Consider the following 126,080-nt stretch of genomic DNA (forward strand, 5'->3'; position numbering starts at 1 on the left):
TCCACATCTCAAACCAACGATGTGTTGAAAAGATAGGCTCATTAGAATTTTATTTTATAAGGTGCAGAGGTTTAAACGATTTCAGCCATTCGTAAATTCATAAATAGATTCTTCAAAGAAAAAGTGCTTGCTGGAGGAATAAAGTTCTTACCTGGGACGTAAGTGGGAAACTTTAAGTAGCTGTATATATTCTGATCCCAGAGCCTGTGGCAGAGGTCATTGCATAAGGCCCTCGGGTCCTGTGAAAAGAGCTCTCACTAAGTTATTGGGGAATAAATGACTGAAAGAACAAATGAAGTGGTGAATTTTATAAGAGGTAAGAGACGTCAAGACCCAAGATTTCGAAGTGGACAGTGTACGTGGAAACAGCACACAGGCTATAAACACACCAAGTGAATCTGAAGAGTGTAGGAAATGGGGAGAGGCTTGAGTCTGCTGCTAAGGTGCTAGCTGGGTGAGGAGGGGAAGGAAATACAGAGAGAAGGAAGGCGACATCATGAGTCTCCTCGGCTGCTCATTGGATATGAAAATTGGGAACAACAGGGTGAGATAATCCTAGGACCACGCTGATAACCCTGTCAGAAACACGGAAGGCTGACACTCCCAGAAAATGCCCGGCTGCTCTGAATTACACAGCACGGAGCACTCGGGTTTAGCTAAACTGTCCAGGGAAGGGCCTCGGCCTGTTTCTCACGAGCTCTGTGGGGAGATTACCTGGAGTTAGATTCCAGAACCAGCAGTCCAACAGAAGAGCGAGGAGGCGGTCAAGCCCTTCCAGCCGTGGATCTGGGGGACGCAGAGAAGCAAACGGACTGAGGACCAGAGTGGGGGCACTGCGAAGCTCGCTGCAGGCTCCCGCCCCTGGCCTGTTGCCACGCCCCCAGTGGGGACCACCTGAGCATCATTCCTACGCTCCACCCTAGCTCAGTCTCGGGCACTTGGTTAGGAGGCAGCTAAGGGAAAGCAGCCCAAAACCCACTGAGCAAATTATCCAGTCCTGCCATCACCTGCTACTATGAAGAGCCTCCGCTTTGCTTTATTTCTGGAACGAAGCCCTTGCTTCCTGGCCCACCTCCAATTAGCAGGTCCCCAAACGGGCCCTCCCTGCCCAAGTTCCACTACATAACCTTCTCGGTTTCGGCAGAACTGGATCTTGATTGGCTGTGACCAGTGGTCCCAGGACAGTGTCCTGTGCTGGGACTTTGGTACCCTTTTCCTGATTCCCTGATGGATGTCCAGGCTGGAAGTCCCGTATTTCCTAGTCTGAGACGCCCTGTGCCTAGAGAGCCCCTCCTCATGGGACCCCAGCAAGTTCTCTCTTGCATTAATTCTTAAACACCCACCACTAGTCTCAGCTGATCCCGGCACCTCCACCAGCCCAGCCACAAGCCAGGAGGCTCCCAACCACGCGAACTTCTCCCCCCAGGTCACAGCCTGTATCATTTGCCCCCCAAGGCTTGCTCCCTCTCACAGTCATACCTACGTCAGCTAACAACCAGGCTCCTCATCCTATCCCAGGGTGAGACAGCCATTGAGGTGGGTTGGGCGGGGGTGGTGGTGGTAAGGAGACGCCTGGAAGGCAGGCTGGAAAGCAGGCAGATCCCGGGGAAGGAGGAAGCACTTAGCTGAACACGGGGGTGTGGCTTCCTTAGCCTGGTGTGGGTGGTAGCCGAAACTCTACATCCCCAGCCTGCCTGCTTCCCCAGCAAGCCTGAAATCAACCTTCCTTAAACACCCTTAAGCCAGCCTGAAATCAATCTTCCTTAAACACCGTTCTACTTGCAATCCAAACCGACCTCTAGGGGTAATGAGTTTCAGGTGTGAACTAACCCACTGTACAAAGAAGGAGCTCATTGACTCCTGATTGACATTTACAAGGATTTAACCCGCATTTGGGACCAGTCTCATCTGATGCAGTATCTCCTGATATACAGATCCTTTTTCTGTGCTAACGCAGGAAGATGTAGTGGATGGGAGGTGGGAGGGAAGCAGGAAGACGGATTAATCCATCCTTCCTTCAGCTCCGTTTCTTTGCCTTTTGGGGTGGCCTGAGTTTCAAACTTCTACCTCATGTCAATATAATGTATTTACATGTGTACTCTGCCTTGACCTGGAAAGAATTTAAAGGGGCCCACCAGGTAAACAGAAATACAAGATGGCAACTGCTTAAGAAGAGACTGAAACAAGAGTAGAACCATCTTGTATCGTTCAGGGCCGCCATGTAGTTTTGCAGGTTGCGTACTGTACGACTCTAGGGCTCATCATTCACTTCTGTAATCACCACAGATTTGTAGATTTGTTACAACACTTTTCCAGCAAATGTTCTGAGGGAAGGAGGCTCTGAGCTTGTGGTAGGACTGCATGTGTTCCTCTTCCGCATCCAGCCTACCCTTGGTGGGGCCATCTCTGGCTGTAAGACGAGGTCCTACAATCCGAGCTACCTCTGGGCCTCACTTCTCCCCAAGTTCTCCCTTTATGCTGACTTCTTCCCTCTTTTCCAAGACTCTAACCTCTCTAAATCATAATGATAATAATGTGTATTAACATTTTTGGAGTGTCTTTAATGCCTAGGCACTGGGCTAAGTAACCTTACATGTATTTTCTCATGTAATTTCAACTGTGCCTAATGAATTTCTCACTGTACATTTCAGAAATCCCCGGGGTCACACAGCTCGTAGATGCCACCAGAAATCCAGGCCTGTCCACATCAAACTTGGTGCTTATACCACCAGGCAACTGTCTGTTGCGATGTGATCCCATGTTTTTATTTGTAAGTCCAAGCTTCATTTTACAATGAAACCTGGGAAACACAAAAGAAGCAGGCAAGAGTTCATCATAAAGAAAAGAATCCTTTTCCATATACGTCATTACATAGTATCGAGTCAAGTTTAAAAAATTTTTTTAATTAAAAAAATTTTTTAATAAAACATTCATGTGATAGAGATTGATTAGAAAAAAAATAATAATCTGCTACATTGTGATTTTTGCATGCTCCCCAAACCACCTTCAGCCCAAAAGTTCTCAGAAAAAAACTTTTTCAGAAAAAAAGTATAACTTTAAAATAAATAGATCCTCAGGCTCTCCTTTTCTGTAATACTTAACAGCACTACCCACTAGGCATTTGAAACAATGCTACTCCTTAAACTGTTTCCTCAGAAGAAAAACAGAATATTCAATTAACAAGGCAGCATCTACAGAGTAAACACTAGTTTTATTCATCTCCTGATTCTACAACATCACTGTATTTCCAACAATTAGAAAATGTCAACTGTTTTAAATGTAGACATTTAGATTATCTTTGACTTGGAAACTGATAGTAAACATGATTTTTTACAAAACACACATTTCATGTGCAACTTTCAAACAACACTTTTTTCTCCTTATGAAAACCATGTATGATTTCTAATAGAAAAAAAAACTGTAGAAAATACCTAAGAGCATAAAAAAAAAGAAGGTGGCCTCTCCACCAGAGATCACAGATGGATTCTGTTATATGAATGATTTTAAAGCTCACTGTTTGTACTCATTATACAGTGTCGGTCCTGCTAGAAATGGATTTATTTTATTAGTCATTTCAAAAATTCACCTTTCAGTTTGGTTTTGATGATCCTCATTATAGCTGGCTTTCCACATCATTAATTTCCACTCTTTTTTTTTCCTCTTTTTCCTGTCTTTCCATAGTTCTTTCTGGGGGAAAGCTTTGAGTGCAGACGTTGCTAGAGGTCTACCCGATATCCATTCCTCCTGCTTTCATTTGTTGGGCAGCAAAGTGCCCAACTAAAAACTCTTGCTTCTGCAGACTCTTTAGTAGAAGACACATGACACAGCTTGGAGGTGATGTGAGTGGCAGGCTCCTGGGGCATCAGAGAGGGCCTCCTGCCTGAGATGCAGAAGTGACACCACATGTGGCCCCGGGTGAGGTAAAGAGCGAGAGAACAAGAGCCTCCCCCTTCAAGTTGAAGCAGGAAGACAGAAGAAGGGGAGCCTGGGCCCTAGAAGTATCATCCAGGTCACCCCAGGAGTCCTGGTTGCCTATCCTTGGAGCGTTGGTTGAGTGAAATCCATAAACCCCTATCTATGAAATCCTTTTTGTCAAATTCTCTGTTGATTTGCACCAAATGCAAACACTGGTACCCCTTGAGACAATAATGATATGTCTTGCCATCTTTTTCTGCCTCTTGAAATGACATTTGCAGACATGGAGAAAGCTCATGGAAATGGAGAGCTGTAGTGAGGAGGTCTGGTGGCCAATTAATTTCCCAGCTACTTCCTGAGCCACTCTGGGTGGATCACTGTGTAAACAGGTATATGAGTCATCGATTTCTGTACGGCAGGTTACCACTATGCTTGGGCTATGAACAGGATACGTTTATTACCCCCCAGTTTCGTGAGTCCAGGCGTGGTTCACGTGGGTCGTCCACTCCCAGCCTGGTTTCATCAGGCTGCAATCCAGGTGGCAACCAGGACTGGGGTTTCTTTTGAAGGCTGGACTGCAGAGGATCCCCTTTCAAGCTCACATGGTCCTTGGCAATCTAATGAATTCTCATCACAGGGTGACACCCCCCACTGAACTGGTCAGAAGTAAATTACAGGTTCAGCCCACTCTGGAGGGGAGGGGATACCCTAAGGGTGTGAATACCAAGAGGTGGGGATGACTGGGGGCTATGAAGTATCAAAGGGAGCAGGGTAGAATCACTGTGCTGTACACCTGAAACGACACAACATTGTCAATCAACTCGACGTCCATTTACAAAGCGGGAAGCGTGGGAAATGATGTGGGTGATGATAATTAACATTCCAGAGGCTGTGGTTTGCATCCCTATTCTTTTCTGAGGAGGTAGGGAAGATGGAACTTCTGACATCTTTCTTCGTCTCCTAATCACTCTCCAACTGGTTTCAAAGTCCTCCTGGAGTTAGCTACAGATATTACCAATCAAAGGCTGTATTTAACATTTCATATTTACTCAGAATCTTGAGTACCAGTCTAAATCACTGGGAAGTGTGTTGGTTTTTTTTAAAATTTAACTTCACATTTGTTTGATCCTAAAATTGAGAGCTTATCCTTTGTCATTTGAGAAAGGATATTCGATAAAGTATATAACCATCAAACATATTTTTTTACTCCACACACTAAAAACATTGCAGTTTCTAGAATATTTTTAGGAAAAACAGCAGAATCTTTATTGAACACTTTATTCTGCTTTTAAGATTGAGACTTTGGCATTCGTTGTTAAATATGTCAAATTATGTGACTTGGGCTGAAATTTCTATCTTTCGGATATCCTTTAACATGATGACTTCTTAAAAAAATTTCAACTCAAATATTGCCAAGAAAAAATGATTCAACATTTATGTTGATTAAACTAATGCCATTCAAGAGCATTTTGTAAACTAAATTGTTCAGTGCTTACTACTCAATGGATTTTAGTCTCAGCATGAAAAATATCTCATATTTCTAATTGTGCAATTTTAGGCACATGATATAATTTTAAGTTATTATTTAAGCATTTATGTACAATGTTATATAGATCATAACTATGTCAAATATATTCATGGCAAAAATATTGACTATAAAGTATTAATAGTAGTTCCCCACTGGTGGTAGGAATATAGGTGATTTTTCTTTCCATTTTCAATATTTTCCAAAGTTTCTATAATAAACATGTATAATTTTGCGCAACAGGGAAAAAAAGCATCATTTTAAAAAGAGAGGATTTGACTAAATCCATGGTTTTCCTTTTTATTTGTTTTAGCAGCAAAACTCTTCTTTTAAAAGAAATTCTTAGAAGTAACCACATATGTAAATCTGAGAAGAGTGATGATTGTGTTTTGGAGGCGTTCTTTCTTGTTTCTGGAACTCCACAACATCCAAGGGTTCTTCAGAACACATTTTTAAAACCGCTAGACCAGACAGTTTCTAGAATTCCTTAGAGCGGGCTGCAGTGGTAAGAGGAGCCTGACAGACCTGGGGGAAAGGAGACTGGCCCCAAGTAGGACTTCTTATGGGATCTCTGAGCCGTTTTCTCTTCACTTTTAAGATGGATATATCATCTGCCCTCAGGGCACTGGGTACAGGGCACATGTATGAGCTCAGTAAATGGACTATCGTCACACTGCAACCATTATCTAAGCCCTATGGTGTAATTCCATGAAAAGTCACTCTCCGGTCCCTCTCTCTTCGGCTCCTTCTCCAGGCCACTGAATTTCCCCAGGTTCCAGTATTCATGATATTCTCTCAGGCTGAAATGGTCCTTTCTCCCCTCAACTGATTAGCCTATAGTTAGTTTTGTTTTAAGACCCAACTCAAATACCACTGCTTTTGAAAAACCTTCCATGAGTCTCATGTGTGGTAGAATCCGCATCATATGTGCCTTGTGATACTCTTTTATCCTACTTGTCCCATGGTGTGTTAATTCACATGTTTATATCTTGTTTATGCCTTAGCTCACCCATTAATGGGGCACGGGTCTTAATCACTTTTATATTGCTAGCATTACACACTGCATTTGATAAGTAGTGAGGACCCATCAATAGAAAATAGTGGCCACAAGCAGTGAACAGTAATACAGCCATTTTACTCCACTAGATATAAGATTATTAGCAGTTGAAAACAAAGAGAGGAATCTACTGATCATTGTAGTATCAGAGTATGTCTATGATTGAATGGACTTCCTACTGTTATGGACACAGGGCAGGAACTGGCAGTGGAAGATGCCAGCATAGGCAAGATACAAAAGTACAGAAGTGCACTTGAGTCCTGAAGGTGGGCAAAAGTCCCACCCTTTGGAAATACACCTCAAATCAATCCAGCGAGCAATTTTCCCCACAAGGTGTTAAAATGTAAGTCATCGGGGAATGAGAACAGACTGTCCAGTTAATTTGTTAAGCTTACTTATCCAATATTGAGGAAAACCATTACTTTTCCAAATGGTTTAAATTGTTCAGTCGCTAATTCCTCACAAAGCTACTGAAAGTCCGAGTAGCATACATGTGTGTGAGAAATATGGCTTTTCTTTATCTTCTTATGTCAACTTCAGTCTGACTCTGAGCCTCCACGTCGACTGGCTGCAGAGAAATTCTATCCTAAGCTGGGGCAAAAGTCCCAGGTCAGACACCCGGGAAACCCTCTCATCAGTGGTACACTCTGGTGATTGTTAAGAATCTTCTCATCCCAATTCCTGTGGTCTGCTTTTGTTTACTCCCTCTCCTGTTTCCATTCTGCATCTGGGGCTCAGAATTTTTGCTGAGACTGAAGCCTCTCTGTCTCCGTTCAAGGCACTCCTCTGATGTCTTGTCACCCCAAGAGAGCAAATTCTCCCTTCCTTTGCCTTTTTGTCAACAGATTGACATTAAGGAGGGCAACCTGCTTAACTCAGCCTACTGATTCAAATGCTGATCTCATCCAGAAACAGCTTCACAGACACACCCAGAATAACGTTGAACCGATTATCTGGGTACCCCGCGGCCCTGTCAAGTTGAGGCCTAATATAATAGTAACTACCATATCGACAACTGATAGTTTATTATTGAAACCCAGCTTCCTATTACGTTAGAACTTCTGGAAACTCAGCTTCTCTTGGGGGCTATGTAGCATTTCCCATGTGAACTTCTTTATACTTTAGAGTTTAAGAGAGTGTAAATCTCAATCTGTTGAGGGCCTGAATAAAACAAAAAGGCAAAGGAAGGGAGAATTTGCTCTCTGTGTGTGACAATCTCTGCGCTGGGCCATTGGTTCTTTGATATCCTGAGGCTTGGCACTGTGGAATACGCTTGGTTGAAGACAGTCCAAAAGAACACAGTGGCTTGGATTCTCTGAAGATCAGCTTCAGGAAAGGCTACCTGATACTCTCTGGCCTCCCCAGACTTGTATTCCTTGCTTCTCTCTGCCTGCATGGAAACCCCAGGGGATCGAGATTTTGCTGCTTGTCAAGGAAGAGACGTGGCTTTGAAACATGAGCCAGGAGGAAGCGAAACAAGCCCAGTGACTCTACACATCTTGAAGATGAGCTCCGAGGAAAACAGCAGCTTCACAGGTTCCAGTTGGCCAAGGCTTCTCGGAGGCTGTCCCAGATTCTCTGTCACTTGGCAGTGGAGTCCGCATCAGCTGCTCAGGCTGAGGTCCCAAACTGGGTCTGCTTCCTTCATGCTCTGCAAGTTTGGCTTGGGTGTCCTCATCGGGTGCGGAGTGGCCCTGTGGATAGTCAAAGCAGGAGTCCCAGTTCCTGCTTTGTGATACACCCACCGTAGGTGCTTGAGACCAGCACAGGTGTATCTGGCTGGGCTGCAGTCCATATGGGGAGGTGGCTCACAGCACAGGTAGGGGGCTGGCGGGGTACGCAGGATATGGAAAAAGACTCCCAAATAAAGCAATTCTTATGTAATCCATCTCTAGTTACAGCCTACCGACACATGGCAGCAAAGGCCCAGACAGAAGCCTGGACATGCCCAGAGAAAACTGCAACTTTTTATTATAATACCCAAGATCAATAACACAAACACAGAGAGGCTGTAGAGGTTTAGCCCATCTGGCAAGCTGGTGTTTCCTGGATGGAGTCAAACCTTGCCAGGTAAAGGGAACATCATAGGCAGAGAAGTAGGTCCCTGGAGACTATCAATCCCACACCCTCCTTTCTTCTTCATTGGATACTTCAAATTCCCCTCCTGTGTCCCCACCAGTTCAAGAGCCAGGGCCTTTGAGCTTTGGAATTAAGCCCCAGGGTGGCACATGGCAGTCAGCAGAACACATTCCAGGACAAGCTGGAATTCACTTGATAACCTGTCTCTGTGCCTGGCATTTGATAGGTACTTAATCAGTTTCCCTATTAGAGCCTTATTATTATTATTATTATTTCCTTTAGAGCCAAGTGTTACTCTGATTTCCAGAAAACTTGGGCAAAATTAGAGACAAAATCCTCTTTGAAAGATTTATGGCAATTTTTCTCAAAGAAGCAGATGAAGTTTCTTTCGCTCTTTCACTTCTCAAGAGAACAAAGCTGGATTACAGAGTTAAGATGGTCATGAGCATGAGGTTTCCATTTACTTCCTTTTATAAGATGAGCAAACTCTGACCCAAGGAAACTGACATTTCCATGAGGTGAGAGTCTCTATGGTGATAAACAATTTTCTGTTATCGCCAACAGTGTAGAGAAATGGTTCTTTCCACAAAGATTTAGGGTTCTGCCCAGGACAACATAATGTCTGGCTTTTCCCCTCCTTGAGTTTATGTTCTAAGACTGGATAAGAGGGACAAATTGTCAACTCACACAGTCATTCATGGTGATTGTGAAGGGAATGTATAAACACTACAGCATTGAGAGAATGTCTTAATCCATTGGGGCTTCTATACAAGATATATTGTGGTTTATAAACAACAGAAATTTATTTCTCACCATTCTGGAGGCTGCGAAGTCCAAGATCAAGGCACCAGCAGATTCAGTGTCTGCTGACAACCTGCTTCCTGGTTCATAGATGGCCATCTTCTCTCTGTGTCCTCACGTGATGGAAGGGGCAGGAAGCTCTGTGGGGTCTCCTTTATTTTATTTTATTTTATTTTTAAATATTTATTTATTTATTTATTTTGGCTGCTTTGGGTCTTTGTTGCTGCACGCAGGCTTTCTCTAGTTGAGGCAAGCAGGGGCTACTCTTCCTTGCCGTGCACAGGCTTCTCCTTGTGGTGGCTTCTCTTGTTGCGGAGCACGGGCTCTAGGTGCACAGGCTTCAGTAGTTGCAGCACACAGGCTCAGTAGTTGTGGCACACAGGCCCTAGAGCACACGGGCTTCAGTAGTTGTGGCTCGCAGGCTTAGTTGCTCCGTGGCATGTGGGATCTTCCTGCACCAGGGATCAAACCTGTGTCCCCTGCACTGGCAGGCGGATTCTTAACCACTGCACTACCAGGGAAGTCCCTGTGGGGTCTCTTTTACAAGGGCACTAATCCCATTCATGGGGGTTCCACTCTCATGACCTAATCACCTCCCAAAGACCTCACCAATACCATCACCTTGGGGGTTAGGTCTCACGTATGGATTTTGGGGGACACAAACATTCAGACAATAGCAGAGGATATAAGGGAGTTCAGAAAAGAAGTGAAGAAGTGGATTTTAGCACCTACAGTTCCTGATTAAGTAACAGAAAGAATAGAAAAACTGCAGCTTTCGTTAACTCCCATGGTGTTTGGCTATAAGGCTTTGACCTCACGGATTAGGTGAGATTTCTAATAGCTTTGGGGAAAATGAAACCTCAATGTAAAGTGATTCCAGAATAGAATGCTCATCAAAATCACAGCCTGAGGGCATCAGAATCCCTTGGGATGCTTGTTGAAATGCAGATTCCAGGATTGGACCCAGGTCTACTAAATCAGAATTGCAAGCATGAGCCCAGAGGAACTGGTATTTTGAATAAGCTCTCCATGTGACTCTTACCCCCATCAAAGTTTGAGAACCCCTGCCAAAACCCCAAATCAGGACCAAGCCCAGGCAGTCTTGAACTTTCTTGCCCTTAAAGAAAACAAATTAAGTCAACAGAAAAGAGAACATGGTAGCTTCGTAGGTTTCTTGAAAATGAGGGAACTGTATGTACATGAGCTGTAACCAGACCCATAAGGAGAAAGGTTTTCTCAACCCGCAGAGCGAGTTGAATGAGATCAGTAGTTTTTGCCAAAACCTAATCCTGCAGCCCTGCCATGAATAACTTTAATATTTTAAAGCCCTCACAGCATAGCCAGGATTCCCAACCAATTCAGAAAACCTTTCCAATGTTAGTGTCACCTTTTGCTGAAAGAAGTTGCCTGTCAGGGGTCCCTTCTAAATGAAAAACATCATTTACAGAATGCTAAAGAAATCCTAATACCAAAATATGTGCTCCTGGTATGTTGTTGAGAGGTTTGGGCAACGTTTCCAGTAGAAGAAGTCTTAAAGAAGGAGGGAAGAGACTCATAGGTTTTATGGCAACTTAGTTAACGAAGGGAATGAAGAAAAGTGAATCATATGAACATATTAGAAAAAGATTTCAATTTTTACTGATTTGACACAAAATACCAACCTCACCAAAACAATCAAAATATGCCATTAGAAAAACAATATCAACAAACTGATTATTGAGTATCATCAAATTCAAAGGTATTTGAGATTACTCATCGCACAAAAAAGAAAAAAAAACTCAAAATGAGTGCCCTGAAATTTAGCGTATGAATATTTAGAAATATTAGAATATGAATATGCATATGAATGAAATTTAATAGAAATGTTCCCATATTTGACCATAATTCTAAAATTTTATATCATGTTATTAATAGCAAGTTGTATGGTTAAAAGAACCTTTTCTAAACTATCAAAGATTTTTAAAAATTCTGATCAATTGTACTAAAGACTGCATCATCTTTCTTTTCCCTTTATAAAAAAAATTACAAAACCATTGCCATATAAAGTGGTGTGATGGTTAATTTTATGTGTCACCTTGGCTGGGCCCTGGTGCCCAGATATTTGGTCGAGCATTATTCTGGATGTTTCTGTGAGGGTGTGTGTTTGGATGAGATTAACATTTAAATAGGTGGACTTTTAGTAAAGCAGATTACCCTCCATAGTGTGGATGAGCCTCATCTAATCAGCTGAAGGCCTGAAGAGAACAGAGAGCCAGAAGAATTCTGCTACCAGACTGCCTTTGGACTCAAACTGTAACTCTTCCCTGGGTCTTCAGCCTGCTGGCCTCTCCTGTATATTTGGGACTTACCAAGCTCCACAGTTGCATGAGCCAATTCTTTAAATAAATCTATAGAGTATATAGGTAAGTAGATAAAAAGATGATAGATGATAGATAGATAGATAGATAGATGATAGATAGATGACAGATAGACACAGATAATTGATGGATAGATATATAGATAGACCCTTTGGTTCCACTTTTCTGGAGAACCCTACAAACACAAGGGACAATCAAAAAAAGCATTATAGAAGTATGATATGGCCTGAATTGTGTCCCCCACAAAATTCATATGTTGAAGCCCTAACACATAGAACCTCAGAATGTGACTGTATTCAGAGATAGTGTCTTTAAAGACTATGTTACGGTAAAAATGAGGTTTTGGAAGCTCATATAACTCAACATCAAAAAAACAAACCACCTGATTTAAAAAAATGGGCAAAAGGCCTGAATAGACATTTTTCCAAAGAGGAAATACAGATGGCCAACAGGCACATGAAAAGATGTTCAATGTTGCTAATCATCAGGGAAATGCAAATCAAAACCACAATGAGCTACCACCTCACACCTGTCAGAATGGCCATGATCAAAAAGAACACAAATAGCAAACGTTGGTGAGGATGTGGAGAAAAGGGAATCCTTATACACTGTTGTTGGGAATGTAAACTGGTGCAGCCAGTGTGGAAAACAGTATGGAGGTTTCTCAAAAAACTGAAATAGAACTACCATATGACCCAGCAATTCCACTCCTGGGTATATATCCCAAAAAAGAGAGAAAACACTAATTCTAAAAGATACCTGCACCCCAATGTTCAAACCAGCATTATTTACAATTGCCAAGATACAGAAGCAACCTAAGTGCCTGTCAACAGATGAATTCATAAAGAAGATGTGGTATATATACACAATGGAATATTATTCAGCCATAAAAAAGAATGAAATTTTGCCATCTGCAACAACACAGATCGACTTGGAGGGCATTATTCTAAATAATAAGTCAGATAGAGAAAGAAAAATACTGTATGTTATTACCAGTGGAATCTAAAATATACAAAAAACTAGTGAACATAACAAAAAAGAAGCAGACTCATAGATATCGAGAACAAACTAGTGGCTACAGGCTGGGGGGTAATATAACGGTAGGGGATTAAGAGGTACAAACAATTAGGTATAAAATAAGCTACAGGGATATACTGTACAACATTGGGAATATATCCAACATTTTATAATAACTATAAATGGAGTATAATTTTTAAAAATTGTGAATCACTATATTGAACACCTGTAATTTATATAATAGTGTACATCAAGTATACATCAATAAAAAATCCCCCCAAAATGATCTTTTGTGTCTGGACCTCCACTAGACTGTGCAGTTCTTGTGGACAAGCACTGCTTCTCACCCATATTTGAATCTCCAGGACCTAGCTCAATGCCTGGCATATGTATTAGTTGCTCATGGAATACTTGATGAACTAATGGGTAAATGTACAAACAGATGACTGAGTGAACACTGAAAATGGATGAAGCAAGATATTACCAGTCTCTCGAGATATCATCTTTAATTTTAGAGTTCAAGTTACAGACTATTCACATTGTTTTGAGAAAACACCTGAGAAAAAAATATCCTTAAGAATCTTCTGGCTGTGGAATTCTGATGAAAACAAGTGCAAAACCACCGAGGAGAGCACTTAAACATTTAATCCCCAGAAAGAACTTCCAGTTAAAAAACAAAAACAGGGGCTTCCCTGGTGGCACACTGGTTAAGAATCCACCTGCCAATGCAGGGGACAAGGGTTCAAGCCCTGGTCTGGGAAGATCCCACATGCTGCGAAGCAACTAAGCTCGTGCACCACAACTACTGAGCCTGCGCGCTAGAGCCCGTGAGCCACAACTACTGAGCCCATGTGCCACAACTACTGAAGCCTGCGCACCTAGAGCCTGCTCCACAACAAGAGAAGCCACTGCAAGGAGAAGTCCACGCACCATAATGAAAGAGTTGCCCCTGCTCGCCACAACTAGAGAAAGCCTGCGTGCAGCAATGAAGACCCAACGCAGCCAAAAATAAATAAATAAATAAATAAAATTTATTTAAACAGAAACAAAAACAAATCAACTACAACAACCAAAACCAAAAAGAAATGCAAAAAAGCAAACAAAACAAAAACTGCTCTTCTCTGCTTTATAAAACTTCCCCCCTCCAAAAAAACATGCTTATTAATATGTTACTGCTTAATTTGGGTACATATATAGATACAGATGACTTATCTATTTGATTGTATGTTTGAGTGGATAATGTGAGGGTGTGAAGCATAGAACTCAGCACCCTGCCGAATACTGTTTCTTTAAAGGATAAGACATTTTATCTGAGATACATGTTGTTTGAAGTCCAAAATATTTTCTGCAAAAACGCAGCTCTGAGTTATGATGAAAATGACTTGTGTAAAGAATTTGTAAATCATGCCCACTCATACACTCCTCTTTCACAGTTCTAATTCTCTTCTGTATCTTTCTCTTGTATCTTAAAAGAAAAAAATATGTATATATGAAGATATGTTTCAGTATAATTAACCACATGCTCCTTTGACACCATAGCCATTGTTTCCACTGGAACTTCCTCTAATGGAATATGTTGTGTTCTTACCAGGAAAATAAAAGCAATTGGTTTTCTATTGTCTGAAGCATGAGAGTTGTTTGTTCTCAGCAAACTTTCCCACAATTGCCCACCTCTCTCATCCTGTTTCTTTCTACCTGTCACCTATCTAAGGTGGGGCATTGCAAACCTCACCTTACCTCCTACACAGTACACTACTTCTTAGTCCTTTTTAAATTACAGACTCTCTTGAAAATCTAGCTATTTTCTTCCCAGAAAAAAAAAAAAAAGGCATAAACACAAATAGAGACATTTGGCATACAATTTGGGGGGCCTTCATAGACCCCTTAATGCCATCTAAGGAGTCCTGTTTAGGGACCTCAGGTAAGGAATTTCTGCCCGTGAGCAACCCCTTGGGAAAGGCAAGAATGAGCTGGGAGCACGGTACCTGTGCAAGATGTGACACCTCCAACGTATTTCACAATGTACATAAAGCTTTATCTCAGGCAAAACTTTTTAAGCAAAAAGGAATTGTTGGGCTTCCCTGGTGGCGCAGTGGTTGAGAGTCCGACTACTGATGCAGGGGACGCGGGTTCGTGTCCTGGTCCTGGAAGATCCCACATGCCACGGAGCAGCTGGGTCCGTGAGCCATGGCCGCTGAGCCTGCGCTTCCGGAGCCTGCGCGTCCGGAGCCTGCGCTCCGCAACGGGAGAGGCCACAACAGTGAGAGGCCCGCATACCACAAAAAAAAAAAAAAAAAAGGAATTGTTAAAGTGAGAAAATGATATTAGAGACCTAATTCCCAATAACAGTGCCTTTGATTGTTGAATTCTGAAATAAGTCAGTGTTACAGGGAAAAGATCCAGGGAAATTGGCCAAGTCATTATGGTAAAAAATTCATTTTATGCACAGTATTTTAACAATCTTTTTTTTTCCAAACAGATGAAGAGTTTAAAGAATTCCTCTACTAATAATATCATTTATTTTCAGAGTACAGTGAAGTGTAAAGTAAATGGATAAATAAATCTCAGTTAAAAGAAAATTTACACTTACCAAGATCACCAAAATACAAATCCATTAAAAATAGACCTTGTTTTTGATGTCTATTTCACATTATCTAAATACATCCAGTTATGCAAATTTACATTTTTATTTCACATCTTTGCATTCTTGATATACATAAAACAGGACAAAGAACACATTTGCAATATTCAGCCTGGAAAATCCTGCTTGGGGCAAACAAGATTCTCAGCTGCTTTATTCTTTCCGCACATGTAAAAATATAATTCTAAATCATTGGGGTAAAAATCAAGATGGGTATAAGAAAAAAAGTGACTAAATTTTTGTGTCACCTGAGGTTATTTGTACTTCGCTTTTCAAATGGGCATCTAATTACTGAATAACTATTCAATGGGTAACAATTCTTTGGGACCTCCTTAAATGATTTCAAGAAGCTTAGCTGGTTGTTTCTGGGGTTCTTGTAATCTGTATGCAGTTGACACTAGCTACACACCAATGCTGTATATTCATCTAAGAACTTTTTAAACAAAGTAGTCAATGTTACTATCCCTCTTTTGTGAAAATATCTTGCCAGGCTAGAAAATAAACAATTATTTTTTCCATGAGGCAAAGGAAAAGGACAGACCAGTGTAATACAGTACTAATTTGAAAGGAAATAATCACATTGAATGAAAGCCTTTACCATTTTAGTTATAATCTTATGAAATTCAAATATACCTAAATCACACCATGATTCTAGATGACTGCATGTTCATTCTGTTCAATGTTGCCCATGAGATCTTTTGTATCACTAGTTCCTGGACTCGATCCACTATTAAAATAGAGAGTGTTCTCAAAAGTGTCCTCTCGAGGGAAATGCACACGTCTTTTCTTATAAAAGAAATACGCAGCGAAGCCAGCACCCGTTATAATCAGGAGGACCACGATGACTACCACTCCTGCCACATTGGAAGATGGTTTGGAAGGGCCCATCTTCCTTGGGTCAGCTATAAATAAATAAACATATTAGGAAACGAGTTAAGGGGAGGCAGAGAGTAGAATGCTATGGAAACAATACAACTTTCTTCTTAGGAAAACTAAAATTCATAAATTTTCTTTCCAGTGACATTTGCCAAACAGAATGCAGGACATGAAAACAGAAGTCCATGTGACACAGAAGATTATTTTACGTTAAGATGATTATGCAGTTGTAAGAATATTTCATGTATCTATGTAGCCCTGAACTAGTATAATATTTTATTTATTTTTTGTGTGTGTGTTCATGTGACACTTATTTTATTTTATAATGGCCCCAAAGCCCAAGAGTAGTGATGCTGGCAACTCCAATATGCCTAAGAGAAGCCATAAAGTGCTTCCTTTAAGTGAAAAGGTAAAAGTTCTCAACTTAATAAGGAAAGAAAAAAGTTTGCTGAGGTTGCTGAGATCTACAGTGGGAATCAATCTTCCATCTATGGAATTGTGAACCAGTAAGAAAGTTGTGTTAGTTTTACAGTTGCGCCTCAAACTGCAAAAGTTACGACTACAGTGCAATATTTTAAAATTTTAAAATATTTACACCTGTTTCAGAATAATTCGGGGAAAAAAGAAAGTGAGTGGTGGAAATTTGAACACATGAGTATTAGTTCACAAACAGCACTTATGAAGTTAATAAGGGGGCTTTAGGCAAGCCATAAATCTCACTTTGAGTTTTTTTAGCAGCAAACAACATGAGTGAAAGAGGATCAGTTCCTTATTCAAGCTGTCCATAAAATTAAAATTTAAAACATTGCTTAAAAAGAAAAGAGAAAAATCACAGGGATTCCTAAGAGAAATTTCCTCGGTGGGTTCTCATAGGGCAACCCTTTGTAACAGAGCAATCAATGTCCTCAGTAAGATCTATGATAAAAACACCCACCTGACTCCAAGGCCTGCTTTTCTAGGGCATCATTTAAGGAAAGTCGATGTCATAATGACAAAGGCTAGTATAGCTCAAGAAATTCGACTGAGAGTGCAGGGCAGATAGGAAGAGATTATTGCGGTTTTTAAAACAAACAAATTTGATTGATATATTACTAATATGGAAATTAAAATTTCAAAATGGTCTTACCTTTTGTTGTAATTAATGTATGAGTAGGTTCAGCATCAACAACTGTTTGTAAAATAAGAAAATAATTAAATAATACTTATTAAAAACCCATAATAATTGCACGTAGATAGTGAGCATTATTTGGTTTACAAATACATCAAATCATCCACGTTGGATTTATGGTGATATATGATATAGATAGACAATAAATAGATGATAGATAGAGAGATAGATAGATAGATGATGGATGATTGATTGATAGATAAAATCTGCATATTTATACAGATTGATCTATCTATCTATCCTATAACAGCATCCTATAGCTGCATGATGAGTTTGAATACATTGGAAGATTTGAAAGTATGATCTCCCCAGTTGCATTTGAGCCACTGATACTCACCCTCAAAATCTACCCAATCTACCCATAAATAATGTATCCTAGGCTAGCAGTTTTGAAAATGGCCCACTGAAGCATAAGGTATTACAAGGCATTTGAATGAAAAATAAAATAAGATTCCAACATTGCACCAAAGGGTGTGGTATCTTAGAACAGAGCTTTCAAAGAATGAAGAACTATGCAATTCTAAAATAAAATAAAATCTACTGGGGATGGAGTGTTAATTTATCCAACTCATTTATTTAAATCTCTTATCTAATTTATAATTTTGTCTCTTGGGAAACATATTACATGAAGTAGAATGGCATAAAACATTATGGAAGTCCAGAGAGTATCACAGCATGGGCATATAATATTATTAATTCCCCCAGCCCCTGTCCTGACATGGTCTGTCATTCAATCTCAGAAGGAAACTTAATTGGTGTTTCATGATTTATTCCTTAATAAATTCTCATTCCTCCCCACCGTCCACTTTGGTTTGGCCAGGGTAAGTATTTCACCCCTTTTTCTCTCACGCCACAGGCCTGGCTCTCCAAACTGCTCACAGCTTCGCAAATCCATATGCATGGATATCCCATTATAAATGTATTGATATACCAAAATCATTATGTCAGTTAAGCAGAAAGAGAGTGTTTTGTGCTCACTCAAAACTGCAGACAGCAACTGATCACCACGGCAGATTGGATTTCTCATTTATTAAGAGGGAGAGGTTGCAAGGAACCTGTAATCGCATTATATTGATAATTACACACCTGATATCTTAATATTTGAAAGAGATGGGAGCCTGGAAACACACTTACCAAAGGACAAATTCTAACTTACATTTTGGTCTTTTACAAATGTATCCTTTGTAGGAAGAACAGTGAATATTACTCCAAAATCCAGAAGATGCATATAAAGCGACACAATCATTTCTTTCACCAGAGGGATCTCCTGTTTTCCAGTTGACAAAGGAGACTGGGTTGTTGTTTATCCATAGCCACATTCCTGATTATCAGAGAAAGCCAATAAAAATAGAAATTAAAAATAACTTGCCTTAAAATAAATTCAACTTATTCATGTAAAATTTCTAAGCATGTTATTTTATACTGTAATCAACAGTTGTTTACAACCAAACTTTTCACAGGCAAGATAATAGTAACTAGTTGTTACAGGGAAACTGAGAATGTGTTTCTCATGTAGTTTTAGTTGAAAATTTATTCCTAATTAGTATAAATATGTAAACTTATCCTCCCCTAATTGTTTTTTCCTGGCAAAAGATAGAAAATATTTTTTTAACTTCTTTAACTCAGCTACAGTAGATATTCTTTAATTAGCAACTTTCAAGATAGCCTAATATGTGAGTCATTTAAATTTTCACTTCTTACCTCAAATGAAAATATGAGTTTGAATTTTCAAACTCTTCACAAATTAATCATTAGTTAAGGCAAGACTTTATAGGACTGAAAACTTGTTTTACCTACAACATTTTGAAATGTTTGTGATTCAGTAAACATGCTGCAAAAATTACCTTCAACATTTCTATACAATCCTATCCAAAAGTTGGCTTTGCTTTGAAGTGGCTCAACTCGATATGACAGGAAACTCGACTCAGCAGCACTTTCAATGGTAACCAGAGAGGAACCTGCAGAGTACAAAAGAATAAATATGACGGGAGTATATTTAAGTAGTTGAAAATATTTTTATAATGATAGTATTGATACTAAGAGCAATAAAAATCATCCCACTATCTCCACTTAAGGAGAAGAATTTCAAAGAGTGGCCATTTGGCTTCTAAGAATTTGTTTCCATTCTGAAAATATTATTTTTTTAAGCATCATTTGTGTACAAGCACTTAACGACTCATTGCAGGATATACAAAGATGAGTAGGACAAAGAAAGTTTAAGAAGGTTATGGTTCAGTGGGTAGTAATGAGTTGAGAGTATAAAGAAATGTATTAGGAGAATATTTGTTTTAGGGGAAGCAACTAAAAGGGAGCATGGAGGAGACAGAATTTAAGATACTAGGGAGCATAATATTTCAAGTAGAAAGGATAGAAAATAATTCGAGGAAGAGGAAGAATAAGAGAAAAGATGAAGAGAAAGGGAAGCATAGAGCTTCTTCATGAACAGAGATAGCTCACAGATGCATGGAATTCTCCATATTTGGTTTTTAGTAACAGGATCTGAAATAGATAGGTAGGTAGGTAGGTAGGTAGATAGATAGACAGATAGACAGACAGATAGATACATAGACAGATAGATACATAGACAGATAGATAGATAGATAGATAGATAGATAGATAAGGCAATTATTGGGGTAAATGAATAGTGTTAATAGATAGTTCAGTTTGGCTGGATGAATCTGGTCAATGAGTGAAAAAAGACTTGGGTTAGGTCTCACTGCAGATGGTAGGAGATTGGTATTTAGGGTAATGTGGTGATTAAAAAACACAGTTTTTTTCAGGCAGCAGAATGATGCAATGCACTCTAGGAGTATTAATCCAGCTGTTATGTATAGGACTGCACAAAAAGGAGAGAGGAAACAGAAAGACTGCTTAGATGACTATGGCATTGACAACCCAGTCAAAGATTGATTCAGTGCCAGTACTGTATTTTATAGTTAAATTACAGAATTTTAAATAATAACAACTTAAAATATAATTTAAGCAGTTTATGCCAGACATTTTGCTTTGGGCTTTATAAGCATGATGTCACTCAAATTTTTCAACAATCTTATTAAATTAGTACTACTGTTGCTCCATTTTACAGATAAGGAGTCTAAAGTCCAGAAGGCAAGTAATTTACCAAGATCCTAATGATAGAGGAGGGCAAAGTCATGGCATGATCCAGGCATCTGGATCTTGAGGACCTATACTTAACCATATGCTTGCACCCCATGTTACTGGGTCCTGGATTATTCTCTTGATGACTGTTTTCATTGCATAATTTCATAATCCATTATTAAACATATTTCATAGACAATAGCTATTTCAATATATTTGTGACATATTTTGATGAATGCGAATCATTCATTAACAGGAAAATATAGTTATCTAAAGTTGAAAACAAAGTTTCTACACATTCAATGCAAGATTTTTTTTAAAAAATACTCAGCAACATGAAAGAAAAACATTTTTTAATTAAGAAAAAGCAGGTTTCAAGTGACATCATAAGGAATGGCAGAGTAAGTACCCCTGAAATTCCTCTCCTCTACAAAAGCAATAAGAACACTAACAAAGTTTTCAAAATCAACTTTTTCAGAACCCTGAAAGTTAACCAACAGCTTGTAACAATCCAGGAAGCATTTATTCAAGAAAATGCTTGACTCTCAGTAAGAAAAGTAAGCTACATGGTGCTTTAACTTGTCCTAATCCCATAGCTTTATCCCTAGCTCTGTGACTGCCTTAAAAACCAACGGCCTCAAAATCACAGTGAAAACCAGAAGCCAGGAAGACACTGGGAAAGTCAGAATGGGATTGGGCTTCTTTCTAAGTCACATTCTCAAAGAATTTCCATTATTTGATCTCTCTGACATTTCCCTGGAAAACCTCACTTGGCAAAACTTGCCTTGATTTGACCTGACTCAGAGCTCATCCAATGTAAACAGCCTTTTCCTTGGGGGTATTTGTCAAAAACTAACAGTGGCAAGTACCTAATATCACAGCTGCCTGAAGCAGTGATAACATTTTAGGGAAACAACAAGGTAACCAAAAAACTAAAAGGAAAAACTACGGAGTAAAATGTCCATAGGGAGCTTTAAGAAGCATTGACCTATTCCTGGGAGTCTAGGAGGCCACAGACACACACTGGGGTGTGTACATGCCCAGGACTATGTGCATGCCCATGAAAGATCTGAAAAGTCCCTACACTCTCACCTCTGGCTGACCCTGAAGGTCTGCACAAGCAGGAAGTGAAGGGTAAGGCAGAGTTTTTAACTGCCTATATGAGCGTTGAAGGCATGTCTTCAGACCGAGCCCTTCAGTAAAACCTGGGGAACTTTCTGGTTCTAGGCACTAAGGAAATACGTTCCCAATCATTAGCTGACCACTAAACTAAGTAGGCAAGATACTTCAGTAACCGCACTGGAAAAAGAATACAAAACTTTACAGAAATCATGAGGGAAAGTTACTAAACAAACAGCAACAAAAACCTTGTGGAGTGGAAATAAACTTATTTCCAGAGTTAAATATTCATTTTTCAACAAAAAATTATAAGAAATGCAAAGAAACACGGAAGTATGACCCATACCAGCAAAAGAAGCAGTCAATACAAACTGTTCCTGAAACAGCCACACCTCTGACTTACTGGACAAAGACTTTTTAAATCAGCTATGTTAAAGATGTTTAAAGAACTAGAGGAAAAAATGTCTAAAGAACTAAAAGAAAGTATGAGACAATTGCTCACCAAATAGAGACTATTAATAAAAAGGTAGAAATTGTTTTTTAAGAAATAAAATTCTGGAGTTAAAAAGTATAATAATTGAAAGGAAAACTTCACTGGAGAGGCCTAACAGTGAGTTTGACTAAGCAAAAGAAATAATCAACAAATTTGAGATTATCCAGTCTGAATAACGAGGGAAAAAAAGAAGAAAAATTTACAGAGTCTCAAAGATATTTGGAACATCACCAATCAAATCAAGATACACATAATGGGAGTCCTAGGAGAGGAATGAGATAAAGAGGCAGAAAGAATACTTGAAGAAATAAAGGCCAATAGCTTCCCAACGTTGATGAAAAACATTAATGTAAACATGCGGGAAGCTCGACAACATCCAAGTAAGATAATCTCAAGAAGCTCCACATCATAATCAAACTATCCAAAGATAGAGAATCTTAAAAGTAATAAGAGAGAAGTGATTCATCATGTCCAAGATTTTCTCAATATAATTAACACTGCTTTCTCATCAGAAACCCCAGAGACCAGAAGGCAGTAGGATGACATACTCAAAAGGCTGAAAGAAAATGACTGTTGACCAACAATTTTCTATCCAGCAAAACTGTCCTTCAAAAATAAAGGAAGAGTTAAGACACTCTTTTTTATTTTTAACATCTTTATTGGAGTATAAATGCTTTACAATGTTGTATTAGTTTCTGCTGTACAACAAAGTGAATCAGCCATATGTATACATATGTCCCCATATCCCCTCCCTCTTGAGCCTCCCTCCCACCTTCCCTATCCCATTCCTCTAGGTTGTCACAAAGTACCGAGCTGATCATCCTGTGCTATGCAGCAGCTTCCCACTAGCCTTCCATTTTACATTTGGTAGTGTATATATGTCAATGCTACTCTCTCACTTCATTCCTGCTTCCTCTCCCCTCATCCCCTCAAGTCTGTTCTCTACATCTGCATCTTTATTCCTGCCCTGCCACTAGGTTCATCAGCACTGCTTTTTAAAATTCCATATATATGCGTTAGCATACGGTATTTGTTTTTCTCTTTCTGACTTACTTCACTCTGTAGGACAGATTCTAGGTCCATCCAACTCACTACAAATAACTCAATTTCATTTCTTTTTATGGCTGAGTAATATTTCATTGTATATATGTGTCACATTTTCTTTAAAGACATTCTTAGATAAACAAAAATGGAGAGAATTTGTCACTAGCAGATCTACTCTACAAGAAATACTAAAGAAAATCCTTCAGGCCAAAATAAAAAGATACTTGAAAACAACTTAAATCCACATGAAGAAATAAAGGAAACTACATAGGTAAAAACAAAAGACAGTACGAATTTATTTTTTGTTTATACTTTTGTTTAATCTTTTTTTTTTTTTTTTGCTGTACACGGGCCTCTCACCACCATGGCCTCTCCCGCTGCGGAGCACAGGCTCCGGACGCGCAGGCTCCGGACGCGCAGGCTCAGCGGCCATGGCTCACGGGCCCAGCCGCTCCGTGGCATGTGGGATCTTCCCCGACCGGGGCACGAACCCGTGTCCCCTGCACCGGCAGGCGGACTCTCAACCACTGCGCCACCAGGGAAGCCCTAATCTTATATTATTTAAGGACAACTGCATAAAACAATAATTATAAATCTGTGCTGATGGGCGTACAATGTATAAAGATGTATTTATACGTTAATAATAACACAAAGGACTGTAGAGGGAAAGGGGCTATATAAGAGCAAAATTTTGTACTCTACTGAAATTAAATTTATATTGATTTGAACTAGATTGTTACATATTAAGATGTTATTTATGGGCTTCCCTGGTGGCGCAGTGGTTGAGAGTCCGCCTGCCGATGCAGGGAACACGGGTTCGTGCCCCGCTCTGGGAGGATCCCACATGCCGCGGAGCGGCTGGGCCCGTGAGCCATGGCCGCGGAGCCTGTGCTCCGCAAAGGGAGAGGCCGCAGTGGTGAGAGGCCCACGTACCGAAAAAAAAAATTAAAAATAAATAAATAAATAAATAAAAAGATGTTATTTATCATCCCCAGGGCAACCACTAAGAAAATAACTAAACAACACATAGTAAAAAATATAACAAGGAAATTAAAGTGGTACACTAGAGATTATCTACTTAATGTTAAAGAGGGTGGAAATGGATAAATAGAGGAACCAAAATACATAAGACAAATATAAAATAAATGGCAGATATAAATCCTACCTTATCAGTAATTACATTAAATGTAAATGGATTAAGTACTCCAATCAAAAGACAGAGATTGACAAAATGAATACAAAATAAAAATAAATTTTTAAATAATACAACTATATTTTATCTACAAAACACACATTTGAGATTGAAAAATATAAACATGTTAAAAGTAAAAGCATGGAAAAAGATATTCCATGCAAATAGTAAATAAAGAAGAGCTGGAGTGGCTATACTGATACTAGACAGAAGACTTTTAGACAAAAATTGTTACTAGAGACAAATAAGGATGTTTTATAATGATTAAAGTTTTTATTCATCAAGAAGATATGACAAATATAGACATATATGCACTGAACAATAAAGCCTCGAAATACATGAAGCAAAAACTGACAGAGTAGACTTCTCCTGACTCAGAATTTAAAGTAAAAACTCATAGGGCGTTTTAAAACTCCCTGTGGCAACACAGAGGGCTCCTGAAGTTCCCTTCTCCCACATACACACCAGTGAACACCTACACATGGAGCAATTCTATCAGTAAAATCCAGAAACTCAGTGACTCCTACATATAGAGCAACTGAGAAAACACAAACATCTAAATGAGTAGGAAAGGCTGAGACACACTCTCTTCATAAACCCCACCCATGGCACAGTGCCGTATAATCAGGAGGGAGCCCCTAATTGCCAGCTTCTCCCTGAATAGAGAAGGGTTTCAACCATACATCTAGCACCCCAAATTTTTAGGCTCCTGTTCCTCTATTTGAATAGGCCCCCCAAATGCCTAACTCTGGAAGCTAATGGGGTTTGCAGCCACGAGACCCATAGGACCACAGAAAATAAAGCAGCAGTTGTTAGTGGGCACCAAACACTTGCCATGGCTATTCTCCCAGGGCTCAGCTAAGAGGGAACAGATAAAAATGCCCATCTCTCAGTCTTTCCCTAGAAGGGGACTGACTGCATACTTTACAACTTGCTGCCTGGGGGGGTCCAGCTGCTAATTTGCATGCAGCGAGGGGCTAGCTGTGATCCTCCTGGGGGAGCTGGTGGGCCCTTCTGCCACCTTCTTTCTCCGACTTGCTGCAATGATAAAATCAGGTCACCAACAGGTCTCTGGAAGGAGCTTAGACACACACCTGGCTTATATACTTTCCCAGGTGCTGCCTGAGGGTCCAGCTTCTAATCAGTCTGCTTTTATGTGCTAACTGTGATCCTCTCCTTTGGGATATCATCAGGTATTGGCACACCCTCAACCACTGGGAGCCACTAAAAACAAAGACAACAGCTTGTATAACCACAAAGTTTTGAGTGACAAACAGGAACTTGGGCTGGATTGACTGATGAGGTTCATCTCCCACACAAGACCACTCTCAAGACTGGGAGAGGTGTCTCTTTTATCTAATGTGCAGAAACCAACACAGAGAGTCAAGGAAAATAAAGAAAAAGCAAAATATTTTCCAAGCAAAAGAACAAGATACATCTCCATACTGATATTAATAAAACAGAGACAAGTAATTTACCCAATAGAGAGTTCAGAATAACAGCTATAAAGATACTCAGTGAGGTCAGGAAAGTAATGCATGAACAAAGTAAGAATTTCAACAAAGAGAGAGAAAATATTAAAAAGTACCAAAGAGAAATCACAAAGCTGAAGAACACAATAACTTAAATGAAAAGTTCAGTAGAGGTGTTCAACAGCAGACTAGAAAACTGGAAGAAAGAAACAGTAAACTCAAACAAGGGCAGTCAAATATATCCTGAAGCAAAAAGAAAAAAAGAATCAAAAAGAGTCAAGCTAGCTTAAAGGACTTATGAGCCAACAGCAAGAGGATCAATCTACACATTACAGGAATTCAAGGAGAAGAGAGAGATGGGGGCAGAAAGCTTATTCAAAGAACGAGTGGCTGATAATTTCCCTAACCTTGGGAAAAGAAACAGACATCTAGATCCAGGAAGCATACATAAGGAGTACCAAATATAATGAATATAAAGAGACAAACACTGAGACACATTATATTAAATTGTCAAAAATTAAAGACAGAGAGATTCTTAAAAACAGCAAAAGAAAAGCAACGTGTTACATAAAAGGGAACCCTTGTAAGACAAAACAAATTTTTCAGGAGAAACTTTGCAGGCTGGAAGGGAGTGAGAAGATATATTTAAAGTGCTTAGAGATAAAAGCTTCCAGCCAAGAATACTCTACCTAGCAAAGCTGTCATTCAGAATTAAATGGGAGATAAAGAGTTTTCAAGACAAACAAAAGCTGGAAGAGTTCATCACCAATAGACCAGCCTTATAAGAAATGTCAAGGGGAAAAAATTCTTCAAGCTAAAATGAAAGGACACTAATTAGTAATATGAAAATATTTGAAAATATAAAACTCAACAGTAAAGGTAAGTGTATAGGAAAATCCAGCATAGTCTGATATTATAATGGTGGTAAGTAAATCACCTGTAACTGTTGTATAAAGGTTAAAAGACAAAAGTATGAAAAATAACTATAAATACAATAATTTGTTAATGTATACACAATATAAAAAGATGTAGGGGCTTCCCTGGTGGCGCAGTGGTTGAGAGTCCACCTGCCGATGCAGGGGACACGGGTTCGTGCCCCGATCCGGGAAGATCCCACATGCCGTGGAGCGGCTGGGCCCATGAGCCATGGCCGCAGAGCCTGTGCGTCTGGAGCCTGTGCTCCGCAACTGGAGAGGCCACAACAGCGAGAGGCCCGCGTACCACAAAAAAAAAAAAAAAAAAAAAAAAGATGTAAATTGTGACATCAAAAATATAAAAGGTCAGGGGAATGTAAAAATACAAACTGTTTGCATACATTCAAAGTTAAGTTGTTATCAGCTTTAAATACACTGTTATAACTCTAAGATGTTTCATGTAATCTTCACAATAACCACACAACAAAACCTATAGTAGATACACAAAATAAAAGGAAAACAATCTAAGTAATACTACTGAGAAATCATCAAATCACAAAGGAAGTGAGCAGAGAGGATGAAAGGAACAAAGGAAGGTCAGGACAGACAGAAAACAATTAACAAAATGGCAATATTAAGTGCATACCTACCAATAATTACTATAAATATAAATGAACTAAATTCTCCAATCAAAAAGCATAGAGTGGCTTAATAGATTAAAAAAGAAAAAAAACAAAAAACAAGATAACTATATGCTACAAGAGACTCATTCCAACTTTAGGACATACATAGGCTTAAAGTGAAGGGATTAAAAAAATTATTCCATGCAAATGGTGTTGAGAAAACTAGACAGCCACATGCAATAGAATACAACTGGTCCACTATCTAACACTATACAGAAAAACCAAATCAACATGATTATAGACTTGAATGTAAAACCTGAAATCATAAAAATCATAAAAGAAAACACGGGCAATAAACTCCTTGACATTAATCTTTTTGTATTTGACACTAACAGCAAAGGGAAAAAAAGCAAAAATAAACAAATGGGAATACATCAACCTAAAAAGGTTCTGCATAGCAAAGGAAACCATCAGCAAAATGAAAATGCAACCTCTTGAATGGGAGAAAATTTCTGCAAACCACATGTTTTAATAGAGGTTTAATATCTAAAATATACAAGGAACTTATACAACTCAATAGCAAAAAAATAACCCAATTCAAAAAATGAGCAAAGGACCTGAACAGATTTTTTTTTTTTCCAACGAAGACTTACAAATGGCTAAGAAGTACATGAAAAGGTGCTCAACATCACTAATCATCAGGGAAATGCAAATCAAAACCGCAATGAGGGCCTCCCTGGTGGCGCAGTGGTTGGGAGTCCGCCTGCCGATGCAGGGGATACGGGTTCGTGCCCCGGTCTGGGAGGATCCCATATGCCGCGGAGCGGCTGGGCCCGTGAGCCATGGCCGCTGAGCCTGTGCGTCCGGAGCCTGTGCTCCGCAACGGGAGAGGCCACAACAGTGAGAGGCCCGCGTACGGCAAAAAAAAAAAAAAAAAAACGCAATGAGATATCACCTCACACTTGTTTAGGCTAGCTATTATTAAAAAGATAAGAGATAACAAATGATGCAGAGGATGAAGAGAAAAGGGAACCCTGCTAGTGTGAATGTAAATTGGTACAGTCCTTTTGGAAAACAGTGTGGAGGTTCCTCAAAAAATTAAAAATAGGACTACCATATGATCCAGCAATCCCACTTCTTGGTATATATCCAAAGGAAATGAAATCACTATCTCGAAAAGATAGCTGCACTTCATGTTCATTGCAGCATTATTTATTATAGCCAAGACATGGAAACAACCTAAGTGTCCATCAACAGATGAATGATTAAGAAAATGTAGTAGGTATATACAATGGAATATTATTCAGCCTTTAAAAAGAGGGAAATTCTGCCATTTGCAACAGTATTGATTAACCTGGAGGGCATTATTCTAAGGAAATAAGCCAGACAGAGACAGACAGGTACTACATGATATTACTTATAGGTGGAATTTAAAAGTCAAACTCACAGAAACAGAGGGTAGAATGGTGGTTGTCAGGGGGCTGGGGGGTGGGAGGAATAGAGAGATGCTGGTAAAAGGGTACAAACTTTCAGTTATATGATAAATAAGGTCTTAGGATCTAATGTATAATATAGTGACTACAGTTGATAATACTATATGGTATCACTGAAATTTGCTAAGAGATTAGAACTTAAGTGTTCCCACCATAAAAAAAAAAAGGTAAATATGTGACGTGATGGTCATGTTTACTTGACGGTTAGGAATCCTTTCCCAACAAACATGTGTATCAAATCATCACCTCTTACACTTTAAATGTATTACAATTTTATGTCAGCTATACCTCAATAAAACTGAAGAAAAAAACTAAACATAAAAGTAAAAAGAAGTGAAAACTCCAGACTGACTTTTGAATGAACCTGAAGGAAATGAGCATGTAGCCCTTGCTCGCCAAGGTTGAATGAAGAGCCCTGACTTAGGGCATAATCAAAATTTAGCCACAAAGTAATTCAGTGAAGTATTCAATGGGATTTAATTAAGTAGATTTTTTAATGCACCCTGAAAAGTTCACTTTATTTGACATTTTTATTTCAGGAGGGAAATTGTTCATCTATGTCATGTCACTTGAGTTTTGTTTCGTATTTATTCACAAAGATAATCAGATCTAAATGCTTTTCTATTCATGGGAAAGCAAAATGGTTCCTGGGCACTTGTGAAGCCTGAGCCGACCAGTGATAAAAGATGAACACAACACTCTGAATAATAATCCTAACAATTTAGAATATTAGGGCAGAGAGACTTGTTCAGCGAGTCACTGCTTTCTGCCAGAATTCTTTCACCTTTTGAGGCTACAATGTTAGAAATTATATTTGGGGGGCATGATGTTGACCTTTCTGTTACAATATAAATTATTAAGACAAAGAAACAGGTATTTTTACTTTCCTTAGGTTTTTAATATACAGTGTTACTAGTATCCTGGTAATCTAAATAGATGATTGTGGGATTTTCTGACGGTAAATGGCACTTACCCATTCGAAGACATTCCAGAGAAGCTTGGCCCCAGTTCCTTGTATATGAAGACTCAATATAGTAGCAGTGACCATGGAAAGGAATCCACGCTGTGTGCTCTGACTCGGGGCATCTACCAGGTAGCTGTGGGGGTTCAGTGGCAGGGATTTCTGTTAATAAAAAGACATTTCAAATAAAGTAAGACCTGAAGTTTCTTTAGTACATAGAATAATATCTCAGCCATTAAGGAAACTTTCATTGCCTATCATTATTTTCTTTAAACTCTAATGGTAATCATTTGGATATGCCATTTCAGTTATTGAGTATTCTTTTTACTTTATCATTTTTTTTCATTTAAAATGTATTTCCATAGAAGGTACTATGGTATAACGGCGGTCAATCACATTCATAATTAAGCATGTAGATCTATAGATACCTACAAAGACGTTAATAAGTTCCCCTAAAAGGTCAACCAGAAATAATTTGCAAAGGCAGTCTTCCTTCTAGACATTTTTCCTTTTCTAGGATCCTAGTCCTTATAAAACCTTCTTAGCTATGACTGACATTGATGTTATAACTAAATGGTATAGGTAGAATTCTAGGACTTTACCACTGTCTGACTCTATAACTGTATTCTAGGACTGTATCACTGTAATATCACTGACTCTGATGAACCTACACATATTCTGATAAAATTATTTTGATATAGCTGTGCTGTCAACATCAAAAGTAATCATCATTTCCTGAGGACTCTGACACCATAGATTCAGAGGCCTATCCCGATAATAAAAATTCAGAAATGTATAAAGAGGAAATAAACTCTAGCAATGAAGAAAAATTTCTCTCTCTGTTATTTTGATCTATGTATATTTGTTTATTGCCAGGTCAGTCTCTGGTTAGGTGAAGGAATATGTTTTATCTTATCCTTAAGCTACCCTAAAACATGTGACTGTTTAAGAATATCAACGGTGGTTTGTATTAGCTTATTGAGAAAATTTCAAATTCCTTGATTGTTTTTGTGGATTCAATTACCGTCTGATCTTTTGCAGAGAAAATAAAAACTTTCATTGCAATGTGCTGTCTTCCAATAGCCGTCAAGATCCATATAAACACACGCTGACTTCAGTCTGGGCTCATCAGTGGCCCAATTAGTGTATCTCACCCTCCATTTATCAGTCCAAATATATTCATTATTGGTCTGCAAGAACAAAAACAACCATTGACATGGAGCCTGGCTTCATTCAGAAAATACCAAAAGAACCCAGCAAGGAGTAAAAAGTATATTTAAGACTGTGATTTGACAAAGAATCTTCAACATTTGGGAATAAAAAGAACATTATAAATTATTTCTACCAACTCAAATTCAGGAAATGCAGCCTTTTTTAAGAAAAAACTACTTCTTAAAGCTCCCCATGAAGACATCATTGGAAGCTATTCTGAAAAACACAGACTTAAAAACCTATGTCTTGGGCCTCCCTGGTGGCGCAGTGGTTGAGAGTCCGCCTGCCGATGCAGGGGATACGGGTTCGTGCCCCGGTCTGGGAGGATCCCATATGCCGCGGAGCGGCTGGGCCCGTGAGCCATGGCCGCTGAGCCTGTGCGTCCGGAGCCTGTGCTCCGCAGCGGGAGAGGCCACAGCAGTGAGAGGCCCGCGTACAGCAAAAAAAAAAAAAAAAAAAAAAAAAAAAAACCTATGTCTTATTCTAGAAAACTCTCTTTATTTGCAGGCCCTCAGTGCAAAAGAGGGGTTTTACCTTTGGAACAAATAAAACACATATTATATTATCATTGAAATGATAATAAAAACTAAGTCACTTTCATTGAACTCATGGACCCCTGAGAGAAACACTTATCTCTTCTAATCTTCTTACTGTTTGTCTGTTGAAACAGGGCCAACGACAAATGACTTATGCAAGGTGACATGGGTGGATAAGAGAGGAGCCTAGGTCTCTTACCTTCCAGTTAGGTGGTCTTTCAACCAAAATGAATCTGATGGCATCTTTTAAAGATAATTGTTTTATTCAATTTGCATACATCTTATTAAATTTATTTGGGCAGATTTATGGTCACATACAAATTAATTGACAACATCAAAAAGATTACTTATCAATAATGTTCTTTTGACAGTCTAAAAGAAATTTTACAGGTAAAGCCTTACAACAGATGCTGTATAACTTTAATCAGAGATAAGTGAATTTTTAAACCATTCAAACAGCTGTCCCCTTTTTAACTGCATTATTTAATTTACCAAAGCAATTACCCAAGATTTAATGACAAAATCAAAAGCATGCATTATCTCAAGTTAGAATTGTGTAGTATTCTACCATATTTAATCAAATAATGCTGGCATTATCATTAACTCCATAGATGTAATCAATATAACAGTATTGTTTTAGTTATAAATGTTGTGATAATGGAAAGCTATTTAATCTTTCTAACAATAAATAAAAGCCTATTTTAAATTCGTAAGAGAATTGGGACCATATTTGTGAGAAGAAAATATATGAATTATCAAGAGAATTAGTTACTAAAAATAGATTCAACATAGAAGTAAAAATGCTGTGCTTAAGTTTAAACACAGAAATCGTTGTGTAACTACTTACTTTTAAACGTTTACTAACCTACTTAGGAAATACTCATTGCAAGAAGTGTAAATGTTGATCTCTGCATCATGGTAGAAGAAGTTCTACAAAGTCTGGCGCCAGTCTACTTTCCAGTTATACCCCCTTATCTCCTTTTATTTCTTCTTGGTACTCCTTCCTTATAAGCCACCATCCTAGACCACATCTGTAAAGTTTGACTTTCTCTGAGAAGCCCTGTTGGTCCTCTCCCCTTGCACAAATGATCGCTTTTCTCTCCTCTCCCAGCATTTTGTATATACCTCTCTTTGACACTGTATTATCTCTTAATTACTTGTTGACATCTCTATTTATTGTACTAGGAAGTTTGCTGATTGACTAGTTAGACGGATGTATGGATGGATGGAGGATAGATGGATCCCCTGGCATCAGGGAAGACTCATTTTAGGAAAATTCTGGCAACTCCCACACCGCTCTTACTTCTGTGCCTCAACCTTCACTTTACACCATCTTTTGCCAACCTTCCTTCTCTGTTATGGAATACAGGGAATTGACCTCAATGAAATCTGTCATACACGGATGGAAGCTGCACAGCTTCAGAACAGATAGCAACTCTAGAATGACTTTTCACAAAAAATAAGGAATATCCTCATCGCCCAGGAACTATGCCCCTGACGCTTTCTTAATTCCTATGGCATAGTTGTAATCATGACACTAGAAAGAAATAAGTTAATAAATAAAACTGTTTAGATGCAGAACTGAATTTTCATACTCAAAATATACAGTAACCCTGTATATTAAAAACCTAAGTAAAGTAAAAATAATAATATCAGTTAGGTAAGTCTTAGTTTGATTTCTGACATAACATCACTAACTTGCTAGATCCTTGCACTGGGTCCTAGAGAGACTGGGTCTTGTACATGTCAGTATCATTTCCAAAGCCCAGCAGGTTTTTACACACAACAAGTATTCAACAGAATGAACAGAAGAGAATCATATTCAATTTATCAATCATGTCAAGTCGCACATGTTTCCAGCATCTTACCAAGTTACTGTTCAGGGCGATCCACACAGGTTCATTCAGTGTTTGCATCTGCATCCATGCAAATGCATTACTATAGGGATCTAGAATGCTAGCAATCAGGGAAGTGTGAAGCTTGCAATAATCATCTGCTTCGTGCCACTGCAGCTTTAATTTCATGAGTGAATAGCTACTTTCACCATATTTAATAAAGCCATCTGTTGGAATTGCTGTTGGAGAACTAGGCAAGGAAGGGTCTGGAATAAAAAATTATTTCCATTAATATTAAACATTACCTGAGTGTCATCAGTACATGACTTCTATACCTCACACATCCTAAAAAGAATCTGAATAGCACAATTCAAACCGTCAGGTGTTAAACATATTTTCATGAGCCATTTCATACCAGAACACAAAGTTCTGTTTTTTAATCAGTACACCTGATTGAATTAAGTCATTTCCAAACTCTATTTAGAATATTAAGGTAAATACACGATCAAGTTTCTGAACTATAAAACCAAAAAGACTTGCAAATACTATGAGATCTAGTATCTGGATGAAAGACACACCACAGTTTAATCTCATAAATTAAAGAACATCTATCATCCTGTCAACACGAATCTTTTTATTTTTTTCCATCTTGGTCGAATTTTAAGGTCAAGAACAGTCTTCCTCTCCTTCCCTTCCCCCACCCGACTCTGTTCCATTCCACCCATGAATTTGCATCTATTTGTATCTATTTGACTTCACCTGTGAATCATGTACCTTCAAGAAATTGGTTTATGCTCTGGAATGAAGCCATAAAACAGTTTCCACTTCATTTAACCTTGATCCCAGGATCAAGCTTTAATCTTATGATTTCCCATGTGAACCCCATATCTTATCCAAACTGAAGCCGTTGCAAGCTGGCGTCACTCTGGCTTTCTGATCTTTCCTCCACAATCTCTCAGCATGCATTTCTAATAACTACTCTAGACCCACCCATACTTTGTGCCACTTACTGTCAAGACCCAAAAAAATCTTGTTTCTGGGCGCCTGAGCTGATGCCTTAGGGCAGAACAGAGGCAGGCGGATGACAGCCAGAGGGTGAAATCTGACCTGTTGTCTGTTTTTGTAGCCCATGAGTTTTTAAATGGTTGGGGAAAAAAAAACAATGAAAAATATTTTGTGACATGTAAACAATACATGAAATTCAAATTTGTGTTCATAAATAAAGTTTCATTGGAACTCGGCCACGCTCATTTGTTTACGTACTGTCTACGATTGTCTGCGATCACAGCAGAGTTGAGTCACTGCAACAAAAACATTATGGTCTACAAAGCTTGCAATATTTATAATCTGTCTCTTACAGAAAAAGGTTGCCAACCCCTGGTCTAGGGTTCCAGATATCCCTGTCTACTGATGTTGTCTTGGCCAATTCTCCAACCTGTTCCACTGCATATACCAACGCAACCCACCATGTGCCTTGTTCTGTCACTCCAAGAACGCCAAACTTTCTTTTGAAGACTCTGGTGAGGCAACAATTTTAATTCAGCAAGGAGGGCAGCCTCCCCTTTCTTCTGCTGTTGCTGCCACCGTGTGTTGATAGAATAGCATTAAACCAAGAGACCCAGCCCCGGATCCTTACATGTTACAGCCAGTAGGAAGTAAACAGTCTCATCATTTCCCAGCTTGGAGAGAGCTGGGTTTGTCTTAACAACATGGGAAAAGTTTTGGACTGCTAAAAGTGCCCAATGAAGCTTGAGATAAAGCTTGAAGAAGCTTCACCAAAGGCTATATGCAGCCAGGAAATTAGCTCATTTATCCAATTAGCTTGTTTATTAAAACACTCATAGAAAAAATTATAAGGAAAAAACTAAATTACTGAGAGGTTATTTTCAGGTGGTTCGATTATAGGTAATTTTTTCTCTTTATGCTTCTCTGTATTTTCTAAAATTTCATCAAGGGACATGTGTTTCATCAAGGGATTGTTTTTAAGTGCTTTATATTCATATGTATTCATTCATGTTTTTATTTATGTATCTTTATATTTACATGAATTCATATATATTCATTCATACATACTCATATATATGAATAAAAACAACACTGTTTTACTTTTTATTTATTTAATTTTATTCTTTTGGCCACGCCGCACAGATTGCGGGATCTTAGTTCCCCAACCAGGGATCAAACCCAGGCCCCAGCAGTGAAAGCCCTGAGTCCTAACCACTGGACCACCAGGGACTTTCTGAAAACAACACTTTTAAAAAATACTGAACACACATTCTTTGCTGAAATTTTAGAAAATATAGAAAAGCATAAAAATGAGAAAAAAATTACTTAGAATCTAACCACCTCAATATTTTAGTGTTTCCTCATAATTGTTATATATAGAGAGATATATATAGATGTATAGACATATTATATATAATATAAATGCAAATATATATACATAGAGAGAGAGCGTTAGAAAGAGACAGTTTTTTTTTTGTTTGTTTTTTTTTTTTCTTTTTGCGGTATGCGGGCCTCTCACTGTTGTGGCCTCTCCGTTGCGGAGCACAGGCTCCGGACGCGCAGGCCCAGCGGCCATGGCTCACGGGCCCAGCTGCTCCGCGGCATATGGGATCCTCCCAGACCGGGGCACGAACCCGTATCCCCTGCATTGGCAGGCGGACTCTCAACCACTGCGCCACCAGGGAGGCCCAGAAAGAGACAGTTTTTGATAAATGAAGAAAAATACAATAGTACAATGAAGGAACTAAAGGTCTTAATCCCACGATGCAAACATATCCACTATTCCTATTTTGAGGCATTTCCATTGCCTTCTTGTTCTTTTTTTTTTAAGGGGGTTCAAAGTGTTTTTTGCATCATCAGTAATCTATAAAATTTCATATTCTGCCTTTTTTACGTTAACACTGTCGACCTTTCCCGAAACCTAAGTCATTAAAAATTGTTAAAATATCTTTTGTCGGCAGCAAATATTCTATCCCTTGTGTTTACAGGAAGAAGAGAAAGATTTTAAACAAGTTTAGGAATCATCATTCCCTCCTGGAAGGGGACTCCCTTCTTTCCCCAAAGATTGGAAGCACAGATGCATTACCAGTGGCCTAAGATTCTGGTGCTCGAAGGGTGTAGCAGAGAGAGAAGAGCGGCCTGGCCTGGGCCTTCTTTTGGATCAATAGGAGGTTAGAATTCCTGCAGGACTTTGCAATCATCTGAAAATACCTTCAGTGATTTTCAGTCATTGTCATGAATTGATATCAGTTCCCTGATTCCCCAGAAAGTATAGAACAATTTGTTAGATCCGGGAGATCAAGTAGCTTCTAATTCAAGCTCCTCTGAGGGCTCTGCTCAGGATGACAGCAACCCACCTCACCTTCAACCCTCATCTCTAATCTGTCTTGATTTTCTGAACCTCTTCTCATGTAGCCAAACGCTTCTATTCTAATTTCACTTGAAACTAAAATGCACAGGACCATAATCTTGATTCTTGGTCAATATCCACACATCTGTTTTATTTTCCTTGCACCATAGTTAGGCTTCCTAAGATGAAAAAAGGACCACAAATAAGACATCTACATTTTTAGAGACACAGAATATATAACAAGTAATGAGGCAGATAGGGTGTTTTGGGGCAATGGTTCTCAAATTATACAAATTGAAGTGAGGTATCCCTACTCTGACATTTTTTTCTTTTAAGGTAGAGGTAAGCAAACATCCAAATTTCTAACAAAATTAGAAAAAGTTTCAACCTCTAGTTTAATCTACGCAAACTTTCTGGTAATGGATAAGGGGGCACATTCATGAATAAATTACGGAAAATATCCTTTTTGTCTGTCACAGCCATCCGTGGATGAAAGGGAGAATCAAATAAACATGTTGATGGGGACTTCCCTGGCGGTCCAGTGATTAAGACTCCGTGCTTCCACTGCAGGGGGTGCAGGTTCGATCCTTCGTCGGGGAACTAATATCCCACATGCCACATGGCACGGCCAAAAAAAAAATTTAATTATTTAATTAAAAAAATTTTTTTAAACCAACGTGTTGATGTGCAAGGGAAGGGTCACTTTTTTAAAACAAAACTTTATTTTTTTAGAGCAGTTTAAGACTCACAGCAAAATTGAGAAGAATGTCACTTTTTAAAAAGTATGGAAAAACCCCACCTCTTACAGCCCAGCGAGGTCTGGTAGGACTTACCGGGAAGTGTCTGGCATACATAACCTCGCTTACTGTCACAGGTGTCATCCATCCATTTTCCTGCATCCCTTGACTTCCCTCCGATAATAAGAACACAGTCAGCCTGTATATTCATGGAGAAGAAAAAAAAAGCCAAATGTGGATGGATAATTATTTAAACCAATTCATTAATAAGCAACAACAACAAAAAATCCTTTATCCCTAACCTCCAACTGTTAGGATAGTCCTAATTCATTTACAGCATGTTCAATTCATCCCTACTTTCCACGCAACTGGCCAACTTCCATGCAGATCCCTCACTGAACCCTTGCTATTTTAATTGAAAATTAAGCAGAGTTGGATAAATTTTGGAGCTGGTTCTGAGAAATGCTGCTGTCAGAAATCTCATTAATTCCCTGAAAGCTACCACAGCTTTCACCAGGGCCAGAGCGGTCTTCTCAGCCTCCAGCCTCATTATCCCATGAGCCTCAACTATCAGGAACCCCTAACTGTACATTTCAAAGATTCTCTGTGCATCCCCATCTCCCTTCTTAGCTATTCTTATCTTTCATTATCCTGGCCCAGCATCTCTGCTCTAAACCAGGAAACCTACACAGAACAAGCATGTTTCCACTACACAATGCACGTGAACGTTTCTCTCCCACTCTCTTTATCAAACTGTATTTAATCCTCTTCATTTTACAGTCCTGAAATTGTAACAACACAATATATGTGTTTTGATTCCAATTTTGTGGAATACAAACTTTATATTTTTATACATGCTAAGAAAAAAATCTAGGAAGAAAACCAACAAAACAGTGGGGTTTTCTTCCTGGAAGGTGAGTTTACAGATTTTGTTTGTTTCTGTTGTTTCTCCTTTTCATTATGTTCTAAAAACAAAAAAACTTGTGCAACAATGGATTTTTTTGTTTTAAATGAAATTTACCACTCATCCACGAAATCTTTCTAAGCAAACCCTATCTCACTCCAGTCTACTTTTCAGCCCTCATTTATGTAATAAGGATTGAAAGAATTTCTCCCCAGAAAGTCACTTACCCACAACCAGAATATATCTAAACTACACATAGCTACCAAATTAATTATCATAAAGATATCATCTTGATGAGATTGTTTTTCTGCTCAAACCTTTTTTTTTTTTGCTGCCTATCTGACAAAGTCCAAACTCTTTCTTAGGGCATCTAAATTTCTCTGAATTCTGCTTTCCATGTTCTAAAGTTCATGCTTACTTCTTTTCTGCATAAAACTTCTACTATATCTGAAGTTCTTTATTTCCGCCCAAACCCATCTTGTGCCTTTTTCTTAAAGACTTTATTCACCTTTCCCACTTAACACGACCTTCCCCATCCTCTTGCCATTATCCCCTAATCATGATTTAAACTTCTTGGGAAGAAAGACCCACATTCTTCTTCACATGCCTCCTTTCCATCAAATGAAGAGCTCCACAGATATGTGCTGCCTGATTAGATCACTACATCCCACAGGAAGTTTCTTTCCTCCTAACTACTATCATGCTTTATAGCTGATCTTCTCATTACACACTTTCATTTTGTTCCTGTCGTCTTTCTTGTAGAAGACTTGGGGTGTAGCTTAGGTGTAAGCTTCTTCAAGGTAGAATAAAATCTTATGCGCCTTCATGATTTCCACAATGCCTAGTATGGTGTTTAACACTGATTAGTCGGCTTCAGTGATATAAGATTAAAAATAGTGAAATAAAGAAGCAATTTTCATGTACCACAATGTTCATTGAAGCTCTATTTACAATAGCCAGGACACGGAAGCAACCTAAGTGTCCACCGACAGATGAATGGATAAAGAAGATGTGGCACATATACACAATGGAATATTACTCAGCCATAAAAAGAAACGAAACTGAGCTATTTGTAGTGAGGTGGATGGACCTAGAGTCTGTCTTACAGAGTGAAGTAAGTCAGAAAGAGAAAAACAAACACCGTATGCTAACACATATATATGGAATCTAAAGAAAAAAAAAAAAAGGTCATGAAGAACCTAGGGGCAGGACGGGAATAAAAACACAGACCTACTAGAGAATGGACTTGAGGATATGGGGAGGGGGAAGGGTAAGCTGTGACAAAGCGAGAGAGACGCATGGACATATATACCCTACCAAACGTAAGGTAGATAGCTAGTGGGAAGAAGCCGCATAGCACAGGGAGATCAGCTCGGTGCTTTGTGACCACCTAGAGGGGTGGGATAGGGAGGGTGGGAGGGAGACGCAAGGGGGAGGAGATATGGGGATATATGTGTACGTATAGCTGATTCACTTTGTTATAAAGCAGAAACTAACACAACAATGTAAAGCAATTATACTCCAATAAAGATGTTAAAAATAAATAATTAAAAAATGTTTTTAAATTTTTTTTAAAAAGAAGCAATTGTCTGTCTTTTAGGTTAATGCACTTAGCACTTAGCAGAGTGTTTGACACAGAGTAAGCACTCTGCGAACAGTAGCTCATGATGATGATGATGATAACTTTAGAAGCAGTAGGAGCTTGCAGAACTACACCCCAAAGACTACAACAGTTTCAAGAGTTTAGGGGTAGCTGATGCAAAGAACATCGCTAACTCTGGTTTCAAGTGCACATGCTGACTACAACCTGGGCCCATACTGGAGCTGGCTTTCCCTATTCCTCACTACCATCACCATCTATGTCCTCCCACCCCCAACCCAAAGATGAAGAGTCCTTAACTGAATGTATAACCCTTCCTTCAAGGCTGGCTCAGTCTGAAACAGTTAAAATGTGCAAGAATGAATCGGATCAAGGAGTACTCTGGCAGAATTTTTCACAGAAGATTAACCACTAATATGGCGACCTGAAGCAAACGGACAGAGTATGGAGAGGTGACCGGACAGCGATATTTACATCTTCATAAGAAAGACTGCTCCTTCTCCCACCAGGGTAACCTTTCCCCCAGTTTGTGTAATGAACTCCTCGGCCATCCGTCCAAAGGAAGGTGTGCTCTGAATTGACATCATTCAGCCCAGTCCAGGTGTGAAAAGTGGAGTTTTTCATATGATATGTAAGGAATGCTGAAAGAAAGTTTCACAAGATAATTGTGAACTTTGAGGGGAAAGACTCCGATATCAAAAATACTCAGAAGACATTAATTTACAAATACCGAGCATGTGATCAATGCCTTTATTATCATTTAAAAGCACTTACCGTGAAAACAAACACAGTCTAACCTGAGCAGCATGTTAGCACTTCAGCTTTGGACTTTGAAAATTTTCTCATAATAAAAGTCTAGGTTTTACCTGGGTCACTGCAGATAGTTGTATAGGTTGTGCCCTACCCAAGGACACTGGGGCGCTGGGGCCGGCAGGGCTGAAGTCCACCCTATGCCCCACCCTCCATTTTGTACACCCAGATCTGGGTTGTGGCTGCCTACCATTCTGCAGGAAGAGGTACATTTTTCTAATTCACGCATGGTCATCCTGTACTAGTCAGCAGGTGTCCTGTTTCTATAAATAAGATAACCTGATTATACTGGGTTGGCCAAAAAGTTCGTTCGGGTTCTTCCAAAATGGATAAAGGCCTAAATGTAAGGCCAGACACTATCAAACTCTTAGAGGAAAACATAGGCAGAACACTCTATGACATAAATCACAGCAAGATCCTTCTTGACCTACCTCCTAGAAAAATGGAAATAAAAACAAAAATAAAGAAATGGGACCTAATGAAACTTAAAAGCTTTTGCACAGCAAAGGAAACCATAAACAAGACCAAAAGACAACCCTCAGAATGGGAGAAAATATTTGCAAATGAAACAACTGACAAAGGATTAATCTCCAAGATTTACAAGCAGCTCATGCAGCTCAATAACAACAACAACAAAAAAACCCAATCCAAAAATGGGCAGAAGACCTAAATAGACATTTCTCCAAAGAAGATATACAGATTGCCAACAAACACATGAAAGGATGCTCAACATCATTAATCATTAGAGAAATGCAAATCAAAACTACAATGAGATATCATCTCACACCAGTCAGAATGGCCATCATCAAAAAATCTAGAAACAATAAATGCTGGAGAGGGTGTGGAGAAAAGGGAACCCTCTTGCATTGTTGGTGGGAATGTAAATTGGTGCAGCCACTATGGAGAAAGTATGGAGTTTCCTTAAAAAACTAAAAATAGAACTACCATATGACCCAGCAATCCCACTACTGGGCATACACCCTGAGAAAACCATAATTCAAAAAGAGTCATGTACCAAAATGTTCATTGCAGCTCTATTTACAATAGCCAGGACATGGAAGCAACCTAAGTGTCCATCATCGGATGAACGGATAAAGAAGATGTGGCACATATATACAATGGAATATTACTCAGCCATAAAAAGAAACGAAATTGAGATATTTGTAATGAGGTGGATGGACCTAGAGTCTGTCATACAGAGTGAAGTAAGTCAGAAAGAGAAAAACAAATACCATACGTTAACACATATATATGGAATCTAAGGGAAAAAAAAAAGGTCATGAAGAACCTAGGGTAAGATGGGAATAAAGACACAGACCTACTAGAGAATGGACTTGAGCACACGGGGAGGGGGAAGGGTAAGCTGGGATGAAGTGAGAGAGAGGCATGGACATATATACACTACCAAACATAAAACAGATAGCTAGTGGGAAGCAGCCGCATAGCACAGGGAGATCAGCTCGGTGCTTTGTGACCACCTAGAGGGGTGGGATAGAGAGGGTGGGAAGGAGGGAGATGCAAGAGGGAAGAGATATGGGAACATATGTATATGTATAACTGATTCACTTTGTTATAAAGCAGAAACTAACACACCATTGTAAAGCAATTATACTCCAATAAAGATGTTAAAAAGAAAGGCATGGAGATTAAAAAAAAATGTTATGGAAAAACCTGAACGAACTTTTTGGCCAACATAATAATAACTAGGGGCCAAAGAGAGCTCTTAATCTAAAAAAGTTCTGAAAATAAAAACTATTTGTCAAAATGAAAAAGCATTAGGCTGTCAAATGATCACCACCTTGGACTGCCAAACCAAAAGAGCTACCCAAATGGAACTCCTCCAGGGCAGCCAGTTCCTAGGGGTCAGCAGCCAACCACGTCCACTGCGCATGCTTGGACCCAGGGGGCATCTTGGTGCTAAGTGCTCACATCATTGGGAGAGAAAATCAGAGAAAGCAGGACAAATATGGCCTCTTGCTTCTTTATCAATTCTGTGGCAGACAGGATGTTGGCAAATATCCAGAAACTGTAAAAGGCTTAAATGTACTTGTTCCCCATCCCTTTTCCAGCAGCCCATCCCCATGCCTGCCACACCATGGCAGCTGCCTTCTGAGGCCAGCAACCTCACCTGCCAGGAGCTGTGGACACCAAGGACACTAGATGGACACCGAGTGAATGAGCACGGACTCTACAGGACAATTTCCAAACTCTGCTTAAACACGACTCCTGAATGCAAATAGGAAACCAAATGACTAAGCACTTGGGTTACTAACAGAAAATGTAGAATAGAAAGAAGGCCACAGAGATTATCTGTTTATTCATGAACAAACAGTTCCACAGAAGGGTCATTTTTACGTGCTTACTCTTCGGCAGAGCAATAAACGCCACTACACTGCTCAGAGATTTGCTTACTTCTCAATTAACTCAAAGTAAAAACAAAAAGAAATTTCTTACAATATTTTTCAGAAAGAAAAGAGCATGGGTAGATATTTACTTTGTTTTCTTTTTTATTTCCTAAATAAGATCATAACTCTTGCCTTATCCCCAACTTGAAATGAAATGTGGAAAAGCTCTACCTGCCAATATTTCAACACTGACTTGTTTTCTGCCAAGAACCACAAAAAGAATTCAACAGCGTGTGCCTGTGTTGCCAGGAATAATGTTAGTTTATCTGAAAATTGTTCCCTTCTGCACATCTCTATGGCCCAGGTTCTAATTTTGTTATGGCAAGAATTAGCTCTTTGTGGTTAAGAGAGGGAATCAATTACTGTGTTTCTCTGCTGGGTAGCTAAGCCCAGAATGTGGTAGACCAGTTAGAGAACTGTGAGTATTATATTCCTGAATTTTTTGTGTGTGCTATGGTTTGACACTTTTCTTCCAGAGTCTGGCAAGCTGCTGAACTTGTCAAAGGTTCTCAGTGCAAGCCTGGTTGATTTACTGTAGAGTGTGTTCCAAGAAAGCACATGGTAGCATTTATGGAGTGAAATTAACATTTAGGAGAGTGCCACACAGCGTTCCAAGGTCTCTCTTCTTTCTTATCTTTTTTGAGGTATATCATTTTTTTCCAATAAATGATTTTGTAAGTCAAAGAACCTCAGAACCAAAAGGGAACTTAGAAATCATCCAGCCTACATCTTTCCCCAATGACATCGCATAAATTCCTACACACAACAAATATGCATTGAGCATCTTCCATGCTACATACCAGTCAACATGTGACTCTGCAGCACCCATTTCAGTACCTTCCAACAAAAGCATTTTCACAGCCCTTTAAAAAAACTCACAAAGCATCCCATCCAATTAGTTCTAATTGTTAGAATAACCTCCTAATTTTGAGCCTACATTTGTTTCCCTGTAACTGCCACTCATGGGTTCTAAGTCTTCCTTCTTTAGTGGGACGACCCTTCAAAGTTCACATCCTCTTTTCCAGGCTGTGAAACCTAGGGTCTTTCAAACCGTCCTCACTCGCTGCTGGCTGTGGTTTCCAAACCTTCATCAGTTTAGCTGCTGTCATCTGAAAGGCCCGCAGTTGGTCAACATCATTTTTAAAGTAACTAATTTAACCTAATATCTACTTCAGGTAAGGTGGCCCCAAAAAGACCATGCGAAAGGGATCAAGTACCTTTCTCTTGACCACAATATAACGAATTTTACAATCTGCTATATGTAAGTGGTGTGATTCTTCATCCCGTTCTTCAAAGCTCTGGCTTATCCTTATGTTTTATCAAATTTTTTTTTCTCAATTTGTTCAAAGTTCATATTGAAAAATTAGTTTTATTGCATTATAAATTCTATATCAAGTGACTAGAAGAGCAGTAAATGGAAAATGAGCAATTTTTAATTTTATTCCTGGAACTACTCTTCTTCTTTGACTCTTTGGTGAAAAAACTGGTTTGGCAGAAACAGATGGAATTGAAGCTGGAAGACCCAGTTTGATTCCCAGTCCTACCCTTTACCCTCTAAGCTCCCTGATCTAAGTCTCCCTGAGCACATTTCCTCATTCACAAGGGACTAATGATTCCTGCTTCATAGACTTGTTATGAAAATGGAAAGGCAATTTACATATAAAATGCTCAGCATAAGGCCTACAACTCATAAAATAGCTCCCAGTATGTGCTTGTTTTCCCTTCCTAGTCTTTACTCTGGAACACCAAAAAATCATTTACTATAAGCAACATTCTACCATTTTAGGGAAAAAAGTTACATATTTATGTGCATCACTGACTGTACAATGGCCCACACACCTTGCTCTTTTTCATTGTGTATGGACGCCAGATTTCCTCCAAATCCTATGCAAGCTTTTCGTGCCTCTTGCCAATTTTTTCTTTCTTCTTCAACAAATCCAAAGATTTTGAAACACTCGGATGGAAGGAGAAAAAAATCATAGGGATTACATAAAGATAACAGTATTTGCTCTAAAGAAATCAAAATGATCCATGAAGATTAGAGCTAAATATACATTTGCTCACAACCAAATAGAAATGCAAAAAATTGTTAGTTTTATTACCCATCAGCTTTCTTTGCAAAGTTTTTTCTCCCTTGGAACAAAGGGCACAACTATTTGGGTAATACCGTCAACTCTACTATCAATTCCCACAGAGAATTTAACATGGAATTTCCACATATTCTTGCCTAAAATTTTTTAAAGTGATGAGGCAAGCAAACATTAACTTGAAGCTGAAAGATTTGCATTGCCACTCTCCACACTAGTCAGTGATGTGACTACAACTAAGTTTTCTTAGTACCTTGTAATTATAAAAATTCCAACCTTCCTTACAACCTCCTGGGACCGAGGGTGTGGTAGGGAAAGCCGTGGCATTGATACTACTGTTATGGCGTTGACAAATGAAGGCATTTGGAGAACCACAGTTAATGTCATTCCAGAACCCTGATAAAGAACAGAATAGTTCAATTAGATTTACATGCTTAAAAACAGTTTTTTTAAAAAACTTTTTAAAAAACACTTTTTTAAAAAAAAAACACCTTTGTATTGAAGTACAGTTGATTTACAATGTTGTGTTAGCTTTGGGTGTAAAGCACAGTGACTCAGTTATATATATCAAATTCTTTTCCATTATACGTTATTACAAGATATTGAATACAGTTTTCTGTGCCATACAGTAGGTCCTTGTGGTTTATCTATTTTATATATAGGAGTTAAAAACACTTTTTAAAATGTGTTTAGTTTATAATAGCCAAGACATGGAAGCAACCTAAATGTCCATCAACAGAGGAATGGATAAAGGAGTTGTGGTACATATACACAATGGAATATTGCTCAGCCATGAAAAAGAATAAAATAATGCCATTTGCAGCAAGCTGGATGGACCTAGAGACTGTCATACTGAGTCAAATAAGTCAGGCAGAGAAAGAGAAATATCATATGATACTGCTTATATGCAGAATCTAAAAAAAAATGATACAAACGAACTTATTTACAAAGCAGAAACAGACTCACAGACTTAGAAAATGAACTTATGGTTACCGGGGTGGGGAAGAGGGAGGGGGATAGTTAGGGAGCTTGATATTGACATGTATACACTGCTATATTTAAAATAAATAACCAAAAAGGAAAAAAAAGATAATAAAAAGCTTACCCCCCAAAAAATAAATTTTAAAAATGTGTTTATATTTTATAAGGATTCTCAAAAATGGTTTATACTACAAACATCATTTTTACACAAGACAAGAAAGATCTATGTGATACCCTTTTGCGCTTTCACTTAAACCAATAATAGTTCAACTTTATAGAGAGTTTACTATGAGCAAAGCACATACTAGATGTTGCAGGTTATTATCTAAATAGCCAGTAATTGCTAATAATAATAATCTAATAAACTTTATATACGAAGCATTTGCTTAGTGTTTTAGATGTATTATCTCAATCTTCTCGACAACTGATACATTCTGTTATTATTCCCATTTTACAGATAAAGACATAGAGATAAAGGAGATAGATAAACATTCTGGATATTTTCCTCATTCAGAACATGAAGAAATGTTTCATAAAATGAGAAGTGAGAAGATTGTGTCATTTAATGAGAGTAAATGTTAAGCATCCATTCTCCTTACAAATTGAACAGTTATGTTGCTAAAATTAGAATTCTCCTTCATTCTCTCTCCTTTTCTTGTCTGATTTAAGCACACAACTTGCTACTTTTAGCCTAAGGCTGTAGCAAATGACACATCACACCACAAGGCAGATTCAAGAAGATTGTGATCTTGTGTACCTGAATTTGAATACATGGTTACACAGTTTTCATCATCATTTGCAAAATTGGGTTCACCTGTGGCCCAAGCCACATAATCCACTTTGCTTCCGTCCATCCAACTGGAAAAGAAAATTCAGCCGTTTAGCAAAAATCCAATCAGAAGAGTTGGCTACAGCCTAGTGGTGGGAACAGGCAAGTCAATCAAGATGAAGACAGCACAGCATGCGAAGCAAAGAGAAGAGAGGTTTCTAGAGAGAGCAGCAGGAAACCCCCAAAGGTCATCGGTGCTCCCCCGGGGAACTGAGATCTCCTGTAGTAACTGGATGCCTGGCTCGTCTGCCTTCTTTTCTCTTCCTGGAAGAAGTACTTCTAGTCTTTTTTTTTTTTTTTTTTTTTTTTTTTTGCTGTACGCGGGCCTCTCACTGTTGTGGCCTCTCCCGTTGCGGAGCACAGGCTCCGGACGCACAGGCTCAGCGGCCATGGCTCACGGGCCCAGCCGCTCCGCGGCATATGGGATCCTCCCAGACTGGGGCACGAACCCGCATCCCCTGCATCGGCAGGCGGACTCTCAACCACTGCGCCACCAGGGAGGCCCAGTACTTCTAGTCTTGATGTGAGAGAATAAATGGAGATCCCAGTTACCCTGGAAGTGGACCAGAAGTAAACATCCTCCGATAGGACTTCTTAGGCATGAGTCCCACAAAACAAAACCACCCACAGAGAGACGGAGAATACAGTTTCTCACTGGGCCTCTTCTCTGATTTTCATGTTTACTCTGGTTTCCCCTAAGGTAGGTGAGCCAATACTCATTTTCATAAATTACGGAAATTCGGGGGCCGTTCGTTAGCTGCAAGGAGACCAGGAGATCACCAAATTCGACCCTCTCATTTGGAGGATGGTTAAAATGGATGCTTGTCCAAAGGAGCATCAGACATTTCTGATCTTTAAAAATAATGAGAGTGACTTTGGGTCTTTCTTGCCAAAAATGGCAATAGCAGTCACATGGAACGTATGTGGTTAATACATCTACGCAGGAGCCAGGAAGACATACTTGCTCTTCAAACTTAAAAGAACGTGGGTACTAATGAACAAGGAAAGAAACCCCCCAAAATGTACTAATTTCCTCCCTCCTGCAGCTTTTGCTGGCCCCTGAACCTAATGAAAAACAGTATAGTCATTCCTTTGAAGGGAAAGCATTTCAGGCAGTTGAAAGAATACTTCAAAGCAGGGCTCCGAAAGCAGCAAGAGGGGCAACACGAAAGGCCCCTTTGGTTCTAGGCACCAAGGACAGTCCAAATGGGAATAATTTTTCAAATAAGTTCAATATTCGTATCTGTATAATACATCTTCCTAGCAGACGATTTACTAACAGTTGATGACCTCCTGAAGCAAAGAGAGGTGACATTTTGTAAGATTCAATCAGAGTCTGAGTTGTTTGAGATTTATAACATTGAAGTATTTAACAGGATTTTTAAAAATTGGTTTTTGTTTTTAAGACGCTTTGTAGATTGAGAGCCCAGCAGGATTTTTTTTACATTCATTCAGCAGAACCAAAGTCTGAAAATCACTTTTTGGTGCTCATCAGAGCACTGTCCTAAGCAAAGTTGTTTTATTTTGATTTACTTACGTAAACTTTTTATCCAAGCTGATCAATAAACCAATAAAATATGCTGGCTGTGCATCATTCCTGTTTACCTAGAACATGGAAGTTTACATATAGTTCAATCTGTACTTATATGATAAGCAAATTCTTAAATAAAACCTACAGATTAATGAGGCAAGCTATTTGGGGACTTTTCTAAGGAGGCATTCAGACAGAAGCTTTGTTGTATATTCAATGGTTTTCATAGAAATAAAAGGAAAAATATGCACATTATATAAAAACCTGCGTTTATATAGCAAATACCTTAAGACATTCTCTGTAACATCAGATGCCATTAGTAATTAGACACTATTAAAGACGTTCTTTAAAACAAAGTAGCCATTTGGGATTATGTGTCTAAGGAAAGACTTCTTCACCCACATATATACTGGTGCAGTATTAGGAAATATCCTGAGAATTTCAAACCATGGTATATCTACGAAGATGGAGATAACACTCCAATACCTTTGTGATCAAATGAATTTTTATTCTTTCGTTACTGTAGAACTTATTTTTTTCCTTCTCTCCCTCTTACCTCCTTTCTGGAAAACAATAAAGATGCCATGAAGATTTTTAAAGAGAAAGATCAAGCCAAGGACGCTTGGAAAAAAACCAATTATACCTTCGCTGTTAGCTGACAATTTTGGCACAACCAAAAAAGAGTTTTATATGAATAACCAAGCTGTACTATCTATTAACCAAGAATCTGGTTAAGATTAAGACATAAATTATAATCAACTTGCACTAAACACAAAGGGTCCAGGATTGATATATAACAACTAGTTACGAATGATAATCTTTGAAAATCAAATGAGTGAACTCAAAGCCATCAAGTCTGGATTCTCCCAAAGCCCAGGCTAAACACTGTTTCTGGGTTCTCTGATTCTCCACTGAATACTCCAGCAATCAGGTCATTCACTTCTGCGATGGCCAATACCCAGCACCCCTGCCCTGACCCCTGACCTTAGGAGGTTCAAATTCAGCACATAATTGGAAAAGGCACCATGGGGAAGCAATCATAGACATTGTCTTTGCTTAGCACATGTCACTGTTCCATTCTTAAATTAATCATATTCTTACATATTTCCATAGAAACTTCTTTTCACTTTCACTTCGGATAGAAACAAGATCACCAAAATTCCTCTTGCAAAATTCTCGTGCCTTGTCCATGGTTTCCTTCTCTTTGCTAAAATAATACTGGTAGTCTTTGTAAATAGCCCACCCATCGTCAGTGACTGGTGGATCTGAAAAATTCGTGAAAAAAAGGTGATGAATTTTATTTAGACAAATTCAAGAATCTGGTATGTATGCTACACCAAAGTGAAAAAAGCAGAGTAGCCCTATCAGAGGTATCTGAAACGCTGAGAGCTCAGAAGGAGAAGGAAGTTGATGCCAGTACAGACTGAATCACCTAAATCCAAATATCTACTTTCCACTAACTCTGTAAAAACTAGTTACTTTTCTTCTCAGCTAAGTTCCATGGATCATTATTGGGTAAAAGAACTCCCAATGTTACATTCATCAATAGGAGCTGGAATGATTGACATACACGCACCCATGATGTTTTAGGTTCAAAGAGTGGAAACTGTGAGAAAGCAGCTTTCATCTTAATCTAACAAAGAACTTGTAAAAGATGGACTTGGGTGCTTCAGTGTGTAATTGAAGAACCAAGGAATTCAGGTCCCAGGTGGGCTCCAAAGGCTTTTTCCCAACTATGGAATTCTATGGTTCTGGGCTGAGTAAAAGCCCCAAAGATGCCCAGGTCTTAATCTCTGGAATCTGTGACTGTTATACAGAAAAACGTACCTTGTAGACATGATTAAGTTAAGAACCTTCAGATGGAGAGATTACCCTATATTATCTGGGTGGGCCCTAAATGTAAATCATAAGTATCCTTACAGAGGGAGATGTGAGTACAGAAGAAGGTGGTGATGTGACAAACAAAGGAAGATGCTGCACTGCTGGTTTTGAAGATAAAGGGAGGGGCCGTGAACCAACAAATGCAAGGAATGCAGCTCTAGAAGCTTGTGACAAGGAAGTAGATTCACCCTTAGAGGCTCTGGAGGGAGCATGGTCCTGCCTATCCCTTGATTTCAGCCCAGGGAAACTGAGTTCACACCTCTGACCTCCAGAATTGTAAGGGAATAAATGTGTATAGCTTTAAGTCACCAAGTTTGTGGTAATTTGTTACAGCAGCCATAGGAAACTAATACATGAGGGCCTTGGATTTGATTCATGAAAGCTGAGAAGTGATATTAACATGCCTTATGTCTGTGCATGGAAGTATCTGTCTGGAGGAGTAAATCCAAACTTTCATGACATTCTCAAAGATACTAAGAACCTCTTCTCTCCACCTTCCTAGGGTAAGGTTTTTTGTTTGTTTGTTTTTCCATTGAGAAAGGAAAGAGGAAAAAAAGGAATCTATTTCTATCAATATAGAAATCAGGAAAAAAAGGAAACACCTACTGTCTTGAGGAGCTGGGGTTGGCTCAGGCTTTGGTGTTTGTCCTGGAAAACAAAAGAAAATTAGGTATAAACGGTGCTTGAACTTGTGCTATTACATATCCTTCTTGTTTCACTATTTTCACGGGTCAATATAGCTAAAAACTTAACTGTTCTCTCTTTCTCTTCCTCCCTCCTAATCTTCAGTTCTCCTATCAGTTGTAGGGAAGAAGAATAAAGAGAAACAGAATTAGGAGTTAAGAGTTAATCAGATCAGGTCCAGCAATACCACCAGAAATTGGAAGACAGTTTTTTAGGCCCAAAAAGTAATGTCATAAAAAAGAAAGGAAATAACATGAGTTTTGGAATCAGAAAGTCTAAGTTCAAATCCCAGTTTGGGGTTTAAATGTCTTACCCTTAACTTTCTCAACTGCAAAAAGGAGTTAGTCACATATGTAAAGAGATGGGGTAAAATATGAGAGTTACTTGTATTTAGAAAGTGCTCAATAGATGTTAGTTTTACAGTGGTGCATCTTATAATGAGCTGTGAAAGTACCTCAATTTTCATTATTTGAAACCATTAAATACGAACTATTTATTTACAAAATATAGTTTCTTCAAAAAACTTATTCTTGGGGCTTCCGTGGTGGCACAGCGGTTAAGAATCCACCTGCCAATGCAGGTGACATGGGTTCGAGCCCTGGTCCAGAAAGATCCCACATGCCACGGAGCAACTAAGCCTGTGCGCCACAACTACTGAGTCTGCGCTCTAGAGCCCGCGAGCCACAACTACTGAGCCTGCGAGCCACAACTACTGAGGCCACACACCACAACTACTGAAGGCTGTGCGCCTAGAGCCCATGCTCCGCAACAAGAGAAGCCACCGCAATGAGAAGCCCATGCACCGCAATGAAGAGTAGCCCCCGCTCACTGCAGCTAGAGAAAGCCCGCCTGCAGCAACGAAGACCCAACGCAGCCAAAAATAAATTAAAAAGAAAAAAAAAACTTATTCTTACTAAATGTTTGTTTTATGAAACATTACATAAAATATTTTTCTTTCCAAGTAGTTACTAATACTTGGACTTTGCTGGAATCCGATAAAAGGACTCAAGTTACTTAGCTTTTGGTTTAATGAATTTACCATCTGTAAGAACAGAGCTACTAATAATACAAAAGGAAATTAGTCTTTGGTAGCTAAGAGACTTTTAAAGAAAAACTGGCCACTATTTATTCCTCCATTCTGAAAACACTGTAAACACTCCTCTAAGCAAGAGTAAGGAAAATAAGCAGACAGACAGTAGGAGAGCGACACAGTATCTTTAGCGATGGAGCTGGAACAGTAGCCAAGGATCCCCGACAGCAGGGGGCGACGTGGTTCCATTTATCTGTCCACAGAGGAGCAAGTGATACATATTTTGGTTCAAGGGTGGACCTGTTTGTTTATCTGAAAAGAATCTGACTTGGACATGTGGAACTTTCTGAGTCACAAATCATGACGGATAAGTATGCATTGATCATTTGAGGCCATCAACAACATGGTGGGTCTTACAGCATCAGGGGCCTCAGAATGGTGCCAGTTCTTTGATTGAACACTTCCTTGAGAAATCCATAAACAGCATATTCAGACTGAGGGAAACTTTCACCTATTGGATGACTAACGTGGGTAAGAGGGTAGAAATGCCCAGACAGAAACTGCACCCTCATTACTCTGCTTACAAGGTAGTACACCTACCCACTCCTGTGCCTATAGGACCTGAGCAAGACCCGCAGCTCGTGGGAATTATTTTGGAGGACGTGACTCTGGTCCAGGATTCCCGGGTGGCCTTTTGATCTTCTGTGCCTTTGGAACATTTATCTGTGCTCAGCGACTTCATTCTTATCCTGTGAAATGATGGCCCCTGCCAATTCCCTTATTTTGTTATTTTGTTTGTTTGGTTCCACAGATAAAGGGAAGATATTGGGATCACTGGAGGTTAGTTCTCCAATCTGAGATAAAGGAGAGGACAGATCATCATACCTTTTCGTATGTGGCAGATCCAGTTGTTAAGATGTTCACAGTTAATATCGTTCCAGGACATACCAGGGTCACCTTTCAACTCACCACAGTACTCAACATTTTGATAATTATTAGGTTCTCCATAAGCCCAATTTTCATATGAAACCTATGTTAGAAACATTACATTACAACCATTAGCCATTTTTATCAGGCCAATGCCAATCAACCATCCAAACACAAAAGGAAAGATGTTTACATTTTTTAATCACTTCAGTTTTTTTCCACAATAGGTTTGCTTTGCAAACAAGTTTTATGAACACAGCTGGGAAAGAAATAGCTGTCATTACATGGAAACTTCTGAAGTCAAATAGAGTATGCTATTAAGTATTATAAAATTTTCTTTCCCCCTTATTAAATAGAATGGATCCAGGTCCATGAAAGTGGGATTTGTATACAGAAAAAACCTGGCAAAAAGTTCCACTTCTCAGTATTGGGAGTTCCTCAATTTATAACTCATTCTTAAGGGATAATATTTCATTGTGATACTGGAAACTTTCTTTTTACTAGAGGGGTAGGAGAGAGAAATATAATTAGTTCTCCTTACAGAAGAAAAGACTTATGAAATGTTACTAAGGAAGCTACCAAACGTTGCCAAAATGAACAGTGGAAATAAATGGAGGGCTGGGATTAGGTCCTCTACGGAGTTCTCAGAGTGGAATCATAGCCCACAAGGTTTTAGAATAAGCATCATGATCTATTTTCCAGAGATCTAAATATAAAATCCACGTTAACAATGGAGCCATCAAATAATCCACCCTACGGAGCACCTTGAAAAGCTGCTGGTGGGTTGGGACAGGAGGTAGAACTGATAGTACACAAAATCACTTCCTGTGATGACGGCCAGCACGTGCCACAGCCTCTCCCTTCCCTGTTCCTGAGAATGGAGAAGTCTGACAAAGCCTAATGGTTTCTAATGGAGTATCCAAAGTTGTTGCCATACCTCCTAGTCTATAAGAGGTCATAAAACACACAATTTTTAAGAAGTTTAGCCACTTGCATACCAATTTGGCATGAGAGAATGAAGACATTATTTTATATCAATTAGAGGAATGAGTTTCCTAATTTTTTTTTTCATGCAGTCCACCATGTTCCACCTTGGGTGAACAGGAGAAATGTACTGGGACAAGGGGCAAAATAATGGTTCTAAAATAGCATTCATTTTGCGTCGGAAAAGGTCTCTAGCTCTCATAATAACCCATCTTACCAAAAATTTGGAGTAAGCCAGAAGGTTAATATCAAAATAAATGCATGATAAAGTAAGAAAATGATCTGTTAAGTCAAATTACTCACAGGAGATCCATCACTCCAAGTAAAGCCCTCAGAAGGACTTCCATATGTCAGTCCCAACCAAAACAGTTCGTGGTAGCTTCCACTAGCTCTGCAACATACAAGACATAAAGGTAGCTTATGAACCAAGTTTGGTTACCTCTGAGTCCTAATCAAATTTGAAAATGACCCCCAAAACATAAATTAGTTAGTACACAGGTAAAGGGATTCAATGACTAAATGTAAGCTTTATGCAACAGTTGTGCATTTTGGTACAACCTGTAAATATCCTGAAAACAAGCTGCTGTTTGAAAGAACTGTAAAGCACTGGAAGATACTCATTCATTTATTCATTTAATAATATGTACTGAGTGTCTTATACGTTTATAGAGCAATTCATCACAGGATTTATATCTATAAAGTTAAAGCATTTAGAAGTGAAATGAAATCAAAAAGTGCCCACGGATTCAGGATATGATATATGTATCCAAAGCAGCATAAGGAGCCAACAATTTTGGAAATATGAGAATTTTCTCAACATCATTAACACCCAACGGGTCAAAGGAAGGAGTATTGTATAGAAAAGCTACTTACGTTATTAATCGCCATATTGTTTGCTGTTCTTCCTTATTATTGATACTAGCTAGATCTCCACCCAGAGCTCTACAAAAATCTCGAGATTCAAACCATGTTTTCTTCTCATGTTTTCCTTTTGTAAACAGCTAAAGGTGATACAGATTCAGAATTTATTTTACATTTCATAGCTTATCAAACCAAGAGAAATAATCTACTTTTGATGAGATTTCATTTATAGAAAAGCAAGACATTACAATGGCCCCAAACAATGTAATTCTCTTGGCTGAAAATCAATTTATGAGTGAATATTTGGGTAACAAAATTTGGGGGATGATTTTGTTGAGAAAACCTTAGAAAATGAACTTCCTTTATAGAACCTGGAAAAGTCAGATTAAAAGCTTTAGGCGTATGGGTTTGGCATACAGCTTCTTGTAGAAGATAGGATTAATTTGGTTAAGTGTAAAAAGTGGCATTGAGATGGAAGAGAATGAAAAGAAACTTGATATAGAGAAAGTAAACATGAATTTAAAAAATTTAAGGGTAATAACCTCTCTAAGATTGAACCACAGTTTGTTATCCTGTTTAGCTTAAACAGTGAATAACCCAGCAGCCTTCCAACACTTTGTTGTTATGTTCTTAAAACTGCCTTTTCCTTTTTCCTTATGGATGTATATTTTAACAACGATTGGAGAACGTGTCATGACTGACACTTATCGGGGAGAGCATCTATAAAGATGGGATATAAGCGAACCTAAAGCTAAGATTTATAGAATTTAGAGAATATGTCGTATTATCCACAGTGATAGTATGGGAAATATCCATCAGGATGCAAACAGTAAAGGAGTTCATTGTATCCACCAACTTTTATAATTTTCATTCATTATTTCTCATGAGACGTGGTCCCCACCATTGCAGGCTTGTAGAAAAAGGGATTTGCTTCCAGTGGACTATGGTTGCCCAGTTGTCATAGAGCAACACAAGGCAATCTTCACCTTGACCTTACTTGAGTTATCTGGATACAGGTAACTTGAGCAACTTTCCACTGCAGTAATTCTCAAGACTCCTGTGAATATCTCAACTTGTTAGATGGTGATATAAGATTTTATTTTCTTCAATCAATTTACTAACAGCTGAATTTTATTACTAATTCTCACATCTTAATATGTACAAAGATGGTCTATATGTTTTCAAACAAACCCTACCCCAAGCACCTCTAAAACCATAATTTCTAGGGAAGCACATATTTGGATTCGTTGTACATCCACCTGGATAACATCTTCTGGAACCCCTGGTTCACTTCCCAGCTCTGGAGAATTCTGCTCCTTCTCTCAAAAATTCTGCAGCTAATCTCCATAGCCTGCCACCCTCAGGTGGATGGCTGTGCATAGGCCGAACCTGGCCTTTGTGCAATAACTCAAAAGTTTCCAGAGGCAGCAATCAAATACCTGATTGGCTTTGTATTAGTCCTCAATCCATTTGTAAAATCCTCTCCTGTCTTGGCTCAATATGTTCCCTTCTATGTAAATTATGCTTTTAGCTTTGACTGGCTAATCTGGATTGAACAGCTAATGAGTCTCTGTTGCTGCTAAGTAGAAGTTACCAGCTCAACTAGCCCTTGAGTGAGAGGAGACTAAACAACCTCATTCTGACACGTTAGTAACTCAGGTTCTTCATCAGCTTTGTGTAACTGTCTTACAAAACATGCCAGGGCCATATGCCTCAAAGGACTGAACAAAAGAAGTCCAGAGAACTGGCCTTTAGAGACTACGTCATTAAGTGGTAGATAAGTACATTGCTATATTTGGCTAAACACAACCTTCTCTAGAAAGAATATGATTTACAAGAGAGAAAAAAACCCCAAATGCTTAATTCACTGGGGTATGGGGTATGTTTTTTGTTTGGGTGAGCTTGACTGCATAAGGAGAAAATGGATGGTCCAGTCTAGGAATGTCCTGGTTGACAGCAGGATATCTAATTGTCACTTACAGATCACTGAACGGCCATGTGCCCCTACGGGAAGTCTTTCATCTCCCATCAGGCATAATAATCAGGGGTTAAATCAGAACAAGGGAGTATTCTCTCTAGAATTCCAGTGTGACATGATCGCAGATTCGTTTGTCAGTTCACTTAGCCTAAAGCTTGGGCTCCAAGGACAGAGCCAAAATGGGAGGCAACAGGCTAGCATGGGGGGGAGAAGAAATTTTCATTAAGATAAAGAGAAGTGCGAGCTCATACTAGGGCAAGCAAGCATGGGAGAGAGGAAAGACGCCAAGAGTGGGAGGTGAGGAAGGCAAAGCAGGCGAAGAAAGGCTGCTGCGAGTTGTGTCTGTGGCATGGGCTGTGCTTGCTGGTCTCAAAGCAACTGGTCCTTAGCAATCCACCCAAGGAGAGCTCCTTAGAAACAGTGGATGGGGGCTTCCCTGGTGGCGCAGTGGTTGGGAGTCCGCCTGCCGATGCAGGGGACGCGGGTTCGTGCCCCGGGCCGGGAAGATCCCACATGCCGCGGAGCGGCTGGGCCCGTGAGCCATGGCCGCTGAGCCTGCGCTCCACAACGGGAGAGGCCACAACAGTGAGAGGCCCGCGTACCGCCAAAAAAAACAAAACAAAACAAAAAAAACAGTGGATGCCCAAGCCCCCTGTCAGATCAATAAAATCAGAATTTCTACAGGTGGAGCCTGGGCATTGGTTTTGTTTCCATTCCTTAGGTGATTCTTTAGGCTGAAGCATATCCCAAATTCTTTAAGAGCTTAGCAATTGAGACTTACCTTGAAACACAAGCTTGTTTTACTGGAGGTGCCCCAATCCTCTGGACATTTGGGTTCCGGGGTGGTTGTAGGCTCTGGTGGGCGAGTTACTCCTTCTGCCCAGTGTTTGCACACAAATTTTGCCTTTTCTTCACATCTCAAGACATCCCACAAGCCCCCTGCAACCCCAGTTCTCATGGCAACACACCCGGCTTTCCGTCCTGCAGGTAACAAAGCAGAATTCACTCAACAAGGGATTGTGAAAGCCAGCTGTGTTCACAGAAGACAGTTCAAACCTGAGCCTCAAGCTGTGGGATCAAATCTACATGTGACGAGAAAATGTAGAGGAGAGATCCTGCAGCATTTGGCAATTGATTTGTGCTATTTTTGAACCATTATTTACCTTTTATTTGTGTGGCCTGTATCCCCAACTGAATTATAATCTCAAATGTCAGAGTTTTGGTAACATTTTGTATTTCTAATATCTGGCAGGGTGCCCCCCTCAACACAGACATTTAACAGTACAATAGTTTTAGTATGATAAAATTTACCATAATGACAAAAATAATGTTTTGTGTTTTTTTTCCCAAGGAAGTTGATTTTTTTGAATTTATTTTTTATTTTATATCGCTGTCTAGTTGATTTACAATGTTGTGTTAGTTTCAGGTGTACAGCAAAGTGATTCAGTTATACACATACATATACCCAAAAATAATGGGGTTTTGATGTTTCTTTCTTTTTAAAAAAAATTATTTAAGATCTGTTATTTTTCCCCCTGGGGTCCATGTAGATATCTGAGAACAGAAGTTCTTTGGACTTCAAAATGAGACACGCCTGAGCTAGAGATTTTAGATCAATTACTCAACTACTATGAACCCATTTCCTCGTCTTAAAATGCAAATACTGCTACCTACCTTACAGAGTTGTGATGCATGCCAGCTTTAATGGATAAAAGAGTACATAAAAGACAGTGTGGACTATACTAAGCTTCATGGTTTGAAGCTTTCTGTTTTACCGTCATCATTATTTCAAAATAGTAATTAAGATAGAGCTTTGGAAACATTAGGATTCCTTGCTGCTAAGATGAGATAGTCTTTGATTGCTGTCCTTTTAAAGGCAGTAAATGTTTAGAAGTAACTCTCAAAGTTCTGGGGAGGTATATTTTTCCCAAAATATTTTCTGTAAGATTGCTAATTCCCTATGACTCTGGTTTGATCCATTTTTATTCCCTAAGGATGTTACAGGATTAATCTCTCAGAATCCTACTGCTAAATGATCAACACCAGTGAAATTAAGGAGTTTTGCCTGGAGAGTAAGAATTACCACCCTTCAAAAAAACAAAAATGTGCACACGCTCTTAATATACTGCCCTGTTCTTTCAAAATAAACTGAAGTCTTACTATTTTTCAGAATGTTCAATAATTTTAAAAAATCACACTATCCAAATTACTGATCTCTTTTCCTTATTGACAGCTGAGGATACAAATTTTTAAAACTTCTGAAGATTAGGACTTATTAGGCCAAGTAGTTAATTTGTGCCCTTAAGCTATATTATTCCTTCTTTAGCTTTTTATCTAGGCACAATGAAACACTTGCTATAAGGATGTTGAATTTCCTAAATGCAGTCATACTGAATTACGTCATAGGCTAGACACCAGTGCATAAAGAAAGCAAAGAATCTTTCAGAGTCTACTTCAGAAACTTCTTATTAAAAAAGGCAAATCAAAATTTATAGGGAGGGAGGGTGATCTTAGTGCAAACAGCCTGGATTTGGAAATTACAAAGATTAGTCTAAATCCGTGCTTATAAATTTTTCAAGTTCCAGTTTCCACCTCTTTACAATGAGGATACTTAAACTTACCTTGCAGGTTTCCTATAAGGGTAAAATTAAATCCAAGGCATATAAAGGGCTAAACGGGGTAGCCCATTCAAGATATTGAAATAATGAGTTCCACATAAGCACTAAATCTTGTTCCAGATTTAGCGCAGTCATAATTCTATTCATAGTTACATTGAAAAGCTTTATATCCCTTGAGGACAATTTTAAGTTCTCAGAAGTAAGTTAACCATTTGGAATCTTTATGACCATTCAGGATTTCATCACTGTTTCATAAATACTTCAAATAGAGCGGTACCAGATAACCTAGCAGTTTTCTCTTCCCTTTTTTTTTTTTAGACCACTGCAAACTAATGGGAACATTTTTAAAAGAAAAAGCAAAAAGAGAATGAAATATAAGATAATAAAATCTAAAGAGCACAATTAATTTACATACATAAGTCTGTTTGGAAAGGTGCCGTGAAGGAATTACAGGCTTGGCCCGATAGACGACGTGTAGGGTAAATGGAAACCCAAGACCAAAGTGCTGGGACTTCCCTGGTGGTCCAGTGGTTAAGAATCCACGCTTCCACTGCAGAGGGCAGGGGTTCCATCCCTGCTTGGGGAACTAAGATCCCTCATGCCACGTGGTGCGGCCAAAAAAGAAGAAAAAAGAACACAGATTCTTGGTCCCCTCACCAGACCACCTGAAACAAGACCGAAGCTCTGAACATACCTGGCATATCTGAATTCCAGTGGGTGAACTGAACCCCTTCCGCGATGGTCCACTGAAAAGTTCCTTTGTTTTGTACATCTGAAAGTCCTATCCAAAAATATCTTTCAGGCCTCAATCCAACCAAACTAGTCAGAAAGGCTTGTTCATATCTTTAAAAAAAAAAAAAATTAACTAAATTTTAGAAAAATGTGAATTTTTCTAATTATCCACATGAAAAGTACCTCAATTGTATGCCTGAGCTATGCTTTAGTTGGCAACTCAAACCTATTGTGTTCTATTTACATGTCATTTAAATAATGCAAATTTTCACTAAGGAAATGTGATCTTCTGAAGGAAACATATCATACAGCTGATTGAATGAAATCATTCAAATGCACCCAAACTATTTTCTCTATTGCTCACCAGCCCTTCTGCTCCTCCTAAAAGTGAAAGAGAACTCTGAAAACGCCAAGGAGAAAACTATCGCCTTTTAAAATACATTGTTTGAAAATCAGTCCACTGTTCAAATATTTCAAATGCTCTACACAATTCTTGGTGAAGTAAGTGGAGAGGTGGTAACATGATCGAGGACAAAACAATTAGAAAATCTGTGTGAATTTTCCCCTCAATGTCATTCTCATTTTTCAGCTCTGAAACAAAAGAGAAAATTATCAAGAAATACAGAGAACTAGAGATTCAATCTCTAGAAAGAACTGGGAGCAGAATCACAAATTCCAGCGTTTGCTCTCCTCTGGATCCCATCCTTATATTTGGCGTAATCTGGTAATAATACAATGTAGTTGGTAAGGCAAACCAAATTTGTCTTAATTGATAAACAGACAATGACGCAGCAACATATGCAAAAAAATATCTCTTTGGAGCAAAAGAAAAGTGATGTCCAAAGTTTCCAGGAACAAAGGGAGCTGTAGATGGCTCCAGCGAGAACAGAGAGGGCAATGGAGAGAAAGCCACAATAACAGAACATTTGTTTGACCCTAGTCTGAATAATGTCATTCCCTAAACTGAACAAACCAAAAAAATTAAAAAGGAACAGCTCAATTTTTCTTAAAGCCCCAAAACCAAATTGAACCACAGAGTTAGTGAGTTCCTGAACACAAGTATCACAGAAAACACATAAAGAAAAGCAAACTTAAAATAGAAAATCTAGGGAAATCTCTATTCCAGTAGACCCAAAGACCAACAGTACAGATCAGAACATGCTCCCACAGTACTTAAAAACGTATAGCTCACTTCCAGGTCATAAGATAAAAATTATCTATGTTCTTATTTTCAGAGGTTAGCATTGTATAAGGGTGTTACAATGTATCAGACATTTAATTATACATGAAAAAAGAATGTTGAAAAACAAGTTCTTTTATAAAAACTATATGAATTCTATGACATCTTTCATTTTGTCAAAGAATTTTTAATATCAATAGCATCCTCTACATTTTATTGGGTCTGCGTTGAAAGGTCAATAAATATAACTTACTGTATTAAAACTCAATAATTTTTACCTATTTAGTTCCAATCAGATGGACATTTTTAAAATTTTATTTTAAGTTTCTTCTGTGCCTGATCCAGTACTTTGCAAAAAGCAGGAGAAAAATAAATACTAAAACCTAAAGAAGGATGGGACTCTAGATGTTAAAAGTTACATAAAATTCTCTGTGTTCACATCATTTTCTGGACCTAATAATCTAGTAAACCTAGCAAAGCAAAGCAAAACAAAGAATGGAAGACTGGAAAGAATGAATAAAATATTCAGTAAGTCTCTCTGCCTTTTTTGTTGGAGGTGGTAGTACAGATAGAGAGTTTGATTTTTGACATGACAAATTTTACTTACTATTTTTGCTTTAAAAATTTTGAGATCTGCTACATTTAAAAAAAGTTAAAAAAGATCTCTCATGGAGCTCAATATCAAAAAAGCAAACAACCCAATTAAAAAATGGGAAGAAGACCTGAATAGACATTTCACCAAAGAAGACATACAGATGGCCAAGAAGCACATGAAAAGATGCTCAACATCACTAATTATTAGAGAAATGCATAGGAAAACTACAATGAAGTATCACCTCACACCGGTTAGAATGGCCATCATCAAAAAGTCTACAAACAGGAAATGCTGGAGAGGGTGTGGAGAAAAGGAAACCCTTTTGCACTGTTGGTGGGAATGTAAATTGATACAGCCACTATGGAGAACAGTATGGAGGTTCCTTAAAAAACTAAACATAGAACTATCAAATGACCCAGCAATCCCACTACTGGGCATATACCCTGAGAAAACTGTAATTCAAAAGGACACATGCACCCCAATGTTCACTGCAGCTCTATTTACAATAGCCAGGACATGGAAACAACCTAAATGGCCATCGACAGACAAATGGATAAAGAAGATTTGGTACATATATACAATGGAATATTACTCAGCCATAAAAAGGAACGAAATTTGGTCATTTGTAGAGACGTGGATGGTCCTAGAGTCTGTCATACAGAGTGAAGTAAGCCAGAAAGAGAAAAACAAATATCGTATATTAACGCACATATGTGGAATATAGAAAAATGGTACAGATGAACCTATTCGTAGGGAAGGAATAGAGATGTAGAGGTAGAGAACGGACATGTGGACACGGTGGGGAAGGGGAGGGTGAGACAAATTGGGAGATTAGGTTTGACATAAACACACTACCATGTGTAAAATAGCTAGCTAGTGGGAACCTGCTGTATAGCACGGGGAGCTCAGCTCGGTGCTCTGTGATGACCTAGATGGGTGGGATGGGGGTGGGTGGGAGAGAGGTCCAAGAGGGAGGGGATATAGGTATACATATAGCTGACTCACCTGCTTGTACAGCAGAAACTAACACAACATTGTAAAGCAATTATACTCCAATAAATAAATAAATAAATAAATAAAGTTAGATCTATAAACAACATTTACCAGAGCATTAGCAAACTGTTCTGAACATTGTTTTATGGTACTAAAAGTAGCAAAATATTTTATTGTGTTTTCAATGAAGAATCCAAATAAAAACATGATTTTTAATGCTCCTATGTTTACAAACCATACTTCAAGATTCAATGTAATTTACTCAGAAATTTAGAGCACATTGATATGCTTTTTTGGAAATGGTTCATTATTTGATACATTTTTTTTAAAACATGAAAATAGTTGCATACCTGTCTTCGATAGTTGTTAGGTAAGCCTTCTCATTCACACAGGTTTGGTTTGCTTCTGTAAATGTTGAAAGTGTGTGTCCAATCAAATAGCAGTAGAAGCCATGTCTTTTCCAGCCCTATTGATGTTATGAAGCAGATTATCATGCATATTTATGATATAATATTATCTGAATAATTCCTCTATGATGAAACACAAATTGATAAATAATAGAAGTGTGTAAAGAACACAAATATGAATAATTTGACATGCAATGAAAACAATTTATGTGAATAAGGAAAACAGGAGTGCATTGTTCCTCAAATGGCAATTATGATACAAAATGGGGTGAGGGGAGTCATTCTCTCCACTTCTGATGCAACTTCCAACAAAAATGATTTGTGACATGTTTACCCAAGAAACTGAACAAAATGGCTAAGATCTCAGTTTTAGAATAGGTAACTTGTTATTGAAGAATAACAAGCCTAGTCACCTATTGAAGCCAGTAGTAGATAGTGAGTATAAAGCTGTACCATCTGGTCACAGGATAGTACTTATCAAACTTTTGGCAACATGATTTGATGTGCTTCCTCTCCCACACTTCAAACACACAGAAATAAAAGCATGCTAAATAAAAACATAACAATAAACAGAAAATCCATACTAGAATTTGGGAGAAAGAAGGGGAAATCTCCAAGTATCAAAAATAAATACTAGAAAACTAAAAAGCTGGAATGGAAAATGCACAAGCTGAGACTGTAGTTGCCTGGTTATGTATCAGACCAAGATTAAGGTCCTAGAGTCTAGGGGCTGGGGTATTAATGTCCATACAGATTAGGATATTTGGCCATCAGCCCACCTGAGGCAGGGAGATAGAACTGAAGTCCTTGTGTAAAGATGATACCCACTAAGGGTAGCCCCTCTTTGAAAGGAGAGCGAGAAAACTCCCCCCACAGGAGGAGGAAATGACAGAGATTCTTGTCACCTGCCTGGGGTTCTGGGCGAAGGAAGAAAAAAATTCTTCTGTTTGAAAATAAATACCAAGTCCGTGCCATAGATGGGTGCCAGTCCCAACTTTACACTACCCACATTGCATGAGAATCTACAGCCCAAAAAGTACAGTATAAAATGTAGTCTACAGAAGGAGAATCTTGCAGGCACTTTGAGAAGTAAAATGTAAAACCACACGACAGAAATATTTCCATAATCCAGGTCATCTAAGACTATGACATTTGAGGGTCAGGGTGGGGATGGGATGGGGACGAATTCACAATCAAAAATTATAAACCATGTGAGAAAAATGTCTCATTTTAAGGGAGAGTCAACAGTTTAACATAATAAAACAATCTGGAAAAAATACAAAAAGAAGCATGTTGAGATGATTTAAGTGACAAAAGAAGAAACAGAATCAATGATGAAAGATCAAAATATTATGAACAAAGAACGAGAGGATTCAAACACACACAAAAACGAATTTCTAGAAAAGAAAAATATGAAGTTAAAAACTCAATGGCCAGATTAAATATAGAAAATATGGTTTCAGAAAGATTAGTAAATTGACTGAATGTAGAAGAGAGATGAGAATAAGAAAAGATGTTTTAAAAATCATATTGATAGAAAATATAAATGATAGAATGAGAAGGTTGAAAATCAACCTGAGAGAAGTTTCAGAAGCACTGAATAAAATTAATGACTGGTAATTTTCAAGAATGGAAAGATACAAATCCTCAAAACGAAGAGGCACACTCAATACCAAATGGAACCAATAAAATAAATCCAAAACTGAACATATTGTACTTACAGACAGAGAAAATGAGATCTTAAAATCAATCAGAGAGAAAATACAGAGCATCCACTTTTTAAAAAAAGAAGATTTAGTCTAGTAGGAATTCCAATGGCAAAAATAAAGGCCAGGAGAAAATGAAATAATATGTAAAGTGCTGTCAGAAAACAGCTATCGATCTAGAATTCTAAAATGACCTGCCTAAATTACATTCAAGAGATTTTCAAACAAAGACAGAGTTTTCCACTCCCAAATCCCAGGGAAAGCACTTCTAGAAGATTTACTTTGGCAAGAAAGGAAAGCCAAGAGGAGCAAGTGGACTAAAAGTCTACGCTGAGCAAAGAAGTCAATAAATGTCGGTAAATCCAGGTCTAACTGCCTGGACAAATAGCAAAGATACCTAATTGGTGGTGGGAAGTTGAAGAATGGAATAGTAATAAGATCTGTAGTTTAGTCAATAATATTGTATCCATGCCAACTACCTGTAGTGATCATGTACTCTGGTTAGAGAAAATGTTGTCATTGGCTGAAGTGGAGTGGATGATACAGGGGAATTCTCGGTACTCTTTTTTTCAACTTCTTGTGAGTCTAACATTACTTCAAAATTTGAAAAATTTTGAATGTTTGAGTGGAATAATTAACATTCATTTTGTTCATGAGGCAGAGAGAGATATTGGTTAACTTCAAGTCAGGAATGCATGTTAAAAATATAAGGGGGGGCTTCCCTGGTGGCGCAGTGGTTGAGAGTCCGCCTGCCGATGTAGGGGACACGGGTTCGTGCCCCAGTCCGGGAGGATCCCACATGCCATGGAGTGGCTGGGCCCGTGAGCCATGGCCGCTGAGCCTGCGCGTCCAGAGCCTATGCTCCGCAACGGGAGAGGCCACAGCAATGAGAGGCCCACGTACAAAAAATAATAATAATAATAAGGGTAACAATTTTTTTTTTTTTTTTTGCTGTACGCGGGCCTCTCACTGCTGTGGCCTCTCCCGTTGCGGAGCACAGGCTCCGGACGCACAGGCTCAGCGGCCATGGCTCACGGGCCCAGCCGCTCCGCGGCATATGGGATCCTCCCAGACCGGGGCACGAACCCGTATCCCCTGCATCGGCAGGCGGACTCTCAACCACTGCGCCACCAGGGAGGCCCACAATTTTTTTTTTAAAAAGTAAGAATGTATAACTTCCAAACCCATACAGGAGGAAAATGGAATAAATATATTCAATAGAACCAATGTCATGCCCATGGTCCATGGTTTCAATTCCACAAAACTGGTGTTTACCAGTTAAAAGCCAGAGTTCCTCAAATTAGATTAAAAATGAAAATGCAGGTATTTATTTATAATAGCCATTCCTAAAATATAATGACACATAATGATTAAAAGCAAGCAGCTGGAGAAAGAGGTTCCAGGGAAATATCACGCAAAAGATAGTTTCTGTGGCAATATTAATATTATTTAAAATTGACTTTATGATAAAAAAGCATTATTATGAATGAAGAAATAATTACATAGTTGAAGGACTGATTCACCAAGAAGATATAATACAGATCAAAGTACATAAATCAAGCTTGATACAATTACAAGGAGAATATTTTGTCAAGCAGACAAAATATTAGAAATATAGAATATCTGGATAATATAATTGCTAAGTTTTATCTAGTCACCATATATAGACCCCTGAACCCCCAGATCAAAGATCATTCTGTTCAAGCACAGATGGAATATTTATAAAAACTGACTATGAACTAGATAATGAAGAAAATCTCAACAAATAACAACAAAAACTTTATATGAGCACAACGCAGTGAAATTTAAATCAACAGTAGCTCCCAATTATTTAGGAACTAAAACACAAACAAAACCCCATCACTACCAGCAAATTCTACCACTATGAAAGCACACACATACACATTTCTAAATAATTCATGGGTCAAAAAAACCTTAATGGAAATAAAAAATATTTATAATTTAATCATATGAAAACACCACATAACAAAACTTGGTGGCTGGTCCATGGTTTCAATTCCACCTTTTATTTCTGTAAACATTTTAATACACAGTCACTTTAATGTCATATCCATTAATTCCACCATCTAAGCTCCTGGTGGTATGTTTTATAATTTTGGATTTCACACTCATCTGTGGGATTCCCAATCAGCCTGGGAAGTAGGACTTCTGTATAAAGAGGATTTACACTTGCGTCTGTCAGACATCCAGGAATATTAGCAACTTGGGACCATTTCATGTTAATTTCTTAGATCAAGGTTTCCCCTACAGGTAGCAATGAATTGAAAACTGAATCCCAGATCTTTATGACAGAAGGCCTGGAGTTTTGAATTCTCAGAAATACCCCTACACCACCAAGTACCCAGGCCCAGACAAAAAAACTATTATCTTCCTTTGCTGACAAGTGGATTTTTTTCTAGACTTTCCAGTGATTTGAGGAAATCAGTGCCTAGAGCATGTGTTTTTAAACAGGCTAAATTAATATCTCTGAGTTCTTGCATCTTCTCCTGTTTAGTTAGAAACATAATGTTTATCTTTTAAGATCACTGAAAGCATAATAACCACACTCAACAAACAGTTGGCTGATATTTTCTTCTTTTTCTTATTTAACCTAATGATTAAATTGGATTTTATCATAATAGACATGACAGTTCACAGAAAAAATATACACAAAATTTTGATTGTGTAGAAATAATAAAATTTGAGGATTGGTTTATTACTTATAGAAAATTACAATAATAGACAATCTCCTGTACCTGCCTATGATTAGGCAAAGAATATGTAAGAGTACTGGTAGTGAAACCAGCGGTGAAAGTGTACTTGGCAGGAGACTCGGGTTCTAGCCTTACGTCTGTGTGACTCATACAAAGTTATCACTTCTCTGGGCTGAAATTTCCAGGACACAAAAATTAAAAGGGGGTTTTCAAGCATCACTAAGATCCTTTCTGTCTATCACATTGTATGATTTTCTGTGTTTGCTCTATTTTTCTTTATGGTTTACTTGTTCAGTACTCAATTATGTTTCATGAATTCTGGTGTTTGCTATGATTTGATCACAACTTGACGCTCTTGGATAGAAAATCAGTTGCAACTTTATTTTTATCCAAGAGAAGTGAGAAAGGAAAAAAGAGGAAGATGGGCAACTCAGCGATCAAACAGGAAAATGATAACCATACATCCCGTATTTTGCAGCTTCTTTACGCTTTTAGAAACAGTTCCACAGAAATCACTTACTTTAACCTCAAAGAAAGATAAGACCTGCGGGGAGGTATTACTAACTGTGGTGCAGGTGAGAATAAAGCACGATAGGACTGCATGGTTTGACTTGGTTTAACTGACTTACTACCTGGTACTACCAACTAGAGCCTAGACCTCCTGCCTCCCAGACCCTCAGTAATCTACTGAGAAGACTCCCCACCAGAAACAGGCTCACCAGAAATATTATAAATGGAAAAAATGACTAAGGATTGTTTGCTATCTGCAAATTAAGGTTATCCACTGGAAATGTCCTTGATGACCCATAGCGTCATAGACTACCACTACCTGTAAGGTGAAGCAGTTGGCCCCTATTATTAAGTACCTTCACAGACAAAAATAAAGCTATCACATCATATTTGCTGATTTGAAACCACTGCGTGCGTTCTGTACTCACTCTCTGGCAGCCTGTTTCCACTTCCACTATTCCTGGAGTTTGGGCTTGTGATTTCATCTTACAGATGTAGCCAAGAGACTGTTCACAGGCCCGATCCGCCCAGTACCCATCCTGCAGAAAGCAAAGGAAAAAAAAAAACAACAACTCAATGATCATCAGTTGTTTGGTGCTATTTCCTCATAACTGCACCTCTGAAAAGGGAAATAAGATTTGAGGTTATTAAGAGAAAAAGGTATCTATGAAAAGGAAAGGTAAATGGACATTTTACCAGGCAACTGCAAATTTGACTTTGGCTACAAAGATATAAAGAGATTGTAGCCCCAGTATGTTTTTTATGTCTTTGCTGTCAAGCCACTCTGGAGGGGGATCTAGAGAGAAACGAAAATTGCTCATAAGCCCTTAAGAAATGGTCCCAACAGAAGGTTTACCTCCTCATCCATCCTATGGGCAGCTGTTTTCAAGTTAACTGAGTACATGTAAAGCCACCCAGAAAGAAGGCCCCAAGCAACATGCCCAACCTGAAAACACACCTGAAACCAGTTTTCTTCCCTCCATTCCTCCCATTTCTATTGATGAGGGTCCCCCCCGAGCTAAGGTACCATATTTCACTCTACTTCAAATTCCACCCTTTCTGCCTTCCTTAGAGATTTCACATTACAAGATTTCTCTTCTCCTTCCCTTAACTGCTAAACACCTTGTAAAATGTTTTCCATACCCACTACAACCTGGTACTCAACTCTTCAGCCAGTGTAATATTTGCAGATTGCAGATTAGGTTTGGCTACTCCCAGGCTAATGCATGTTTTCTCATGGCCAGTATTTTCCCTACACACCCCTCTACCTCTCCCTCCATGCTTTCAGCCATACTGTCTTTTGAGTTCCCTACAAGTAGGATGCTCTCTGGTCTCCCCTTCCCAGGACACACTTCTGCCTATTCTTTCAATAATTAACACATACTCTTTTCTTTTTTTTTTCTTTTTTTTTTTTTTTTTGCTGTATGCGGGCCTCTCACTGCCGCGGCCTCTCCCACTGCAGAGCACAGGCTCCGGACGCTCAGGCCCAGAGGCCATGGCCCACGGGCCCAGCCGCTCTGCGGCACGTGGGATCCTCCCGGACCGGGGCACGAACCCATGTCCCCTGCACCGGCAGGCGGACTCTCAACCACTGCGCCACCAGGGAAGCCCCATACTCTTTTCTTAAGCTTTCAATTTATCACCATAATAACAACCACAATGATAAAAACAGTAGCTAATACTTATTGAGCAGGAAGTTCGGGCCAGGCACTGTGCACGTTATACACCTTAACCCATTTAATCCTTATACCCACCATATGAGCTGGGTATGATTATGATTATTATTATTATTTTACAAATGAGGAAATAAGCCATGCATCAAAACCAAGCCTCTTAACCACCATCTTCATTCTCTATTAACAAAAGATTACTTGATGATATACTTCAGTCGCTGAGTGATATTTAAGACATGGAAGCCATTTTTTCATATTTGGCACCTCTTTGTAACCTAAAAAAAAATCTGTAGCTCTCCAAGCACAGACTCTAGGCTGTTGGACCCAGAGTAGATCTAGCTAGGTCTCCATCCACTCAGAGCAACCAGCTAAAAGTAGGACCAAAGCTCTGAATTGATTCATCAAGCCATGTAAAAACATGTGCCACCACCTGTGGAGAAAAGGGAACCCTCCTACACCATTGGTGGGAATGTAAATTGGTGCAGGCACTATGGAGAACAATATGCAGGTTCCTCCAAAAAACAAAAATAAAACTACCATATGACCCAGCAATCCCACTCCTAGGCATATACCCAGAGAAAACTATAATTTGATATATGCACCCCAATGTTCATTGCAGCATTATTTACAATGGCCAGGACATGGAAGCAACCTAAATGTCCATCGACAGAGGAATGGATAAAAAAGATGTGGTACATACATACAACAGAATATTAGCCATAAAAAAGAACAAAATAATGCCAATTGCAGCAACATGGATGGACCTAGAGATTGTCATACTGAGTGAAGTAAGTCAGACACAGAAAGACAAATATATATCACTTATATGTGGAATCTAAAAAAAGTGTACAAATAAACTTATTTACAAAACAGAAGCAGAGTCACAGATGTAGAAAACGTATGGTTATCGGGGGGAAAGGGGGAAGAGATAAATTGGGAGATTGGGATTGACATATACACACTACTATATATAAAATAGATAACTAATAAGGACCTGCTGTAGAGCACAGGGAGCTCTACTCAATACTCTGTAATGACCTATATGGGAATAGAATCTAAAAAAGAGCGGATATATGTGTATGCATAACTGATTCACTTTGCTGTACAGTAGACACTAACACAACATGGAAAATCAACTATACTCCAATAAAAATTAAAAAAAAAACAAACTTAGAACCAAGCATAGAAATGATATGAGCGTTCGTTATTGGTTAATTTCATCTTTGAAATGAAAGTTTCTGTCTGTTGCTTTTCTAGTCCTCTTGAGAATTTGGGTGTGCCAGACAACTGAGAGAGACTCAAAAAACTGAACCTGAATTCTCGTTCAACCTTGATCTATGTCAATTCAGTAGAATAGAAACAATGGAAACAATCGTAGGTAATAAGTGGGATGGAAGGAAAATTTCCCTGTGGCTTTTGCTAGGTATCAGTAACTAAAGTTGGCTTACTTTGCCTTTCATCACCACACAGTCTTCCTGCCTATTGTTTTCATGACTTGGTTCTCCACGAAGCCATTTGGTAAATGTTACAGGGGCTCCATCACTCCATTCAAAGTACATTTGAATCTTGATGTCATTTAAGCCAATCCATAACTCATCACTTGGCTCTAAACAGGAAGAAAAACACAGAAGTCATTTACCCAAAGTTTTCTTTCTAACCATCAGAAGGTTATCAGGAAAGGAAGACCCATTCTTTATCAACAACTCCCTTGATATTATCACTATCATGAAAGACCATCCTCTTGAGCTTTAAACGGATCTACCTCTGTAGACTGAGATGTCAACTACATTTTATGTTGTCAATTTTAGTTTAAAATGTGTAATGTATTCTTCACATTGTGGATATGACTGTATTCTTTTGTTGTGCTACTGCAAATTCTATCTCCTGGGAGTTGTTAAATGGAAACTGAAGTAGGTCTATCATTATCCTCTATCTTGTGAAGCTGCTTTTTTGTTATAAATAATTTATCATACCAACCACACTCATGGTGTGCTGGAAATATGGTAGCTTATTTATATATAAATCTATTTGACTACGATTAAATCTTATGAATGTTTTAAAATAATAAAAATTAAAAACCACTCCTATTTTACTGAAGATGTTATCAAGAACATTCTAGGTGTTTCTGTTAAAGTTTAATCACTGTAATAGGAGTGAAAATGATCCATACAGTGAGAAAATATATAAACTGAAGGGTTGGGCTGTCTTCTGGCATTTAGCACTTATTTATTAGTCTATGTATATGAATGAATCTGCCACCATTTTCACTATGAAACACCAGAAAAACCCAAATAACAAACAAAAGTTAAAATAAAAACAACCAGGTATAGATATAAAAGATGATCATTCTGTTTTGAAAATTCTATGAAGAGCATTATTGATTTTATCAGTAGTTTTAATTCTAAGAATTCTAAATATCATAAGTAAAAATGGGACAAAATAGAAGGCCTGAGGTCTCATGACTAAAATCATACACATTTCCATATTTTAAAAATCGAAGGAATACACAATTCAATATCTATTTAAGTTTCATATGTTCTTTAAACAGTTAAATAAAATTACTTGCCAAAAGTTTGTAAAGATGACGTTGTAGTAGAAAATGAGAAATATGCCGCATTGTATAGGAATTTCCCTAAATGGTTTAGTCTCTTCCTCCTAAAACTGTCACTCATCTTTGCTTTTGGAGAAGTCCCTGACTGGCCTGGTGCCAGTCCCAGCAGATGTTTCCAGCACCATGAAACATGAATGGCATTGTCAGGATGACCCCTTTTCCTTTCACTTAATCTGGCAGATCATGTTCTTTGGGCAGTAAATATAGGCTCCAAAATGACCTCATGTACCCCTCAAGGTTTTTAGGTTCAAGACCAATGAAAACCTAAACTCCCAAGTCCCACAATTATAATAAAGTATTAAGAGTTTCTGATAAACATTTTTCACACTAAACTGTTCTCCCCCCCCCTGTAGCTTTCGTAGGCACAAGCTTGATCCGACAAAAATATATAAGATGTGAGCATAAAGTTGTTAGACGGACTTATCAATCTGTTAGGGAAGCTGTCTTTGTTGATGGAGTCATAACTTATATGTGTAGGTCCCAATTTATCCACTGTATTTCCATGATTAACATGAAAGATATCAACTCAACTAGCTAAAAAAAGGTTTTCTAGGCTTCTGACTTAGAAACAATAATTTTAATTTTATAACTTTCCTTTACCTTTATCAATATTGTTTGTATTGTTTTAAATAAATAAACCTTTATCAATAATAAAAAACAGAAGGTTTCCATAGTGAAAGTTTACTAATTCTCCAGCTGAGTTTAAAAGCAACCTTCGCCATCCAAACTCCTAAAATAACTCTAGCAATAAATATATAAGGTTCTCCTATTACTAGACCATATTATATAAAGTAGAGCAAAATGTGCACGTTAGCCCTACAGCCCCTTAACTAATGTGTTTTCCACTGAGTCACTTGCAAACTTTATTCCCTATTATAAGTATCATGCCATCTATGTCATGATATTATTCAGATACACTGGTTTTGATTACATTATTACCGTGGAGTCCAGATGCTACAGGATAGGTAAATGTAGGCTAATCAAGAAATTATTTATGGGCTGTAGCAGAATATCATCATCACCCTACCAAACTCAGTGAGGTGAGCAAAGGAGAAAGGATTCCATTCAGCACTGGCACGAACAGCAGCAGTGGTGGGGATATTTTACATCTTTCTCTGAGACTACTTTATTTTTCTCATCTATTTGTTCATTGTTTTTTTCTTCTCCCCTACCCCCGCTCCTATCAATTTTCAGGCAGTAAGTGTCAGGAAGCAGTCCCCACCATCACCACCATCCATTTCCTCTTGTTTTGCTCTCTGGAAACGAAAAGGTCCAGCTATTCTGCAGTATCGTAAGTGGAAGCAGAAAATGATCATCATTTAATCAGCAAGTATGACTGAGCACCCGTCATCACTACTTCCTTCCTCGCCCTCCTCCTCTTCAGGATAAGTATCCCCAACTCATTTTACTCACTTTTTAAATGTTTTTGATAGGGCCAATCTTTTAAAACTTTACAATATTTAGTTACTACATTTTCTCTTCATCTCTTAGAGTCCTAAAATCGAGATGCAAATTTCTTTAAAAGGTGTAGGCCACCATCTAACCGCTCCAATCAAATAAATTCTTTCTTTCTCTGCTCATCATTCTAGCAGCCTTAGCTAGATTAATAAAGAAAGTAAAATTCAAAGGATGAGATGGTTCATTTAGAGACCTTTCCTGTGAGACAAAATATGGGCCTTAAAAGAGAAAATACATCCATACACACAACTAATTCCAACTAGTGAAATATTGTTCACAAATGTAAGGTAGACTGCTCTGAATACAGATTATATATAGAAACACAGTATTCTTAAAACTATGCATAAGTTGATTCCATATTAAAAAAACTCAAATGTTCTCTTAGTGGTAGAAATTCTTTAAATTACTATATAATTTTAATATTTTAGGCATGATTAATATTTGTTACTAAATTGTTCATTGAATTGTTAACTTGAATTTATTAGATTATTAGATTTAACATTTATGATTAAATTTTCCAAAGATGGGTGGTAAGTCAGGAAGATGAGAATCAAGTGTATTACAGATGAAGTTCTTACCATAGCCCAGCTGGGAGATAATGAAGTCAAATTCTTCGATGCTGTGTATACTTGCTAGGTCACCACCTTCCTTCCTACATGCAATCAAAGCATCTCTTTGGATTTTCTTGTCTTCTCTGTAAATCTTGTAACAGTGACCTGCATACGGCCACCACTGACTTAGACAGTTGGTAGGCACATCACTTTCTAGAAAAAAAAGAAAAAGAGTTTGGAAAACATTTAAAAGGAAGTTTTTTGTTTGTTTGTTTTGCGGTACGCGGGCCTCTCACTGTTGTGGCCTCTCCTGTTGCGGAGCACAGGCTCCAGACGCGCAGGCTCAGCGGCCATGGCTCACGGGCCCAGCTGCTCCGCGGCATGTGGGATCTTCCCGGACCGGGGCACGAACCCGTGTCCCCTGCATCGGCAGGCAGACTCTCAACCACTGCGCCACCAGGGAAGCCCTAAAAGGAGGTTTTTTTATTGTTTTTAAAAATTTTTAATTTAACAATATTTTCTATCATTCTCTATAGGAAACAATTCATAGTCATAGGCAAATATAGCTAATATTTATTTTTCCATTTTTTGGCACAGGTATTCACAAAAGATAGACGAGATTGTGTTTGCTTTCAGACTAAAGATGATATGGAAGTCATCTTTCATTTTAAAATAAAGCCAAATGAGAAATCTGTTATTTTCAACTGTACCTACAACAAGGCCACAGCAAAATACAACAGATTGTCTCATTTCATCTGCATTTTATCATCGGCATACCTGTCCTAAGCATGTTCTATAAATACTGGAAGCACAAGAGCTTTGCCATATAATGTATTCATTCCTCAGAAGATTTCAAGTTACCTCTATTCTACGGACATTAGGAAGCCATCCATCCCTCAGAGGATGGGCAAGACTCACAAGGCAGGCAGGAGAAAGATGTGCTGACACAGGGCCTAGAATGGGTGGGGGGCAGGAGGGGGGTCACCAAGGAGCTTCTGAAACCATGGCAGTGTGAGCCGGCCACCTGTGCCTTTGAACTAACCCATTGCCGTGGATTTGCTCCCAGAAGATGACACATAACAGTGCAGAAATCACAGGGACTTCGATTCCGAAGTCTTTCAGGCAAAATCTGAATCTGCCACAAGCTGTGTGATGTTGGGTCAGTCACATCACATGAACCAAACTATCCATGTATGTAAAAAATTGTAAATAATATTAATACTAGTACTAATATTAAACTACCCATCCTCACTGTGTTCTTCTGCACTTGAGATAATACGACTATAAATTACAAATATGACAACAATGTTTAATCAAACCAGTAACAGTGACCAATGTCCTAATTATTGCTACTAGTAGTCAGGGTCAAATGTCATGACCTTGGGCTTCCCTGGTGGCGCAGTGGTTGAGAGTCCGCCTGCCAATGCAGGGGACACGGGTTCATGCCCTGGTCTGGGAAGATCCCACATGCCGTGGAGCGGCTGGGCCCACGAGCCATGGCCTCTGGGCCTGCGCGTCCGGAGTCTGGGCTCCGCAACGGGAGAGGCCACAACAGTGAGAGGCCCGCATACTGCAAAAAGAAAAAAAAAAAAAAAGAAAAAAAAATTGTAAATAATATTAATACTAGTACTAATATTAAACTACCCATCCTCACTGTGTTCTTCTGCACTTGAGATAATACGACTATAAATTACAAATATGACAACAATGTTTAATCAAACCAGTAACAGTGACCAATGTCCTAATTATTGCTACTAGTAGTCAGGGTCAAATGTCATGACCTTGGGCTTCCCTGGTGGCGCAGTGGTTGAGAGTCCGCCTGCCAATGCAGGGGATACGGGTTCGTGCCCCGGTCTGGGAAGATCCCACATGCCGCAGAGCGGCTGGGCCCGTGAGCCATGGCCGCTGAGCCTGCGCGTCCGGAGCCTGTGCTCCGCAACAGGAGAGGCCACAACAGTGAGAGGCCCGCATAATGCAAAAAAAAAAAAAAAAAAAAGAAAAAAAGAAAAAATGTCATGACCTTGATTATACATGACAAATATGCACTGTGACAGTAATGAGCCAGGGAAAGTGTCAGTAACAATGTTCAAAGGCAAGAGACTCGCTTCATTCATCCTCATATAGGCCCTGAAATGGCACAGGGCCTGGCACAGAGTAAGTGTCATGAATTGTTGGTCAAGAAAAAGAACTGAAGTTATATTCACTATACAACAGCTTATTATGACCATTTTATGGATACTATTTCAAACAGCAATTGAGCAATATATCTTGCTTAAAGAGGGACTATATTGCCAAATGAATGTCAATTTCTATATTTAAGTTTGATACTAAATGTTCTCAAATGTGCTGCCTTAGTAAAGGTTCAGTACAGGGCACCTTTGTTATCCGTTTCATGTATCAGTTCCATAGTCTCTCAAAGTCTGGGAATGTCTGCATCACCTTTGTATAAGCTCAAGATTCTGAGTAGAGTCATTCAAGTAAATAGGCAGTCCTGAGATCCAAACACTGTATTATTATAACAGAGAAATGCATACTTTTAGAAAATCTATTCCTTCTATACAGTTCCAGTAGTTACCAAAAAAAAAAAAAAAAAAAAAAAAAAAGGTTAGTATCACTCTGGAGCCCTCTTGTGGGATATTTTAATTTTGCTGCTCAAGAAAGCTGAAAATGATGCCAGCACATGCTGAGGGCTTCAAAAACTAAACAGATGCACTTTTAAAATATTTCAAAACAGGAAAACAACCAATGTAGAGGCGTCCCCTGGGGCAGCCACAAAAAATGGCTTATTCCTGTACAGCAACACTGTCTGACTGAAATATAACATAATCCACAAATGGGAGCCACGTATGGAATTATACATTTGCCAGTTGCCATGTTAAATACAAGTCTCAAGAGAGACAGGTAACTTTCATTATAAGAATACATCATATTTAACCCAATATATCCAAAATATTATCATATCAATATGTAATCAATTAAAAAATAATGAGATCGTTTACTTTTGTTTTTCATGCGACGTCTTGTGAGTCCACCGTGTATTTTACACTCACGGCAAATCTCTGTTGGAACTAGCCGCATTTCATGTGCTCAGTGGTCACATGTGGTTAGTGGCTACTGAACTGGACAGTGTAGCTCTAGCAACCTAGGGATCATGGACGAACAGGGTGGCATTGCAAAGACAAACAGGGGACGAGGTGGAACCCTTGCCCAAGAAAGTCACCCATAATGTATGCCTCATAATCCTAACTCTGATATGCTTTTCCAAGCTCTGGTTTATTTGAGTTTATAGATAAGATAGAATGATTAATCCAGGAAGTATAGAGAAATTCAAAAACCAATGGGAAGTGAAAGTTAGCAAGTGAAGCAAGTAAGGCATGTAACCGAGCAAGACCTTAGGGAGCCTTCCTGGGACAGAGCCCCTCCCCCATATCCTCTGCTGTAGCTCCTCTCTGAAGTACCCAGATAATAGTATCTGATGGACATTTCCTGAGTTGTTTTACAGATGCTAAAACCACCACCAAATGGAAGAAATTAACTACTTCATGATCAGGAGCGTGTTGGCACCTAAGGATTGATAACATTAACCCCTGGGACACTGCCCTGTTCCCTTACCATCAACCAATCACAGAATTGTGCACAAGCTGATCACATACCCTGCAACCCACCTCCCTCACCTGGACTTTACAAATGCTTTCCTGAAACCCATAGGGGAGTTCAGTGTTTTGAGCACTAGCTGCCCTGGACTCCTTGCTTGGCACCTGCAATAAACCCTGCAATTTCCTTCACCACAACCCGGTGTCAGTAGATTGGCTTTACTGCACGCAGACCAGCAGACCCAAGTTTGGTTCCAGTAACAGCCATAGCAGAGAAATAAGAATAATGGACTGAGTGCTTGACAATATGAACAAACATTCACAGGAAGAACAAATGTTAGTATTTCCACTTAATAGATAGGAAACTAAAACTGGGGGGTTAAGGAACAAGGCCAAGTTACAGAATTCCACCTCCTTACCTCAGACATGATAAAACCACCATTCTCCTCATCCCCTAAGTGGTAATTCCAAATCTTCTGAAGGAGAATTATACGAGCTCTTCCAAGAGGGAAGGATTATATCAGTACCATTTCTCGTATGGGAGGAATAGAGGAGATGAAATACAAAAATGACTGAGGTCTCCCTGAGGCGTGCCCACAGCCATAAGGGTGACCCTGTAAAGTATAATCAAACCCAATAATGGGACCCTCATCTATATCCATTGGAGAGCTCCGCCATATTTGTATCCATTAAAATGGCAAACCCACCCACTCTTTGATCTGGCAATTCCACTTCTAGAAATAATCACACATATCAAATGACATATGTATAAAGTTACTCACTGTGGGATTGTTTGTAATAATAAAAAATTGGAAGTAAACTAAAGTTCCATTAATAGGGGACTGGTTAAAAAAAACATGGTCTCTCCCTGCAATGGCTAACGTACAGCCATAAAAATGAACACAGAAGCTACCTATGTACTGTATGGAAGGATGCCCAAAATTGTTATTAAGTGAAAAAAGTAGAGCAAAGTGTATCATATGCTGTCATTTGTATAAAACAGACAAAAAGAATTACAAACATATTTATTCATATAGTCATAGAATAACTAGGTAAGGATATACACCCAGACACAGTTATTCAGAGAGGAACTGCAAATTTGAAGTAAGAACTGGAAGAAATTATTATTATTTATCATGTTGTACCATGGACTTTCTAGCCATGTCGATCATATTTTAAAATAAATGAAATTGCTTTTAAAAGTCAAGGAGCAAAAAAAGTAAAGAATGCCACGCTGTCAGATTTCCCAAGCAGAATATATATATACATACATAAATGACCTTGAAGTATTAAGCGTCTCTCCAAAAACAGCTGATAGTGAAAAAAATGTATCAATAGTTAGTTTGCTTTTTGTCAATTTGAAGGAAAAAATGCATTCTGGGCTTAGTAGCTTAATTCTTCTATAAAATTATAATAGAGAGCATAATTGCATTTTTTCCCACTGGTCTAGCCTATATATAAAATTCAGTGACTACTTCTGGGATGTTTTATTCCATTTTGGTGAAGACTTCAGTGTATATGTTAAACTAAATAACACTGGTGCCCAGATACGCCATTAAATAGTGAGGACATAATAAAAACATTCCTTTCAGATACTGATTTCCTAGCTTGGATTCCAGTTTTGTCACATGTGCGAGTTTTTTATATCCTCTGACTATCTTTTTCCTCATCTAAAATGTGTGAATAATAATACCTACCTCACAGGGCAGCTGTGAAGATAAAATTTTTATTAATGCTGTGTCAAAGGCTTTGCTCATGCCCAAACACTTCAGAACACTCAGCAAAGGTTAGCAACCAACAAAAAGACATTCTGTAGGAATATCATTAAGTTGATACCATAAATGATCAACAAAACCTGTCATTGCCTACAGTTAGGACTAGACTGTAATTTGATCTTTAAATTATAATATTTTATACACTTCAGATCAAATAGATCACTTACCTGAGGGGATCACAAAAGAATTCAAAGTTGTGTTGCCCTTTTTACAAATATAGCCTAGTTTCTGAACACATTGCAGATTTTCCCATTTAGCACTTTTCCCGGGATTTAGTGACACACAGCTTTTTCCTGGTTCTGCTGATGGACTTCCTTTGGGGAAAAGAAAAAATAAAAGTGGGACTATTATAGGAATTACAAGTAGATAGACCCCCAGAGCCTCGTGTGTTTATCCTTGGCATTTATTGGATCCCCACTCTTTCTGCTACACATTCACAAATAAATATTTACTGCCTGCAGAGCAAAAGACATGTTGGGTGTCTATTTGTTTTCTCATTGTTGGATCATTCCAATACCTGAAATGTTGATTATATAAGTTTACTTCTTTGAAATAAATTTTTCCCCACAATATCAAACAATAAAGCTAAACCTTAAACCCTGAACAATCTTTACACTGGGTTATTTTATGTATGATAGGGGGGTAAATAACAAAAGAATATACAATGTTCCAAATCAGCCATATTCAACACTGTCGATACCTCCCCAAAAACCTAAGTCAAGCTAACTGTGGACCAGCCAGAGAATTTCTGGACATGGAAAAACTTTCTCCAATTAGAAAGAAGAGGCAGGAAAGAAGGCAATGCGAGAAAGAGAAGGAAAGAGATGCTAGAAGCAGCAATGTGCCATAGTAAACGCTGGTAAAGGACTCCCAGAGCTCAGACTCCCTCTCAAGATTTTCAACTCAGCCTACTGAAGGATACTTTTAGCAGCTAACCTCTCACCTCATTGCTTACTGGAAGCGGATTAAAGAACCAGGTCAAGTCAACTTTCTTAATGCAATCGAATCATGCATAGGTACCCACATTTCTCATGCTTTTCCACCACTTTAATAAATGATTTTGAAACGAGTGCTCTAAAAACTTGCTCCATCTCACAAGAGAAGACAGGTTGATGAGTCACATTTTGTCAATGATTCTGCTTTGTGACCTCTCACGTGTTTACGACCTGGACCTGGACCACACTTCCCCTTCCCAAAAGATGGGAATCACATCACCTGCTCCATAAAGCCTTTGTCAAAAATTTTTGGAAGTTGCTTGAACAGCACGCAAAGAAAAAATTGTTAGTGGTAAGGATAAAGATGTTTTTTACATGTGTTGATAGTATGACCAAACTTCCAGTATAACTGAACTAACAGAGAAGGTACCAGTACTAGAAAGAAACTTCTGGAAACGATAATGTATTTTACAGCTAACAGTTATTATTTAATATATGAGCTGGTAAATCATAGTAATACAGTTATTTATCAATAGAACACCAATACCTACTTTAATATATCAACTCTTTGTCTTTAAATGGTTACTATAGTTATATATTTGAATTCACACTTCTATACCATTTGTGTAAAATATCCTCACTTCAAATGTAGATGTATTTTAATAGATGCTTTACTTGTTAATTACTCAATTGAAGGGTGATTGAACAATTTATACAATAACAACTTCTAATGTTCCACAAGGTTTCTAATTTTCATTTGAAGAAACTCTCATATTATTTCAGAAGGTGGTTTAATTTTGTGCCTACTTCTCAGGAATTGGTTTAATAAGGAAGGACATTTCTTTTCCTTTCTCATTAGTATTCCAATTTTATTCCTCACTTTCACAGAATCTAGACCCCTCAATTTTCTCACTGAACTCTCAGAATGGAAGTGGTTAAATATTACAATAATCATCACTTAAAATTGAGTAATAAATAAAATGATCTGCCTACAATAATTAAGCAGCAAAGAATAAACTAATCCCCCAACAAATGATTATTATTGTCTAATGATCTGACTAAGCCAATTGGCATTCTCCAATTTAGTGTGACTGAGTCAGTAAGCAGACAAATCAAATTCTCATTCATAAATAGCACATCTTATATTCCCTTGCAGCAGTGTTTACTTACCATATTCCAGAGGAAAGCAGAGCTGACTCTTAGTGACAGCCCTGTAAACATCATGCATTGAAGGAGTAAATTGAAAGTCAAATTTCATAGTAAAATCTAATCAGTTTAAACCAATGTATGTCCTCTAAAAATTCCCTCTTATGTTTTAGCATATTCTGAATATTATCTATTTATTTCAAAGTTTTCTTTTTCTTTTTAATACCATAAGTCGGTAACATGGAAAATGGAGAGTTTAATTTTCTAAGCCAAATGCAAAAACCATTCGATGGCTTTAAAAAAGAAGTCTGACCATATGAAGAAACACCACACCAGTATTTTCCATAGCAGAACTGGTAAATGAAAATGTGACCCGTCCTTTCCCACACCTACGGCAGACATCACTAATCCTTACCTGCACACGTTCCTAATAAATCAAGATTAGTACAGGATGGGGCCTGGGTTGGGAGTGGAGAATTATACTCAGTAGAGTGCCTTAAGCAGCCACTAACAATGGTTGGTATTGGTGAATAAGATGAAGACTTTTTGTCATCATTGGTCCTTTTGTTTTCTCAGAATAATTTCTGTATATGTAAAAAATCTTTATCATCTAGTCTCCTTTTATGTTCTGTTACCTCTATGTTACAACAATATAGAAATATTAGCTCAGAGCATTTTCTGTCCTCCAAAAAATGGGAAAGCCGTTGAAGGCTTGATCATCCCGTGTTTTTCTACAACTAAATTACAAACTGTCAACAAAATTGCTCATGAATGATTACGCTAGTATGGAATATTACAATCTGTGGCTGGTATTATTTTTAATCCAACTCTAGTCGATTAAAAATAGGAGAAAATGGCGTCAACGTAGACCTTCAGATCATTATAATGATGACAGAAATATTGCAAATACCTCATGGCTCAAGATAATGAGAAATTCTCCAGCCTAAAACAATTTAAATTTTTTAAATTCATAGTGTGTGCAGATATAAATAAATATGTGTAAAATCTTTGAATATACTATGTAGCATTATATTATATATATATGTCATAAATATAAAATCAAATTTTTGAATATAATACCTAGCAAATCAACGATGCTCTGCAAATATATACTTTAACAGAGTCCTCTATTGACTTGTGTGATCATTCTTCCAGACAAGTCCTTATCCCAGAAAGCTGGAATAACCTTATGGTGTTAGAGTATTCAAATCTAGTTGGCAGGTTTCAAAGCAAGGTGAGAAATAAACCGTACTTGATGAAATCTCCCAATTCTTCTCTTTGAGATCTACATGTGAGCTGATGAAGGTCTCCATGGTACCTAGCTAAATTAAATGCAGATGAATTCAACCAGCTTAACGCCACCAAGTTAATCAGATGAGCTTAACCCTACCTGGTAACCAGTTTAAATATCGGAACGGACTGCCCCCGCTCCACTGCCATCCACTGTTGAAACTCAGACTGTTCAGTCCAATCCAGAGTCCTGAAGTCAAGGAACTGGTTAACCCTTTATGACAAAAGCAAAACAAAAACAAAACTGACATTCAGAAAAGATGGTGAAATCAAATTCAGAATTAGGTACTTGAATCAAAATGTACTAGAGAGAAGTAATGAAAAACATGCCAAGCATGTCTCCTTTGATCCTCTCATCAGCGGGAAGCAAGTACAACCATTACCTCCATGGGCATGTAAAGAAACTGAGGTGAGAACACAGATAAGCCAGGAACGGTCTTGCTAAGGGTCTAACCCAGATGTGACTAGGCTTCAGCCCCCAGCATCTTGATGACTTCTATAGGATCGTGCGAATGTGCTTCTAATTTGGAGAAGACTCTCTTTGACTATCATCAAACAGAAACATGTTTACTTCACTTTAGAGTAAAACTAAGATTTATTTTGTATCAAAGTCACCATTTTCTATCATGAAAAAGTTTAATACACATTTCAATCTATATCACTCTCATAAGTTATTACCCAACCTCATATTTTAGAACTTACTCTCAGAATTTTATTTGATGACATTTTAAAAAATCCGTTTTTTTCCTCATTAAGATGATGATTAAAATCTAAACACTAAGTGCTTGTGCTACTATGAATAACACTTTACTTAGGCAGCTAATAAATCATAATGACAAGGTTTCAAAGTCTGTGCTAGGCCTGAGATGCAATAAAAAACAAAACAGAAGCAACAGGGACCTCAGTCCACTCAGGTTAAACAACTCTAATGTGTTATTACCTATGACTTTTTAAAAACCATGGATTTGCTGTTCTCTCTGTATTCTTTTTAGTTGATTTAAAAGAATTAATGAAAAGGAAAACTATCTTTTGCCTTAAATAAAACACCAACCTGAAGTGTCTATAAACATAAAGGGTAATCATAAATGGACCACTTTATATTTACTGTTCTCTAGAGGATATATTCCCCAGTCAAATCTTTTCAATGGTGAGAATAACCACTTACTATATTCAGGGCACTGTTTTCACTCGTTTTCAATCCCCACAAACTCTAATTAGGTACTGCCATCTCCATTGTACAGATGAGGAATTTGACACCCAAAGAGTTTAGATGTCATGTGCAGAGTTGAAATTTAAACCTAGGTTCTTTTTGGGATTTAATTCCCCGACCAGGGACCAAATCCACGCCCCTGCATTGGAAGCATGGAGTCTTAACCACTGGAGCGCCAGGGAAGTCCCTAAACCTGGGTTCTTATGACATCAAATCCCAGACCCTTTAGTTCTGATGCAACCAACTAAGCTATCCAAATTCACCGAAATTTTCCCCAATTTTTCATTAGCTGATATATATACACATTCATGTCACAAATTCAAATGAAAGGGGATTACAGTGACTCGATGCCCCAGAATCATATCTCAAATTTTTTGCTCCCCAACCCCATAAAAGCACAGATCACGTTCTTGGAGAAATGTGACCTGAATGCTGTTAGTTTATTCAGCATCTGGCAGAAAGGCACTGACAAAGGGAGAACCCACTTGAGGATATTGACTCGATTGACATTGATTAGGTAGGTTGATGCTTAATGGACTGAACTGAATCCAATACTGGAGTTATTTACTGAAAAGTAAACCCTATTGTGTAATTTCTTTAAATAAAGTAATAAAAATGGGATGAAATTAACTACTAGCATGTAAAAAGTCAGTGAAAATTAATTCAGATTCACTTATCTTTATCAAGTGTTCTAGAAAAAAAAAGTCTGAGTTAGTACAGCTCTTGCCCTTAGGTACTTTATACACCTTGAGAGGTATCTCATCCAGTGCCTTCATTTTACAGATGAAGAAACTGAGGACAGAGATGTTAAGAAACTTGTGGAGAGTGAAACAGAGGATTAGTAAATTAGGACTTGCACCCAGGGTTCACTTTGGTGTTTCCAGTGAACTCAACCCTTGTTTAAATTAAATTTGCCTATGAGTTACTATTATTGATACAATACACTTTCCAGATAAGTTTAGATGTTAGCACACCTTTAAGTAAAGAACCATGAACTAAAAAGATATTTCTGATAAATGTCATCCCTCCCCAAACAATAGTCCATGGCAGAACTCACTCTGGTTACCTGTGAAGACTCAGCATTTGGTTCTCCAAAGTTGGAATTTTACCAAAAAATAAAATACTTATTACAAGCTATGTCAAGGAAATGACATTATCAAAGGGAAAATCTTAATATTTCTTTAGTCTTAAATCTCTGCAATGAGCATCATCAACTATGACTGCATTCATTAAAAAGAAAATACTGATAATGAAGTGATAGAAATTCATTTATAGTAAATCAATTTTATAGTTATCCATCTCACTGATGGTTTCCCTTTAGTTTATTAATTATTTTACATAGTTATTAAAACTCTTTTGAGTACTAAACTATTACTTATGTCTCATTAGGGTAAATTAAAGAAACCAACAAAAACTGCCATCTCACCTCATTCATGTAAATAGATAACTTATAAGGTGTCAGGAGGAGATGCCTGTCTACTAGTCTGTACCTTAGAAATGTCATTCTAGGATCAGTGTCATGTTGATACTATATTTTATGTTAATAATTATTCTATTAAATACCACTGAAAATTGATTTTTTCATAAATTATTTTTCTTATGGAAATACAGTTGACATACAATATTACATTAGTTTCAGGTATACTACATAGCGATCTGACATTGCATACCTTATGAAATGGTCACCACGATAAGTCTAGTAACATCTGTGCCCATACAAAGTTATTACAATATAATTGACCATATTCTTTATGCTGTGTATTATATCCCCATGACTTTGTTATATAACTGGAAGGTTGTACCTCTTAATCCTCTAACAATTTCACCTACTCCCCACCTGCCCTCCCTTATGGCAGCCACCCATTTGTTCTCTGTATCTATGCATCTGTTTTCATTTTGTTTTGTTTTCTAGATTCCATATATAAGTGAGATCAAGAGGTATTCATCTGTCTCTGACTTATTTCACTTAGCATAATACCTTCTAGATTCACCCATGTTGTCACAAATGGCAAAATTTCATTTTTTATGGTGGGGTAATATTCCATTGTATGTATGTATATATACCACATCTTCCTTATCCATTTGTCTATCAATGGACACTTAACGTTGTATCCATATCTTGGCTATTGTAAATAATGCTGAAATGAACACTGGAATGCATCTGTCTTTTTGAATTAGTGTTTTTGGGTTTTTTCCAGGTAAATAATCAGAAGTAAAATTGCTGGATCCCATGGTAGTTCTATTTTTAGTTTTTTGAGGACCCTCCATAAGGTTCCCCATAGTGGCTGCACCAGTTCACATCCCCACTGACAGCACGTGAGGGTTCTCTTTTCTCCACATCTTTGCCAACATTTGCTATTTGTTGTCTTTTTGATAATAGCCACTCTAACCGGTGTGAAGTGGTATCTCACAGTGGTTGTGATTTGCACTTCCCTGATGATTAATGATGTCGAGCATCTTTTCATGTGTATGTTTTCTTTGAGAAAATGTCTCTTCAAGTTGTTTCGGTTTTTCTCAGGCTTTGGGGGTCTATTTTTGATGTTGGGTTGTATGAGTTGCTTGTATATGTTGGATATAGCTATTCCCCAAAATCAAATATTCTGGTATATTTTAAAACTTATAATAAACTATGCATATCTAAGTTTTCAAAACTATGAAGTTTTGAACAGAACTGTAGGAATAAATAAATTAGATTTTGCCTGAGATTTCTTACTTAAATTACTACGTTTGGCAGGATGAGAAAAGATGATCACTCTTTAAGGAAATTATCCTTTGAGACTCTCCTTATCTGCCCTAGGTACTCCTACGCTTGTTTTGAAGAATTAAATTAAGTAATACCTCTTAAAACAGGGCCTAATACACAGTATATGCCCAATAAATGTAAGCTACTGCTATTCTTAATATTATTATTATTGTTATTACTCCATGTTGAATTCGGGTTGGCAAAAAGTGTGATTTACAAACAAATTTCAAGCTTTGTGTTAAATATATCACTTAAAGCTGATGAGCGTCATCCACAATTTTTTTCTAATGTGTTTGTAATTTTTTAAAGAAGATGACCAAATTTTTTTAGTATTATTACACAAAGTATCAATTCCACATGCTAAACTTTTTAATGTTAAATTTTCCTGCATGTATCGTCTGAAACAGTTTATACCTACTTTTGAACTTAGTTGTAATAGAAGACGTATTACTGTCCAATAGTACACTGTATTGTTCTTTTCTATACTGTGGTCCAATTTGTTCTCCACCCAGCACCATACGGAAACTGGCAAAAAGAATCGAAGCAGCTAGCCAATTTCACTTCCTATATCTTATTTCAGTTCTATAAATCCTAATCCTGCGCATACATGGTTATAAATCTGATTCAGGAACTGAGGATTCAATAGGGTGTCCCAACATCTTTGAGGGTAGAAGAAGAAGAGATGATGAAATGACTCTGGGTGATATAAGAACTGGCCGCTGGGCAGAAGCCGTTAACCCAGCAGATAATGTGAAATCAGATTGCCAGTTTAGAATAAATTTACTGGAGCAAGGAGCTGCTGACATCTAAATTAAATGTTCTCTTTAAAGCTTTGGGGGCCACCAAATCCTTGCTTATTTTTAAGTGAGACGCAGGCAGAGCATAATGGAAAGACAGTGCTGAATTCCAATTCAGTTATTTTCTGAACGTGCGACATTAGGCAAAATTCCTACCTTCTCCCTCCTGTTATCTATAAAGTGGGGACAATATTTACTCATTTACAAGGTTGGTGTCAGCTTTAGAAATAAAGCTCAGTGTCTGACACACAACAGCTGTTTAATAAATAACAGCTAATTTGATCTCAGACTCATAAGAGGCTTATACCTTTTTGAAAAATGAAGTTTACTACTCAAAATTCTCACATAAAAGAAATCATTTTTTAAAAGGGTAACTATGTGTGGTTTTTAAAAAATGTTAGCGCCCCATTTTCCAGAATGGAGGAGATGACAATCCCTCACTCACACCAGGACTTTCTAGTCTTCCCCAATATACGCTGATAAATGTCATGCATATCTTCCCTCTAGAAAACAAAAGTCTGGTTTATTTTTTAAATTCCCCGTCAGCCTTTTTTTGTCCCCTAATGCACGGCATTGTTGACTTAAAGAAAAAGCAGGAAATATTACAAATCTCATTCGAGAAGTCATTCCTACCCGGATTTCAGTTAAAATTTGCTGACTGAAATTCCGGAGGCTTGGATAAGATTCAAATAAGTATCTGAGGTGAACTCAGCCTCCCAATCTCTTAGGGCTTGTTTGCGCTCCTGGGGACACAGTACTAGCCCTTGCTGATTAGAGAAGCATTTCCTGCAGCCAGAAGCCTGATAGTGGAGGCAGGAATGAGGAAGCGAGTGGAGGGCCCAGAGATGCTGTCCTGCTCACATAGCCTCCTTCCCCTAGCAACTGGGGAGGAGTTCAAAAGTAACCTGTGCCCTGCCCCTTGGCTTCCAGAAAGCCAGAAAACAAGCAAAACTCAGAAGAGTCAAGAGAACACAACCCGCAAACAGATGCCTTAAAAAAAAAAAAAAAGCCAAGTGAAACCATTTCAACTCTGAGGTTTCTCTAACCCGTGCAAGCCAGCACAAATCACACCAGGATTGTCTCTACTCATTCTCTCTCTTCCTTAATCACCTACATAAATTTAGTCTTATCTCTGTCTCTGTTTTCCCCTTTTTCTCCTTATTTTTACACATGGTTGCAAACATTGGTCCCTCTGTACTTTGCCCCAATACTGCATACAAAGACCCCATGGACCAACACAAAACAGAATCACTGAGCAGACGGAGGCAGAACCCCATCTCTGAGCTCACGAATGCCCATAGTGAGGTCCTATTGCTTTTCTATTGTCAATCTCTTTAATGATGGCTGAAAGAAAATGGTGGCTTGCAGCCTATACTGAAAGCAGAAAATGTTTAAATGTTATACTTGGTACAAGAAAGATTTCATTACAGTGGAGCTAGTATTCCTGATTTAGTCCTCAGAAATGGACTAGAAGTAGAAAAATCTTTCTTACCTAATAATGCTTTGTGTATTTCACAAGGTGGCGCTAAAAAAAAATTCATGTTACATTTTTTTCTGCCCCAAATAGAATGCAATCATCATCTTCAAATTCAATTAAAAAATAATAACTTATAGGAGAAGTGTGTTCCAGTCGATGGAGAGGACCATCCGAAAAGAGCTGGAGAAAGGGAATCCTAGGTGATGAGACAAGGCTGGGGACAGCTCTGTCCCTTGCAACAGTTCACACACACTCTCCCACTGCAGCATAGCAGCCTCAGGTAATCGCCCCCAAGGTCCCCCCGCTTCACAGAGCCAGGGCCCAGGCGGTCAGCCTCCTGAGTCTATGCTCCTTACTCCTGAGCTCTGCTGCCTGCTGTCCAGGCAGATGCAATCTGTAGGCATTGCTGATACAGCAGGTACTGTACACAGTGCTTTGCCAAGTGTGGTCCCCATCCACTTGCCCTAGAATCACCTGGAAATCTGATAACATGCAGATTCCAGGACCCCACATCATACCTCCTGATCTACAGTCTCTGGGGTTTGCACCCAGGCAGCTTCACTTTAACAAAGTTCCCTGGTGACTGATAAGCAACTTCACACTTAAGAACCACTGTCTTCTCGCCATAAACTGACCACTGGTCCAAACGTGAGGCTGAATTTCTAAATAATGGTTTTTCTTGTGCTGCATCCTCCTTTGTCAGTCAGCAAACATTCCTTGAGACTGTCTTCCCGGAAGGTTCTGTGTGAATCTCTTTAGGGGTGGGGAGGACATACATATTCACAAGACATTCCTCACTTTCAGCCATCTGCCCCTCAAATCCATTCTCTATACAGCCTTCAGTTTGCTTTTTCATGGTACTTAACTATAATTTGTATTTATTTGCTTGTTTTCTTGTCTATGTGTTTTCCCCATTGGACTTTAAGCTCCAGGTGGACAGGACATGGCAGGCTTTGGTCACTGCTGTGTCCCCAGGAGCTAGCACAATGCCTCACACAGAGAAACCACCCATCTTGTTGAATGAATGAATGTATAAAAAATGAATGTATTTATAGTCTTGCAGGGTAAGTGGGACATATGTAAGTAACCACTGTAAAAGTGGTAAACAAATAAAAGAAAGGCAGATGGAAATAGAGAAGACTGCATTTCAACTGTATAAAATGTGGGGAATTCCAGGTACAAGAAATGCCATGGGGACAGACGTGGAGGTGAGAAAGTATGAGACATAGGTGAGGAACCCAAAAGTTTTCTTTTGTCAAGACTGCGAAATGCACAAAGGGGAACAGCAGTCAGTGGACAGGGGACAGCCCTTGAATGTCAGGCAAAGGTGTGCTGTTAATTATTTGATAGGAAATCAGAAGCCACTAAGAGTTCTTGAACGTGGCGGTCACTGGATCCGAGAGACTTTTAGCTAGTAAGCAGGGTCAGGGTGCACGGGAGGGAGGGGATTAGAGCAGGGAATTGAGGATGCTATTTCTCCCACACTTGTTTCTCGTCCTGATCTCTCCGTTCCTCAAGTGTGGATTGCAGAAGCTAAAACAGACCCTCTCATCTCAAGCAAACATTAGCTCTTTTCATCTTCACAACCTCACAAGAACAAATGCTAAAAAAACAAACATTGTAGAAAGAGTATCAATAAGACCTGAAAATCATTAGAGTCTGGGAATTTGAAAGACAGGAGGCAAAAGGACAGCTCTTCACTTGTCCCTGTTTGTGGTGGCAGCTCTTCAGTTTATCATGTTAAATTCTCCCATGCTAATGGAAAACCACTGGCTTCAAGCTAGACCTAGAATATTTGACCGGTATGGCACCCGTGTCTTGTATCCAAGAACGGCATCGCTAATTGATTGTAGCATCTTCTACTCTGAGCCCAAATTAATCCTCCAAATCATTCTCAGCACAAGTTCTAGACACTGACACAACTGAGAGAAGAAAGTTGGCTCATGAGATGAAACCTATTCGCCATCCCAGGTGTCTTTTTCAGGGTGCACATTTGTCAAACTCTCTGCACCATCTGTTTAGGACTGACTCTATCATGATGTCTAGAATTATTTGTGTCGTATGCTTTTAAGTTAAACTATACGGAAATAAAATAATCATGATTTCACAACTTTGTTTTCTTTTCACATCTTTACCTGTCAGGTATGTCTGCTCATGTATCTCTGTGATGCTCAAGAGTTCAGCATTCTGTTGCAGGCAGCTCTTCCTCGCCTGGTGCCAAGTTAAAGCAGATTTGGAATTTATCTGGTAGGAAATGCTGGTCAACGGATCTTTATTCCATAAGCTTTCACTGCCCTCAACTGTAAAAGAAGTCAAAAGGAATTGACTACATTATGCATGGAAAGAATTTTCAGTGAACAATATTTTTTAAACAATCTTCATAGCATTATTGCCTAAAGCATTATCTTTTCCTTTTTTTCTTTCTTTTAATCAGTTTTAAAGTGACTATGAGATTTTCTTTACTCCTGAAATGAAGAGGGGGAGTTTTCAAAGATCGACTGCATTCCATCTCCTTCATGTGCCTCCAGAAAGACAGGGACTCACCATCTCTATTTTTCCATTAGGACATTTGAGATCAGATGAGTTGGGAAGTGAGGCAAATACATAGACTAAGAATAGAGATGCCAGCCCAACTTCCTTAATATAGAAAAACAATAATAAAGGGAGAAGAGAAAACAAATATGTCTTCTCTCAGCAATGGATATTTCACCTGCACATTCTAGTTTGGTCTTTTTAGACCAAAGACACAGGCATTAGAGGGGAAGGTTATAGATTCCACAGACAGACTGACCAGGACCTGCCTCCAGACTCTGTCACTCACTGGTGAGTCAACCTTAGTTAAATTGTTAACCACCTCTGGAGTCTCATGTTCTTATCTCTAGCACGTATTAAACATAGGTAGCTCCTGGCAATAGCTGATTGTTAGCTTTTCTTCCCTCAGAATAAAACACTTTTTAATTTAAATTTTTTTTTTAATTTTTAAAATTTTACTTTATTTTTTCCTTTGCTATTTTATGATTCCCAATATACTCTATAAACGTGGCTATAGTCTATGAAAGGCCAATAATATAGATGGATAAATATTATTGATTGCATTTTACACATAAGATGTTTGAGAAATGAGTCAACAGATGAAATATTTTTGTGTGCTTCATGATATAAAAACTTCTCTTTTGTCTTTTTAATAATGTAAAATTCTACTTACAAGTCATGTGAAGTCATAATCCTTTCATTTATTTATAAGGAAAAGATTACGTAAACTCTCAAATTTTCTGAGGAGTATTCAACTTGCTAACAAATTGGACAGTTGTCCGTGTGTATAGAGTCTACACCATATATATGCATACAGCCAACATTATATATACACATATAGCCCACGCTTTATATATGCATGTAATTGTGATTCTTTGTATCTGACAAGGAAGTGATCTTTTTCATATACTTACCACACACTATGATATGAAATTTGTGGTTCATGAAACACCAAAGAGGAAGAAAAATATCTCAACATTTCATTTGGGCAACACCATAGACATTTCTAAGATGTTTTAACTATAAAATTATTATATATTCACATAAAAAATACATTTGAATTAGTAATGTTAAATTTAAATTACCACAGTCTGAGGGCTTACTAGTTTAATGTGCAAATGGATTCTTCGCCCTGTAAGTGAGATCACTCAAATGAGACTGGTTTGAGGTTTATTTGAAGACGGAACTATTTTAAATAAATATTTTTAGAAATTTTGAGGTTTTGCTTGTAGTGTGGTAGAAAGTGTGAGATAACAAAGAAGGCGGGGATGATTTTCTCAACCAGAAATGAAGGAAAGGGCTACAAATGACCAAAGAAAGAAATGCAAGTTTACGCTTCTCTTCATGTAAAGAAAGTATAGTTTGCATTTTAAATCAAGGAATTAAGACCTATTTCTCAATGCATGCATAGGTTTGCTGACTCTACATCTCCCCAAACTGTTCAAATTCCCACAGTAAACCAGAACAACTGATGCTGAAAGCTAAAATTGCAAGCTATGGGGAATTGAGAGAAAGGAGTCTTTTCCTTTTCCTGTTCTCCTGATACTTGAAAATAAATGTCTAAATAGAAGGAAAACATTACAATAAACACTACAGAGGACAATGAAGAGCATATACTAAGTGTCACTAGGTCAATAGCTGGGACCTCATCTTCCTGTATTGAATCTGCTAGCTTAAGGCTAACATAAAATAAAATGTTCTTTTGAAAAAAAAACACAAAGCAAAGACAAGGAAAGAGTTTGGGAAACTGCAAAGCCCTTCAAGAAAGGCATGGAATGTATAAAATGTGTTTTAAAATTGTAATGCATATTGAAATCAAAGGTGTTTTAAATGTCCAGTTATTTTACTTTTGCAATTAACTAGGCCAAATATATAATTTGCTTTGGAAGACATAAATTGGAACCAATGAGCCTAAAAGCTTATTCTAGAGCCTACCCAGTTGATCCCTAAAACACATGTCTAGCCAAGGTGTTGTTTTTTTTTATGATTAGTGGCTGGCCATTTGTCCTCCATTTAATGATTCATTAAATCATACATGCAGCCAACAACGTCCCTGTCAACACCATGTAAGTGCAGGATGTTATAGCTGGACCCATGAGATCTGTAGCCCCAAGACACTCCATGATAATGGATTTAGAAAATACCATTACTACAAAGTCCAGAGGAAGATGCTCCTCAATCACTGAAAAACAAGTCTTGCTTTATCTTATGAGGAAAAAGTTCAGTTTTGTTTTCAGACAAAAAGCCTTCTAATATAGAGATCAGATATCAGTCAACCTTTCACGGGAATCAAACCTTTAAAAGTTGTTATAAAACAGAAATGCATTTACCTCCCCCAAGAATGGGAGAGCGGTTCCACCATGAACACAGGAAGACTGAGTTTTTCTGGGTATTCACCCAGAACCGAGGGACTGGACCCAGAGGGGAAGTACAATAATCTATGGGGTTGAGAAATCAAATTAATTTTTAGTAAGACATTTAGGGATTAAAAATCAAAAGAGATAAATAAGCACAATTCTTGGAATTCTGTCTTTAACTTGACAAACTAAGATATGTTTGTAAATTGGACTGTTTTTTACAGTAACGCTTGGAATACCGTGATGGTATGTGGATGTGTGATCCTGAAAATTTAGTGGGGTACGCAGCGCTATTGCAATGCGGGTGGTCTCACAATCAGCCCAGACTGTATCTGAGGCTCTGACCCAGTGCCCGCCCCTTGGCAGGACAGCAGAAAACAGGAGCTCTGATCCACAGAGTCTGAAGTAGCAAGAGGTTGGGGGTAAGAAGTTCAGGGGGAAGAAAAGGAAGGCAGATGCTGGCAGCAGGAGGAGGGTGTGGGGTGATGGGGAGAGGGAAGCCAAGAACGCTTCCTCCTCTGTTTTCTTCAGCCCAATCCCTGCCTTCCAACACGAATGCCCTCCTCCACCCCACCCGAAACCTGCTGGCCTGCTTCCTTATAAATTCTTGAGCATGGAAAGGACACCAAGAATTTTTATGGCCCCCTCACTTCAATACAACGCAATGCCACTTATTTTGCATCATTGCAATAAGACTACATTTTCATTTTAAAACCCCTTCAAGCATAGACATTAACTCACTTCCATTGAAGCTATGTTAAATTAAATAATACTCTCCTTAAACTTAATTTAAGAAAAGTAGCATTGCTATCATTTTCACAGTGAGGAACCCTTTTCATTACATTGACACAAAATTCAGGAGCCACTCCCATCTCTCTCTCTCTCTCTCTCCATCAAAACCAATGCTGTGGCATTGCTTAAATTCTGTTTTTGATCTATAGGTTGATAAAGGTAAATCATTGGGGAGATTGGAAAATGGGATGCCCACCTGTGGCATTAAGTATATATTGCATCATATACAGTATAATTTGCCCTGAAGTCTTAGAAAATAACTGACAGTAACAGTGGAATTTGAGGAGAAATAGGAGTTAGTGAAAATAAAGGGGTCATTTGAGGCAGCCTAGGGCTGAGGGTCAGAAGATCTGTATTCTTGTCTTTAGCCAATATGGATCACTCCCTCCATTATAAAATGGGGACAATGACACCTGTAGAGGGATAGATGAGATAGGAAATGAGAAATCACTTGGAGGAAGAAATGTTCTCGATAAACACAAAGTCTTATCACTAGGTTGCCATACTAAACGTGCCAAAATTGTCTTGATGATAAAGTTACTTACATTTCAATGGACAATATCCAAATAGCTTATCCATGTCGTAGTCTGTAGTGGTTCCACACCAGAGCCATCCGTCGGACCGCCCAGCAGTTGTGCAATCCGCATACCACTTGTTTTCAAACTTGAATGGAAATGCACAGGTTGCCCCATTGGCATTGCCCAGGAGTGTGTACATGGCTAGAAGAGACACATTGACTTGTACTTAGAATGGATGTGAATCTCCTGAACGATGACTTTCCAATCAGAAGGTTACTGCAAGGATCGGTCTTATGTTTCTGATCACAGCTCTTACACTAACACAGGGAATTCCTTTGTATTTCCCTTCTCTTGCAACTCCTGTGTTTTGCTGGATACATGTGTCCTCAGGAAAAACTCTAGCACCACTTCTATTCTGCTGTCTTTTGCAGGAAGATTTTCCTCTTTGCTCTCATGAGCCAAAAGCAGTCAGCTCTATTGACAACAACTTTGACTTCTGCATTTCCTCCAAATAGAGAAAAGGCCATCCTTCCCCTTGGCTGGAATCAGAGAATTACTAAATCTGTAGACTGAAAAATAACCTTATAGCTGTGTAACCCAAACACACAGTCAAAACTTCAATCCCCTCCAACCACTCCTGTCCAGCCAGACTCCACTTGAGTCCCTCAACAATGGCTACGAGAAAGGGTAGGAACTTTAGCATAAATCTCTAATTCACATCATGGAAAGAAATCACTTAAAACCCTTAGATACTATCTATAATCAGTATTTGTCTTTTTTAAAAAACTGAGTCCAAACAGATCAAAATGTGAAGCTCTAGGTTCACCTAGAAAGGAAAGTTGAAACAAATATAGAATTGTGGACTTCCCTGGTGGTGCAATGGTTAAGAATCCGCGTGCCAATTCAGGAGACATGGGTTCCTCTGGGAAGATCCCACATGCCATGGAGCAACTAAGCCCATGAGCCACAACTACTGAGCCTGCAAGCCACAACTACTGAAGCCCTCGCGCCTAGAGCCTGTGCTCCGCAACAAGGGAAGCCACCACAATGAGAAGCCTGTGCACCGCAACAGGCGAGAGCAGCCCCTGCTGGACGCAACTAGAGAAAGCCCGCATGCAGCAATGAAGACCCAACGGAGCCCAAATAAATACATTAATTAAAAAAAAAATAGAGAGAATCGTTATGGATCACGGTTTGGCTTAAGTCAAAAGGAAGCTCATATCTCCATTGACAACCAAACTACTCAAGTAGCTAAATGCTCCAGTATGTTCAGTCCACCTTTGTAGGGATGCCTCTTTGGGAGATAAATAATCCTCTATATTGAAATATTCAGTCTCTTGTGACAAGTTTATATTCAGAATTTTTTCTAGGTAGGAATACTCTTTTCCTACTTAAGTTTCATAGATTCTATGACTTTAAAAATTTCTTTAAAGACATCTTGAAAGTCATTAAGATAATATAATATTTGTAAAACACATAGCACAGCATCTAACATATGCAAAGAGCACAACAAAAATAAGCTACTTACTTCCTTTCCTTTTCCTTTGCTCGTACTTATTTTGTCCACCTTAAAAGCTAGGTTTATTCTCAGTTCCCTCAAAATGACTCTTTTGCCAATTGCCTGGCTGTTAGTAACTTTAAAATGTGACTCTAGGGCTTCCCTGGTGGCGCAGTGGTTGAGAGTCCGCCTGCCGATGCAGGGGACACGGGTTCGTGCCCCGATCCCGGAAGATCCCACATGCCGCGGAGCGGCTGGGCCCGCGAGCCATGGCCGTGGAGCCTGTGTGTCCGGAGCCTGTGCTCCGCAACGGGAGAGGCCACAGCAGTGAGAGGCCCGCGTACAGCAAAAAAAAAAAAACAAACAAACAAAAAAAAAAAAACAAACAAAAAAAAATAAAATGTGACTCTAGCTTTTGTTGCACTAAGTTACAGGACTAGTTTTCCGAATCATAGATTGTATAAAGAACATGCTGGATTTGTAATAATTACACCATTGTTCCTTCATATGAAGAAAACGTGATAAGACCACCTAGGGCTAGTGGTACTGTTCTTTCAGCTAGCCAAGGAATTCTCAGTACTCAGTTTACAGATGTCAATCAGAAATGTCTTTTTAAGGACTAACTTGATTTATTAAACAAAGCACTGAGGAGGCCAACTTGACTAACAAATCATGTCACTGCACTCAATTGACTCTTCCTCTTGTGGGCCACACTTCCAGACAATCCTCAGATCCGTCCAAGTCTACAAAATCTGAGTCGATCACTCAAAATTAAATCCTTGGCCTCAGGTAGTATTCTTCCCCAAGTTTTCTTTAGAGAGACAAAGACTCTGCATACATCCTCTCTGCACTGTCTTTACTTCTAATGCATATTCCAATGAATCGATTGCAAGATCACTCTGAAGGGCTAGATCTTCTAGCAGGAATATCTTAAGTATTGGGAGAGACTTAGGGAGTATGCAAAGTGTGGTCAATGGACCATCTGCATCCAACCACACAGTATTGATAAAAATAATTCAGTAGATCCCTAGGCCCTTCCCCCAATATGCTAATTTAGAATCTAGGTGAGGGGGGACCTTGGGATCTGTATTTTTAACAAGGTCTCCAGATGATTATTAAGCATATTAAAGTTTGAGAACCACTATCCTAAATCCTATGCATATTTTTCTCAAAGCAAACAGAAGACCAGAAAGCAGGGGCAGGGGGTGGAGAGAGGACTACAGAACTTCAGCGATATCTTTTAAAATAAAATGAGAATTCTGATCTCTTAGCACCAAACTTCCTTGTGTTGGATTCCTCAATCAGAACTATTGTCCCACCTGTGGAATTTGACTCAGTCAAGTTTGATTCACTCTTGTCCTGCCCTATAATTTTCCGACAAGTTTCGCCTGAAATGCTGTGCTGCTTAGGTTGCCTCTTAGGTAATTTCTAAACCTACATTATGTTCAATAAAAGCCTTGGGATAACTTCTTTCTGAGCCCTCCTCCTCACTCTTCTTCAGTTCCTATTCTCTTCTTCTCTTTATAGAACATAGAAGGAAAATGGAAAGCTGTCAAATCATCACCTTGAAAAGAGCTGAACTCCGATGATCTGTGTACCTGCCGTAAGCTAAGTTCAACCAACCTTTGCAGCCTCAGTAACACAGTAATTTTGCAAACAGCTTAATCTCTTGCCCCAAGAGGCAGGCTCTTTCTCTGACCTTGAGGTCGTTCTAGATAACACTTCACAGAAATCAAGTGTCCAAACCTGGAAAGTGGTTACAACATCATCTGACTCAAGAAGCCTTTGTAAAGGGCTTCAAGTTCTTTTTTGTTGTTTATCTTTTTTCTGTGCAGTCACTAGTCACCAAGATGAGAGAAGACTAGATACTCTGATTTTATTTAACCTTCACGAGCTGAAGGAACCAACTACATACACAATTATTTCCTGCCCCACAGGTGCTACCACTTTCTAAAACAGCAGGACTAAAGACGCTGAAGGTTAGTTTGTAAGCTACTTCCTTAGCTTTTCTAATTTGCTGATTATTACATAATGTCTCTAAATACCCATAAGGTAACAAATAAATTAGAAACATTTAGAAACCAAAATTGTCGAGATTTCATTTTACACAGTCTGAATTGGTAAAGAGTGTTGTTCCACGGATCATTTGTTCAGAGGTAATGTAAACAAAGGAAAAGAAACATTTCGTTAAACTCTTTTATCACGACAATCATACAATGTAAAATGGAAGGCACTGGGTCAAAGACTACAGTGAAAAGTAATTTCTAAAAACGGTAACCCACTGTTAAAAAAAAATCTTAGCAAAAGTTACAAGAAATGTCTTCCCATTAATTACAAATAGTTAAAGTATCATTTAGGACTTTGTACCACATTTCCTCATTCACAGAACACAGAACAGTTCCAAACACAAAAGTAATCAATTAATACTTCTAGTACAGACTAAACAAGAATATGCTTATTTCCTTGAATTAGTTTCCAACTAAGAGGATGAGAAAGACTTGACAGAAAGGAAAAAAAAAAATTCCAATCTTCTTACCTTCATAACCTCTAGAGCATAAATCATCTGTGGTTCCATAAACTTTCCATCTGCTCCATAAACCTGATCCCTTGTAAAGCATGATGTTCTTTTCTTGTCTATTGCCATAGTTAAAAAATAAATCTTCTCCCTTGATTCCCCAAAGCGTGTCGTTTTTGCACTCCCATTTCTGAAATTCACTCCTGGAGTCACAGGCATACAGAGTGACAGGAACCCAGTCAGTTTTTGATGGCACCCCTAAGCATAACTTAAAGGCAACACTCATGATCTGCGATTCAGACACCCATCGGAATTTCTGAGCTTCGCTGTCTTGGTTGCAAACTGCAGTCTGAACTGCACTGGGAGTTAATGCTTCCACGCAGCGCTTGTGATCTTCATTGTATATTAAAAATTGCCTAGTGTCTGTTAAAAAAAGAAAGAAAGAAAGAAAGGATGCTTAAGTGGATACATAGGACAAAGACAATATTTTAGGTCAAAAGTTCTCAATGTTTCCATTTCCCGAAAGACCTGTGATCACAGGAAAAGGGTTGAAATTGATTCAGCCTGGGCCAGCTCCGCTCCCTCCGTGGGTCCCTGAAGCTGGAGAGAGACCGGGTTGAGGGGCCTCTTGGGAGCATGTGGCTGGAAATCTTCAAGATGTCCTAGTTCAGACAAGGAACCTTATGAAAAGACTTAAATGCATTAAATGCACACAAACTGTAGTGAAGTAAACATAAAAGGTAGGTAACAGAGGAAGAAATAATACTCATCTGAGAAAAGCAAATTTGGGGATGAATACAATAAGCTATAAAATTAAACACTTGTGTATCCTGGAATAGAATTTTGAAGTCCGACTCTCCCTACCCTTTTTGAGATAGATGAAACCTATACCCAGTGATTCTAACTATAACATTAGTAAGGTTTTTCATATTTAAAAAAACAATTTTGGGCTTCCCTGGTGGCACAGTGGTTGAGAGTCCGCCTGCCGATGCAGGGGACACGGGTTCGTGCCCCGGTCCGGGAAGATCCCACATGCCGCGGAGCGGCTGGGCCCGTGAGCCATGGCCGCTGAGCCTGCGCGTCCGGAGCCTGTGCTCCGCAATGGGAGAGGCCACAACAGTGAGAGGCCCGTGTACCGCAAACAAACAAACAAACAAACAAACAAAACAATTTTATTTTAGGAAATTTTACATTCATTTAATGTCCAGCAAATTTTTGAGCTAAGTGTCTTCTGGGAAGCCCAGAGGTCTGGGCAACTAGAGAAGTTTTTTTGTTTTCTTTCCCATCCAACAATAGGTAACTTGGACATCTAGTGTCTTTCGTTTCACTGGCATATTTAACCTAAACTTTGCATAACAAAAAGATACAAAAATGCATTTGATAGTGTTATAATTTGTGAAGTTTGCAGTAAAGGTTGAATAAATGTAGGTTTTATATCATTTAAGGTAGTATTTATGAGAGTAACTTTATAAAGTTTTTTTTATACTTGTAATTTGGGGCTGGTACTTTAAATAAGTATGTATACATAGTTTATGCTTATAGTACATAGCTGCTAGCTAGCAAAACTCAACTTCCTCTTGACAAAAAGAGAAAAAGAATAAAAAGGTCTGGTAAGCGTATTTTTGTCCTTTAAATCAAAATTGATTTCATGTTTCATCATGTAAAGTTTTTTCTTTTTTGTCTATTGTTCAATAGACAAATGAAAGGAACTGACTATTTTTGTGGCACAAATATAAATTAAACACTTTTTGTGAAGTTTAACTAAATTCTTTCTACTTAAGAGGTTCTTTCAAAATGAGCTGGTATGGTATTACAGATGTTTGAGTGTCTGGCTGAATGAGCCTGGTATTTTTTTTACACTTGATTTCAATTTCAATTTATTTTTTTTAATTGATTTTATGGAAGTATAAATTGATTCACAATGTTGTGCTACCTTTTGCTGTACAGCAAAGTGACTCAGTTATACATATATATACATTCTTTTTCATACTCTTTTCCATGATGGTTTATCCCAGGATATTGAATACAGTTCCCTGTGCTATCCAGTAGGACCTTGTTGTTTATCCACCCTATATACAATAGTTTGCATCTGCTCATCCCTATTTCAATCAGGTCATCCCAGTGACATTATTAAAGTAATCATGGTGCCACTAAGAGAGGCCCTTGCTTCCACAAGCCAAATTCTATCTACTGTCCTCAGCACCCCGTGGGGTTGGCTCCACTTACACTCGGAGATCAGTCTTGGACTATCAACTTCAAGGTCATAATGGATCTTTGCCTCAAAAGGTTATGTTCTCCGGCTCTATCTGCTCTTGTCTACACTTGTTAGAGACCTCTTGCCTCTGTCTTGCCTGGGTTCCTAATTCAGTGCTACTTTGAACCTCTGCCTAGATTCCTTGGCTGGGTTCCTCATGTCTGCTGGTTTGATTTCTTGGAATCGGGACTCACTAGAGCCTGAATTCAGAACATCTGCTTCTGCTGGCATCTTTGGAATTGATGCCTGTCAACAGAACATGCAGTGTCGATCCAGTCTCCTCCCATCTAACTGAAGGCCTTCCCAAGCTTGATCTTTGTGAGGCAAAATGAGTAACTCTGTGCGTTGGCAATAAAATTAAAATGTTAATAATATTTGTTTTGTTCATAGTAAAACCCAGGAAATAAGAAGATAAAATGTTCTTTAGAAACAGTTATAGGATAATTTACCATACACAAATGTAAATCTGCTAATCTAAAAAGGTACTAAACTCTGAAAATGTTACCATAGATATCTGTAGACTCAGCTATATTGCCCTTTACATTTCATTTGTGTTGGCTATTCCACCTGTTCTTTTCCTATCTAGACTTACCTTCCACATTTCACAGTTTTTCTCAGTACCATCCCAACAATAAATCTCTCTTCCACCTCCTACTTCAGCCATTTGATTTTACTGTTGAGTGGTCAACACTTAGTAACTGTCTAAATTCAGTCAACCAACCAGTTGGTAACCAACCATTTAAGGCAAGGTGCTTGGAAGTCATATTGCATGAATAGTGTTCCTCTTTCAGAGTTTGTATACTTACCTGACTTTTATTTCATGTACTTAATTTTTGTCCGTAGTTCCATCTTAATTTCACTCTAAATATGATGGTATTTAATGAGCAAACATACAATATTCTCTTTTTCATTAAGGGCACCATCATCCACCTAGATCCATAAGCCAAAAACCGAGGAGTCTTCTAGATTTCCAGCTTTCCTGCACTTTCTAGGACAAAAGTAGAATCTGTTGGCTTTACCCAGCACATACCATGATGGTTCCTTTTATGTGTCTAATTGGCTAGGACATGGAATGCAAATATTTGGTCAAATACCAGTCTGGATATTGCTGTGAAGTTGTTTTGGGAGGTTTTTTGTTTTGTGTTCGTGTTCTAGATAAAGTTAACATTTAAAGCAGTAGACTTTTAGTAAAGCAGATTACAGTCCATACTGTAGGTGGGCCTCATCCAATCAGTTGAAGGCCATCAGAGAAAACAGACTGAGGTCCCCTCAAGAAGAGGAAATTCTATCTCTAGATTGTCTTTGGACTTGAACTGCAGTATCAACTCTTTCTTGAGTTACCAGCCTGCCAGCCTCCACCATGGCACGAGGCAATTCCTTAAAATAAATCTCTCCGAAAAGATATTGATAGATAGATGATAGCTAGACAGATAGATGATAGATAGATAGACACATGATAGGTAGAGAGACACACACAGAGATACACACACACACACACACTCATACACACACCCTACTGGTTCTGTTTCTCCAGAGAAACTTGACTAATACAAATACCCTAATCCATTCTCTTCTCTTCATTTCCACTGCCACACCCCAGACTAAGTCACCATGTTCTTCCTCTGCTCTTCCTCGCTTTGAAACTGGAATCATCAGAGATAATGCCTGATCTCCCAGTTTCCTGGTTGAGATGGGCTTAACATGTCACCTGACTCCAAATTGTAAACCCTACCTAATGTCATGGAATGTTTCTACTTAGCCATATAAAGGAGTCAGATTTCTCTCTGTTTTGCAATCTCTTTAGCAGGTCGATGGTGCATATCACAGTCGGCTTGAACAGTTATTCAATAATAAAATTATTTTCTTTTTCTTCTACTTTCAGGGAGAGGTTTTCTAGGTTGGAAGAGATTTTGCTTTTTACCATATCTCTTCCCAAATTTAAACCCTTCAAGAGGACCACTCCACACGTGGGAAAAAACCCCTCCAGTCTCCATGTCACAGCTTTACTAGATGGGGCTCGATCCAGCCCTGCTGACCCTCTGCTCTCACCTTCTCCCACCCTTGTTCTCAATCACCACCTTCCAGCCACAAAGCCTTTCTGCTCCTCAAGAACTTTAAGCTCATTTTCACCGTAGAGACTTTGTATTTCAAGTTCCCTCTTCTTGAAATACTCATTAAGGTTCCAACTCAAGTGCCAAATCCTTAGTGAGCTAACAATCCAAATTTTACTCGTTTATTTTCTATATACTATTCATAACCATCTTAAAATATATATTTTAAAAAATTTGTTTACTTGTGTTTTGTCTGTGCCCCTACTGGAATGTAAATTCGCTGAGTAGAAAGACTTATCTTTCCAATCCAGTACTGTATTCTCTCTTTTTGGAGCATAATGGTGCCTCAACAAATATTAGTTGAATGAATAAAAGAATAGTTATTAAATCTGAAGCATCTCCTGACTGTAAACCCAGTTACATTCTTTTATTTAATAGTTGATTAATGACGATGGGTCTATTTCATAAGACTTTTTCCCTTGAAATTTTATTTTTACCAAAGAGTGATTTATAAATGTTTATACTTATAAAAGGAGTACTTGGGGACTTCCCTGGTGCCGCAACTAAGGAGCTGGAGAGGCACAACTAAGGAGCCCGAAGCGACCAAATAAACAAACAAACAAACAAATAAATAAATAAATAAATAAAATTTTTAAAAGGGTACTTGGAAATGAAAAGCTTCTATTTCAATACAAACTTATCTCTTCTTGCTTCCTTTATTTATCTTTGACATTGGGAAGCAGTGCAAGTTTGATATTGCCTTTGCTAGACAATAGAAGGAAATGTAAAATCATCGCTTTATGATCCTGCATTCATACATTATTCTTCTCCTCAACTAGTCAACATGTAAGTTTTGCTTTTATCACTGTCTCTGTGCTATGTCTCTGAGTTAAAATGTCATACTTCTTCCTCTGAAAGTGATTCAAGACCTTGACCAAAAAACAGCTTGTGGCATTTTTGTCACTATTAACCAGACCAATGTTTCATTTGGATAAACATTCAATTTTTGTTTTCTATACTAATTATGTTTTTGTAACAGAAATATTGCAAAGCTGAACAAATGATAACAGATGATACTTACACATCAGAAATGTATTTACAGAATTGAAGAGACCCGTCATCCATCTTAACTCAATCTTACTCACCTCACATTTATTTTTCAACAGATAGGTGCCAGGCACCATGCTAGTGACAATGCAAAGACAAAGCAGACACAAATTCCCTGCCACAAGGAGCCCACACTTCAAGGGGAGAAATATCAAAGGTCAAAATACATTTAGGAAAGCAGCAAGAAGTTTCCACACAATGCCTCAGGTTTAAAATGGCTGAAACCTACATATCCAATATCACAGGTACAAATTTTCTTTTATGTTTTTTTTTGGGGTTTTTTTTGCAGTACACAGGCCTCTCACTGTTGTGGCCTCTCCCGCTGCGGAGCACAGGCTCCGACGCACAGGCTCAGCGGCCATGGCTCATGGGCCCAGCCGCTCTGCGGCATGTGGGATCTTCCCGGACCAGGGCACGAACCCGTGTGCCCTGCATCGGAAGGCGGACTCTCAACCACTGCGCCACCAGGGAAGCCCCAAATTTTCTTTTAAGCACATTTTAACCATTTTAAAATAATAACATTGAGCAAGTCATTAAATTTCCAAACTTACTGGCAAAGAAAGTTACGTTACTAAAGGTGACAAGTTAGAGATATAACTATTATATGCTGTACTTCCTTATATATTTTTAGGCTTTCCCCACCATCAATACATAAAATGCTGACATGAAAGCATAAAAGCTAATAACTTCTGGAAGACAGAGAAGCTGGATAAGAGGAAAATAAGTGGGTATTCTGTAGCAGATGCTACCAGAACCATTTCTTCCTGCCTTTTGCCATTTTAGTGAGCACCAGCCCCGGGCCCCAGTGGCATCACCACATCTCTGGGCTGGGGGGCATCTTCTGGCCATCAGAGAACACTTTACACACTGCGAAGACCAGTAGGGTCAGAGAACGAACACCTCCTAGGAGTAGCCCTTTGCCAGTGACCAATGGCTATAAACAAATAAACAGCCCCAATCTTTGCACCGTGGGCAGGATGATTCTGAGGCGCACATCCTACATTGTCACCCAGGGCACCTAGCAAGGCTGAGCTACAGCTGTCCACAGGGGTCACTGGCTCCTGGACCCACCATGGACCAGCGGCCTTTATTCTGGTCTCACGTCTGCACCCTTCAGCTAGTCTTTCCCAGGACTGGCTCCCAAATAAACTACTTCACTCAAATCATTGTCAGAGGTCACCACCTTGAGCCATCCAAACTAAGAATCTATCCATTAGCCCCTATAAGTGAATGTACACCCACAGATGTGTCTCCAAAGAACTGAAATTAAGTTAATAAATAAATATTTATTTTTATAAATTTATAATGTTTATAAGTTAAAAATAAATATTTATTACGCACCTAGTATATGCAAAAAAAACAACAACAAGTGCTGGGGGCAGGGGAAAAAACTAAGGATCATGCTATTAGGTTTAGCGATGTTGAACGAAAGGATAAAGGAAAAATTGAGAATGATTTTATTTACCACTTCCATCCTTCATTCATTCATCAAATCTCCAGAGAACCTACTAATTTAAGTCCCTGCATTTGGCTATCTGGGGGAGGTCCAAGTATGAATCCAATATGGGTTGTGACCTCAAGGAAAGAATAGAGGCTGGGATAAGGAACTCTGCCAACTTCCTGCCTCCCCTCCTAAAGACAGAAATATCTACACCCTCCCTGGGTTCGTTCACTCCCATCTCAGTAGCTCTCCCTCAGCCTCCTGATCCCTTTACCTGTGTCCTGGATTCCATCCCCTCCTGAGGCTCTACTCACTATTCCCTTTCTCCCCTATATCCTCAACCTCAGAATGCCAGCCTCTCCCCCAATTTCAAGACAAACAAACAAAACCTGTAGGTAAGACGTTGACACTACACAGCTTTTTCTTCTTCCACTCAACCACACTAATTAATCTTTATGTATCATGTTCACCTGATTTGACATAATCAGAGCTGTACTGCTCACTGGCTGTGTGACCTTGGTCAAGTTTCTAAACTACTCTGTGCTGCCTTTCCCCCCACCCCAAAGAATGAGGAGGAAAGCACAGGACCTGCTAGTTGTTGTGAGAATTAAATGAGATCATCTAAAAAAAGCGCTGAGAACAGTTCCTGACACAGAAATTGCTTGATACATGTAAGTGTATTCTTATCACTAACTTGGGAAAAATCAGTCTTAAAGGCAATGTGAAACGGTCCAGAACAGGATGAAACCGGATAAACAGAGAACCTTTGCAGCAGCCCAAAGAGAAGGACAGAGACAATGGAGACCTCCAGAGTTTCCAGGTGATGTGGTGGAGAGAGGTATATTCTTCCAGGTCAGCAAACTTGCAGGCAAATGCTGGTTCCACCGTTCACTAGCTGTGTTGCCTTAGCTAATCATTCTAGTCTCAACTCCTGATCTGTAAAATGAGTATAATGATGCTCTCTGATAGAGGTGCTCTGAATTTTCTAAATGAGATAATGTAAGCAAAGCACCCAGCATATCATTTTGCAGAGAGTAAACCTTCAAATGTTAGTGTCCTCCTTCCCATCTCCAAGTGAAAAGTCTAAACAATTGATACAAAGAGAGGGACTAAGTCCTTCTTTGACATACTGTTGTTTTGAAGCACGTTTATGTCTTTCCTGATGGACACACTCCAGCTGGTAAATTACATCTACTTCTTAGCCTCAGAGCCAGAAGACCATGGTCAAGAATTAGCTCTGGTCCTTAATGGCTAGCTGACTTCCAAGCCTCAGTTTCCTCGTGTAGTAAAATGTGGATTGTAACACCCACCCAAACCATCTCACTGGGTTGTTTTAAGGATCTGATTAAAGATCTGAAAGCAATTACTTAAAGTGATTAAAGATCTGAAAGGGCTCTGTGTCCTTAACTTGGTCTGTAATTAGAAGAATCTGTCCAACAGTGCTTACTTCTCTGTCAGTTTTCATTCTTTTTGAAAGGGCACTTGCCTTCCTATCTCCTTCTACTTTCACTTTTATTCTACCTGATTTTCACTAGTTCCCTCTATGGACCAATGTAACCATATGGTATTTCCATTCAACAGTGCTTGATGGTCGCCAAGAGGCGAGAGGACACTGCCATTCTCACATCGACATCAGTTTCCCTCTCTCTGCCATGCAGATAACAAACCACTTCAGAAGCTACTTTCCTGTGCAACTCCCCTTGTGATGTGTGATCTGGTTCTCCCTTAGCTGCTCAAGATTCAGTCTCAGACCAGGTTTCGGGATCAGTGTCATCACTGTAATCTCCAGGTCCCTTTGAAGACAAGGGTCTTTGTCTTAACTGAGGTTGAGTGTATTTGATTCTTCTTTTTTTTGACAGATTACCTTCTGTATTTTCTTTTTTTTAAACTTATTGAAGTCTAGTTGATTTAAAATCTTGTGCTAATTTCTGCTGCACACAGTGATTCAGTTATACATATATATACATTCTTTTTCATATTCTTTTCCATTATGGTTTATCACAGGATATTGAATATAGTTCCCTGTGCTCTACAGTAGGACCTTGCTGTTTATCCATTCTCTATATACTAGTTTGCACCTGCTAATCCCAAACTCCCACTCCATCCCTCCCCCACCCCCTCCCCCTTGGCCACCACAAGTCTGTTCTATGAGTCTGTTTCTGTTTCATAGGTAAGTTCATGTGTGTCACATTTTAGATTTCACATATAAGTGATATCATATGGTATTTGTCTTTCTCTTTCTGACTTATTTCAAGCGTATTTGATTCTTTAAAGCTCACGTTTAACCAGTGGTGACTCTTCCTACCCAGAAATTAGGTCCAACACCCTCAGAAGGCACTGAAATGTCACTCAACAAAGCAATTGTCTTCTTACCTGTATCTGGAATATCCTACATCCACAGATCTTCATCTCTGAATTATAGAAAAATCAGAGGTCATCTGGGACAACAACATGAAAAATGGACAACTATAAGAGCAATTGAAGAAAGAAAGATGATGAAAACTTGGTTTTGGTCAACAATGTCAGAAAGTATGTCTTAAATCTGGTATCCAAAACAAGTCATACGTATGAAGGAAGAGATGAGAGACTAGGAATAAAGAAAAGGAAGGAAAGAAAGAAAGAAAGAGAGAAAGGAAGAAAGAAAGAAGGAAAGATAGAAAGAGAGAGAGAAAGAAAGAAGAAAAAAGAAAGAAAGAAAAAGAAAGGAAGAAAGACAAGAAGAAAAGTAGAAATATTATAAGGAAAATTTTATGAAAAATGAAAACTAGTAAGGGAATAGGCAGTGGGCAACTGTTCCTTGAAGACGTCCAAGATTGGTATTAAAGCAACCATTTGTTGAGCAAAAACACATTGCTTCTGTTTAATAGAAAGAACACTGCCCTGGGAGCCTGCAGTCCTGAGCATTCAGCAGGCTGTGCCACTAACCAGTGAGACCCTGGAAAGATCACTTAACCTGTCAGGACCTCAGTTTTCTTACCCATAAACGAGGAGGTTGGATGCAGCACAGCAGTGTGCTAGAGGTCACATTCACTCTGTTTGTTTTTGTTTTTTTTCACCCTCACGGGCCAGTGAGAGCCTCTTACTGACACCTCTTCCCAACTCTGCTTCCAGTGGCATCACGCTGGTAGTTTAAAATCCACCATGGTGGGAGTCTCACACCGTGGAAATCACTCCAGGCCACAAGTCAGTGCTTTTTCTCTTCTGAGAACCAACTGTTAAGTTTACCGCCACTGCACTGCCTGTGAGCCAAACCGTCCCAATTTCGAGCTAAACCTCTGTGCCTGAGCAACTCTCATTGTATCTCTACCACAATTATATCCCCATTGAGGTCTAGACGTTGGCACTGAATGCAGTTCTTCCTGCTAAAGAGATAGCAGGGCAAGATCAAGAAGTCACTCTCCCTCTGCTATGCTTGGCCACCCGGCCCCGTCCAGGTACAACAAGGGGTCTCGTGGTATTGATGATGCGGGATGTTCTCAGGGAAGTGGGAGAAAGGGTTCTGGGTTGGAAAGAAACCACAGCAAGCAGGGAGATCTTTTTTGTGGGTTATATAAATGGGAAGGGAGTCCAGGGGAGGGGGTACGGAGAGCTTGTATATTCTTTATTCTACTGCTAACTAACTAGGCGCTCTGCTTTTATCCAGACGCCTCTGTTCATGTGCCACTTGGGCCAAGAAAAGGTCAAATAAGAATTAAAGGCTCTCAAGTTAATAAAAAATTTTCTGGAAAAAGCTCCCTTATACATGTTTTTGTTTTTGTTTTGCTTTTATTCTTTAAGTAAAGATCCTTCAGCACCCTCCTGCTTCTCCCATAGTTGTGTCTATGAAGAGGAAGACATTCATCAGAGCAAGGCATCCTGCGTCTCCAGGAGGGAAAACTGCCTAAGCAAAGTGAGAAAGACTTTTTGCCCCCAAAACATTAAGAGCAAGTTTAAAGAAACTTAGGGAATTCCCTGGCGGTCCAGTGGTTAGGACTCTGCACTCTCACTGCCAAGGGCCCTGGTTCAATCCCTGGTCTGGGAACTAAGATCCCACAAGCCACGCAGTGTGGCTAAAAAAAAGAAGAAGAAGAAGAAGACAAAAAAGAAATTTAGGGGCTGTATCTGTGGTATCTGTGCTGCCCACTATGGTAGCTATTAGCCCCAAGGGTCTATTGTACACTTGAAATGAAGCCAGCCTGAAATGAGATGCCTTGTAAGTATAAGATGCACATTGGATGTTGAAATTTTAATTTTAAAAAATGAATGTAAAAATATAAGTTTTATACTGATGAATGTCGACTAATAATATTTTAGATACATTGGGTTAAATAAAACATATTCATAAAATCAATGTTTCTTTTTACTTTTTTTTTTTTTTTTTTTTTGCGGTACGCGGGCCTCTCACTGTTGTGGCCTCTCCCGCTGCGGAGCACAGGCTCCGGACATGCAGGCTCAGTGGCCATGGCTCATGGGCCCAGCTGCTCCGCGGCATGTGGGTTCTTCCCGGACCAGGGCACGAACCCGTGTCCCCTGCATCAGCAGGCGGACTCTCAACAACTGCGCCACCAGGGAAGCCCCTTTTTTACTTTTTTAAAGGTGGCTGCATAATGTGGCTGACGATGTACCTATTGGACAGTGCTGGGTTAGGGTCCAGGTCTCATCCAGTGTCTGTCTGAAGACCTTTAGTGACAGAGAACTTACCCCTAAGCAGAACATTCTATTTGAGACAGCTCAACCGTTAGAAGAGTTTCACTGCTCTTAGTTTTAACCTTTGGAGTCACAAAGAATATATTAATCCTCTTGCACAAGACAGTTTTTCAAGATGAAGACTGGGGTGATGTGGAGCTCGCCTGCCTTCCTGTCACACTCCTCCTCACTCTCTGAGGGATGCACTCGGTAGCCAGGACTCAGGTAAAATGTGTCCTCAGGCTCCAGGACTCTTTCCTCGGCATTGTTTTTTGGCAAACTTCTCCTTTAAATGCTAACTCTACTGCTTGTATTGAACAACTGATTGCTATCATGGGAAAAAAAAGAAGTCACTACTATTGGCAGCTGACACTTCGGACGCAACTACTCTGGGTCATATTATGTTCTAAATATTTTACACAGTTCAACTCATTGAATCATTGCAACAACCGATGAGGCAAGTAATACAATGCTCCTTACTTTACACACAGAAAAATTAAAGCACAAAGAAATTAAGCAGCTTCCTGGCAGGGGCCAGGTGCAAACCATACTGCTTTTGCTTGTGTTTTTATAATCCCCACTACTTCGGGCTCATGGTGCGTTAACGCTTTCTGTGATGGAACACTCTCCCTGGGAGGCTTCCTGGTGGTGGGGAGTTTCCGTCTCCTCCGTGGCCCCTACTCACACCCGCCTCCAACTCAACAGGGCATGGAGCGCCCTTTCGCACAGGCTGGGCGCAGATGGCGGCGTTTGCTGATTTGAGAGGAATGAAGGGAGATCGGGGAGCCAGCATTTCAAAGCTGAAACCCCATTCATCTCATGTCAAAAGAGACCTGGAAATAAAAATGCCTACAGGCACTCTCATTCCAAGGGTAAAGCAGGTTGAGACTGAGAAATAGAAGAGAGAGACTCGGTAATGTCTTTGGGCTTCTGAAAAGCAGATCAGACTGTTCATTCACTACTGAGAGAAGTAAGTCAGAGAAAGACACATATCAAATGACATCGCTTATATATGGAATCTAAAAACAGGGTACAAATGAACTTACCTACAAAGCAGAAATAGAGTCACAGATGTAGAAAACAAAAGTATGGTTACCAGGGGGTAAAGGGGGGGATGGATAAATTGGGAGACTGGGACTGACATAAGCACACTGCTGTATATAGGACAGATAACTAACAAGGACCTACTGGATAGCACAGGGAACTCTACTCAGTACTCTGTAATGGCCTGTGTGGGAAAAGAATCTAAAAACGCTTGGATAGACGTATATGTATAACTGATTCACTTTGCTGTACACCTGAAACTAACACAACATTGTAAATCAACTATAATCCAATTAAGAAAAAATTTAATGGCTCATTCACAGAAAAAAAGATGAGTTCTAAAACTCCCATGGAACCTTTGGGCGGGGGGACGATCTGCGATCCATCCTTAGACCTACCATGAAGACAGACACCAGTGCCGCCTCCCTTTTGGCCAAAAACACTCAGAAGTTGTTGGTTGGGGGTTAGATAGAAACTGAAAACTAGAATCGGCCAACCACTGAGGAAATCGCTCTAAGAATAAAGCGGGGAAGAGGCGATGGCAGATGAGAGAAGAGGTAAGAGGAAGACGGGGCTCCGTGGCGCTCAGGTCAGGCGGCCCCTCTGACCTGCCAAGCGGCCGCCTTCTCCGGGTGCCCCACTTCCAGGCCTGGGGACCAGGTGGAGGTCTGCCGCAGAGCTGGTGGTGCGGAAGCCCTGTTTTCTCTTCCCCGCAGGTGTGGAAGAAATCCCTCAAGCCTGACCCAGAGGGGAGGGGGTACCCCACGCCCCAAGTCAGAAAGCTTCCAGGTCAGAGCCCACTTACCCAGGAGCTGCACGGCAACCGGAAGGAGAGAGAGGAAAGCCAGGAGCGCGGACAGCTTCATGGCCCAGGCTTGATCCTCTTCTTGCAGGGATGGAGAGGAGAGAGCCGGGAGAACCAAGACAGTGAGGGCGCCGGCTCGCCCTGCCCCTCCCCCCCCTCTCTGAACAACCGGCTGAAAAGACGCTTGGAGGGAGGGCCCACTTTTAAAGGGCTTCTGAAATTAGGGAAAACCTCCAATACGGAGATATCCTGTCACATGAGGGCAGTTGGAAAAACAGGAATTCAAAGTTACAACTTTGCTTTGTAAGCTAACTTCTCAGAAGAGCAGACACAGGGGAAGGGGAGAGAGGGACACGTGGGGGGACAGCGATGAGGAAGAGGGGGGAGGCGAGAGGGGGCCGGTGAGCAAGGAGCAGCCGGGCCGGCCTGCAGGGCAGTGGGAAGTGAAACAGCTCTGGACCTCCTGGCCCTCCTCGGAGGATGGGGCCAGGGGGAGGGCAAGCTGGAGGCCACTACCTGGCCTGGAAAAGTCAGGTTTCCTCTGGGAAGCCACTGAATCGGGGGACCCTCGGCAGACAAATCCCAGCGGAACATGGTAGAGAGGGCAGGCCCTAAGCAAAAGGACAGTTTTCTGGGGGAAACATCCTCGTAAGAGCTGAAACGGACCCACCTCGTTCTCCATATTCAGTGCTTAGAGCCTCCTTTTTCCTTAGAAATCTTCAAAAGAAACTTCACGTGGAGCTTTGTTCCTTTTAGCTAGAAGAAAAGTGAAATAGAGGCTAAGCCTAGGAAAGAATCTCAGTCATAACAGGAGGGAGAAAGTTCTAGAAGTCTTTTTCTAGAAACTTCTCTAGAGAGCCAGAGAAAACAGTGACAGGATTTGCAGTAAAGCCTCGGGGCCCATCCTTGACCATAGTGATCTTCTTCAGGTTCACTAGGGTCCTCTTGCTGGGAGAAAACCTGCTCATTTGGTCAAAAAGATGTATATTCATTACAAGATAGGCAGAATACTTTCTTTTAAAAAAATGGAAACAGGTATTTCATTAAGCACCATATTAACCCTAAACATCTATTTTGTTATTTTTTTCAGAAGTGAAATATGAATTAAGAACATTTTGAAGCAGATATTAGTAATTAGATAGCCAACCCACAACTGGCATGTGGGAAATGTTAGCCAGTCAAAAAGAAGCTACTGGAAACATTGTATTCTTTGAAATTTTAAATGAATAGTTTGTCTTCGAGTGGAAAGCTCACACAAAGATTCACACCTCTGTGATAATGTTATAAACTTTGCTTCCTAATAAAAAATGTGACATCGTTCTCTTACTGATTTTTTTTTTAGCATTCTAAATTTAAGATTATTCTGACAGGATGAAAAAGATGGTAAAAATGTAGGGCACAAGAAAAATGTTTCTTTTTTTGTTAAGCTAAGGCTTCACTGACATAAAAAAGTTGGTTACAAAACAGAGCAGATGAAACAAAATGTTGTTTTCTAAAACAGTGCTTCACTGATTTATCATGAGAAGAAAAATATTTTAAATGAGGCATTCATGGTTTTTAAATGTAAATCAATTCTATAAATTAAAAAAGTTTGGCCTAATGTGGATTTCTATTAATTTCAGAAGCAAATAAAACTTAACTGAATTCTCCCTACACTCACATTCAGGGTTTTTTAAATTACACAAGTGTGTCATATGGCCAACCAGGATCAGTGGTAGAATCTGTGACTTTGAAACAAAAGGAGGCCAACTGTCCCACAAAGAATTTACCCCATGACATTGACCTTACTGAAACAAAGATTTAACAGGCTAAAAGAAAAGGAAATCCAACTCTTGGGGGAGTGAAGGTGGAATTGGAAGCTCTAGAAATCCATCAGTCTACCTTGACAGCTACTGAATTGGCAGAAAGTGTCTGGAGGAACTATTTTGGAACTCTAGACTCTAGTGGAAACCTGGGAGCATCCAGTGGAGAGCTTGGTGGAGAGGCTGCTAAACATCAGTGAGTTTCAACCTCTCCCCTGTGGTAGTGGCTACCATCCTCCACTCCCCCATCTTTGTGGCAGGTGACAGTGAGGGTGGCAGACTGTTTGGTGCAGCTTGCCAGAACCAGGACAGACCGTCAGGAACTTGTCCTCCAAATATCAGACTTGTGTGTTCTGAAGGCTGACTGCGCTCTTATTGCTTTCACCACTTCTGTTCAACATAGTACTGAAAGTACCAGCCAGAGCAATTAAGCAAGAAAAAATAAATAAATAAAAGCATACAAGAAGATGTGGCACATATATACAATGGAATATTACTCAGCCATAAAAAGGAACAGAATTGAGTTATTTGTAGTGAGGTGGATGGACCTAGAGTCTGTCTATACAGAGTGAGGTAAGTCAGAAAGAGAAAAACAAATACTGTATGCTAACACATATATATGATGTCTAAAAAAGAAAATGGTTCTAAAGAACCTAGGGGCAGGACAGGAATAAAGATGCAGATGTAGGGAATGGACTTAAGGATGCAGGGAGGGGGAAGGGTAAGCTGGGACGAAGTGAGAGAGTGGCATGGACATATATACACTACCAAATGTAAAATAGATAGCTCGTGGGAAGCAGCCACATAGCACAGGGAGATCAGCTCGGTGCTTTGTGACCACCTAGAGGGGTGGGATAGGGAGGGTGGGAGGGAAAGCAAGAGAGAGGGGATATGGGGATATGCATATGCATATAACTGATTCACCTCGTTATACAGCAGAAACTAACACACCACTGTAGAGCAATTATACTCCAATAAAGATGTTAAAAATAAAAAAGTAAAAGCATCCAAATTGGAAAGAAAGGAGAAAAAGTATCTCTCTTCACAGATGGCATTATTTTATATGTGGAAAACCCTAAAGCTTCTACAAAAAACAAAACCAAAAAAAACTGCTAAAGCTAATAATCAAATACAACAAAGTTGAAGAATATAAAATCAAAACACAAAAATCAGTTATGTTTCTATACACTATTAATGAAAAATCTGAAAAGGAAATTAAGAAAACAATTCTATTTACAATAGCATCAAAAAGAATAAAGTACTCAGGAATAAATTTCACCAAGGAGACAAAAGACTTATACAATGAAAACTACAAAACATTGCTGAAAGAAATTAAAGAAGACCTAAATAAATGGAAAACTATCCCATGTTCATAGAATGGTAAACAAAGCACTGTTAAGATGACAATACTACTATATCTCTTAGAATACTATTTCTTACAATACTATCTCTTAGAATACTACCCTAAGAGATCTACAGGTTCAATGCAATCCCTATCAAAATCCCAATGATTTTTTTGCAGAAATAGAAAAACCCATCTTAAAATTCATAAGAAATCCCATTTAGCCAAAACAGTTTTGAGAAATTGGAGATTTCACATTTCCTGATTTCAAAACTTACTACAAAGCTACAGTAATCAAATAGTGTGGTACTGGCATAAATGAGTCATAACGACTAATAAAACAGAACAGAGAGGCCAGAAATAAACCCTCATATTTGCATTCAATTGATTTTTTAAAAAAGGTACCAAGACCATTCAATGCAGAAAGGATTCAAAATGGATCAAAACCTAAAGTTAAGAGCTAAACTATAAAATTTTTGTAAGAAAACATCAGGAAAAAAGTTCATGACATTAGATTTGACAAATGATTTTTTTCTTTTTGGACATGACACCAAAAGCAGAGCAACAAAAGAAAAAAGTAGATAAATTAGGCTTCATCAAAATTAAAAACTTGTGTATCAAAGGATACTATCAAAAGAGTGAAAAGCTGACTCATAGAATGAGAGAAAATATTTGCAAATCATACGCCTAATAAGGGATTAAGATACAGAATATATAAAGAAATACAACTCAACAGCAACAGCAAAGCAACTTATTCTTAAAAAGGGCAATGGACTTGAATAGACATTCCTCCAAAGAAAATATACAAGTAGCCAACAAGTGTGTGAACAGATCTGCTCAATATCATTAGTCATCAGAAAAGTGCAAACAAAACCACAATGGTATAACGCTTCACATCCATTAGGATAGCTATTATCAAAAAACAAAAACAGAAAACAACAAGCATTGATGAAGATGTGGAGAAATTGGAACCCTTGTGTATTGCTGGTGGGAATGTAAAATGGTATAGCCACTGTGGAAAACAGTTTGGCAGGTCCTTAAAAAGTTAAATGTGGAATTGCCCTATGATCCAGCAATTCCACTTCTAGGTATATACACAAAAGAATTAAAACCACAGACTCAAACAAATATGTGTACACCAATGTTTATTGCAGCATTATTCATAGTAGCCAAAAAGTAAAAGCAATACAAGTGTCTATCAGTAGACGAATGAATAAACAAATGTGGTATATATATATATACAATGGAATATTATTCAGCCATAAAAAGGAATTCTGATACGCGCTACAGCATGTAAAATCTTGAAGTAATACAGACACAAAAAAGACAAATATTGCATGATTCCACTTCTACGATGAACGTAGAATAGGCAAATTCATAGAGACAGGAAAAATAGAGGTTACTGGGGACGGGTGTGGGAGGCGAGAATGAGTGCTGTTGTTTAATGGGTTCAGAGGTTCTCTTGGGGATGATGAAAAGTTCTGAAAATAGTGGTGATAGTGGCACAACATTGTGAATATACTTGCAACCACTGAATTGTACATGAAAAATGATAAATTTTATGTTATGTATATTTTACCACATTAAAATGAAATCCAACTCTTACCATCCTCTTTATACCCTTCTACTAAGTTTTGGTTCTGGTTTTTGGTTTGCTATCGATGACAGTGGTTCTTTTCAACTAGTACTTCCTTCAAGCTAAAGAAGGATTTCTATAAAATAAAGGAAATCCTCATTTTTTCTAATTGGTAAGACAATTGCTGAACTATTTCATTTCCTCTTAGACTTTCTCTTCACACCCACTCAATTCCATATAAGATGAACATAGTGACTCCTTTCTTCCAAACAATTTCAAGAAAATTAGCTCCACAAATTATTTGGTAACCTGTTCTACCATTTCTCCTAGTTAAAACTGGTGACTGATGCAGAAGTTTGTTTTGTTTAACCATCTCTATCTTTTAATGGGCAAGTTTGCTCAAATGATAACAAGATAATTTCAACTCAGAAGGAAAAAAGAAGATACAATGATGCAGTTAAGTAAAAACTTTAAAAATGTAAAGACAGAAAACTGGTTTTTTATGTTCTTATTCCTCGATTTTCCAATCCTATCAAAATACATCAAAACACCAATAATGCATTTGCAATTTAATAGAAAATAATTACCTTATAGCAATCAAAAAATCTTTGTATTGGATTATTTATCTAAAATTTGACTTTAATTTGTAATTCTCTTCAGATGGTATATTTAGATTCCCTGTAATCTACAGTACATGCAGACTATTTGAAGAGCCTGTGAGTTTTATAGTTTTGCAATCAATGTGTTGTTTTGTTTTGTTTGGCATGGCATACATCTTTATAATATATTGGGTGGGCCAAAAAGCCTTCAGTTTTTTAAGTAAAAATAAAAGACACATTTTTCATTTTCACCATGAACTTTATTGAGAAACGTATTCACCCTTTTGTTCCACTACTTTCTGCCATTTTTCAGGCAACTTCATAATTCCATCTTCCCAAAACTTTTTATCTTTTTGAGCAAAGAACTGTTCCAGGTGCCTTTTATAGTCTTCCAGGGAATTGAAATTTTTTCCACTAAGAGAATTTTGTAAAGACTGAAATAAATGGAAATCTGAAGGCACAATGTCTGGTGAATACAGCAGATAAATCATAACTTCCCAGCCAAAGTGTAACAGTTTTTGCCTGGTCATCAAAGAAACATGCAGTCTTGTGTTATCCTGATGGAAGATTATGCGTTTTCTCTTGACTAATTCTGGATGCTTTTCTTTGAGTGCCACTTTCAGTTGGTCTAATTGGGAGCCATACTTGTTGGAATTAATGTTTGGTTTTCTGGAAGGAGCTCATAATAGAAGACTCCCAATCCCACCATATACACAATATCACCTACTTTGGATCAAGACCGGCCTTTGGTGTTGTTGGTGGTGATTCACTTCGCTTGCCCCACGATCTCTTCCGTTCCACATTGCTGTACAGTATCCACTTTTCACTGCCCATCACAATTTGTTTTAAAAACAGAACATTTTCATTACATTTAAGTACAGAATCACATGTGGAAATATGGTCAAGAAGGTTTTTTCACTTAACTTCTGTGGAATCCAAACATCAAAGCAATTCACATAACCAAGCTGGTGCAAATGATTTTCAATGCTCGATTTGGATATTTTGAGTATGTCGGCTATCTCCCGCGTGGTATAACGCTGATTGTCCTCAATTATTGTTTCGATTGATCGCTATCAACTTCAACTGGTCAACCCGACAGTGGAGCATCATCCAGCGAGAAATCTCCAGCACAAAACTTCGCAAACCATTTTTGACATGTTCTATCAGTCACAGCACCTTCTCCATACACTGCACAAATCTTTTTGTGCGTTTCAGTTGCGTTTTTACCTTTCTTGAAATAATAAAGCATAATATGCCGAAAACGTTGCTTTTTTTCCTTCCATCTTCAATATTAAAATGGCTACACAAAAACTCACCAATTTTGATGTCTTTTTTAAAATGCACGCTAACAAAATTGTTTCCAATGAAGTTAAAGACAACTAAGTGCTACCAGAGCCATCTTACAGAAAACACCAAACAAACATTTTGGTCCACCCAATACTTACTTAACATTACAAAAAAATTTAAGTATAAGATTATGTGACCCATTTAATATTTGAAAAACATTTAAGAATAAGACAAAAAATGTATTTTTATGATCTAAAAATGACCCAAATTTTATAGATGGAAATCAAGACCAATAATAGTAGGCATCTTCTTCAGAATTACACCAAATATGCAACACTACCTATAATTTTTAGCTATTTAGAAGGTAATATTTTTTATTTATTCATTAAAATATTCTGGAAAATCTATTCCCTCAGGTATCTACATCTTTAAAAAGAAAAATAAAGAAATGCATTTTAGAGAAAGAAGGCTTTTCTGAAAAATCCATTAATATTCCAATTTCAATGCAAGGAAAATTATGAGAGTTTTAATAGGCTCATTCTGGAAAATTGAGATTTGTGAATGTGTAAGTGCAAATTTTCACAGCAAATAGTACTTTAGTAATTATACCTAAAACATATAAAATCATTTTTTATATATTTACGACTACACTACTTTTTTTAAACATCTTTATTGAAGTATAATTGCTTTCATTGTTGTGTTAGTTTCTGCTGTATAACAAAGTGAATCAGCTATACATATACATATATCCCCATATCCCCTCCCTCTTGCGTCTCCCTCCCTCCCACCCTCCCTATCCCACCCCTCTAGGTGGTCACAAAGCACTGAGCTGATCTCCCTGTGCTATGTGGCTGCTTCCCACTAGCTATCTATTTTACATTTGACTACTTTTTCAAAAAAGACTATTTTTTAGAGCAGTTTTAGGTTTACAATAAAATTGAGAGGAAGTTACAAGACTTCCCATCTCCTCCCCTGCTCCCACACATGATAGCCTCCCTCATTTTCAACATCCTCTGTACTCTTCCTGTTCATCTCTTTTCCCTCCCCACCCCACCCCAACTACTGATTTTTTTTTATTGTCTCTACAGTTTCACCTTTTCCAGAATGCCACGTAGTTTTGAACCATATAGTAGGTAGCCTTCTTCAATTGGCTTCTTTCACTTCCTAGTATACAGTTAAACTTCCTCCATGTTTTTTCAAGGCCTTATAGCTGATTCTTTTCTAGAACTGAATGATATTCCATTGTCTGGATATACCAAAGTTAATTTATCTATTCCCCTACCAAAGGACATCTTGGTTGTTTCTAAGTTTGGGGAATTAAGAATAAAGCAGCTAAAAACATCCACGTTCAGGTTTTTGCATGGACATAAGTTCCCAACTCCTTGGGTTTAAGGAGCATGACTGCCGGATCAGATGGTAACTGTATGTTTAGTTTTGTAAGAAACCATCAAATTGTCTTCCAGAGTAGCTGCACCATTTTGCATTCCCACCAACAATGAATGAAAGTTCCTGTTGCTCCACATCCTTACTGGCATTTGGTGTTGTCAGTACTTTGATTTTGGCCATTCTAATTGGTATGTAGTGGCATCTCATTGTTGGTTTAATCTGCATTTCCCTGATGACATATGATTTGGAGCATCTTTTCATATGCTAATTTCCCATCTGTATATCTTCTTTGATGAGGTGTCTGTTCAGGTCTTTTTTCCATTTTTGAGTTGGATTGCTTGTTTTCTTATTGTTGAAATTCAAGTGTTATTTGTATATTTTAGATAACAGTCTTTATCGATTTGTCTTCTGTAAATATTTTCTCCCAGTCTGTGATTTGTTTTCTACTTCTTTTGATATTGTTTTTCACTGAGCAGATGGTTTTTAATATTAATGAAGTCCAGCTTATCCATTATGCCTTTCATGGATCATATCTTTGGTGTTATATTTTAAAACGCATCACTATACCCAAGGTTACTAGGTTTTCTCCTATGTTTTCTTCTAGAAGTTCCATAGTTTTGTGTTTTCCATTTAGATCTATGATCCATCTTGACTTAATTTTGTGAAGAGTATATCGTCTGTGTATAGATTCATGTTTCTGCATGTGGATGTCCAGTAATTCCAACACCATTTGTTGAAAACACTATCTTTTCTCCATTTTATTAATTTTGCTCCTTTCTCAAACTGGTTGACAGATTTATGTGGGTCTATGTCTGGCTTCTCTGTTCTGTTCCATTAATCTGTTTGTCTATTCTTTTGCCAATAAAATTCTGTCTCGACAACTGCAGCTTTATAATAAGTCTTGAAGTCAGGTAGTGTCAGTTCTCCAACTTTGTTCTTCTCCTCAATATTGTGTTGACTATTCTGGATCTTTTGTCTCTCCATATAAACTTTAGAATTAGTTTGTCAATATCCACAAAGTAACTTGCTGGGATTTTTATTGGGGTTGCATTGAATCTATAGATCAAGTTGACAGATATAGACCAGTTGATACAATTGCTATATAGTTGATCAACTCTGGATCAGCCCAAGTGAAGAACTGACATCTAGACAATATTGAGCCTTCCTATCCATGTACATGGAATATCTCTCTATTTATTTAGTTCTCCTTTGAAATCTTTCATTTTATAGTTTTATAGTTTTGCTCATATAGATCTTATACATATTTTGTTGAATTTTCACCTAAGTATTGCATTTGGGGAGGCGCTAATGTAAATATTAATGTGCTTCTAATTTTAAATTTCACTTGTTCATCCCCTGATATACAGAAAAGCAGCTGACTTTTGTATATAAACCTTGTATCCTGCAATCTTGGTATAACCACTTTTTAGTTCCAGGAGATTTTTGGCCAATTTTTATGAATTTTCTACATAGATGATCATGTTATCTGTGAACAAAGGAAGTGTTATGTCTTCCTTCCTAGTCTGTATACTTTTTATTTCCTTTACTTGCCTTATTAAATTAGTAAGGACTTCCAATATGATGTTGAAAAGTAGAGGTGAGAGGGGACATCCTTGCCTTATACCTCACCTTAATGGGAAAGCTTTAGATTTATTACCATTAAGTATGATGTTAGCTGTAGGTTTTTTGTAGATAGTCATTATGCAGTTGAGAAAGTTCCACTCTATTCCTAGTTTATTGAGATTTTTTAAAAACAATAGATATTGGATTTTTTCAAACACTTTTTCTGCATTAATTGATAAGATCATGATTTTTCCTTTTTAGTCTGCTGATATGATGGACTGCATTACTTGATTTTCAAATGGTGAACCAGCCTTGCACACCTGGGATAAATTTCACTAAATTATGGTGTGTAATTCTTTTTATAGCTTTTTTTAAATTGGAGTATAATTGCTTTAAAATGTTGTGTTAGTTTCTGCTATACAATGAAGTGAATCAGCTATATGTATAACTATATCCCCTCCCTCTTGGACCTCCCTCCCACCCACCCCCATCCCACCAATCTAGGTCATCACCGAGCACTGAGCTGAGCTCCCCATGCTATACAGCATGTTCCCACTAGCTATCTATTTCACACATGGTAGTGAATTTATGTCAAACTTAATCTTCCAGTTGGTCGCACCCTCCCCTTCCCCCCCATGTCCACATGTCCATTCTCTACATCTACGTTTCTATTCCTGTCCTGCAAATAGGAGCCCAGCAGGCTTCCCAGGGCTGATTGGGCAGGGGACATATTAGGCACACTCCCCCGTTATCCTCCGAGCCCCCCCAGGGTCCCTCCAGACATGGGAACCCCTCCTCTCTCCCAGCCACCCTTCGGGGCACCAGTCCTGTACAGCCTCCACTTCTCCTCCCCCCTCACTTCCCCCCATGTCCTACCCAGTCTCTTGGGGGTTCCTCCCATCTCCTTGGGTGCTGAGGTCTCCCACCAGCAACTGGCAGGTGCCCTACTTGTGGGGAGACAGGAACTCTGCGTCCTTCCATGCAGCCATCTTGAGTCCGCCTCCCTCTTTTTATATCTTTTTGTATTTGATTTGCTAATATTTCGTTGAGGATTTTTGCCTCAATGTTCATGAGAGATATTGTTCTGTAGTTTTCTTGTAATTTTTTTGTCTGGTTTTAGTATTAGGATAATGCTGGCTGCGTGGAATGCGTTAGGAAATATTCCTTCCTCTCTGTCCTCTTAAAAGAGATTGCAGAGAATTGGTATAATTTCTTCCTTAAAAGTTAAGTAGAATTCACCAGTGAACCCATCTGTACCTGGTGCTTTCTGTTTTGGAAGGATATTAATTATTGATTCAATTTCTTTACTCAGTATAGGCCTATTCAGATAATCTATTTCTTCCTGTGTGAGTTTTGACAGATTGCTTCTTTCAAGGAGTCGATCCATTTTGTCTAGGTCACCTAATTTGTGGACATAGAATTGTTCATAGCATTCCTTTGTTATCCTTTTAATTTCAGTGAGATCTGCAGTGATATCCCCTCTTTAATTTCTGATGCTGCTAATTTGTGTCTTCTCTTTTTTTCTTAGTTTGCATGGCTAGAGGCATAACAACTTTATCAATCTTTTCTAAGAGCCAGGTTGTAGTTTTATTGATTTCCCTATTGATTCTCTGTTTTCAATTTCACTGATTTCTGCTCTAATCCTTATTATTTCTTTTCCTCCCCTTGCATGGCATTTCATTTGCTCTCCTTTTACTAGTTTCCCAAGGTGGAAACTTAAGTTACTGACTGTAGATCTCTCTTTTCTAATATGTGTGTGTTCAGTATTATAAGTTTCCATCTAAGTGCTGCTTATGCTACACTCTACACATTTCAATGTTTTGTTTTCATTTTTATTTACTCCAAAATATATTTTAATTTCTTGAGATTTCTTCTTTGACCCATGTGTTATTTAGAAACGTTTAATATCCACATAATTGGAGATTTTTCTATTACCTTTTACTGATTTTTAATTTAATTCCATTATGAGAACAGACATTATATTATTTCTATTCTTTTAAATTTGTTAGTTTCTGTTATGCTCCAGAATGTGGTTTATTTTGGTAAATGTTCCTTGTGAGCTTGAGAAGAATGTGTATTCTGCCTTTGTCAGATGAAGTAGGCTGTAGATATCCATTATATCCAGTTGATTGATAGTGTCATTGAGTTCAACTATGTCTTTACTGATCTTCTGACTGCTGGAACTGTCCATTTCTGAGAGAGGGATGTTGAAGTTTCCAACTATAATAGTGGTTTCATCTATTTCTCTGCATTTCTATCAGTTTTTGCCTTATGTGGTTTGATGCTCCGTTAGTAGGTGTATACACATTAAGGATATGTCTCCTTGGAGAACTGACTCCTTTATTATTATATAATGATGCCTTTCTTAACCCTCGAAAAATTTCCTTACTTTGAAGTCTGGTCTGTCTGAAATTAATATAAGTACTTCTACTTTCTTTTGATTAATGTTAGCATGGTATATTTTTCTCCATCCATTTAATTTTAATCTATATGTAAAGTTAACTTCATAACTTTTTATAAGGACACAAAAGCTACATGGGTCTTAATACCAAAAACCATTAGAAGCAATGAGAATTACAATATAATTTTAATAGCATAACGTTTAATCACACAGTGTAGAACTACTAACGTTTCATTAGCATAATTTGCTGCAATGTCTATTAAATACCATAGACTTGAACTTTATAAATATGTGTACACCCTTAGTAAACTATTAAATTAAATTACATACTCAATAATTTTCCTCCTACATGGAGCCTTTTGTACACACCTTCATTATTTATACAACGTGTTGCCACTTACCAAAATATCAGGCATATTCATATTCAAATATTAGATACAAAATGCATTCTAAACTCAAATAAGTAATACTTTTCAGCTTATCTGAGCATTGTTCACTCTATAAATTCCAATACAAAGATAAATATAAATGTATGTAAAATATTTTCATATTTAAGAATATTAGAGTCAACTACTTGGTTATAAATTCTTCTTCATAAAGAAGATTATCATGGTATGACTTGAAAGAAATTATTTATATGATAATTTTTTTTAGAATTATAAGGATTGTAAGTTTCTGTGGGATTGAGAGAAGAAGAAAAAGATACATTGTTAAACAAGATACCCTCAGGCCTTTCTTTAAGGAATTTAAAGATTAATGGGGAACTCAGAAAAGTAAACACATAATGAAAGTCTTAAAAAAGTGCTATAGTTAGGGTT

At 38.6% G+C, this 126,080-nt stretch overlaps 1 protein-coding gene across 1 annotated transcript; it reads right to left on the minus strand.

The window, feature by feature from the left end:
• Positions 1 to 15,251: 15,251 nt before the first annotated feature.
• MRC1 (mannose receptor C-type 1) lies at positions 15,252 to 113,475 on the minus strand. Its single transcript, XM_082617051.1, has 30 exons — positions 113,307 to 113,475; positions 99,961 to 100,362; positions 95,954 to 96,127; positions 91,863 to 92,027; positions 83,601 to 83,714; positions 80,297 to 80,443; positions 74,789 to 74,974; positions 71,590 to 71,747; positions 68,897 to 69,007; positions 63,482 to 63,597; positions 60,326 to 60,474; positions 57,795 to 57,994; positions 55,048 to 55,175; positions 54,478 to 54,565; positions 53,149 to 53,293; positions 51,156 to 51,197; positions 49,770 to 49,933; positions 48,675 to 48,742; positions 47,066 to 47,166; positions 45,581 to 45,723; positions 45,080 to 45,194; positions 40,500 to 40,666; positions 37,618 to 37,720; positions 33,463 to 33,695; positions 30,871 to 31,036; positions 29,859 to 30,008; positions 19,281 to 19,394; positions 18,593 to 18,757; positions 17,395 to 17,436; positions 15,252 to 16,294 (listed from the first exon to the last, which is right to left on the minus strand). Exons 1-30 carry the CDS (start codon positions 113,365 to 113,367, stop codon positions 16,044 to 16,046), a joined length of 4,368 nt encoding a protein of 1,455 aa, XP_082473177.1. The 5' UTR covers positions 113,368 to 113,475; the 3' UTR covers positions 15,252 to 16,043.
• Between the last annotated feature and the right edge of the window lie 12,605 nt (positions 113,476 to 126,080).

The sequence above is a fragment of the Mesoplodon mirus genome, assembly GCF_964341445.2.
Source record: "Mesoplodon mirus genome assembly, chromosome: 4".
NCBI classification, from domain to species: Eukaryota; Metazoa; Chordata; class Mammalia; order Artiodactyla; family Ziphiidae; genus Mesoplodon; species Mesoplodon mirus.

Coding starts and splice junctions, on each gene's coding strand:
- MRC1 (XM_082617051.1), bottom strand. CDS start 113,367: ATGAAGCTGTCCGCGCTCCTGGCTTTCCTCTCTCTCCTTCCGGTTGCC. Junction 100,363..113,306: donor GGTTGCCGTGCAGCTCCTGG/GTAAGTGGGCTC, acceptor TTTTTTTAACAG/ACACTAGGCAATTTTTAATA. Junction 80,444..83,600: donor ATATTTAAACTGGTTACCAG/GTAGGGTTAAGC, acceptor TTTTCCCCAAAG/GAAGTCCATCAGCAGAACCA.